General features: G+C 41.0%; 3 protein-coding genes across 3 annotated transcripts; 2 read left to right on the forward strand and 1 right to left on the reverse strand.

Annotated features, from left to right (window-relative positions):
- Positions 1–96: 96 nt before the first annotated feature.
- Positions 97–10,745, forward strand: dusp4 (dual specificity phosphatase 4). Its single transcript, XM_069162760.1, has 4 exons — positions 97–717; positions 2,232–2,359; positions 4,506–4,725; positions 7,465–10,745. The coding sequence occupies exons 1-4, from the start codon at positions 348–350 to the stop codon at positions 7,851–7,853; spliced, it is 1,107 nt and encodes a 368-aa protein (XP_069018861.1). The 5' UTR covers positions 97–347; the 3' UTR covers positions 7,854–10,745.
- Positions 10,746–18,752: 8,007 nt separating this feature from the next.
- Positions 18,753–112,152, reverse strand: tnksa (tankyrase, TRF1-interacting ankyrin-related ADP-ribose polymerase a). Its single transcript, XM_069162774.1, has 29 exons — positions 111,595–112,152; positions 109,201–109,316; positions 106,805–106,913; positions 98,544–98,639; positions 75,020–75,056; positions 71,907–71,982; positions 57,911–58,005; positions 56,650–56,716; positions 56,167–56,353; positions 53,230–53,351; positions 53,005–53,096; positions 51,805–51,883; positions 51,101–51,272; positions 49,202–49,281; positions 44,857–45,002; positions 44,522–44,687; positions 38,728–38,947; positions 35,785–35,894; positions 34,363–34,551; positions 33,210–33,290; positions 32,542–32,728; positions 32,307–32,386; positions 29,590–29,710; positions 27,956–28,053; positions 26,804–26,878; positions 26,536–26,641; positions 24,604–24,790; positions 24,142–24,298; positions 18,753–23,235 (listed from the first exon to the last, which is right to left on the reverse strand). The coding sequence occupies exons 1-29, from the start codon at positions 112,118–112,120 to the stop codon at positions 23,149–23,151; spliced, it is 3,864 nt and encodes a 1,287-aa protein (XP_069018875.1). The 5' UTR covers positions 112,121–112,152; the 3' UTR covers positions 18,753–23,148.
- Positions 112,153–116,243: 4,091 nt separating this feature from the next.
- LOC138206215 (claudin-23-like) lies at positions 116,244–117,880 on the forward strand. The gene has a single exon (XM_069162785.1). It carries the CDS (start codon positions 116,320–116,322, stop codon positions 117,145–117,147), a length of 828 nt encoding a protein of 275 aa, XP_069018886.1. The 5' UTR covers positions 116,244–116,319; the 3' UTR covers positions 117,148–117,880.
- The last annotated feature ends 8,917 nt before the right edge of the window (positions 117,881–126,797 follow it).

The raw sequence follows: 126,797 nt of genomic DNA on the forward strand, positions 1-126,797 counted from the left end.
GAGGAAACTAGACGCTCTGTGATAGGTTGCTATTGGTTGACGTCACCTCCGCCGTGACGCGGTGCACCCATTCATAAAAAAAAAAAAAGAGAAAGAGTCCTGTGGAGAAACACAGAGGCAGTCAGAGGGAGAGAAAGACAGCGAGGTGACCGGGCTGAACGTAAACAGTAGTGCGGTTGCGATGCGCAGGTAGCGAAGAGGCGCAAAGGGAATCCACCGCAGGATCTCCAGGTTTGGAGACTGGTGGTGGTGGTGGTGGTGGTGGGGGCGGGGGCAAAGAAAGAGAGAGACCGAGAGAGGAGATTAACAGCAGTGAAGCACACACACGCAGCTAGAAACGACTTGCGATGGAGGAGCTGCGAGAGATGGACTGCACGGTGCTGAAGCGGCTCCTGAAGGACGACAGCGCCAAGTGCCTGCTGCTGGACTGCCGCTCCTTCCTCGCCTTCAGCGCGGGACACATCCGGGGCGCCGTCAACGCCCGCTGCAACACCATCGTGCGCCGCAGGGCGAAGGGCTCCGCGCTGCGCCTGGACCAGGTCCTGGCCGGGGACGAAGAGGTCCGGGGCCGTCTCCGCTCCGGGTTGTACTCCGCCGTGGTGCTGTACGACGAGAGGACGCCGGACACGGAGTCGGTGAAGGAGGACAGCACCGTGACGCTGGTGCTCAACGCGCTTTGCCGGGACTCCTCCAGCACACACATATACCTGCTCAAAGGTAAATATATACGTCAGTATTACATTTACTCCGGCGCCTATAGGGGGTCAGCTGCAGGTTGGGGTGATGATAGTAGGTGGTGGTGGTAGTACAGGCTACGAGTTTCACAAATAATTCAAAGGATTAAACGTCAATTGAAAATATATTTTTAATGAATGGGCGGTCATTCTTTGATTCAATAGAGCTATAAAAATGATAAACACAAGCAGTAGTCTGGAATCTCATGATAGTAATAACAAGGTCAATACCAGCCTACAAGAAAGTTATTGCCATTTTTTTTTGTCTAGCAATAGGCGTCTAGTTTAGTTAGTAAAACTTGGGCCTATATTTAAATATGGCATTGGCAAAAGAAAATAAAAAACAACAACACCGAAAATATATTAATATAAAGTACACACACCTGGAAAAAATATAATGCATTTGGTAATATTTTTTTTTAATCTTAGATTGGAACTAAAAATCGGATCCAATAATAATTATAGTTCCAAATTTTATTCGCAGCCTAATTTCAGTGGATATTTTATTTTCCAACAAATGTGATTAATATGATCTTATCGTATCCATCTGCTGAATATTATAAAGCAGAAATCGAATGACCCTGCTGACTGTGTGCTCTATTTGTATGCACTGGTGTGTGCGTGTGTGTTTTTTAGTTGTTGTTTTTTTTTTTTTACAATATACACTCTCACTCACTCACAGCTACACACATTCACACACAGGCTGTGAGCAGAGTGAATGAGGTAATGCTGGTGCGTAGAAGCCACTTCAAACCGAGGGGGGGCTTACAGGACACACATGATCGTTTCACAAAGGCTTGAATTACCGATGGGAAGCAGTCAAATTTCAAATCAACACTCGATTCATGCCCACTCTATATTTAGATTGCAGGAAATCCGAAAAAACCCGAAGCTGCTGCAAGCTGTGGCGCATTCGTTTTTCTTTCTCTTTTTTTTTTTTTTTTTTGTGAAGGGGGTGGGGGTGGGGGGGTATCCTAACGACGCAGACGACTTTGAAGCGCGAGTGTACGCGTGTGGCTGATAAAGATGACATTTTCTGGTCCGATTTGATACTCGAGGTGCAGAGACCAGTGGTCGACCTGCAGATGTAGACTGTAAAAAAAAAAAAAAAAAAAAAAAAAGGAAAAGCAAAGGAAAGAGATGATGAAATTGTTTTCAAATCCACATGCTAGTAGGCGCAGGACCGAGAGGGTCAGAGGTCGGTTTAATAGACTTTATGTAAGACTGACTGCATGTGGATGACAACATCACGGAGCAGATTAGGATTTTAATGTGGTGGACTTCTTCTTTGAGCTCCTTTTGAGTGTGTATATGCGGTGTGTTGTACGCATTCAAACCCCCCCCCCCCCCCCCCCCCACACACACACACAATTAAAAAAAAAAAAAAAAAAATGCTGTTCCTGTGGTGAATTTAACGTCCAATCATAGCACTGCATATGACGCATCACATCTGATCATATTATGTTTTTTTGTTTGTTGTTGTTTTATATTTTCCAGGAGGATACGACAGGTTTTTCTCAGAGTACCCAGAGTTTTGTTTAAAGACCAAAACCTTACCGCCGCTCACCAGCCAGTCCAGCGTCGACTCGTCCTGCTCGTCGTGTGGGACGCCGCACAATGACCAGGTAAGAGCTCAACTCTCCCGAACCAACGTGGATGAGGTCATCCAAAAGAGCCCCTTTTATTCAAACCGACGTACGTGGTGCGTATGCTGCTGTTTAGTGTTTGCGTAAACGAAGTAAATAACAACAGAACCGAAAATCAGCAACTGTTTCACGTTTGATGGTTAAAACTGTTATTAACGTTTGAAATTATGAACGTCCTGATTGGCCAACCAAACGCCAATCCAATTGGCGATTACGTTTTTGATCTTTTTGATCTGGTAAAGTCCGTTATAGTTTCACACGGTCATCACCCGAAGCTCCCGGGTGCAAACACCGGAGGCTATTTGCTTTGCCCAACTGTGGTTCTGTTTCCCCACATTTCCTCGCCTTCCCCGTGTCCGAACTTAAACCATTTGAACACGTTGTTCTCAGGCTCGTTTCTTCAGTGTCATTTTCTGAAAATCCATGAATTGTTTTTAAAGCAGTCACCTGCTGTCTAAATAGGCCGGCTCGGGGAGTCACAGCTCGCCATCGAGTCACCTCCGAGCCGCTTTCTGTGACCTGTTTTGTCCTCGTTTTTGTTGATCAGTGACCGGCAGTTTGAGCCTGCAGATTTTACGCACTGTTCACGGTCACATGTGGGAGTTTTTTGGGGGCGAGACGCAGACAGCCCAGCCTCTGTATGTTTTCTAACAAAACACAAAAAAAAACGTCTCTCCGCCGGTACGGATCAGGTGCGTTTTAATTCAAGCAATGCCGCAACTTCCTCTGGCGGCGTGATGATGGAAAACAGCCGGCCGAGTGTCTCTCTCTCTCTCTCTCTCTCTCTCTCTGCTTTCTCTCTGAGCATACGTGTTATTGATCATTTCCTGACTCTTGTGTCAGTACCGAGTTCGTCAGCAGCGGTGACATAAACACACAGCGCTCTCGTCAATAAGTCGCGCTGCCGGTATGGACTGGCCATCGGCTGACCTCTCAGAAAGGGGGAATCAGTACTTCCTCTCGGACATCAGAGTAGGACGAACTACATCTGACCCCGCACTGGATTAATGCATTCAAACACTGGGGGGGGGGGGGGGGTACTTATGTTATTCTTAATGTAGGAAAGAAAATATATATACTTCCCACTCAAAAAAAAAAAGTTGATATGTAATGTGTGCAGTGAAGATATTTTCTCAATAATATGCTGTAGACACAACAATAATGAACCAAAAACCACCAATTTTAAATCATAACATAACAGCAATCACAATAATATTTACAATTTGATACTTGGTAGCAGTGTTGATATATATATTTTGTTTCAACCAAAACAAAGCAAAACTGGAAAGACTAATCATATTATTTTATGTTCTCTCTTTCACATTCTATACTTTCCATATTCTCATAATTCTATGTTTCTTTTGTAACTTCCTTTTTCCAGGAAGCATCAGAGGCCTTCATGTTCTCAGTCAGTGCTGCAGCTGCATACAGTACTTGTTCTGCCCGTTGTGCAGTTCTACTTTTGCTTACCCACGGGCAGCTGCAAACACATGTTGCAGACATTCTGAGGAAATGCTGCTGCAGAGCTCATTTTTCTCAGAAGGACTGTGAAAAATGACGCTTCATCGACGAAGCATGAGAGAATGTCTTTGAACTGACTGATTAAGGACCGTGCAGATGTCTCTGCTGGATATGTGCTTTTAAGCCTGCAAACATTAGTCTGTCCATCAGACACGCAGCTCCTGCAGTGGGTTGTGTTTCCATACGTGAAAAATAACTGGACCTGAGACACACACACACAGACAAACTAAATGGCGCATATCGAATGAGTTTGCATTACTCACGGAGATAATGAGCTGCTCCTGTCCGATGGGAAGCACGGCTAATGTGATTAACAAAATATTTAAGCGAGGTCACTCTTATGCTGAAGTCATCTGCTATGTAACCTCTGCTGCTCGCAGACACAGGGGATTCTTTGTCTCATCATGTACGCCGGCTTTTATTTACGCAAACATGGCTTCGCAAGCCGACTGGGTCAAGAGACGGTTCTTTATGGGATGACTCAGTGGATGCCGAAGGAATGAATTATGAACAAACTGCCTCAGAACAGCAGATCTGTCTCTTCACTGATTAAGAAAAGGAAATTATGAATTAATTATCATCTTCCCGTCTGTCCTTCGTCCAGGGCGGCCCCGTCGAGATCCTCCCCTTCCTTTACCTCGGCAGCGCCCTCCACGCCTCGAAGAAAGAGGTTTTGGACACAATGGGAATCTCTGCCTTGCTGAACGTGTCAGCCGACTGTCCCAACCACTTCGAGGGGGCCTACCAGTACAAGTGTATCCCTGTGGAGGACAACCATAAAGAAGAAATCAGCTGCTGGTTCCTGGAGGCCATCGAGTTCATAGGTCAGTGTGTGTGACACCCTTGTGTGTGTGTGTGTGTGTGTGTGGTGTGTTAGCAGAACAAATGCATTCCCATGGAGGATATCGACAAATCAAATGAGCTTCATTCAGGCAGCAGCGTGGTTTTTTATGTGGTTGGTTTTTAGGTCAAATTAAAAGCGGTCATCTTAGTTAAGTTTCTTTATTTATTAATGTCGGTGGAGTGTTTTGAGTTTTTGCACTGTCTGCTTGCACACACCCAAGGCCCATTTAATATTTATGAGATGACATGTAGCGCTGCAGCTAAAAACGGTTTTCATTATTGATTAATCTGCTGACTATTTCCCTGAATTTTTTTTTAAAAACACTTCATTTGTTTTCTTTAATTTTCTCTCAATTGTCAAAATGTTTACTTGAGACAATCTATTCGTGGAGTACCACGTTTTAATGGGATATTTGTCCTCTACACTTCCTTGAATCCATCTGTCCATCAGATAGTGTGGGTGGGGCTTTTGTTGTTCTGAAACATATTAACTGATCTCTGCTTACGCCAACTAAACAATTCTCCGGTTTTGTTCATCTTTTCTTGTCTGGAGTCCTCAATTTATATATATAAAAAAAAAAAAAAAAAAAATGTACCCGTAAAGGAGCTTTCAGAGAACTGCTGTGGAAAAGCTCTCATTCTCCAGATACACTGTGCACACAGATGACGGGCAGATGATGACAAAATCTTGATTTATTCATCGGAATCTGTCAAAAATGATTATTTCCATGTGGCCCGTTAGTCACGTCCATCACAGCAGACTCTGCAGAGGTAGAAATCAAAAGAAGCAAACAAAATGATGTAATACACCGAAGGATACAACAGAGTATTTAGAGTGATAAAATATTCCGATCGATGATCTCTCTCTGCAGCATGATCTCGGGTTTGTGTGTTATAATATAGAGGCGTGTGTGAGATTCACTTGGCTTTGTACATGCTTTGCGTAGACACTGTGGCTCCTGTGCTGCGAGTGTATGTTTGTGAGCATGTGCTCTGATGTGTGTGTGTGTGTGTGTGTGTGTGTGTGTGTGTGTGTGTGTGTAGGTGCTGGTATGCGTCATAGTTAGCTGCTGTGGGACCAGAGTCTGACTCATCCACTGTTACTGGGTGAACAGACGCTGTGGTGGAGTTACCTGAAATCTGTGTGTGAAAGAAAAAGATTTAGCGAGAAAAAAAAAATTAAATACAGACATCTGGGAAAACAAAAACAGAGCAATGCAAAAATAATGAGTGATAGGAGGGGGGGGGGGGTGTTAGCAACCAAGCATCTTTGCATTTAAAAGAAATGCCAGAAAATGTTATTTGATGTTGCGTAATTCTGCTCTTGTGCCAGAGAGGCCGTGGAGTGAACTTCAAAGCAATATTTTTTTTGTAATATTCAGTTTGGCATCGTGAGCAGCAGTCATAGAAAGAGATTAAATGAATTAACACGACAAAAAAAAAAAAGAAAGAATACTATGCTTCTAATTTCCTGTAGGCCACCAAACGTGCTCCAGGACATCAACACGACTGTCCACCTAATCGTGCTGACTGATGCTGTTGGGGTGGGGAGGGGGAGGGGGAGGGGAAGGGGAAGGGGGGGGGGGGGAAGGGGTTGATTTCCTGTAAATGTTTTAATGAAACTATTTCTGAAATCTGGTTATTCTCCGTAATAACGTAATAGCGTGCATCTAAACACGGTTAAACAGGCAGAACCATAAATAGGACAAAGAGGAAGTGTGAAAAAGTGGCTGATGACTAAAACGTTGCGCTTCTGTGCTCCAGTCGAATGTGTTGCGCCGCTTTTTCACTTTGAGGTCGCTTCGCGGTTTGACTGCGCGGAAAGCGAAGGCATGAGAGTGTGGAGGAGAGGAAATGAAAAGCGTCTGAGACAAAGCCTCACTGCACATCTGGTGTGTTTAAAAATACATCGTTGCTGTAAAAGAAATGTACTTTTCAAAGTGACAATTTGTCGATGCTCATTGCGTCCAAACCGCCGGTTATTCGACGATGTTGTCAACCAGTCAGTAATAGTTCGGCCCATCAAATGTCAGGAAAATAGCAAAACCGGTCACGATTACCAGCTCAAATTATCTTTGATTCGCTGTCGTGAAAGATGAAGAAAACCATTCATTTGGAGACCTTTTTACTTACTTCAAATCGTGCCTGTTTAAATTTTTTTGTCGATTGACTGACTGATTTGTCGCCAGATCTCTTCGGTTTTGCACGCATGAATACAAACTCAACTCTTCCTGTGTCAAAATAACACTTTAGATGACTGATGCAGAACAACCGTTGAAAAAAGCGTGATTATATTGTCGACTTTATGAAATTAAAGTGAACAAAGTATCTCTTACTGCTGTTTGCACGTGTGCGTCACAGTTGTGCTCCGGTACTTTGAACAAGTAGCACTGCGCTGCTGTGCGGTACCAAGTTTCATGGTGATCCCTCTAATAGTTGCCGAGACATTTTCCAATAACGTCGGAGGATCACATGTCTCATTAGAGGACGCGTCTGCCAACAGCGGAAGTGTGTTCAAACTTCGGTGCCAGTCGTTTCAGTCGATGCTGATGCAGTGAATAACCGACGTGCCGACCGAAGTCATTAAGATTCGTCCTCTGGTGACGATGAATGAAATATATGGCGGTTCATCCAAAAGGAGAATTTGTATTGCAAACGAACTGTGCTGTTTTTTTTTTGTAAGTGGAATTTTCTGACCTCTGACTCCTGTCTCTTCTCAGATTCCGTACGGGACTCCAGTGGACGAGTGCTGGTCCACTGTCAAGCGGGCATCTCCCGCTCCGCCACCATCTGCCTAGCCTACCTGATGAAGAGGAAGCGGGTGCGTTTGGACGAAGCGTTCGAGTTTGTGCGCCGGCGCCGCAGCATTATCTCCCCCAACTTCAGCTTCATGGGCCAGCTGCTGCAGTTTGAGTCGCAGCTCCTCGCTACCTCGTGCGCTGCCGAGGCGGCCGCCACGGCGAGCCCGCTGCTTGGACCCAAGTCAACCGCGACCACCGCCTCGGCGGTGGCCACGCCCACTTCTCCGTTCATTTTCAACTTTCCGGTCTCTGTGGTGAACCCCGCTTACCTGCACCACAGCCCCATCACAACCTCGCCTGGCTGCTGATGGATAGACGATCACAGCCTCCTCCTCCTCCACCCCCCCCCCCCACCCCCCCCCAACGACTGGGCTGCCATTGGCTGGAAGAGCTGTCAGTCTTAACTGACCATGGCAGTATGTACGTGCTTCCAGGGCGGGGAGGCGGGAAGCGTCACGGTGCCTGATTCAGAACTCGAAGACTGAAATAAGACTTTTTAAAGTTCGCAAACCAGCCAGCGCTCCTTCCATTTTAACACAAGATTTATTCAAATTGACCAAAAATGAACTGGCTTTCAAACATTGTTTCTGTAACCAAGTTCAGATGGAGTGTTGGACTGATGTTTACTCAAGGTACACTCTTTTCATTGATAAAAAAAAAACAAAAAACAAAAAACAACAACAACATGCACAGAGGCACACTGACACACAAACACGGACACAGAGCAGCAGCAAATCCCTCTCTCTCTCTCTCTCTCTCTCTGCATCTCTCTCTCTATCACACACACACGCACACACACACACACACACACACACACACACACACACACATTCATGACTCGCAACTGAATAAGCTCAGTATGAAGACAGGGGCTGTTGCCATGGATACGACAGGTCTTTAGGAGAGGAGATGGACACAGGAAGGAAGGAGGAATTTTAAGCACCCGCTCTTTCCCCTTTGGGTGTCCCTCCTGTTGCCGGACAAAAGAGATGGATGGAAAATAGAGGGGAGGAGACGGTGATAGAAAGCAGGAGCCTCTTCAGTGACAGGTGCTCTGCCGGCGATCCGGCCGGAGCTTCCTGTCTTTCATACGTCCTCTTCCTCTCTCTGTCTCTCCCCCACACCTTCCTCTCCTCTCATCTCCTTTTCATCCTTTTATATCCCTTCTCTCATCTCTGCCTCTCATCTTTACCGTGACACCCCCCCCCCCCACACACACACACTCCCCTTCCTCTCCTCTGCTCCTCATCTCACTCACTAAAGAGGCTAAATAAATAAAATAAGATGCCAAATAAAGGCCAGGGCCCTCGTAAATCGACCGGGAAACCCCTTTGCAGGCCCCTGATAAATGCTTTAGGAAACCCCATCTGGTACGTCACAAAAAATAAGTTGTTTTGGATGAAAGGGATAGAAAAAAAGAAAAACAAAAAAGAGAGAATGATATTTTAGAAATGAGTTTTTGCTAAGTGGCTGAGCGTGCATTGTTTTGGGGACATTTTTCCCTGAAGGTCAGAGGGCAAATGTTAAAGCACACTGACCCTGGTAGACAGCCACTTAAAGGACCACGCTGGCGGTTTTCTATCTATTTACTCCCTTGTTTTCCAAATATATTCTCCAAAAACACACATAAACTTGTAGGAGCTTTGGTTCAGTTCTTCTCAGCAAGTATATTTTTGTAGCATACTGAAATTAACTGAAAACATGGCTCCTATAAGATGCTTTGGAAAATGTTCTTTTTTTTTTTTTAAGTTCAGGGGTTGAAATGTGCATCATCTGCGAATGGTCCTTTAAGATGTTTGTGCCTTGTTCGTAAAGGTATCCCATGGATTTAGGCATCCTTAGATTTGCCAGTGGAGTGTTGTTTTTTGTAGTTTTTTCCCCCCGTAGCTGCTGGACAGCAGATTGCTGAATCTTGATCAGACTTCTAAAAAAAAGTCTCAGCATTTTACCAGTGCAGTGCAGACTCTTATTCAACAAAGTCAAAATAGCAAAAGCGATTATGTTTCATCTTCTCTCATACACGCTTACTGACGAACACAAACACACATGCACAATAAACACCAGCAGGTTTTACATCTGCAAATTTTCAGTCTCCCCCAAACCTTACAAATATACGTATCCAAAGGGGCAGTTGAACAGATTTCAAACCAACTTCCAAGGACAAATAAAGTAATTTATGAAGAACTGAAGCGGCTTTAAAGAAAAAAAAAAAAAAAAAAAAAAAAGTAAATTATGTTGGATTCCAACACTCAAAATGACAATTTGAGAATTTGAAAATTTTAGGAGGAATTTTAGATTTTCAAAGAGAGGACATCAAAATGTGAGCGCTCTTACTCCCAGCAGATTGGAATCCAGGTTTTAAAAATACAATTAACTTATTTTACAAAAAAGGACAAAAGAAGAAAGATTTTTTGAGTTTTGTGACCATAATCCAAAAACAGGATTGAGTTCTTTACGTACAGTTAATTCACTGCATGTCTGAGTCTAACATAACATACCATACCATTTTCTGCTCTGAAGATTGTCCACTGCTCCCGCCATAGCACTTCGAAGTCGTGCAGCACTGTTCATGAATACCAAACAGAAGTGACTTTTTTCTGGCAACACTTCAAATAATCTGACAGTCTGAGACAACGTCAGCCTCTGCTTCCGACTAGGCTGAGCTTTACACTGTGCGAGACTTTCATTCCCGAGTCCTAATGTACAAGAAATACACAAACACACACACACACACACATGGTTTCAAAGATAACAACCCTTTTTTTTCTTTTTTTTGTCAGCACCTATCTCCGTAGCACTTTGAAGTGATGCAATACTGTATTTGTAATTTATGATTGATTTGCACATCATGGTGATACGAGACCGACTAGAGGTTTGTCCACGTAGAGAGAGAGAGAGACAGAGAGCAAAGAGAGCCAATCAGTGAAAAATGCAATACTTTCTACACATCTGTGTGGTCGAGAGCCGTCTGTCTGTCTGCCTCTTTATGTTAGTCCATCTGTCCTGACTGTGTCTCTGTCTGGCCAATGCTGTACACCCATCAAGGCAATATCAATCCTCCACTTGGACATTTATATTTATACACGTATATATATATATATACAGTATATATGTATAAAATCCCTTGATTTTATTGTGGAATGAATGATCTGTGCATTTATTTATTACTGATGATCCACTGTTGAATAAACAATGTTCTTAAATAATTGGCATGTGCTGTCTTTTTTTGTATGACGGCGCGCAAGACCGATTGTATACATGTTTCAATAATAACCTATTATCACGCAGAATTAAAACCAGGCAGCAATCTATTTACACTAATAATGAATTGCCAGCTTCACCTTGTAAATTGCATTCCGGGGAATGCGGTTTGGCAAATCACACAAAGACGCACAAGAGCGGGTCATATTTTGCAAATGAGGCTCCATTAACGGCACGTATCGACGCAACCCGGTATCACGGCAAAGCGTGAAATAGACACACCTCGTCCGCTACAGCAAAACGTGAGATCGCTACCCTTTGCGCTGTCGAGGCCTGAAAGTTACACGTTTTCCTGTAGTGGACGAAAAAAATAAACCCATTGCATGTTTTGAGCCATGTTGTTTACAAGAAAGTGAAACTCTTTAAAAAAAAACAACAACTTGTGGTAGGGGTCACTGAATAAGCACATGGTTGGGGTCTGTGACGAACGCCACCAAGCCACCCCTCCTTTCTCCCTGTACTGCCCAAAGAAAAATGTACTTTATATTTTGTCTCCAAAACCGTGACATGTACAGCCTAAAATGTGGCTGTCTCTCACGTCTTGCTGTAGTGGACTGGCCTGGGTGTTCCTTCTCAGAGGGGGCCGTGTCCCACAAAATCTGCGAAAATACCAATTTGTCCCCCCGATATAGAGTGGAAAATACGTAATTCTCCTGTTGCACTGTCATCAGCTCCGTCTGCTGTTTATTTTCAATTTATTTCTCCTAATTGTAATTTCTGACAACATGCTATAGTATGACTTTTTCATCATATTTCAGACGACATACTATAAATATGACTTCCGTTTAAATTATGTCAGGCAACACAGTAGTGCAGTTGTCAGCGTTGTCGTCTCACAGTCTAAAGGTCCGTGGTTCGATCCCCGCCTGGGACTTTCTATGTGGAATTTGCATGTTTCTGCATAGGTAATAAGTCAATTAAAATATGTTGTCCAAAATATGGATGACTAACTTATGCATGTTATCATGCATATAGTCCATGATGTAAAACAAACATCATGTAGTCGTAATTGTGACAAAGTCACACTCCAAGCAAGAACATGCAATCCTCCACAGACAGAGTCCCAAGCCCCTGATCGAACCGAGTACTTCCTGATTGTGAGATGACAACGCTAGCAACTGCAAAGTTGTGCTGCCTCTATTGCATGTTTGTCTGACTTATATTACTTATATGACTTTTAAACATTTTCTTGAAGAAAGCACAGTGGTGCATGTTGTTGCCGCCCAGTCAGAAGGTTGCAGGTTCAATTCTTGCCCTTGACATGTCTTTTCATCTAAGATGTTAATGTCATCCTTTCCCCCGAGTCTCGAACCTGGAACCTTCTGAATAGGAGGCAACAACACCAACAACTGCACCGTAGATCGCCCTTCCTTAACATGTTTAAAAGTTATATAAGTCATATAATTCAGACAAGCATGCAATAGTCATCAAAAATATTGAAGTTCCAAGCCAGCGTTGTCATCTCACAATCAGGAGCTTCTGGGTTCAGATAGGGGGTCTGAAACTTAGTGTGGAGGATTGCATGGTCTTTCTTGAATGTAATGTTTTACATTATGGACAACATGCATAAGTTAGTCATCCATATTATGGATGAGAAACTTTACTTTCAGGTCATTAGTTTTGCAGGAATAAGGAATTCACTCTGAAAGTCGCAGGCGGGACTCAATCCTGGGACCTTTAGACTGAGAGACAACAACGCTGACAGCTGCACCATTGTGTTAGCTTCCATAAATGGAACAGAAGTCATACTTATAGCATGTCGTCAGAAATTTGAAGGAAATATATCATGCTCTAGGATGACTTTTTGGTCATATTTCAGACAACATGCTATATTAAGACTTTTTGGTCATATTTTGGTACGCAGGTACAAGGACAAAATGCAAACTTTGCACAGAGAGGCCCGGGACAGGGACTGAACCAAGAGTCTTTTTCCTGGCAGGTCACAATGCTAACCACTGTGCCCCACCTGTATCAGGACTTTTATTCCATCTTTTGGACGGCATACTATAGTATGACGTTTTTATGATATTTTGGAGGACATACTATAATATGAATTATTTTCATATTTTGGACGGTATGACTCAAAATGCCAACTCCACACAGAGAGTCCCAGGACCGGGATTGAACCCAGAGTCTATTTGCTGGGAGGTTACAATACACACACTACACCACTGTGCCAAACCCATATTGTTAGTTGTTTTTTTTTTTTTCATATTTTGGACGACATACTATGGTATGACCTTTTTGGTCGGCTTTTCATCGAGGATGTTAATGTCATCCTTTCCCCGGCGAGTCTCGAACCTGGAACCTTCTGAATGGGAGGCAACAACACCAACAACTGCACTGTAGATCGCCCTTCCTTAACATGTTTAAAAGTTATATAAGTCATATAATTCAGACAAGCATGCAATAGTCATCAAAAATATTGAAGTTCCAAGCCAGCGTTGTCATCTCACAATCAGGAGCTTCTGGGTTCGATAGGGGGTCTGAAACTTAGTGTGGAGGATTATGTTCTTGCTTGAATGTAATGTTTTACATTATGGACAACATGCGTAAGTTAGTCATCCATATTATGGACATCAACCTTTACTTCTTGTTTATTAGTTTTGTTGCAGGCGGGAACCGAACCCTGTACTTTCAGACTGAGACGCTGACAGCTGCACGACTGTGTCGGCTACCATAATCTGAACGAAAGTCATACTTATAGCATGTTGTCAGAAATAGCGCAAAAAAGTCACATTATATTATGTAGTCCAAAGTGTGACTTTTTTTTTTTAATCATATTTTGGGCAACATGCTATCGTATGACTTTTTTATGATATTTAGGACGACAGACTATAGTATGACTTTATTTTCACATTTTCGTTGACATTCTATAGTATGTAATATATATACATATATACATACATACTATATACATACATACTACATACATATATATGTATACATATGTAGTAGTCTATAGTATAGACTTTTTTTGCAAATTTTGGTACGAAGGTGCAAGGACAAAATGCAAACTCCACACAGAGAGGCCCAGGACAGGGACTGAACCAAGAGTCTTTGCTGGGAGGTCACAATGCTAACCACTGCACCACTGTGCACCACCCATATCAGGACTTCTTTTCATATTTTGGACGACATGCTATGGTGTGAGTTTTTTTTTCATATTTTGGACGCCATGTTATTTTATGACTTTTTTTTCATATTCTGAGCGACATGCCATGGTATGAATTTTTTTTTAATATTTTGGACGGCATACTAAACTATGACTTTTTTACATATTTTTGATGCCATGACTTAATTTTAATATTTTCGAAAACATACAATCCAACTATGACTTTTTTGTCAAAATTTTAGACGCCATGCTATAATATTACTTTTTTTTCTTTTTTTTTTTTCATATTTTTGAGGACATACATTAGTATCACTTTTTTTTTGCAAATTTTAGACTCCATGTTATACTATGACTTTTTTTTTCTTTTTTTACATATTTTTGACGACATACTAATTTCATCATAATTTTTATGATATTTGGAAAGATATACTGTAGTATGACTTTTGTTTAAAATGTTCAAGGACATACAATAGTGTGACGTTTTTTGCTAATTTTAAACACCATTCTATAGTATGACTTTTTTTTATTATATTTGGGAAGATTTGCAAATTTTAGATGTCTTGCTAGGGAATTACTTTTTTATGATATTTGGGACGACATACTATAATATGACTTTTTTTCATACTATATTCATATTATGACTTATAGTATGAATTTTTTTCATACTTTGGACTACATACTATAGTATGACTTTTTTCATATTTTGGAGACATGCCTCCATAGACGTATGACGTTTTTCATATTTTCAATGACAAGCTATTGTATGATTTTTTTTTTTAATGATATTTGGAACGACATACTGTAGTATGACTTGTTTTCATATTTTGGATGCCATGCTATACTATGACTTTTTTTTTTACATTTTGGACGACATACTAAACTATGACGTTTTTACATATTTTTGATGGCAAAAATGACTTAATTGATATATTTTCGAAGACATACAATAGTATGACTTTTTTGTCCAAATTTTAGACTCAATGCTATACTAATGCATTTTTTACATATTTTTGATGACAAATTTTGTTTAAAATTTTCGAGGACATACAATAGTATGACTTTTTTTGCAAATTTTAAACGGCATTCTATAGTATGACTTTTTTTTATTATATTTGGGAAGACATATTATCGTATAACTTTTTTTCACCTTTTAGACGCCATGCTATACTATGACTTTTTTTCATATTATGGACAACATGCTATAGTATGACTTTTCTTTCATATTTTCGACAACATGCTATAGTATGATATTTTTTTTAATATTTTGGACGACATGCTATGGTATATTTTTTTCATATTTTGGACGACATGCTGTAGAAGGACTTTTTTTTTTCATATTTTGGACAACATGCTATAGTAATACTTTTTAAAAGTATTTTGGACGACAGTGTAGTATGATTTTTTTGGGATTCTTTGGAATACTTACTAAAGTATGACATTTTTTCACATTTTGGATGACATTATTTTTTTGTAATACTTTGGAAAACATACAGTACTATGACTTTTCTTAAATATTTGTGATGACATGCTTTAGTTAGATTTTTTTGGTCATATTTTGTACGACATGCTACAGTATCACATTTTTTATGACATGGACAATATACTATAATAATACCTTTTTTTTTGCATTTCAGACCACACGCTTTACTAACACATTTGTATGTCTTTTGGGACGACATACTATACTATGATATTTTCATGAATTTTGGACGACACAACAGCAGTTACTTCTGTACAGCCTAATGCAAACATTACCGAAATAATTGTTGCTTCTGCAGGACTTTATATGTTTAAATTGATAATGTTTTCTTTGATATCAATGTTCACGAAAGAATATGTAATGTTTTAAAACTCTGATAACTAAAACAAAAAAGAAACCATACCAAATCAAATCTGAGGACGCATGTGTATTCTTTATCATTTCGATGGTGGTACACAATCTTTATCTGAATGTTAACCTGCAACGCCATCCACTGGTAAGAATATTTAATTGTCCACATTCAGCCTATATAATATTTCAGTAACAAAAGCATGAGCACAGTGGCAGGTGGGGTGTGATTACACTGATTATAACTGCAGCCATTCATGATACTAGACCAACATGTGAGAACATGCTGGAATCCCCGTGTATGACCAGAACTCACTCATCCAATCCAATACCTATTTTGTCACTTTATTAAAAGTCTTAATCTTCTTAGTCATATCTCAGGCCTGTTAATTCGTTAAAGGTATAAACAGCTAGAAGTAGAGCGCTTCTTTACAGCTTTACAATGACAGCTGAAATAATTGAAAGCACATGAAATACTATCTCTAGGAAGTGACATACAGATCAGGAACTGGTTGTTAATGTTGAGCCACCATCACGAGAAACCACCATTTACAGGATTGTTTAAAAATACTGTGGGCTGATGACAGGTTATTGAAAATAATGCTGCCAGATTCACCGCAAGCAAGAACAAATCTGAGAAGACACCTGTTTTCTGCATTAGTTAGCTTCAGAGCTGAGTACAAAATATGAATTCTTCTCCATGAAGCTTTGTCTTACACTGCCTGGCCTTGATTCTTTATATCTCTGATTTGTTAATTCTTGTACAAAGCGATGAGAATAACACTCAGGTCATTGGCGCTCTGGTCGTTCTGATGTTCAAATCAGAGGTTGTTGAAGCAGTTTTTGATTTTTGTATGATTCTAACTGTATGATCAACCCACTCTGCTCCCGGGAATTACAATATTTTGGCTGAATTTGTTTTTAAAAGTGTTCTTTCTGTTTGTTTGCACTCCCTATCATGCGTCCGCCTGGATTGTAGCGACTGGTTTGTGGTCAAAGAGTATTACACATGTGAAGCCAGATGAGGTTAATAACTGTTAATTAAAAAAAAAAGTAGGAAACAATCAAATGCCATGAGGGTAAAAACAAGTCTCTCGTACATGGCTGGACCCGGAGCCATCTTCCCATGGCACTTGTGGGACTGTGAATAAAACTAAACGGCTTTTAATTCGAAATGGCTGACCATTTTATATACAGTCAACTCATAGACCTACTTCACAAAAGACTTGTCATTGTAGGAGAAGCACAGATGATTTGATGATGGCTGCATCCCACTTAACCTTCCCATTGTCCCCGGGTCAAAATGACCCGCAGCTGTGTTCAACCAAGTTCTACTTTATTTTTATATTTTTAATTTTTAATTTTATAGGAGGCCGTGAGGGTTTCTTCAAAGAAACCCTCACGGCCTCCTTGTCACCAATGATCCCCAAAAAAATATAAAAATAAAATACACAGGAAGTCGTGCGTATAGAAGCTACAGAGGCCAACAATTTAGCAAGTTAAATGGTGGTAACGTAATGCAGGAAATGCAAAGACACAGAGGAAAAAGATGAGGCCGTCGGGAAGGTGAATATTTTCCTCAGACGTTATGAAGTTATGAAGGCAAACTCTTCATGACTAAAATCACGACATATTATCTCGACATCCAACGAAAAATGAACTTCTGCCACTTCCGTAACCGTCAGCAAAACACGTCACAACTCGTGAACTCGCGGCTTGTAGAAATTATTTTAGGACATTTCTGGTGAAATTGAAATGGTTGTTGTTTTGACCATAGTCAATTTGTTAAATTCACCTCGAACCTCAAAGTTGTTTTTAAAAAAAAAATTATTTTCATTTTTTTACTTTAATTATGCATGTTCAAACCTAAATATTTTAAATGGCTTTTTTTTTTTACATTTTTTTTAATTTTTTTTTATTAAATTGGTTTGTAGTACACCGTGTCCACACGAAGGAAAGGTTTTATTGGTTTCTTTTTCATTTTGGCAGGCAGTCCATGACTAATTCCATCACAATACCACAGATCAGACTTCTCACTTGGTTTTCTTGAACTGCATCTCCGCGTCACTGAGCTCTTTTCAGCTGACTCCAGTCTTACACCCGTGTTTACATTTGGCCTCAAACACCACCGGTTAGATGGATTACAGAGATGCTGATTGGCTCTCTTTTTCTACAGGGAAGTATCGGTTGATTTTGCTTTTTCTCACCACCTTGATAAATTGCGGAGCTACTTTATGTTCTTGGACCAGCGGTGCTGCCAAACGATTTTAAGCCCACGGCCATCAATCTCCTGGCAAACACAGAAAATCAGTAAAAAAACAAACAAAAAAAGTGCAGGAAAAAGGATGTATTGGAGTTTTAAGACACTTAATAACATCCCTAATTTCAGACAAGAAAATAAATGTCCTTAAGTGTTTTTTTTTATGTTGAGATGAACCCTCTTGTCCACTGTGTCTGTATTCCACAATAAACGATTGTAGTTTTCAGTTCCAAACGTAAGTCAGTTCAGCGTGAGGTCAGATAAAAGTACATTCATAAAACTGATAGTGTGCTGAACTTTGACAAACAGTGCAGTGGAAAATCAGAAAACTGAAAAGTTTCAGTCCTTGAATACTGTATGGCCAATTATTCCTGAAGATATACTGAGTGAAGAGTGTAACTACAATTTGCCACTTAATTAGGTACACCTGACTAAAACTAATGCAATAAAACTTCATTACAATCTAACTTTGACGTAATTAGGATCCATTTTTGTAAAAATGTTTTAGAGGGTGTTAATTCAACTTAGTTGCGATTTGTGGTGCAGTTCTACTGTATTGGATTATGTTGATTTAAAAAAAAAAAATAATAATTTTAATTTAATATTGTAATATTAATTTAATATTCTCAACTATGCTATAGGGCAGTAAAATACAACCAAAAAAAAAAGATTAAAAAGGTCATCTTGATTAGTAACTACACGATGCCAATAAAACAACAACAACAGCAAAAAGAGGACAAAAATGCACTTTAAATTCTTTTATTAAGGATTTTCTTCTGTACAGGAGTGATTCTCTGTTCCACGTGTTAGCTGCATAGTCAGCAGCTCTGTACAACCATCTGTACAACAGGAGGTCAAACATAACTGATGAGGAAATGTGGTCATTCAACTTGTGGCTTTTTTTTTTTTTTGTAGAAGGCAGGTTGGAAAGTGAGGCATGGATTGTTTTTACACACGCACACACACACACACACACACACACACACACACACACACACACACACACACACACACACACACACACACACACGCCCTCCAAACTATTTACAACAAGATGGCTGACTGGCCCTTGAGACAAATCAGTGGAGACAGATCAGCTGAAACATAATTCAAATGGTCATCACGTAAAAAAAGTCTTTGAAAAGTCTTTTCCAAGGGGGAAAACAAGAAAAATAAACTCAAAAATTGTCCATAAAAGACCCATTAAAAGGCCCATCTGGAGTTAAGTTTATTTACAGTGTCATTTAAAACAAAGCCCGCAGCTCTCCGACGATAAATCGCACAGCGCCGCCGACCTTAATGAGGTCAACGCCATAAACTCCACGTGCTCCGCGTAAACCGAGAGCCGACGGCTCTTCAAATATAGAAGGGACTCTTCTATATTTGTTTGTCGCACAACGTCTAATCTGAGCCTCACCAACTGGGGTCGAAAACATTTTGCGACACGCTCGGCGTCTGGAGAACAAACTTTCTCCTGAAGCCGTTTCCTGTGTTCATTATGTTCCGACGCGGCAACTTTCCATTTGTAAAACTTCTGGCTTTTACAAATGTCATTTCAGGTTTATTGTTCGTCATTTATTCCATCTGCTTATTCCATTTAACTTTTCAGTTTTAATTTGTTTCCTTTTCCCTGCGATGAATCCCTTTTTGTTGAAATGCGGCTATTCTAATCATTTCTGGTATCAGAATGAGTTGCCGTCGTGCGTTCGGACTGCAAAATGGAGGGAAAGAGCCAATGGGAAAAACTTCACAGCTTCAAAACAGTCAGACAAAAAGGTTTTGTTGTGTTTTGTTTTTTTTGTTTGTCTGAAGGTCGACTGTGTCGAGTCGCAGTTAACTTTCACTGAGACGAGAGGATTTAGGCTCCGCTTACACCGAACACCGTTAGACGCCGTTGAACATCTTGAGATCAAAAAATTCAGTCAGATTCAACCTGTCAAATTACAACAGACTGTAACAAACTAATGGCTGAGCGCACATATAACCTTTTTTTTTTTTTTTTTTTTTGCTGCTGCCTGATTTAGCTGAACTTATTAATAACCGCAATCACTTTCCAAGTGCTTTCAAGGCAACTTTTTCGTTCTGAAAAACCTTTAAAAGCTGCAGGTTTCAAGGAATTTCACAGTCCGTCAGGCCGGCTTGATTTGACCTGATCGGAAGTGGTGAACGCAATAAATTCACGTGTGGTCCCATGTGATTTACAGTGTCATGAACTAAAAACATAACTATAAATAATAAAGTATCAACAGAGAAACATGATAAAAAAAAGAAAAAAAAAAGAAAAAAAAAAAGAAGAAAACAACAGTTCAAGCTTACAGTGTGGTATGAGGAGTGCAAAACTTTCTGTCGGGAGGTTTGTTGTACGTGGTTGTGTTTAGTAATATGTAGTACAGGTGTGTGACAGTTCATCTTTATGTACAGCAGATCTGTAACCCTCTTCGTCATCCTCAGTCAACATGCAGATTTCTGCTTGCGTGAATATCTTTTTTTGCAGCCGGTGACCAGCCCGCTGAATGGCGCAGGGAAATACAGCAACGAGGGTCACTTTTCACATTTGATTACGATAGTGATCCCAAAAAAAAAAAGATGGAAAAATAAAGACATGAAAGGCAGGAAACAAAAATGGAATATGCCTCAGAAGTACACAAATAGCCGTGTAGAATTTAACCTTTACGTGAATGAATGTCTGCGATGTATACTACTGTACGTACCCCTTCAGCTCAGTAGTACAAGCAAGCAGTTCCTCTGTTGCACCACTAGGGGGCACCAGCAGATAGATAGAGAGGAGAGGGGGGGCGAGAAGGCAGCGGGTTCATGTAAACAACCACACAGGTAAATGTGGGCCCATCTCGGAGACATTAAGAAAGGAAATGCTTCAGATGAGAGTGTCGGTGAGTGAGAGAGGAGTGGCAACAGAAATGCGTCAATCTTAAGATTGCAGTTGACGAGATCTAAAAAAAACCCCACCTGGATCCCATTCGAATCAATGACAAGGTGTGATTTTAAAGAGAAAAATATCCCTTTTTTTTTTCTTTTTTTTTTTAATCAAAGTGTTTTTCTCACCTTACATTCAGTTCTCCCACCAGAGACCGGAACAATACTTTAGCGGAAAGCAAAAGAGGAAGTTTGACTTTTTTTTTTTTATCTTTCATCTGTGTGTTTTTAGGTCCTTTTAGGATGGTGGTACACGTTGGGCTTCATTTTCGCAGCAAAGTCAGCTGACAAGTTATTTTGACATTAACGCGCACCTTTGAGTGAAATCTGAGTCGAGTGTGCGCAGGAATTTGTGTACAATGCAGTCTTTTGCCAGTTTATTAGGTAGACCAAGCTAAAAAAAAGAATGCACTCAGCAGTTCTGCAACAAGTCCTTCATGAAGGTTATAATGTTGTTGTTTTTTTTTTTCCTTTTTGTCCTTCATATGATGACACAATAAGAGAACCATCTTCCTGTATAATTCAATAGGGTTCAAAAGCAAGAGCTGAATTTCAAATGGCTGCAAGGTCCAAAAAAAAAAAAAAAAAAGCTGCTCTGACTTTTGAGTGAATCCTGCGAGTGCTCTGATTAATAAATGGTAGTCTTTGCTTTTGAAGCAGTAGTCTCACGTTGATGTCATTTAGCCTTTCTGAGAGTATTGCACGGGTTAAATGAATTCGATTTTATATAGATAAATATAAAGACATTAAGGTGGAACTGGTGCTTTGGGAAAAAAATGGTTTGGTTTGGGAACCTCAGCTCCAAAATGATCACAACACTGAATCAATGCTTCTCTGGAATTGTCTCAACAAAAGCTGAACATCACAACCCTCATGAATGTGGGGTTTAGTAGGTGCCCATGGTATTGGACGACATATTTGTTTTTAGCTAAGTGTGCCTAATAAACTGGCAGCATGTGTGTCTGCATGCACAGCGTTACGATCTTCTGCGGTCCTCATGGTTTTGATTTTGATTGTTTTGGCCGGAGCTGGGCTGCAACAAGCAGCGATCACCACGTCTGACTGTCAGAGCCAATATGGAAGTTCAAGAGATACTTCCTACAAAGTCAGTGGTCAGTTCTAGTGAAGTGACTTGTATAGTGTTGGCTCAACTGTTTGAGGTCTCTCAGCCCGTCACACTCCGTCTTGCTTGTCACAAGCTAAAGCTCTAGGAAACGCTCTTTTTCTCACAAAGTAAACCCCCCCCCCCCCCCTCAAAAAAAAAAAAAAACCCTTAAAAACATTTCGTATGAATCCGTACATGTTGTCCGTGATTTTGTTCAATCTGTAGGGCTTGATGTTTGCCGGCCGTTAAATAAACAGGTGCGATCTCAGCGGTGGAAGATGGTTGGTCCCCGTATGGACTGCAGTGGAAAGTCTGCAGAAATGGTCTCGTGGTGTCCTTTTGTCCGCAGCGATATTTTTTTCACTCGTCTTGTCTTCACACTCGTTTCCCAGCTTCTTCTTGGTTCAGAAACGAGAGGACACGGAAGACGCTCTCCGTCTTGTTTACATCAGCCTTCGCCGGTGAAAACGTGACAAGCTGTGACATGAAACGCTCCGGATTTCTGTTCTCTCAGCAGAGCTATCTGCTGCTTCTGGAAGTGGCCTCGGGGTGTTGTTTTGTTGTTGTGGATGATACACAGAGCCCAAAGAGGAAGTGATATCAAAACAACACATTAACAATCTGGGGGTAGAATCCATGAGCAGTGCAAAGGTTTGTTTGGCCTAAGACTGCGTTCTGTTGTAATTGCTTACATTTCTAGATCGAGCCAGGGGCTGTGAATAGCTTTCCCAAACATTGATCCAACCATTTGCATTTTCTCCTCAAAATTAGACTTGATTAATTAAAGATGGATTTTTTTTTTTTTTTTTTTTTTTCCTGCTCCGGGACTGAACGTGTTTTCTACCCCAAAACTTAAAGACACTTTTTCTTTCACCCTCCTTCTCTTCTTCTCTTTAGACACATTCAGGTCTGTTTCCGAGGGTCGTCCGACTCCTGCCCGGTCGGCACTTCACTTCAGCCGCCTCATGGGTCAGCTCTTCAGAGCTTCAATCTTTAGATGTGAGGTCTGGAAACGCCTTAAGTGTTCACCCCTAGTCCTGTTTTTGAGCGTGGCTCGAGTCCACTACGGTCTGGCCGTCTTCGGATCCAGCTGCGACTTTTTAGGACTTCTGCTCAGCGGTGGCAGCGGGAGCGGCCAGACTCTCCGGCTTCACGATTTGGTAGGTGATCAAGTATTCTGGGTACGCCTGGGGACAAAGAACACATGAAGGTAAAACGAAATGATTTCAGGACTGGAAAAGTAAATGAACTCGGACAAAGTTCGATTCGATGTGCAAGTGTTAAATTTGTCCACGGCCCGGTTGCGCCGACTTTTGCTCACGGCTTCGGTTTTCTTCGCTGTGAGTACAGTTTGGTACCTCGGCTCGTATTAGCATTTGAGCAGCCGCTCTCAAGGCCGGTCCAATCAGCAACCGGTGTTGGGGGGTTAACCGCGTTTGTCCCGCCCCTTCTTTGCTGTGATTGGACGCCTTGTGACAGTGACGAGCGTTATTTATCAACTCTGGCTGACCAGAAAAATAAAATTGCAGAACGTTGAAACATTCAGCGCGGAATAAACGGTCAGCCCCTCGTCAAGCTGCCAGCGTTTATTAACACAATTTAAAAAAAACATGCTGTACTCAGGAAAAAAACGCTAACCGAGGTAGTTTGCAGAGTGTTTGTTCAGTTTCAGGGCATGCTGCTGATTGGTTAAAATGATCCAGAGGTTACGCCTAGTGCAACGGAATGACTGCAAATGATTCTCTACCGAAGGAGTCCGGACCCAAACTCACGGCGTGGCATTGGGTCTGGTTCGCACCAGGCCAGCTTTGTCTTTGTCACTGTGAACTAAATACTTTTTTTTCTAATCGAGACCGTTGGGTCTTTTGAGTGTGTAGAAATGGACTCTGCAAAATTATCATTTTCATTTTTATGGACAAAATAAATGTCAATAGAAGAATAATGAAAATTGGTGGCGACTCATTTCTTACAACAGTTTAGCACAAAGATGTTTTACAGACATTAAAAGAAAGTTTCTAGTCATAAAGAAAAGTGTGTGTGTGTGTGTGTGTGTGTGTGTGTGTGTGTGTGTGTGTGAGTGTGAGTGTACCAACCTGCTCCCCTCTGTAGATGACGTATTCTGCATACGCCAGTCCATTGACACTGGGTCGACCTATAACAGAGTGGTGTCCAGGCGGGGCGTGGGCCATTTTCATTGCACTGAACTGAAGAAACGACTTACCCAGCGTCACCCGGCAGAACAGCATCTGTCTGCAAACACACACACACACAGACCAAAGGCTGTCAGCGGGAGTTTTACAATTTATTTTTTATTAACAGTTTATAATTTCCCACTTTATTCAGGTGTTTCTGAAACTATTCAAAGTAAAACGCCAGTACGTTTTTTTTTTTTTTTTTTTTTTTTGCAGCTACCACAGCTACTGACTCGTAGTTATCTGCCACGCAGAAGGTGAAGAAGTTTTGCGTTTCCAAGTACGTTCAGAACAATCCAAAGAACTGGCTTTTTCCACTTTAAAGAGAATGCATTCTATTGAAACAAAACTTTTACATCTCACCTGTGACACACGTAGCAGGAGCGGTCTTTGTGGGTCGGGCATCCCGTCCCGCCGCCGATCCCGTACACGTACTGGTTACTTTTGGAGGAGTTCTCGGCAAAATAGATGCCGGCGCCAAACATGCCGCCGATGTAGGCGTGACGCTCGTCAAAGCCCTTATGGATGATTGCATTGATGAAGGGAGAACCTGGTGGGAGCAATTTCAAAGTGAGACGGGGCGCAACCTATTTCATTCCAACACGCGGCAAAAACATGCAGAGGACTCGGCCTGCAAATCTCCTGGGGATGTTTCCTGTGTGCACGGTGGAAAGTAACTACGTACATTAACTCAAGTGCTCTTCTTAAATACAATTTTGACACATTTGTACTCGAGTATTTCCAATTGGTGCAACTTTTTTTTTACTTCCTTTTCATCGAATTTCAGAGGGAAATATTGTACATTCTACTCCGCTACATTACTTCAACGTCTTCAAAAACTTTATAGAAAAAGATTTAACACAATGGATATAAAAGGCTTAAAAGTTGCCAACCTTTTTGTCTCCTAGTTTAGTCAGGGTCCCATTTCAAATATCTATGATTTGTTAGCAGCTCCACCAAATAGTGATTTTTTTTTTTTTTCCCCTCCTAAAATTCTCTGTTTCATTTCAATAAATCTTCAAATGATCCAATAGTTCACCAAATACTTTTGTACTTTTACTGAAATAGGATTTTTCATGCATGGCTTTTATTTGTAATAGAGTACTTTTACGTGACTGTATTCGTACTTTTACATAAGTAAAGGATGTGAATACTTCTTCCACCACTGTCTGTATGAACAAGCCTCCTTTACAAGAACTTGGAAAACCTCCCAACACATCTTCGTCGTGGCTCCGGCTCAGGTATCGTTTCCTTTTCTGACTGTCTTGACAGCAGAGCTTGCGTCGGAAATGTCCTTGAACACAACTCGCTGCGACTAATTGAAATAAGATCACAGCGGTAGTGTCTCTGATGATACACACAAAACATATAAAGGATGCAGACAGTGGAGTGTTATCCTGGGAGATCTACGATCTAAGAAGCAAAGATGATAGGATGATTGTTGATGCAAGAAACACGGTTTGAGGCAGCGCAGAAACCAGACGACTTCCCGGGATTTTCCACTCTGCGGTGTGTAAAGTTTAAAAGCGCTCGACTGCAGTCCTGAGGGTTACGTCTTGAGTAAGCCTTGTGGTTGAAAGGGGACGGAAGATTAATGAGATTCGTTGGAGCTTACAGTCGGGCTCCGAGATTGAAAACACTGCAGCGCACAGCGGAGTTAATCTCGGGAGCACACAAATGGCTGAACCTTGATGTAGAAGACCAAGCTGCGTTTTCCTTCTTTCAACTCGAGACGAAGTGAGTGGAGCTGCAGGAGAGACGTGATCTATACTTAATTAAAAGGGAATCTGCCACCCGGCTGGACAAACTCTGCCAGCAGTTTTGTGACATCATGAATCTCCACCTTAGCAATAGTCACAGTCAAAAATGCAAAACAAATTTCACGGCCATGTCATCCGGCAACCAAATCTCATGCAGTTGAAATGTTTCCACGTCTTGCGGTCCTAGTTTTGACCATCTCTCTACCGACGATGTGGCAAAAGTAACAGATAATTTGTAATTGTAAATACATTTTCATGCAGGAGTTGTTTTTTTTCTCCATTTCACTTCGAACACTTCCAAAAGTGTTGCTGCAGTGGTGCCCAAACTTTTGCATACAATTACACAGTATGTCACAGCACTTCGACATCCTTTTCTTTCATAAGAAAAAAAAAAAAAAAAGACAAACAATAAAGAAAACAATTAAAAAAAAAAAAAAAAAAAAAAAACATTTCCAAAAAAAAGCACTTAACTGATATCATTACATCTGTGGTGAAAAAACTTTTGACATTTTTTTGTTGTCTCATGTTTATTTACCGTGGAAGAGCATGCGCTCGTTGTGATGGTTGTGATTCTCATCTGCAATTTCCTTTTGTCTGTGTGCGTATCTTTCCCGGAGCTTCTTATTCACGACCTTCTGAATCTGCAGTCAGAGAGGAGGAGAGGATGAGCAGGAGGAAGGGCGAGGAGTGAAACACGACATCAGCTCGAAACGTACTGAACCTGGAGTTCAATATGTTCAAAATTCATCTGTTGTTGTCCAATAGAGAGAAAACTACAGCATCTGTGTGTTTTATGTGCACACCTTAATGATGTTGTAGCGGCTGAAGACTCCGCCTGCGTTGCCCCCATCGCGGTGCTCTCTGATCGTGCTCTGCAGCTGAGGAGGAAATCAACAGACATGGTCAAAATCAAAATCTCACGCGCACACACACACACACACAAATGTTTCGTAAGATAAAAGGGGAAATGTGAGGAAAAGAGAAATACTAATGAAATGCAGTTTCTCTACGTTGTGAATTTCATACATAATGTGTGATTCATAATGGCATTAGCATCAGGAGGGTTTTTATATTCAGAGAAAAATGTTGAAATGAAACACTGCCCTTACAGCAAAAACAGGAGTTTCCATGTTTACCACATGTTGCAACATATGATAACTGAGGAAAATATGTGGAAAAGGTTTCAAATGGGAAAATCTACAATCAATCAATCACGTGTATTTTGTCACGTGAGTTTTTGCACATGTGAAATGCGTGTGTTTCTTTTGTTAGGGAACAACCATCTCAATTAAGAATTGAAACTAGTTTTTATATATTTTTTTTAAAATTCTGTCTGCATGGTATTTGAGCTCCTAAAAGAACCATATGGTCAGAGATGAAGCAGACCGAATATGATGCCATTGGGAAATTTAAAACGATGCAGCTGAAAAAGTGAGGCATCAGCAGCAATAAAGAATGAAGTGCAGCATCTGAATTTATGAAATATCGGGAGCCGTCTGAAGAGATGAAGCTGTCCCACAAATATTCTTTCACCTCTGTTATTAAAAAAAAAAAGCACATTTTACACCTCATGTCAGTCATTTTTCAAGTTCTCAGGTGAGAATCGCTGTTGAAGTTACCCGTTAGAGTTCTGTTACCATCTGACGGTTCTTATTAATTTCAGCTCATTCATACTGATATCTGCTGTCTCCTTCAATCACTGCTGCTCATTTACAAGAGTGATATATTCAGTGGAGCAGTGTCACAGATATGCAGCCTCTTGTTCGGTGTCCGTGGCGACACCGTGAGATGTGTCTTCAGCAAGATAGTTGAAATTACATCATGATGCTCATGCATAAATTGAAATATCCTCCCTGAGAAAACTTTAAATTCTTAGACCAGACTGCTAGAAATGTGTGCGGCAGGATGTTTCGGTGTCTCTGTGTAAATGAAGTTGCACATGTGTGTTCGCGTACTTCCTCCTCTACAGACTGGAACTCCTTGTCGTCCGGGGCCAAGTCGATCAGCACGGTGCCCTGGCTGGAGCAGTGGAACGTCAGGTACGGGTTTGCACCTACAAACACACATTTTGAATACGAGTCAGGGCGGGATGAGTCAATGGATAAATGACGACGCTGACCTATTTGTCACCTCTGGCAGTAACTGATCAGAGAAATCAGGCTACATCCACCCTAATGTGTTTTTGTTTGCTAGGTTTACGTCCACACCGCTCAAGCATTCTTGAACCCCTAAAATGGAGACTTTTGCCAACGCCGCCGACCCTGCTTTTGTCTAAAAAAGTCAGAGATTGTGTTTTAGCGAAAAAAAAAACAGAGGCTTTCAAAAACAATGACGCAGACGCCCAAATTCTTTTCCTGATTGGACGCCGTGTCCTTCCCTGATTTGTCACATGACCATTTTCCAGAAGAAAACAAACAACATGAAACAACAGGAGTTGTTGACTGACTAGCATCTGTTGTGCAGTTGAATTGTGCATCTTTATAACACAGAAGGCAGGCTGTGGAGCGATTTCAGACAATTCAATTCCAGCCCTACGTGGAGTGCCGCTGTTGTACCGTATTTGATGACCCATCAGATTCTGTCATCCAGTCTGATAATCTTACCTGAAGTGTAACCATCTCTCTGCTCATGCCTAAACCGTGTTCATACGCACAAAGATAAGCTTCAGATATTCAGAGTTTGATTTTAAAACTGTGTTAGGACGTAGCCTCAATCTCTAGTCTCTGCTTGATGCTTTTGTTAACTCAAGGAGGTTATGTTCTCAGTTTGTCTGATTGTCATTAAGATTACGGGAAAACTACAGACTCATTTTAAATTAAACTTGGTAGAAGGGTGTGGTATTGCTCATGGAAAAACCTAATACATTTTGAAGTGGATCTGAATCATAGGGCAGATCCACCAATTACTTTACACTTTCTTTAAGATTGCTAAATAGAGCATAAATGCCATACGCTTTAATATCCAGTATAAGGCAATAAAGTTAAATAGTGACAAAACATAGGCCATTCCAGAAATCTGATGACTCCATATCACAGTCCATGTTGACAGCTACCAGTAATTCTCTAGGATAGACATGTACTTGATCAAACTTAATACAGAAACCATTCGTTACGAAGCACTCGGAGACAATAGTTTCATGAAGGAGAACCTGAACTGGTACAATTTAACATTGTCCAACTAGAATGGTGGACTATTGGCTTTGGTGAAGGTCTGCGCTCTAGTTATATTTAATAGTATCATCAACAGAGCTATAGCCTAAACATACAGGTTTTTAACTTCCATTAGAAAAACATTTTCAAATGGAACACGGTCATGTGAGTATTGTGTTAAGACACGCGTTCAAAAATATAAACCAATAATTCACAATTATTCTCCGTGCAAATGCTGTTCGTGTTCACATTTTTAATCAATCATTCCAACAATAAATATCCATTTCATCACAGGATTAGACATCAACAGCATTCACCTGTTAAAGCTCACCAGGTCTAAACGCTAACATGCTGATATTCTGGTAGTTTTTTTTCCTTCTTTCTACGGGAACACTTTTGTACGCACTTCTATGTGTGCGTCTCTCACTTGGTGTACCGACCTTGCTGGCCTCCCAGCAGCCTCTCAATGCCCTTGATGAGTTTGTGTCTGTGACCGTAAGCGTTGATGCCGATCTCTTTCAGCTCCTCGTGACCCATGTCCGCCAGCACATCCAGTGAAATCTGCCCGGAAACAGCGAAACACTTCACCTTTAGTTATGTTTGCGCTTGCTGCTAAAATAATGTAGATTGAGGGCAAAATAACACTTAATGACCATAATGTGCACTAATTATTCAACCCACACTTCTAATTACACGTTTGTCAAATGAATTAAATGATGTTTGAATGTATTTAACAGCAAAACTCTTAAACAAATCGTAAACAAGAGAACAATGTAATGGTGACAGCAGCAGCTCATGCCACCGCTGATCATCCAAATTTCCATACATTAATAATGATGAATTCAATGATCTTGCAGGCATATTGCAGAGACAAATAATCATGAATAACAGAAGGTCAATGAATGGGTGGCAGTAAGCGAGCCATTGAAATGCAAATTGTGACAGTGAAGTCAGCACTGCTCTCCAGAGTTTGTTTGGAGAGAGCAGAGATGAGATTCATCCTGGAGGCAGAGATAAGACTCCTCTGTGTCGCAGGTGTAAATCATCACTGCAGGGTTGAATGTTTACTGACACTTTCAAACAGGCAGGAAAAAGGAAAATAGAAACTAATTCAAACACCAAATGTTAATATGGGAACCTGTTACATTTTGGGAGTCACAGCAAAGAGATGTGAACTTCAGCTTTTTACTGCTGCCACCTTTCTGTCCCAGCTCAGCTATGAAAAACAGCATCACAGCTATTTTAATCTGTTAAACACTATTTATCTGGAAAATCCATCCATATATAGCTTCTTCTAATTTCGCCAGGAGTTAACAATTATATGCCTTTGCACAAATATGCTAATTCAACTGCATCTTGGAGGAGATTACAGAACTTGCCATCTAATGGATGTGCATGAAAGAGCTGAGTCTTCCTCAGCTGGCAAAGTGTCAGCAGTGAGGCTTCACAAGGATTCACAGAGCAGAAAGTTCAAATCATGACAGCAGCATTAGAAGGAGATTATTTGTATTTCATTCAAACACCAATATTGAACTATAAGTGTTTGAGGTGCTCGTGAAACACAAAGTCTGCAGCTAAATGAAAGGTGCACATCATAAGTAAAAGTATGATTTAGTAAAAAAACACATTAAAGTCAAGTCAGATGAGTCAATGTTTGTTTCCTATACCTCTGAGTTCTAGTTCATTTGATTCTGAAATATTAATATACTTTTCTATTAACACCCTGCTGACTCACTTCAATATCACTCGGAAGCATTCTCAGTCTAAATATTAATGACTGTCTGACTGTCTGACTCTCTCACACACACACACACACACACACACACACACACACACACACACACACACACACACACACACACACACACACACACACACACACACACACACACACTGCCTTCTAAACTTCGCCTCTTGCCAGCCGTCACCTTTCATTTTCACGTCTTGTTTCTCTCTGTATGTTTTCTCCTCTTTCCATCATCCTACGTGTCTCCCTCACTGCTTTCTCTCCTCGTCTCGCCCTCTCTGTCTTTCTATTGCCACCATCTCTCTCCTTAAGCCTCTCTCTTTCTCTTCCCATTTGTCTCTATTTTCCATATTTATTATCTCAATCTGTATCCCTCTTCTGTCTGCATTATCACTTCTAAGACATACTTTATATATATATATATATACATATATATATATACATATATATATATATATACTGTGCATTTTATATTTTATATTTTTTACTGCTATTTTATTGCTTTTCTATTGTTCTATTATTATCTTATTGCTTCTGTATGCTGCTGTAGCGAAAAAAATTTCCCCTCGGGGATTAATAAAGTAAGTAACTACCTAACCTAACCTAACCTAACCTATTTGAATGCATTGTTTTTTACCTTGTCTTCTTTTATTGCAGGGCTGTTTTAAAATTCATTCAGTTACTTCACAAACAAACACTCAAAGTCTTACAGGTACATTTTCTCTGATTAGTGGGCGTGTCAGAGGTGTTACCCAATCAACAGTGTTGTGTATATAAACCAGGTTTTAAAAAGGGTCTTTAACCCGGCACGGTTTCCGTTTTAATAAATGTTTTGCTACTTTCTGTCGGGGCTGAACGTACTCCGGGTGTGATGTTTACCATGTCGATCACGTCTTAGTTCAGCGTGATGGCATGCCAACATTTGCTAATTACTATTAAACACTAACTACTTTTGAGGCAGATCGGGATACCATTAAGTTTGAAGAAATGCAGCCATAAAACAAACCATAAAAGGCAATAAAAGTACTGGACAAATTCTAATTTTGATGGAGCCACATAAAAAGTTAAAGGATCACCAGGGTTATTAGAGTTCATTCTGAGGGGAGTGTGAATGCCTGAACCAGTTTTTATGGCAATCGGGAAACTTCAGTGTTCGGACCACGGCGGTGTACGAATAGATACAGACAGACAGTTTCATCCTTAGAGATGGCTAAAAGATGACACGAGCAATGTCAAGTGAAAAAAGAAAAACAAAGGAAAGAAAACTGATTAAAATATTATGCATAAAAAAAGACTGATTATTAATTTGTAACTCTGAAAAAATGACCAACATCTCCATTTCTTCCCACCTTTCTTTGTCCTCTCTGAACTTTGATGTCTGCCTGACACATAAAAAGTGTGTTTGTGTACCTGTTCCCGCTGGAAGATCTCTCTGAGGTGTTCCAGGCCCAGACTCTTTAAGAACTGGTTGATGGTCATGTCAAGCAGACCTGCAGAGACACAGGGATGTCAGCTGTTTCTGTCTCAAGCTGTTACAACATCATGTCAAAAGAAACAGACCCTGATTCAGGACATGGATGCTCGTTTTTGTATGTGATTTTGTGTGTGTGTGTGTGTGTGTGTGTGTGTGTGTGTATGTACGTACTTTCTCCTTCCTTCCTGTCGGACGCAGACGCTCCGTCTGCGGGGCCGGTGGCCCCGGCCACTGTGATGTCATTGAGGGGCGTGGTCAGGTTGTCTATGCTGCTGGCTGCTGACAGGCAGGATGGGGACGGAGAAGGCGAGATGACCACACCCCCTGCGGCACCTGTACTCACCACACTTGCACTCACCTGAGAGCGGGAGGGAGAACATTTGGTCAATAAGTAACATTTCATTGTTAAAATGCACTTTAAATTGACACTTTTATACTTTTTTAGTGTAAAAGCTATTTGAATTCAGTTCAAAACTACTTTTAGTTCAGTTGCTTTCAGCACTTGCATGTAAACTGACAACTCAAGAGTCTTCACAGCTTCAGCGTTTCCAATGTTTTTAGCTATTACGCTTGAACCAACACCTCCATTCGTCTAAATGCCAACAATCCCTTCAGCAAAGAACTAAACTTGTCTGCTGTATTTACATCTGAAGTTTTTAGTGCACATGACCCCACTTAAATATTCCTCTGTGAACTCCTCCCAAACATCCTTTTCTTCTAATAGGAAATTGTAAGTCTACTGTAGGATAAGTTTCATCAGCTGAAAGCTCTGTGTGTCTGTGTGTGTGTGTGTGTGTCTGTGTGTGTGCGTGCGTGCGTGCGTGCTTATGGACACTCACCACAGTAGCCTGCGGTTTTAAACAGCTCGGCAGGGCATCTGGCGGCATGGCGTCAATCAACAGTGCTCTGATGTCATCAGCCTGCAACAGACAAAGAGACAAAATTACATGGATGTAAAGTTTGTGTACATTTGTGTGTGACACCTAAAAGCTACCTCACTGTTATATTTTTATTCATGCGATATTTTAAGCGGCAGACTCCTCGAACCTCAGCAGGTTGAATAAACATTGTAGGACACATGAGGAGCTTCCTTTTAAAGTCACACTATGTAATGTTTACTTCACTGTAACTTCTTTATAACTCATTTTAAACTACTTTTTAAGCTGTTGAGAGAAAGACAAAACAAAGTAGAAAAATAGTAGTAAAAGAATAGACGAGTCATAAAGTTACATTACACAGCAGTATCTGCACAAAGTTAACAATCATAACCAAAGGGTCACACCAGATCCAGTTATACTGCAGCAGCAGCAAATCTAAGCAGGAACTGAACAGTGGGGCCGTTAGTCTCATGAATTTCTATGAATTTATCTTTTATAAGTGGAAGAATGGGTTTTCTCTTCTGAAAGTTAGACTGTCTATTTTGTCATTGTATGCAGCACCTAAAAAAAAACAGCTGAGACGTATGAATGAATGGTGGGGCAAGTCTTTGCTTTAAGAAGTTATCCCAAAAACTGCAGCTGGAAAAAAATACATATTTAACATTTTAAATACGGAATCAAATTGTCGTAGTTTTATAGTTGGATTTTTCAGGCTGTTCTTTGGAGTGTCGTACTGATAACTAGTTGAGGCTCATGTGATGGTCAATAAATGAAATGACTGCACGTATCAAATAACTTGTGTCGGCAACAGCGATGTGTTGTTTTCTTGGGAAGACTCTCAAACTATGGTACCTGCTGTCAAACAAGGAACCGTGTTAGGAGGCTCATTAGGAAACCACATTCGGGTACAAGGAGTTCGGAGTCTTTCTGGTCCACCGTCTAAACTCAATGGAAAACCTTCCTCCAGGTGCTCCGCTGTGTGAATAGTTAACCATCAATTTAAACTGATGATCCCCCCCCCCCCCCAATGTTCTGGCTTGTAAGTATGACTGTCCTAATTGTGGGGGAAATTAGAACGGATACTGAGAGAGCTCTCCAAGAAAACCTCCCATACCGTCGCCAAGTCCAGCGGCGTCTGTCCCTCCTGGTTCTTCATGGTGGGATCGGCTCCGTGGGCCAACAGCAGAGCGCAGAGCTGAGTGCGCCCTTTCTGCGCCGCTTCGTGGAGGGGAGTGAACGCCCACTTGTCCGTGGCGTTGACGCACGTGTTGTACTTGATCAGCAGGGCGGCGATGTCCACATGCTAGACAGAGGAGAGGTGGCAGATGAGAACATTAGAGGAGAACAAGTAGGAGAGAGAAACAGGGCGGAGCAGAGGGATTAGAAACGAAGAAAACGAGAGCGGAAAGGAGGAGTGGGGAGGTGGTTGGGGGAGGGAAAGACAACGGCAAAAACAGCATCAAAACAAGAGCCAACTGTGTGAAGTGTTTGCGAATGGAAAATCCTGATCAGGAAAAAAAAAGTTAAATGTGGGAACAGAAACTGCATAAATGATTAACTCCATCATAATTCCTGTTTTCCCTCCGGTCCTTTTTCCTCCTGTTCTTCTCCCTTGCTCGTCTGTCTGCCGCTCTCGTCTTAGCGCCAAACATCATGTAGCTCGCCTTTGAGTAGCAGTGGGAGACGCTCGAGCATCTGTGCGTGTATCCGCGTGCTTCTAAAATGCTTGTCGAGCTTTCATGCAAACATGTGTTTCATGACTCTTTTAGTAGCAGAATGGTGACTATAGCTGCGAGCACTGCGTCACTCAGAGACAAGCCAGGAGTCCGGATGAAGGGGAAATCACATCCATGTACTACTCCAGAGGACCCAAGTATAATAATAATGATGGTTATAATTCACATGGGGAAATAGGGCGATAACACTTTAGGTCCTCGCAGTCCCATCAAAATAGAATATCAAATATCTGTGACATTTAACGGGCTATGAACAGCAAAAACCAATTCGTCAAATTCTTTCTCAAAAAAGTGTAAAATGTTCTTCTGAGATAATTTAGACCTCACGGCATTATGACAACAACATATAACAGCAAAAAAAAAAGAATACAACTGTTGATCTGGTTTGTATTCAAAGTACTGAAGGTATGAAACAATTATTTTCATTATGGATTTAATAGATTTATTGTTTAGTCTGTAAAATGTCTCTAACTGGAAATCGTGGAAGTTTACAGGGCTCAAGGTGAAAATCAATTTATAATAATACAATTTTATAAAAAATTGAGGGTAAAACACCAAATCTTTACATGTTTGTCATTTTTGCTTTAGAAATTATTTAACGCTGAATTTGTAATAAAAAAAATGGTGATTAACTGTGAGTTGAGCAGCTTAATTGAGTAAAAGTCTCAGCTTGTTGAAGAGTTTACACTTTTACAGCATACAAGTTGTATCCTACAATAGATAAATAGACGGATATCAAAATAAAAGACTCAAAGACTGACGTTTAAGTGTCCTGTAGTGCATTTGTGTGCGTTTCTCACCCCGTATGAAGCAGCATTGTGTAAAGGTATCAGCCCTCCTTTGTCCTGTGCGTTCACGTCGGCCCCATGTTCCAGCAGATACTCCGCTACCTCCAAGTTGTTGTAGCCAGCTAGAGAGCAGCATAGGCGCCGGGACAGAAAAAAAACAGACCAGGTGGGAAAGACAGAGGCCAACGTATGGAGGGAAAGAGGAGAAACAAAAATGTCGTCAGTTAATGAGAGAGGATAAAGACAGTGAGAATGTCAGCCTATATCAGCGTGACCGCACAAATAATCGTCTCTTTCTCTTACAAGAAAGCACATCAAGGCAGAGGGAGTGTGGGTGTGTGTGTGTCTATGTGGTCAGATCTATAAAAAATAAATAAATAATAATACAGACCTTCAAAGTGTTTTTCGGCAGTTTCATAACTTTAAAAGTGCCAGTCATGCCGCAAAACATTTTCTAATTAAGATATACTCTATCACTGTAGAAAAACCCAGTGATAATGATAATGAAATTCTGTCTAAACACAAAGAAGCTCTGTGTAAAACAGAACGGACAAATCGGTTTCATCATCACGAATACATAATTCTTCTGTATGAAGAAACACTACAGGAAAAACAGAAAGTAGTTAAAGAGACAGACGTTGAATCTCAGTTCAATTCCCGACTCAAATGTTCCTCTAAATTATTAAATGTTTGAGGTTTGAGCTTGAAGCAAACGTTTATGTGTGACATTAGTATGCACTATTCATACAACTGCTGTCTTAAATATTCATGTCAGTTTGGCATCACATGAGAAAACATTATGAAGGGCATGAAGAAAAAAAATAAGTAAAACGTGACTGACTCTTTTTGCGATGACATTTGAATAAATCGTAGTAAAACCACAAAAATAACATTTTAAACCCTTAAAATGTTATTTTAAAGAATTAAAGACAAACAAAAGACAAACAAAATTATCACAAAGTATTTTTTCTCATTTGTGTGCATGCAGGGTAGCCTATGGTTTGTACACAAAGGACCTGATTTACTAAAGGTTTGAGTGTGTAAAATCACATGCAACTTCACACCACCTGCAAAAAAATGTCCAAGCAGATTTACTGACGACGTGCAGTGAGGATTGCATCTTTCAAATGTGCAATTTAACACACGTTGTCCATTTTGCGTGTTTGCCTGCATGCATGTTATATTGAGCGTTTCTACTCGGACGTGCAAAATACTGGGAGGGAACATGCAAATAGAACACTTTAGCACCCGCAAAGATATTTATTAAACCTGAAAGTAGAAATAGGAGAAGTGATTGCGTGTGTATTTTAGTACGAAAGAAAGGTTTGTATTAATCAGATGCGCAAAACTGGAGAAACAGCTGCTCTTATTGTGGTGAGAAGGAGACGCAGGGAAACCGAAGAATACGTTGAGAACGTGGTTTTACACCCGTGGAAACATTTATGAGATGACAGAGGGAAAAAAATTATTCAGACATATCGTTTGTCCAGCGATGGCATTTCTGAACTGAATGGTGATTGACAGCCAACAACAAGGAGCCATGTAATACCAGCAATTAAAACACTTCTTCCGACTCAGCATTTTCCTGCCTCTGGGTCATCCCAGCGTATCGCTGCTTGGATATCCCACCCAGTCCTGTTATTCAGGTGTGCTGTCACAGGTCCTGAATGTGTCCCGCAGAATTCACAGGTACATAAGGTTCCCGAGCACTCGCGAGGCTCTGAGTGAGACTAGTTCACCTGCCCATCACAGAAAGATCTGGACCTGCTGCTCAGTGTTACGTAGAAGCTTCTTACCGTCCCTCCCGTTTTATTGCCGACGTTTTATTATTAAGCCTTTTTTTTTCTCCTTTTTGTTTTTCCCACAGTGTTGACTTCCTTGCTGATAATCTCCTACATATCGTTTTGTTTTCGATTTTTATTTTCTTAATTTCAATGGGATCAGATTTCCTTTTGCAGTCGTTCTGTTAGAAGGGCTGGAATCACACACGCAAACCCCTCATTTAAATACAGCGATTTGCACCTGATGTCAGTGACGCAAATGCTCTTAGTAAATCACTCGCAAAACGGGTGCAAAATAAATGTGCAAACTTTTGGGAAAAAAAAACATGCAATTTATTATCCTTTATTTCAGATCTTAGTAAATCGGGCCCAAAGTGTTTTCATGTGAATCTCAGTAGGCGTCGATGTGTGAGTGTTTCTGCCTGTGAGCTGCTGTGGCAGGATGGTGTTATCAGCCGTTATCTCTGGAAACTGATGTGATGGTGATTACAGATCCTCAATACATACATAATAGTGTGTGAGGACCTTTGAGAGTACGAACATTATCTCTGCCCTCAAGATTTAAACGATCCATAAAGCCTGTATGATATCCAAGGTCATTCCAGTTGAACTACTCTAGCTATTAGTGTTAGATATAAATATGGTCTTTTGATCCAACAGTAAATAATGACATATTTACTGGTAAGTACGCATATTTAGTTGGGATGACTGAACGTCTGCAACTAAAAGAAGGCGCCTTAAAATTCTGCTCAGTTTAAAAGGGTATTTGACACTTTATGTGTAATTGCTTTCTCACCGATGACATGTTTGTAAATACAATGACACCAGGAGCTGCTGCTTAACTTAGTTAAGCATAAGTCTTTTTTTTTCCCATTGGCAGACAGCTTTTTTTTTTTCTTTTAGGGGGGGGGGGGGCATGATAGATTTTTTACTAAGGAAATAAATACTAGTTACTGGACGTAACGAGTACTTTCGTATTTTGTTCGTTTTCCTCCAAAACAATGGAAGAGGCAACACTTTAAAAGATAAGCTGATGTGGAAGTGAGATTAAGGAGCTTTAGTGTTCTGGAAGCAGAGCGAAATGCATCAGCAAATATATCATGTCCAACGTTATCATTTTTTTTAAAGTGAGTTGTGAACACCTCCGTGTGTGTACGTGCAGCATGTTTACTACCTGCGAGGTGCAGCGGAGTCGAGTTGCGTCCCTGCGTGTCCCGACAGTTGATGTTGTCGGGGCTACATAACTTCTGCACCCGGGCCAGGCAGCCTTTCTTTGCGGCGTCCAGCAGCGCGGCATCTCCTCTCAGCAGGTCCTGGATGTCGGTGTCCCCTTCCTTCACCAGGTCCAGAGGCGTGTTGCCATCCCTGTTCTTCTTGGTGGGGTCTGCTCCATGCTGGAGAGAGGAGGCCACAGCGGAGAAAAAGGAAAACACAGGCAGATATGTTCAAGAAATATTTATCCGCTGTGTGTTAGGGCACACAAACATCTATAATCAAGACAGTGTTTTTAATCAAAACACAAAGATTAATTCAATTCTTTGAAGTGCCGAGGAGACGATAAGGTGAATAATAAACATGGGAAATGTTTTAGTGTCGTAGCAAAGCTAAAATTTAAGGACTGAAAATGCTCATCGAACATTAGCTCCCATTCACTTAAATCTAAAATAAATAATTAGTCCTTAAAATCCCAAATCTCTCCAACCCGGTTGCAAGCGTTTCATTTGAACCAGGAAGAGAAGGTGACAAGTGACGAGTGAGAAGAGGATGAAGGTAATTCACCGGCAAGCAGAAGAGAGGGAGAAGGGAAAAGAGGCAGAGAGCTGAGGACAGGACGCCCAGTGAAGTGGAAAACACCACATACCCTGGGGATGACGGGGGGGAAAGCAGACATTTTTATTGCTCAGCTGTCTCCTAGGTTACGGTTTAACTTGTCATTTCCTTGTACGTTTTGAAATCCGCTCATTAAAATAAGATGTTGTGAGACCACTCCCCTGGGTATCCACTGCTGGCCCGAAACTGTCCGTTATACAGCATATCTCTCATGCCTCTCTTTCAAAGCTGTTTTGAATCTTTCTCTGTGACGGTTTTCTCGTCCTTCTTCTCAGTGTCTACACTCTCACTGTAATGTATTCTCTATCCAGGAAACAGACATAATTAAGAGACATTTACATATATAGAAAGACAAACATTGCATTTATAGTAGTGTTGGAACCTGAAAGCTGAATTTTGAAAACAAGTATCTGGCTCATAGAAAATACATTTTACATTTTTCATATTTGTTTACCAACAAGATGAGATGGTAGCAGCTCAGTGAAGTTGAACAAAGGCCCGGTAGTACTTTGAGCTGGATGCTAACAGAGGCCTGCTAAAAATTTAAAAATCCCTGTTACCATGCAGATTGTAATCAGATGTAGTGATGAAAATATTCATCATCTTAGTTTAGCCAATGATTTAAGAACAAAGTACAGCTGAAGCTGATGGAAATGTTATTGATTTTGCAAGTACAATGTCATAAAAGGATTGGATCAATTGAAAGTTTACAGGATCAATAAAGTTGTTGAAGAGAAAATGTTATGTCTGAATTTCTTTTTAAAGCACCCATAAGTTGTTACGACATTTTACTCAAAACCTCAAATGTGAACCACATGGTGGCGCTATAGAGACAGTCAGATCATTATTCAAGTCATTAGAGTTCCTCTTCTGGGAGTTACAAACATCTGTACAAAATCTTATGGAAATACATTGATCAGTTTTTGAGGTATCTGAAATAAAGCGCCTACTGCCCTCTTGAGAAATGCTGCTGCTGGCATATCAGAAGATGAGCTGGGTATGCAACATGAACAGGGACAGCCACCATAATTGAATAATCAAAAGAACGTCACCTATAGAAAAAAAACTACATTTCTCTAAACACGAAGACGTCACACTGCTTGATTGACGGTCTCTTGCAAGACAAAGAATCATTTCGTGCTAACAAGAAAGATTCTACTTTCATTGAGAAGAAATTCATTATCCTCTTCTATTGCATGTCTTCCCGAACTAAGAAAATGACAACATACACTTTTTATGTCTCAGGAGATCGTCACAGACTTTCAGGGTGCAGGGAGCAAGTGCAGCAGATTGAGTACAAATCCAACGCCGAAAGGGACAACAGAAAGTTGACAACGAACAGGAGAGACAAAGGAAGATCTACTGCTGAGCTCTGAAATAGTTTGTTCAAAAAGAAAGAACAGTTGCATCCCGAGGCCATGGCAGATTAACACCAAAGTACGGGAACACTCTGTTACTTCTTCTGTGCACGAGCGTGTCAAAGGGGAAATGAGGGCGCTGCCATGTGCGCACAAGAATCACAATCGCACCAAAATTCCCCATGATGACAATTTTCTGACCAGACAAAAAAAAAAAAAAAGGCCAAACATTCCCACCGCCACGGACAATCGATCATCTGTCTGCGTCTCTTAACCCTTGCCTCAAGACCTCTTACTGCAAGAGCTGAACTTGCGATCGGATCAGTGAAAGTGGCTCGAGGGAGCTGCCGTATCTTTGAACTCCAGAGTTCTTCTGAGACCACGCACTGGGATTTATCTGCCACACAAGACACACACTGAGGGGAAATGTTTCAACTGCTGCTGCATATGTAATGAAAAGGCTAATGACAAAAGTAACTGCCCTGAATTGGCCTTCTATAAACAAAATCTCACTTTCCATCACGTTGAATGGAACAAAGAACGACTGCTGAGTGAGTGAGTCCGTCACTGAGTTTGTACCAAACGGAGATGAACAATCACTTCTAATAAACTCCCACTTAGTAAACAAGCCTTATGTTGGATGAATACAAATAAAGATGTTGTGGCAGATGGTGTTCCTGGATGTGTGTGGATCAACTACAGTAGCGCTGGTCTCCATGACCATCTCAAACATCTTCAACGTACACAAAACTTCTATTGCTTCAAACAAAACAAAAAGTGTCTCATCAGAACAACTTTAAATCTCAACGTAGATTCTCAAAGTCTCACAGTTGATGTTTTGAAGATTGAGGTGGAAAACGCCAACGTGGTGCAGGTGTTCATTTGGCTTGAGATGTGGTGACTGTAAAAGCTGCAGTCAACGATTTTCTCCCCTCATACTGTGTGAGGAAGCGTCTGGAGCTGCTATCTGTCTGTACCCGTTTATTCAGGTCTTATTCAAATTTGGAATCTGTTTTTTGTCAAGTGTCAAAACAATCAGCTTTTGCTCTATTGAACGTACCCTCAAAATATATTCAAGAGCACTTTGTTGGGTCAAAATCGGTTTGTCTACGGGACAATCAAGTAAAGGGTTGAGAACTGCTTTGTTCAAATGGGGTCATTTTCCACCCGCATAGTTTTCACGACGTTGGAATTTTCTATAAGCCTCGCATTCATGAGTTGTGACGTGTTTGATAACGTTTACCGAAATGGCAGAGAGCTATTAAATTTTAATTTTAATCATGTAGAGATTGTCTTCAGAATTTACATAATACCATGAAGATGAGGAAAATGTTGATCTTCCCAACGCTCTCTTTGCTTGCTAAATTGTTAGCCTCTGGCTTATAGATGTTGTCCACATTGCTGTTGCCTAGCAATGCTACTTTTTACAATTTAACCACGAGAACATACGGTGCACACAACTTCCCATGTTGTAACGAGTTCAGTTTGAACTAAGCAAACATTCCAGATGCCTTTCACACATATAACGCAGGTTAAATAATAGATTTTAGCAAAGTGGCCTCCATGAACTCCATAATTTGGGCTTTAAAGCACTAGTGTGTTGCTGAATTTGAACTTTAAAAGAACAGACCACAAATTAACTGTTCAGCATGGAAACAACGCGTTCACTTCTTTAAAGCTGGAGCACCCCAGGGCAGCATTCTGGGTCCTTTCCTCTTCTCAGTAATTACACACAACTACCCTCTCTCCACCACCTTTGTAGACTACACAGCCAAACAGTTCAGTCCCCAACACCAGGTACAGTGGACAGCAACAGAAAAGAGGTAGGAAAGTTCCTCAGTGTTCACAGACAGGGCTTTACTTATTCATGTGAATAAAGAAAGTTCACCTCCACAACAGGTGAGGGTTTATTGGTGTGCTATTGAATCTTTGCTGACATACTGCACAACATGGTATGGCTTTCATTATAGACTCATGCCTCAATTGTTTTTCAATTTATCAAGAGTCGGTTTCTTTCAAAAGTGCCAGAAAACAATTTCCCTGAGCCAGATGTGGCGTTCTTTTAATTGCTTGTTTTGTCGAACCAACAGTCCCAAACACAAAAATTGTTAATCATCGATGATAAAACAGAAAAGCAAAAAAAAAATGCTTCTTTTGGAACAAGTGAATATTTGACATCCCTTGTTTGACAAATGACTTAGAGTTAGTTTATTTGGCACTAAATCACTGTTACTTGCTGCATTACAACATTATTGACATCACTGAATGCCTCTGGGAAATCACTCTGCACCAGCCAGTGCATGTTTGTTTCCCAGTCCTCTGTGCGCCTGCACAGTCACGGTGAGCAGCAGGTTTTTCCCCAGAGCTGTCACCTTCCTTAACGCTGCCCCCCTACAGCCCACTCCTCTCTACTGTGACTGTCATTTTGCTGCATCATCGCACTTGTCCTGTAACCACCACCAGCATTGCTCAGTTGCAGTCAGTCTCAAAGTGGTCAGGGATTTGCTGCTGTGTACCGTTGCGTGATGTACTTTTAAAAACTTTTCTTCACTATCTCGACAGTCCGCCCATGCCAGTCTCACACTGAAGTTCCTACGCAGCTGATTTTGCTTTGTTTCATATGCTGCTATAATATGGTCTCATGCCAGTTCACTCACTTCTGTTTACCGCTCTTGCTGCTTTGTACAAACTGCGTTCTGCAGTATTTTTTCATTATATTCTGTTTCTAATAAAACAATTTATCATTATTCTTTCATATCTTTGAGTGCATCTGTTACAGACTTTGTCAAACTTTGTGTTTTGTGAGAATAAATTAATTAATAATCTCTTGAAGTAACACATTTCCCCTGCTTTTCCATGTGTGCTGAGCACTGCGTGTTTGTGTGCGCATCCTGTATGAATTCAACAGTGTTGATCTAATAATAATTTATGCAGCCCCATATGGCAACAACAAAGTGGTGATGTAACCCCGTCTGGAGGTGTTTGCGATAGGGAAAATAAAAAACGCACTCAGCTGTGACCGTTCGAAGTTACACAACAGATATTTTTTCAAATTGGCTGAAAACTCTCAGAAAGCATACCTTATAGTGAATATCTGCATCTGACTGGCCAATTAAAGGACCCCTGTGATCGGTAATTCAGTAAATAGTCAGGTCCATAATGTTGATCTGTGCACGCTGTGTAACACACACCAATTACAGTGTATACACAGCACCAGATGCCATTAACTGCATTAGTAACAGATGTTTTCTCATTATTTTGTCGTGAGCTCTTGTTTCCACAGGCACGACTGATTTCGGAGTTTTACAGGGCATCTCTTACTGTCTTGTAAATACCGTCCACTGAAATTGTCTGTGGTAGAGTTTATGTTTACAGAGCATTAAAGCTGGACAAAGTAAACTGCGGTGAACTTTTTATGATTGAATCCTGCAAACTCGATTGTGTTTAGTCAATAAAATGGCAGAAAAGGGTGAAAAATACCATTTACATTTTTACTGAGTCCTACGTGGCTTTAAAAAAACAAAACAATTATATTTAATTAACAATGATGAATATCAACATCTGAAACCCATCTTAGAAGAAAAGAGGGTAATAGAGCATTTCAGTGAGTGTGGAGGTGATGTCCTCCTCTACTTCAAACTAATGTTGATTTAGTTGATAAACTGGTGCATTTTATTTGACGTCCTGCTTAATGCAGCTTTAAATATTCATCGTGGCATATTTGTACTGATGGTAATGAAAGTTAGTTGGGTGTTTGGAAAAGGACAGCATGAGTCAAACCTTGAGCAGCAGTTTGCAGATCTCATATTTGCCCTTTGCAGCAGCTTCATGGAGAGGCGTGAACTTCCACAAGTCGGCCACGTTGACCGAGGCCCCGTGTCTGACCAGCAGCTCGGCCACCTCGTAGTGACCGTATGAACAGGCGTTATGAAGGGGGACCAGGCCACTGCAGAGGAACACAGTCACACACAGAGAATTTGTGCCATTAAAAACTATCATATTCCATAACTTTATTCTTGGATTTTCTTATCCGTGATATAAACTAAATAGCTCAACAGCTACCTCAGTGTTTACTTATATTTTTGTCAAACAACATCACAACTCAAGACTCTCACCCTTTGTCCTTGGCGTGCACGTCGGCACCGTGGTGCAGCAGGTACTCCACCACTGAGACTCTGTTGTAGCCAGCAGCAAAGTGAAGAGGAGTCGAGTGTCGCCCCTCCAGATCTCTGCAATTCACATTCTGAGCCGTACACAGCGACTGCAGGGACACAGACACAGAGGATTTAAACAAAAATCAAACGGGCGGATTAAATCTGTTCTGCACAATCAATCATGAAGGAATAGCAATCGATAGTTCATTTTCTTTACTCTAATATTTATATTTATACGTGAATAAAGTTTTGATTTAAAGAATACATCAATTCAAGAGTTTTCTCGTTATATTGTTTTTTTTTAAATGTTCAACAACAACACCAGAGTAAAATAACTCCACAGCTGTTGGATTGATCACCGTGATATTTGGTACATTCATGTCCAGTGCAGAGAGAATTGTATTAACTCAAGCGATCCCTTAAATTTTCATGAAGCGGTATCAGGTCAATAATATAGTTTGTCGAATATTTTAGTTTATAACTGAATACTTCCAAGACTCATCACATTCCCATTCCCTGCATACTAAATGATAAAATGGTCTGCACTTATGTCACGCTTTATCACCTTTTTAATCTCAAAGTGCTTTACACTGTTTCCCATTCATCCGGTCACACATCAATGGTGGCAGAGCTGCAAAATGCTCGCATGCTTTTAGGAACAAGTGTTGAGTCCAGTCTCTTGCCCAAAGGCATGTGGACAGGAGGCGCCAGGGATCGAACCACCTGCACTTTTTGATTAGTTCGAGCAACCCACTCTATGGTATTCACTGCCATGCTTGTATCTAACATATTAGCATTGTCACTGCGAGCATGTTAGTGTGGTGACGTGAGCACCTCTGCGCTAAAGTACAGGCTCACAGAGCTGCTAGCCTGGCTGGAGACTATGTCACATTTTTGATCTGTAATTTGATCTGTAGTTGAGAAAACAATACACATCTGTTGAGCTGAGGCACCTGCTGTTACCTGGTAATAACAGCGGAAAATATTCTGTTATTTCCAACCCAATTATGGCTGAGTTCAGTGGTGAATAGGGGCACAGTGGGAAATTAATTTTCAAGTTTCCTTCTATCACTCTCTTGCGTCCTATTCTACAGGAAATAAAATGAAAACATCCTGCTGGCACCGGTTCGGTGATCTTCAGCTATTATCTGTCATTTCAACAGCTGCTGTTTATGAAAGCCGAGTCCACAGAATCAAACACAAATTCTGAACACAAGGAAAATAATGATTAAATGTGCAAATGCACATAGGGCAGAGGATTCCATATTTGGCAGCAATATCAGTAATAATCAAAAAAGTACTCCGCAACTATTTTGCCAGATTTTCTCTGGTTCCACCTTCTCATAAGTGAGAAACAGACACATTACTTTGTCATAATGGTAGCAAACTGGTGTTCAACCAAAGCAAGAGATTTCAAGATGTCAAATTGAGCTGTGAAAAATTGTGCTTTTATGTACAATTTATAGACAAAATGATTAGTTAATGACAACATTTGTTTGTTTCAACCCTCGATGTAAGTTCAGCTCACAGAAAAGGAAAATGATCGTGAAGAAAAAACTACTTTTACCGGCTAAAATAGAACTCTTTATCAAAAGATTCCAGCTCCGTTTGCTTCTGGCCTCATAAAGCTGCTTACAGTGACGGGATGAATGTTGTTTCACACAGAATTGTTCAAAGTATGGTAAATTTAAGTCTAACATAATATGGAGCAAGAAATATCAGAGAACAAAAGCAAAAATGGTGTTTGTAGCTCGGAAGGATGTCGAAAATGTTCCTGACTGACAGAGTTTGTCTCCATCTTTGACCCGTCGTCGCGGGTCACCGTCATACAGAGCATAACAGCTCAGACTGAACCTCCTCAGCATTTCTAAAGATGACAGGAATCAGCACACAATTTCTGAAAAAATGTCAATCAGTAGATCAGCCGACTGCTAACTCCAGTCTGTGCGTGCATGTGCCTGTGCGTCAGGCACAAAGAGTCCAGACCAGAACTCGTTTCCTGTTCCACTACGATCCTCCGCCAAGCTGTCAAAGCATCACACGTCAGATGCTGACAGACCCTCTTCATCGCGCTGACCCCATTGCTGTCTGTCTGTGCAGAGAAAGACACACTTCTACTGAATACCTGAGTGAATGTTAGCAGTTTCCTGACATTTGTTCGGGGAGGTCTTATCCAAAGCATATTGCAGTGCATCATGAGCGCTTGCATTTCTAACATGAGTGGTGCAAACCAAACTGCTAACAGCGGCAAAACATGAACTGGAAGGGATGACTGGGAAAATCGTATGAGATTTAAAATGTAGCCTTTAATGAAAAACTTAAAAATAATCTGTGGTGGGGGACATATATTTTTCCCTGAGTAAGATTATGTTGAGTACTAATGCTTCATTTAGTCATAACTTATTGCTAATGAAACAGTTAGCTTTATAGCGATTTAAAGGTATAATATGCAACTTTTCTGCACTAAAATTAAAAAAAAAAACGGCCAGACAAACGTTATCAAATCTGGTCGAGTCGTGTACTTTCGCTTTCGCAAATGATTCCAAAATAAACCCCAAACAAATCCATATTTATTATCAAGGCAACGGCCCATTTCATTCAGTCGCTTGTCAATGGCATCATATCCACTGTACCGACTCTACTTTCAATACCTTCCAGGGAAACACAGGAAAGATCAGATGTTATTCACCAGCTCCTGGTGGGGTGGCTAACAACACCAGATTACATCTGGGTTTTCATGATGCAGAGGCGTGCTTAAAATGCATTGAGCCTCGCCTTCAACACGACAAGAACAAAACGTTATATAGGAGATTATCAGCAAGAAAGTCAATATTATGAGAAAAAAAAAAAAAGGCAAAAAAAAGGCTTCATAATAAAACGCCGGTAAATAAAACAGGAGGTATGAGATCCTCTAACAAACACCGATCAGCAGGTCCAGATCTTTCTGTGATGAGCAGGTGATTTTTCTTTCAGTGCCTCGCGAGTGCTCGTGAACCTGATGAAGCTACCTGTGAATTCTAGGGGACACATTCAGTTCCTGGGAAAGCACACATAAATAACAGGACTGAGTGGGATATCCAAGCAGCGATACGCTGGAATGACTCAGAGGCAGGAAAATGCTGAGTCGGAAGAAGTTGGACATTTTTTTGCGGGTGGTGTGGAGTTTGCACGTGATTTTACACACACAAACCTTCAGTAAATCAGGCCCTTCGAGTTCTGATGGGGATTTGATAGATGTTCCAATGGTTTTGTTAAGTCCTCCTTCAAACCATTGCTTTTATTTGGCAAAAATGTCTACATGAAGGTCCTCAAGTTGTTGTCCCTTGTCCTTCAGATAAAGATGGACTGCTGAGTCCTGACCTGGAGACTTTGTTTTGCACCATGGGCTTGTGACGTGTTTTACAGTGCTGTTTTGTTTGGTGTTCTGTTTCTTTTCTTGGTCTTGGTGAAGGCCCAGTTGGGGTTTGAAGAGCCTCCTAAATCTGGTTTTCTTCCTTCTACTTACTCTTTGACTCTTTGTCGTAGCGGTCACGTTCTGGGCCCGAAGACAGAGGGCTCTGATAACCTACAGTTTGTGATCCAGTGGGTGGTGAGAGTCAAAGTAATGATCTGCATGTGGGGGTTTCCTGTATACTTTGATATTGAAGCTTCTGTCAACTTCAATGTGCACCGCACACTCCAAAAAGGCCAGACTATTTCCTCTGACATCTTCCCGGGGGAATTTCATGCTGCTGTCCACTGCATCCATGTGCTCTGAGGGCTTCCTCTTCATGTGTTTTGTGTTTCAAAACACAGGAAGTGGAAGCCTTTACTCATTTGTGCTCTCAGTGGCGGTATAACCTATTCCGTATAATTTCAGCTTTAGGTATTCTTGGTCGAGAATGACTCATCAACTTTTTTATGCATTTTTCTGTACAAGATTCCACATTTTTTCAGGACTTTAATGAGGCAATTAAAAAGCTTTCTGCTCTCAGAACAAATTATCTCCCCTCGATTAGTGTCATCAAACACACCAAAGCAACTGAGGCCGTGTTCTTTGAAATTCTTTTTTCATGTCCATTTCCATATTTCTAATCAAGGCGGTATTGATTGTTAATAGAAGGATGGGTGGTCTATTTTCTCTTATGTAATCCTTTAACACCAACCCCCTGGTTTGCAGATAAATATACTTCATTTACAGCATGTACTATGTCGATCTTAATGATCTTTACCAAACTGACTATAATGACTGAGCAGAATGGAACCATCAAGTAGAAAACAATAACAACTGTCAGATACAAGATGTGGCAAAATGCAACCAAACTACCTTGACAGTGTCCAGGTCTCCGGCTTTAGCAGCTTCCAGAAGTCTGTAGTCCACATCGGAGTTTCTCACCGGGATGTTCTCTACAGAGCAGCAGACACAGGAGAACAATGAGGAAACACAGCCTGCACATGCTTGGGACAAACATGAGTAAAAGTTAACACTAAAAGAGAACATGGAGTTATGTTTATCCTCCGTAAAGACATGAAGTTAGAGGGAAAAGGAGCGTCAAAAATGTACTTTATGTACACAGATGTCAATTTGTGGATGATTCTAAGGAGGGAAAACAAGTGTTTTGTTTCAGAATGCTGTGAAATAACAACATTTCTGTGATTGATTTGAGTGAAACGGTTTATTTGCACATCAACAATAACTGACAGCAACACATGAATCATCCTCTTTCCTTTGATGATAACAATGCGATGGGGAAAAAAACCCGATAGGAAACAAATATGAAGTAATAGGTCTGAATAAGTGTTTTGTTTCATTTAAGCCAGTCTACTGGCTTGCTGCGGATATGCTGGAGGTTCTGCTGCAGCTGCTAGAATTAATGTAGTCACATCTGCCATTTTACAGATTTTGATTTATTCATTCGCACTTTGGAATTTGCAAATCAGATCCTCACTTATGTTATCTAATATTGTGTCGCATAGGGCTGCTGGACTAGAACCTAAAATGTACAGACTGTAAAGTTGCCTCAGCAGCAATAAAGGTAATAAAATCTACTTTTATACGTCAATGCATATATTTCTTCTTAATTACAGTGTGGCCTGTTAACATATTGGAATTTGATGCATGGACTAAATTGGTTTGCTCTCCAGCTTTAAAGGTAGCCTGTGGTGTTATACGGTGTAATGTTTTTATGGGTGGATTCCTGGTTTGTTTGTGGATGTACATGTAGAAAGGTGACGTAATGCACGTCAAACCTGCAGTGAGGAAGTTTTGTCAATCCCTTCTGCCTGTGAGAGTAATTACAAAAACACCGTTGACACACGCGTGTGTCATAGTCATGGATGCACCACAACACCTGTGAAATGACTTGTTTTACAACCAAACTTTGATCCGTTCAGTCCGATAACATTCAGAAGGTGTAGAAGAGTTGCATGATTGTATTCGATCATTTCCCCCACATTGAAGTTAGAATAGGGCAAAACCACCAAGACCTTTTCCTCAGGACCGTAGACACTTTTAAACTGGCTGTACGTGACCCACGGGCCTCAGTTTGAATGGCCCTGCTGTAGAGTACGCCCAGTATGCATTCATCCAGCCAGTACATTAAAGACCCTACCAGGCACCTGACTTGGAACCTTTAAGTAAATACTGTGAAACACAGAGAGATATATCTGGCGGTAATTGGTTTAATCAGAATTGCATAAACTCGTTTGGCGACGCTTGAATATTTATAAAGTGCTGCACCATATCTTAATGCCAGGAGTTTCACACTATTCTACTAATGAACAGGTTCCAATATCATGCCAACAAACAAGAAGCCACCAAAAGGCTAGAAGAAGACTGCAAGCAAGTGAACATGGACTTAAACAATGCAGGAATAAAAATCTTCTGCCAATTCATTCAACAAGTGTTTCGTTGAGAAAAAAAAACCCTCCATAGTGCACCTTGAATGAGAAGCTGCTGCAGCAATGTACTGTGATGTGGAGTTTCTTCTACCACTGAGCACGGTGAGTTGATTCACTCTGCCTTAAATCTGTTTACCTACCTTCAGTCTGAAAATATCAATATTGACCTTTACAAAACAATTCCAGTTAATTTCACTGTTTGCAGCTGGTGCATAGCAACGAAAACACAACACCTACACATCTGCACACCCAGACCCTCCACCCACTCAGCCTCCTTCACACACACACACACACATGCACACACACAAAGAGTGGCACACTGTACCATTGAGTATTTGCTGAACGGCTTCATTTCCCATTTGAGCAGCAGTGAAGCCCTGCAGCGACACCAGCGAGGCGTCTGCCCCGTATCCTAGCAACAGCCTGCAGGTCTGAAGGTGGCCTGCCAGCGCCGCGCGGTGCAGGGCAGTCTGACCCAGCGTGTCCAGAGCGTTCACCTGCAAACACAAAAAACCTTGAAAGGATCTCTGCAGTTACATTTGTTCCCGAAGCGCTCTCGTTTTTCTCTTCCAGTGAACCCACTTTACCCCAGATATCCTCATCTATGTCTGATTCAGGTAGCAATGTGTATGGCTATTTATCATCAGACTACAACAGCAGCTTTAGAGAGACATCCTTATTTGACACTCAAACTAAACACATATTTATTATTGTTCTCTTAATATGCGGAAACATTTGCTTCAGTTTTATAACTTTGGACATTTATACAGTACGCAAACACATATTTGGTATCTTTGTTTATATAATAAATGACTTTTAACCCATTTGTGATAAAAAAAAATGTGTAGAAAAATATGTTAATATGCAAATAAATATACAAAACAGAGATGTTTATAGATGATATAAAACATATAATTACATAATATTTACAAGGGATGAAGGAGGAAGTGTAGGGACAGAGATAAAAAAAAAATTGATACTTGAAGATTTATCTAAAGTTATAAAACAAAAAAAGATACTGTAATTTACCATTGCACCATGTTTCTGTAGCACCTCCATAATGTCATTATGAGCCCGTTCTGCTGCCACATGGAGAGGAGTCATAAAACTACAGAGAAAAGGAGCAGACACATGTGATTGTCAACGTGCAATAAATGTTTCTTTTTCGTTTAATTTGATCTCGAAAAACAATGCCCCCTCATCAATAAATAATACAAAAAAAAGCATAATCACAGACAAAACCAAGACTGTTAATACATCCCTATAGATTATAAAATAAGAGTTATTGGTAGCATCAGTCTGAAAACACTGTTATCAGCATTCAATCACCAATGTGGGCTGGTGGTGAAAGTCAAACTGACATTATTGCAGTTGCACCCAATCTATAACACTGTAATGTATGTAAATGATGGTGAAAATCTACTAAACTTTACCCTCTTTGCAAAACTCTGCCCAGTTTTAGCAAATGGATAAATGTCTCCATTGTTATTAGCTGCTTCAAAAGCAAACTGAGACTTTGGGAAAACCCTGAAGTAAACGCCACAGGTCTCTCTGCTAATCAATTATTATTAAATCCTTGTGTTTCAACTGTAATCCGGATAATTTACTGACCACTACAGAGCAAGTGTTGCGGTTCCACAGGCCCAAAGATGAGCCACCACCCCTGCATACTTTCCTGCACAAAATTACACTTTTACAGAACCATGTGTTTCTGATTTGTATTTTATTTATTTTTTTATTTACTGTGATTCCAACACAAAAAATGATGAAGTTTGATTTAAATCACAAACTAATTTAGTTAGCTATTTCACAGAGCGCTTTCACTTGTGAGACATTCACACTGTAACCTGTTGGAGAGTTTGACTGTCGGCAGTGGTTTTCACTGTCAGTGCAACGTTGAGCGCGACACACGAAGAGGTGCTCATTACATGAACAAGCCAACCTCTGTCAACAACTGTCCGACGTGAACTGACTGAATTATCAAATCGGCAGCTTTTAGCCGTGGAGTCCTACAAATAATCATCTCGGCTGCGATTCAGAGGATGTTACAACATTGTTAATGCATGAAGCCACAGAAACAACCATAATCTGATCTAACCTTGTGTGCAGTGTTTGTATTGTTTGTACAGAAGTGAAGTTCAGACTAACAACGTACTAATGAAGTGAAGACAGCCTGAATTTTCTCACTTTGTGTTTCTTTGCAATGCTGCAGGTGAAAACAGTACTCACTCTTTATTCTTCTCATTGACGTTGGCGCCTTTCCTCAACAGCAGCTCCGTCACCTGCTTCCTTTTGGGGTGAGGCGATGCCACTGCACAATGCTAACACACACACACACACACACACACACACACACACACACACACACACACACATGCAGAGAAACATCATTTTAGCACCTCTGCTCCGGTCAGTGCAGGAGTGTGTGCGGTAAAGTGTGTGTGTGAGTCTTACCAGTGCAGTTTCATGTGTGTGAGGGTGTTTGAAGTTGATGATCTCCAACGCCAGGGTCTTCTTAGCCTTGGCCATGTCGGCTTCTCGAGCAGCTTGAAGCAGTGAGTGGCCTTTAAATTCATCTAAAAAACACACACACACACTTACAACTGTCAGCATATTCAGGAACAGAGAAAACAGAGTCAGTTTCAATTTGCTACAAAAGTATATAAACCCAGAGGACAATCTGGAGCTTCGACTGAATAAAAAACTTAAAACAGAGCTCCGGGGTTCTCGCCAGGCCATTAAAACATACTATTTTACTTGTGCAGCACACCAAATACTTCAGAAATATTGCTTTAAAGTTTTGGCTTTTTCACACCAAAGAGTTGATAACATATGACGTAACAGTCCGGGTTGCTGGAGCAGAAACGAGTGATTATTTCCCCGGGACTGAAAATTACAAACAACAAACTATTTTGCTTCATATGAAAATTCAGGCTGCATAAAAGAAGTCCATTCAAGACTTGTCTACAGACTGAGCAACAGCATTCATGCCGTTATAATGAGATATTTAGTCAAACGGTAAGGACGCAACAAAGGGTCACGTCTTCAAGGAAATGTGGTCAAGAAAGAGAAGAATCAAAATTGACAGCATAAACATGGAGCTGATAAAAGGGAAACAGAGGCAGCCTCTGCAGTTTAATCTTTATGTAAAACTGAAGTTGCTTTATCACGATCCTTTGAAGATTAAAACCTGAATTCATTTATTCTCTTTCTAGCTGAAAACTGAGGATTGATACCACTGTGATATCTTCAGGGTAAATATAAAGCAACAGCCAGGAGGTGGTTAGCTTAGCTTAGCATAAAGAATGGAAAACTGAGGGAAAATGCTCTCCAAAGCTGCACCGGCCGGGACTAAAGCTCATTTCATCACATGCATTTCATCTTATGTTTTTAGTTCATAGTAAAAACTGAATGTAGGCATGCAGGATATTTGATTTTTTTTTTTTTGGTCAATATCCGATATCTCTTTTGGCCAATTGCTGATGTCAATAGCTAAACTGATATAGACACATTATTTTCCACCCAACTGCAGAGAACATGAAGTCTCTCCTGTAGTGGAATAAACATATTATTATGACTAATATTTATCATGATGTCCCACTGGCAAATCGAGACACAAAACATAATGCTTTTAAAATGTAGAATTTCACTGGGAATAATAAGTAAACTACTTCAATTTAGCTTCTCTAAAACATTTCATATGAATTTCTTTTGTAACATTTTCATTTCACTCACGCACGACGCATGAGACGTGAGGACGTTGCGCTGCGGGGACACGGCGTCCAGCATGTAGTCAGGCATCCAGCATTTAAGTATAGTCAAAGTGTCATTTTAAGAGCCTGTCATTTCAGCAGGAAACTTCATTTTGAGCTGGTGTCTTAACTCACACTAACACACAGACTTTCACATAAACACATACGTACACATAATACTGATGCACACACTATAGATTTTTTTGTACAGTTAAAAAAAAAAACAACACTTTCACCACACTACAAGTCTTAGTATACAAACCCAATTTCAGGGACGAGTCGGCAGCACATGTCCCACTGAGACGTGTTTCCAATGACACACCCTCATCAAAAAAAACAAAAACATCCAACAGGAGCAATTGTCCTGCACTTTTACATGAATGTAAGACGGCTTTTGATTACTGTAGCACTTTAATTTTGTTTTGATCTGATTCATCACAAAAACAAAGCAACAAGTGCAGCGACAAGAGAGCTGACTCACTCATTAACTTTCTAAGAGTTGCAGCAGGCTTCCTGGCAGAGACAAAGAGATGTCTGGTCTGCTTTGACTCTGTGGTGACTGCAGCTCAAAGAAGATGGAGCTGTTCTGACAAAATGAACTTAATTATACTGTACGCTCTGTTTAATTAACATATCACACATCTTCAAAATGCTCAATTAACAAGCACTCAAATGTAGTTTTTGTGAATGCATGACTGACAAAGAAAGCAAAACCATTTTCACAAACAAGTGTCAACTGTCACCCTTCAGAAATATTTTCAGAAGCACCACCAGAATACTGATCAGGGGGAGTGAATTTAGTGAATGACATCATATTAAGTTGTGGCGAACGTTTAGTGACTTGGTATTTCATTGGAGAAGTTAAATGGGAGTCTATTAGAGGTTTTTTTTTTTTTTTTTTTTTTGGGGGGGGGGGGGCTAAGCCCTAGTGGCCCTCAGTGGTATTGCACTTTAAGGCATATGCATTGGCTTCACTTTTCAGAATCAGAAATTCCCTCCATTCTTATATACAGTCTAACTTCTTAAAACAAATGAGTACGTTTATAATTATATAGTGGCATTTATATAAAAATCTTAATCAAAACTGAATCAACTTGAAATCAAAGAAGATCAACAAGGTTCTCGCATTCTGAGTTGAAGCTGCAGCGCAACTAGTGGAAGAAGGACATTCAAAAGCAGGGGAGATACATGTGACTAACTCTCAGTCAAGTGGAAACATAATTGATTGGGATTACTTACAACTGGAGCCAGACAACATTAAAACAATTACAATTCTGTGCAGAAACATAATTTCTTTTTTGAACGCAAGAAATCAAAATTCTACGTCCTGCCTCCGTGGACGGACTCCTCTGTCCATCCTGGCAGATAAATGCTGGATCAGTCAAGAAATGATTTCGTTCTACTCAGAAGTACTGCTGGCTGTCAGGTGTTCATATCAGAGTCTCTTCACGCCAATAATTCGCTTTTGTTTCATCGTCAAAAGTAGAAACTGATATTCACATTGTCAAATGTCTCACATCTCCAATAAGTTCAAATCAACGGTTCCAAACATCACTGGTGTAAATACACGTTTTCCAAGAACAACACATGCATTACTTCAGCACCGTGACACAGTTAGTAAATTAGGAGCCACACTCACATGCAAGTCTCTCCTTCAGCTCCGGAGTGGGTGCCATGTCCACCGAGCTCTTGCTGTGGCAGTTGAGCAGGGTCGGGTCGGCGCCGTGGCTCAGCAGCAGAGAGCAGACCTCCACTCGGTTTTTAGACGCAGCTTCGTGTAGCGGGGTGAACTGCCACAGATCCATGGCGTTCACACAAGCTCCATGCTGGGGAAGGAAATAAAAGAGAAAGAGAAAATGAAAGAGAGAAACAGGGAAAAGATTCGATTGTTGAGAACAATTAAGATCTTTGAATGTATTTTGGACAGTTCAAATGGGAATGAGTGGGCAGTCGGTCTAGTGTATGTGTGCTATGTACAGCGTGTCTTGTTTTTAATCAAATAACAAAGCCGTGGAGCAGAGTGCATTTTCATTTTGTTATAAGCAAAACAATATCACATCAGTCAAAGTTCAATGCCATTGCCTGGAGCAAATACTGAGTTAGCATGTGTGAGTGTTTGTACCTTCAGCAGCAGCTCAGTAACCTCATAGTGTCCGTAGGAGCAGGCATTATGTAGAGGCACCAGACCGCTGGAAGGAGCAAATACAAAACAGTTCTTCATTAAAAAAATAAATATCAATTCAAACAAAACTAAATACTTACATTCTTTAACTCTTAATTGCATTGTTATGTCTGCAGCTAAATAAAGACACCATGCTAGCATATCTGTAATTAAGCACAAAGTAGTGTTTTGAGATAAATGTTAACATTAATATGCTGACATGCTAATGTTGAGCGGGTATACTGTCTACAATGCTCAACATCTTATTTTAGCGTCTTAGCATGTTAACATTTTGCTAATCAACACTACAAGTATTTCGGCATTTCGTCTCTGCAGTAGTGCTGCTGGTGTTGATGTATAACCCAAACTTGAACTTTGACCTGATGAACACTGAAGTTATTACTTGTCGTCCTGAAGGTAACAAGAATGTATGTAGCGCCGGGCGATATGAATAAAATCTAATATCAGGATATTTTTTTTTTTTACCAAATAGCTCGATAGGAATATTGAAACAATATTGTCGGGATGACTACTGGCGTTTTATAAAATATTTACACAGTAAGATTTTTGATCAATAATAATCAGTGATGTGAATATAATGACAAAGTGGACAAAGACAAATATTTAAAAAGCTAGAAGACTCTATGGTTTATAGAATGAATCACGTTGCCGTAATGCAGCCTTTAAAAACCAGGAAATAACAACACTTATGCCATATCATGGTGTTATGATATCCAAAATCTAAAACAATATCCAGTCTATGATAAAAAAAAAACAACAACAATATATTATTGATATTTGGCTGAGCCCTAAATGAGCATCAAACTTCATGATAGTTCATGTTTAATAATTGAAATATCTCAAAACACAAATGTTAACGATGATCTACCAAAGTTAGAGAGATTCATTGTCTGAGCATCGTGAATGTACTGAATGCCATGCCTCACTCTCAGAGGCTGTATGTTTGCTCGCCTAAATCTCACGGGCTTAAATTCAGTTTGAAAATCTGAACAGATCCAGCCAGGCTGAGGAGTGTGCTTATCCTGCTTGGTGTATCGAGACTTCATGAAGAGCACTGCTGATCATATATTAAACACTCCTGTACGACCCTGAATTTGGTGACTGAGGGAGGTTTAGTTCTTCAAGTAAAAATTCTGCTACCTTCAAATCTGCTTTCAATTTCATTTATACATTCAAACTATATTTTCTTAGCTATACGTACCCCTTGTCCTTGGCGTGAACATCAGCTCCATGCTGTAGTAACAACTGAACTATCCTCACCCGGTTGTATCCTGCTGCCAGGTGGAGTGGAGTGGACTGAAGAGACGGAGACACAGAAGGAGAGAGAAGAGGACATTAAAAGCAGGACGAGAGGGGAAGCAGTCAAAGAGTGGGAGGGAAAAAAAAGAGACAAAAATATAAAGGAAATGTTAGGCCACGTGTCTACTCCACAGCCTACCGTCATGATTTCATTACCATCAATCCTGTATACAAGGATGCGTTGAGGAAGTGCACATTTAGGTATTTTCTCACTGAGCAGACACATCTTATGGTCTCAAAAGTGAGAATTGAGCTTTTCCACATTGAATCCATCTGCAATTTCAAAGTCTGACTATAATTTCCTCCATAAAGCTGATAAAAAGCTGCACTTCTGAATGCAATAAGATGGGACTGAGATGAGATGGCTTCAGCTCTTCATGCAGCATTTCGTCTCCTTGCATCTCAAAGAGAAGGCCATTTTTCCTCAAAGCTGGAGTGACACCCCGACAGGTGGAGAAATGTTACAGCAGCGAACATGTTCCCATTATTCAGTTGAATGGAACTTGTTACAGGGGGGAAAAAAGTAATAGAAAACCGGCCTCTAAGTCATGATATAAAAGCCATTTTACAGCGCAGGATGTAATATAGAGCAAATTGTGAATAGGACTGAGATTAAAGCCTGAACATACAGTCTGCAGATAATAAAAATTATCACAGTACACACTGAGCTGACAAGTAATGTGCTGCACTTTTGGGCATTTTCATGAGCTAAAACCCAGAAGTTTGATAAAGTCCCTTTCACACATGATATTTGGTGTGCAAATCTTCCAGATGCTTTCTGTCTAAACATCGTAATCTTTAGGCAATAAAGAATTCTGACTAAAGTGGCAGAATTTTCAGCCTTGTCGGAGGATGTTTCTTGCCAAAATGCATCTTCTCCCTTGGAGATATTAGTCACAAAAACTTTTTGAAGACCTAGATACATTGCGACATATTTGTTTATTATGTGGTTTGATGATTGAATTTGGACAGCTTAATACCAATCACAGCCATAGAAGCAATCCAACTGTGAGACACACAACATTTTGTCTGAGACAAATACATTTTTAAATGAACTTCTGCTTCTACTACTTCAGAAACCAGGGGCACCCAAAACAGCTCCACCCACTTAATCTATGTTTGTCTGGTTCCACTTGTCTTAGCCGCTAATTAGGAATCCCTCTGGTACCAAAAATGTTTTTTCAGTGTCATTAAAACTTTTTCTTCGGTCCAACTGAAAACTGCTCACTGAGACCTATGGATGACTTCAGGCAAATGAGACTATTTTTCTGGAAACAACAAGCATGGACTGTTTCACAGAAAAAAAAAAAGTATTTTCTTCCATTGTATAAAGTTTGGGTCAGACATGTTATAGAACTCAAAACCAGGGAATGTAAAATCAAACCTCCAATGAAATAAAAGCAAAGATTAAAACATAGCTTAGACATTAACTTAGAAAATATTGTAAGCAGTGGAAGAACAAGTTTGTAATACAGAATGGGGTTTAGATGTCTAAATCTTTGGTTTAATTATGCAATCTGAACAATCCCGGATGGTAAAAGCAAGTTTTTTAAACGGCAATTTACTCAAAGAATAAACGACTATATATAGACCTTTTATAGTTTTCAGCTGATAGTTCGAAGAAGGAAAATGTCAGAACGGGCAGTAAGACGGATTCATAGGTGAAAAGGGCTTCAACCTTCCTCCCAAGCCTGATAACTTATGCATGTGGTGAGTCGTGACTAAATTTTACTCATTACACTTCAGAAAGATAGCACAAGGTCCCAAGAGGTGATGGCATGGAAGAGAGATAAAATCATTCGTGATTGATTGGGTGTTTTCTGAAGAAGGTAGGTGCATGTAACCCTTGTGACTGTGAGGTATGAGGTAACACCCTCGTTGATTAGATGTGAAAAGGGGAGAAAATGCAAAGATTTTGCCTCATCATGCACCCAACACTAGCACGGGTGATTTTGCTGACTAATGTTTGATGCTCTAAAAGAGGAATGGCACTGTCATGACTGATGGCAGGGCAGCAGGTTAACAGTGTCATGGGAAAGTAAAGGGACGGTGCTTCGGGAAGAAGAATGAGAGTCGTGACTTGTGTCTGCAGCATTCGGATGCTTTGGTGGTGTGACGGCAGCTTAGTGTCAAACAACATCCAGATTCTACGACAAAACATCAGCACTATATTCCTCCAACAAAGTCAAACCCACAGAGAGTGCATCAGTCTGCACCGAGCAAGCCGGACGTGAGCCACCAACTTACCGGCATGTTTTGTGATGTCAGCTGCTGACAATGTCAACAAAAAACATATATGAAAAATAATAGTACCAACAACAAAAATGTCACGGAAATCACAAAACGATGGCGGCTTTCAGAAATGCTACAAAACAGCAGCACTGATATTTTACTGTTCTGAAGCCTATTAAGAGGTCATTCACCGGCCACTTACACAATATCTCTTTAAAAAGTCAGACCATAATATCATTTCATAAGCAGTGATGCAAAACCTTGGAAACATCGAAAATATAAATAGTGTTTTCAAAGGATTTTCAAAGGGGAGTTTCTCTAACTTTGAGCCAATTTCACAAACCAAATGAAGAAAGGGCTTGTGTTCCCATCTCCAGACAAACTCCTGCTACAGTGCTGACCAGGTTTCAGAGGGAATCTCGAAAAAATAGATCATCTTTTGTGATCTTTGCTGCTCACTCAGGAGTTCAGCAGAGGAGAAGCAGCAGCAGCAGCGGCAGTGAGGCAGAGCTGGGTGGACAGATGGTCCACTCGTGTTTACAGGATGTGACAGCAGCATTTGGAAGGAGTAGGACATGGTTCGCAGTTTGTCATCATCCTCATTTTAAATGCAGTGTCTTTTATCTGTGTGTGTGTGTGTGTGTGTGTGTGTGTGTGTGTGTGTGTGTGTGTGTGTGTGTGTGTGTGTGTGTGTGTGTGTACATGTTATTGCAAATTGATGTGGATATAAATAAAGAGAAGAACAAAAAAATGTGTAAAGCATTAACCAGGTCCTTGGTACATCTTAAACTGGTAGCTACTAGGGAGTCATCAGTTAGGCTTTACACACACACACGCACACGCGCACACACACACACACACACACACACACACACACACACACACACACACACACACACACACATATGTGCATGTACTGTTGCATCACCATGATGTCGTTGCCAGGGTCAGGCTGGGTAGTTTAAGCTCCACCTCTTCAATCTGTCAACCCTGTGTGAGGAACGGGTACACGCATATGTGTGTGTGTGTGTGTGTGTGTGTGTGTGTGTGTGTGTGTGTGTGTGTGTGTGTGTGTGTGTGTGTGTGTGCGCGCCCACCGCTACACACAAAAAAACATCACTGTCTCATTTGATCTTGCAGTAAATTCTCTACACAGAGCTAATTTGGAGTAAAGTCATAAAAAAAGCAGTTCCAGTTGGAAGTCTTGAGCTCAGCAGCCTCAAGCCGATAGTGCCTATAATCGGAAGCATCACCCATTTCTCATCTATGTGACCCATCCTTCATTCACTACCATCCAACTGCAGCCCGCTTTATTTCCGGTGCTCTGAATTCACAAAGCAAATATGGCTTTTTTTTTTTTTTTACTACGTGGAAAATGTATTCTCTTCAAAGGGAGACAACAGGCAGCAGCAGCGTTGTGAGCATAAATGACGGCTTTTAAATGCACTTAAAGGTTTTTAAATGCACTTAAAGGTTTTTAAATGTATTTAAAGGTTTTTAAATACTGCGAGCAAGGCAAAGGTTGCAACTAGGCTGTTTAAAAAAAAAAAATTACCTGAAATGACTGTTCCCCAAAATACTTGCACAAGTAACGGATGTATCTAAGATACAGAGAGATTGAGAGTGTTTAGTCTGACGCACTGTTGCTGTTTCTAAACGGTTTTCACTCCCCTCCTTCACAGGCTCATGACAAAGTCAGTGTTTCTCTCGACGAAATATATTCTCCCTGCAGTCAAAAACCTAGTGCACTATATTTCAATGCAATCAAGCCACAGAATGGCAGACTGATAGTGAGCCATAACAAGACAGAAAAATCCCTCTTTGTTGTGTTTTAATCATCTAAAAGCTTTTCTGTGAGGTGGACGGGGAGTGTGGAGGGGAGGAGGGGAGGAGGGGAGGAAGATGAAGGAAGCAGGAAGCGAGGAGGTTCGAGCCAAGAAGGAAAATACTCATTTTCCTTTCTAGCTTTGCCTCTGTCACTTTCTCCCCTCCACGAAACACTATGCATCTAATCGGAAACAGCAAATATGCATTAAATACGTCATTAAAATGTATAAAATTTGGAATATTTGGTCATCTCGGAGCAGAGACACCAATCTTCAAAGCGGTGCCTAAAACAATTACGAATATGCAAAACATGAAAACCGCGTATTGATCTGAGACGACACTCGGAAACACACGGAGTCTGAAATCTGCTGTTGTGTTAGTTTCTTCTTTGTTTCCATTTTTCCTGAACGTCTCTTACATCCGCCTCTCTCCTTCTCAGTCTTCCACTTCTCTTTACGAGCCCGTCAAACTGTTCCCATGACAACGGTGACTGCTAGCTGTCAGCAGTTGCCATAGCAATGAGACATGATATATCTGGGAGGGTGAACGGCTGCATTTGGACTGTTTTGTTTGGTGTCGCTTAAATGTGTGTGTGTGTGTGTGTGTGTGTGTGTGTGTGCGTGCGTGCACATGTGTGTGTGTGTGTGTGTGTGTGTGTGTGTGTGTGTGTGTGTGTGTGTGTGTGTGTGTGTGCATGTTATTCCTTAACTTTGCCAAGCAGGTTCCAGACCGGCTGCACTCCCACTTGTCCCTTAATGCTGAAACAGTACTGTTAAAAACTGAATTTAGTTTTTGCTTGAATTGATACTAAAACAAGAAAATATTCTGTCAGTAGGCGAAGATAATTCAACTCAAATTCTACACTAAATGACTATTACATTTTTTTTGTGGAGGAACCTAGCGAAGCAGCAATGTGACTTGACCTGCAGTTTCGATTTGTGCACCAATAAAGCAAATAAATCTGTCGGTTTCAGATATGAAAAGTAATTATTTGAGGCAAGAAACCTTTTAAGCAGTGGGGTTATAATGTCACTGGTGTGGATATTCTTTTTTTTAATTCTTGAGGTGCATTCTGCAGTTGTCACACTCAATCCATATTATATTTTACAGTGCATTACTGACAATTTCGTGGATGGCTTTGTTAATTCTTGGCTCAAAAAGTGGATAAAGATATTTCCCTTGGCTTCTCACTACAATGTCTAAAACACCTTTCTAATGTATCACAAATTCCATAATTCAACCAGATGATGACATCAGGTATCACCCTGATACATTAATACACTCATTCTGGAGCTTAATGTTCTGATATGTGATGAAAATAAACTTTCATCTGATTCCTGTAGATTTTACTGCACTCAGTCATTAACGTTAACATTCACTGTTCTATTGTACTGAGGTTTCTCTTGAGAAAACATTTTTAAACAACCAGACTGATTAAATGACAAATTCAGTCAATCTGCTCGCCATCAGGGCATGTGGTCCCTTCGATTAATTAAACTTCTCCTCAAACAGTCACCTCAGGAGGCTTATTAACTGTTAAATGTGAAATAATTGTGAGCTGTTGTTGGTTAACACATTTCCAAAGAAGTTAATAAAAAAAAAAACATTTTGAATATAGAGAGAGAATATTATAACTTTAAACATAGTGTAATATCCCTTTATGTTGAACTTGACTAGATTTCAGCTGCCTTGGCACTCAGGTCAGGGCTCCACGTCGGTAGGTGGATGTTCTAACACGATGAGTAGTGTCAGATGGCTGGATCAATAAGCATATTAGCAAATCTGTTTGCTATTCTTCCAACTGACACACACAAACACACACTATAAGCTGCTGACAGCTCAGCCCAGCCAGTATCTTGGAAGATAAATAACCTACAGCTAGTCTTCTCATCTTGTGCTCTCCAAGCACAAACACACACACACAAACACACACACACACACACACACACGCACACGCGCGCACACACACACACACACACACACACACACACACACACACACACACACACACACACACACACACACACACACACACACACACACACACACACAGCTATCTCAGCCATCACCTGTCTATCTGCACTGCCTCCCAGCTAGGAACACAGACTTTTCCGAGGGGCTCGGGGCTCAATGGAAAGTTTAAAGCTCGGCAGCTCAAAAAGTAACTTCAGGAAACTCCTCAAAAACAACCAAAAGTGTCCTCCTTATTTTCCATCTTACTTTCCAGCTATCACGTGCTGTTTCTACAAAGGCCAGCTATACAAAATTATTCTCGGGAGAAAGGTCTATCAATACTTGTGATAATCATATTTTAGTAACGTGTTTCAGAAAGTCAGTTCAGGTATCTGGTATTCTTCCTGTTTATCTAATATGAATAATGACTTCCTTGTGTTCATTGTAAAACAAGGTGTCTGATTGTGCTCCGATGTTTAATGGAGTTCCTCAAGAGCCAATCCTGGGACCTGTTTTCTGTTTACATACTCAATTTATACAATATATTTCTTTCTGTGTTTGAAATATTTATTTGTATTTGTAATTTTTTGGGCGATACACTTTCCAACCCTAGTTTTAAAAAGTGATATGTTGATAACGTTGTAAGTATTTACTCACTATCTCCAGAAAGTGTTCCTAATATTACAGATTACACCACTAAAACAAAAAGTCTGAAAATGAATTGTTTCCTTGGTATCTACAGAAGGAAAATTTAGCACTTAATTGCTTGACAGTTGATTATTCCTTATAAAATGACTTGTGTACCAGGGAATTGAAACTACATGCATCTTCCTCAGGCGACAACATGCCAGAGACTTCTATGTAAGATAGAGGTTAAATTTGTCACTGACAAAAGTTTATGAAAACCTTTCCTATTCCTATTTGTCATCTGAAAAACGCTTCTGGATGTTTTTATTCCGTTTCAAAGGAGCAGAAGTGTAATTTCTCTCTCAGACAGGGCATCAGCTTGCACTCACAAACACATCAACTCCGCTGTGAAAAATCTCCTGTAAGGCATTCCTACGACCTTGTACATGTTCAACTGGATTTGTAAACATGAGCGAACTTCCGCCAAGACAAGAGCCACAGCGGCCTCGACTCTGATCTGTGGACTCATCAGGATCCCAGAGGAGACCAGCAAATGAGAGCTTAATATCGCAGGAGAGTTAGTTTCCAGGCAAGTTGGCCCATTTTTCAACACAGAGCCGTCAGTTCTGGAATGAAAAGAGCTTCATTGTCTGGTACGGTTAAAAACCCAGGAAACAGCCAACCTTACATTTCATGCAACTTTTCCCAAAAACACGTCTGTCATTATAACTGCAGAGCCGAAAAGTGAAAGAAAATTGCTGAATATATAAAATTGGGAGTGTAAGAAATAAGAAACATCATGCTTTCCCTTCATCCTGATTAAAAAAAGCAAAGAGTATTTTCTTTTTCATTTAGTACCAAAAAGTAATGTAGTAAATAAAAGTTTATTTTATAAATTGAGACTACATTTTCTCTCTTCCATTTGTATATCCCCAGCAAATATTTGTTTCATATTTTTGGCACACATTTAAGGATTGACTGTGTTGAGCTAGCTTAACAAAAAATATTGTTGGCTGCTGTAGCATCGTTGTATAAACTCCAGTATAGTAACAGTAGCTAAAGCATTTTAGTTTGCAAGAAAAAGCTAAATCAGCTAACTAATGCCTACATTATTTGATGTTATGAGCAAAAATATATCAACAAGTTTTAATTAATTTTTTCAACAGATGTAAGTTAAAGAAAAAAATATATATATTATTTGCGTTTTAATGTAATTAGAGGTTTAATGAAAAGTGTAAAGCTTTATAATCGTTTTCACACTCACACTTATTATTTTTCTAACAAAATTGCTTACTAATGTATTCTGTTATATTTTTTGACTTTATTTAACTACTTTTGGGGATTCACAGAAAACACTGTTTAGTAAACTGAAATAAAATATTGAAGGACTTTGTAGTCTAAGAAAAATCCCATTTAATTTTTTTTTTTTTTAAGTTAGATATCCACTGTTATAGTCCTGAAAACGTCTAGATAGATGTTGTTCATCAGATGATAATGATGAACACTGTCATTCAGCAAGCTGCCTTCAGCAGGGCAAGCTCTCATAATCAACATTTAAACAAGGCTTCACTGAAAGTCTTTTCTCTTCCCCCTCTCTATGTGAATCTGAACCTTGGTCTCGCTCTCTGATGTTCATGCCAGCAAGGACACAAGTGGGTGAGGATTCGCACTGGTAAGATATAGATCCAAAATTCACAATATTCTCATTCACACACAAACACACAAACAAACTGACAGAGAGGGACAGAAGCCAAAACTTAAAAATGTATTCGTCAGAAAACAAACAGATACTGAATTAACACAACTGCAGAGACTCAGTAGTGCTGAAGCTACAGTTTACTGAACATTTAAAAAAAAACAGTGAATGTCATGGGTAGTCGGAAATAACTGGCTGGTTTCCTGAAGAAATGCCAGAGCCGTGTGTGCGTGTGTGTGTGTGTGTGTGTGTGTGTGTGTGTGGCAGTAAACGGTAGGTTTCAATAGAGGCAGCTTGATAACACTTGCTACTCAGCTGTGTTAATAATATCCCACTCTGATGGGTCCTCAATCATCCGAGTGTGTGTGCGTGCGCACAGAAATACACTCACCCGTACACACACACACACACACACACACACACACACACACACACACACACACACACACACACACACACACACACACACACACACACACACACACACACACACACACACAAACACAGGCTGCTATACTATAGAGGAGTGAAAAAAGAACAAGAGGCTTAGAATTAGAGCTGTGGAGGGAAAAACTGTGACCAAAAAAGAGCTATAAACATTACACTGCCACAAAATGTGTGGATATCCAAACGCAGCGTGAGACGATGTCAACCAAAGTCAATAACAGGATTAACTGTCACCTTTACTAATCAATTCATTATTTTTTTGAAAACACTCGTGCACAAATTCTGTCCTCAAGGTATAACGGTTTATTTTATTATTTGCAATTTGCGATACACAATACCCAAGTAACATTTATTAAACCTTTGCAAGGCTTTTTATTGTTTTGTCTCTTTTTAAGGCAAAAATCTATATTCGACATCTCTCCTGGCTTAAATCTATCAAACTGTGTATCTGTGGGAGGAACATTTTTTATGTCCTATCCCCTGGGTCTTTCTTGCTTCGTCCTGTTCTGTAACATGTATACCGAAGCCAGAGTGTACCCACACGGCCGACGCTGCTTCTTTTTTTTTCCCGTGCCAGCTCTTTGTCGTCTGCAGCCCCGTCTGCTTCCGTTCCTGCAGCATTGGGCTGATTTTTTTACTGCCCTCGTTGTCCCTCGTGAGTTATATCGGTTATTACTGCTAGCTAGGGGGAGCATGTCAGTCGCAGCTGTGTGTGGGTGCGCGCGTGTGAACATAAATAAAGATTGCGAGCACACGCTAACTAGGAGTGAATGGCTGGTTGTTGGTGAGATACGGTTGTTGAAGTAATGAGCAAGTTAAGAGAGCTCCAGAGAATTAAGAAGAAGCTGACTGCCCGTGTGAGAGAATTAATTCATCGACTGTATTCAACATGAGTAAAATTGGATCATCAGGAAGTCAGGTCAGTTCATCGATTACTCATCCAGGGCCACCTGAGCACACTGTCCACATACTTTTGGCCAGAAAGTCTATCTCTCCATCTTGTTTGCTCTCCCTTCCCCTTCCCTTCTCATGTATGCTGTGTACAAACAGAGCTTTTTAATTCTCCAAGAGCCATCTGCAATCAACATTTATGTTCCAGAGCTGTGTTTACTTGTGTGAGCGTGTGTGTGTGTGTGTGTGTGTGTGTGTGTGTGTGTGTGTGTTGTGTGCGCGATTGTGTGTGCGTGTGTGTGTGTGTGTGTGTGTGTGTGTGTGTGTGTGTGTGTGTGTGTGTGTGTGTGTTGAGAAGGGAGAGACGGAGATCCTGTGCCATTTCTAATTAAACTGAAACGGAGAACGAGAGGGAGAGGAGGAAGAGACTTAAAGAGATGGAAGTGTCTCTTGTTAAATTTTAAGAGAAGCATCATTATTATCAATCATTAGGATTCTGCCACGCTCTGTTTTGTCCCTGATTAATATTAGTGTTCTTGTAACAATTTGTGTGCGTGCGTGGTTATTGTTCATGATCCTCGATAAGCCTTGTCGTTTATCAGGATAGATGTCAACATTTTATTTTTTACAAAAATAAGTGCAGTTTAAATAATGTAATTTTTTTTTACATTAATTAAATATGGAAAACTTCATGTGTCGGAGGTAAATATTAAAGTTACATTCAAACAAGTTCACACAATGCTGAATAATCACCGCCAGATAAATCTCTCTTTTTTTCACACAGTATGAAGCTTTTAAATCTAGTGTCTGGTGAGACATTCCCGCGCTGCGAGCACAAACAATGACAATCATTGGTGTACTTGTTGGAGAGCGCTGAAAGAAGCGAAGGAATAGATAGTGTTACTGCTCTTGGACAGGCTGATATTTGTGAAATATTTGCAGCAGGTTATGTAGCTTTTTTTTTTTCACACTGCAAGACGGGATCAACAAAAGGTCAGTGGCTCTTATATTTTTATGTTTACATAGAATTGAATACTGTTTGTATCTACATTTGTTATGTAATAAGCATGCACATTTACCATTGTCTACATCGAAGTTTTGCTATTTTCACGCTGCTTTAGTTGCTTTAGTAAAAGGACAAGTGCACAAGTTTTAGTTGTCCCTCTGCCAATATCTAGTTATTAAGCTGAAGTCCCTAAGTGATTTCTGTTAGCAGTCCCCCATTAAATTACCCTAAGACCACAATGAGGATAAAACTGCACAGGCATGAAAATATATTCCATCTACTGTGCATGACTGCTTTCAGTCAGAGCAATTAATGTGAATTACAAACACAGATTGTGCAGGAGAGGTCATTTTAGTGTCTGTGTGAGCACCATTTTTATATTCTGGATACGGTTGCAATCATCTACTTAAAGTCCATTAAATTTCAGCGTCTCTCAGTGATCTCTTGTGTTTGTCCCCCTGCGTCTCCAAAGAATTTCGAATTACACGGTTTTCCCGCGGGTGCATCACATCCCCCGGCAGGCCACCCTCACAGATAATAGCTGGAGGATGTTCTCTCACAGTTGATATGATGAATACAAACTGCAGCTGAGCATCATCAACAACATTGAAGTGCCCATAATTAGAGGAAAGAGCCTCCTTAAAGCTGTTGTAGCATTTATATTACAGTTACAGGGTAGAAGGCTCCCTTTGGCTCCGTGGTTGTCCCAGCAGTTGTCATAGCAACCAATGGTGAACTCTGCTTTAATGACCAATAAATTAAAGCAAAAAATGTCTCCAACCAATCAGGTCACTTCGTTAAAACTACACTAGACCGTCTCACAGTGTCCCTGACATTAAAAAGGTGAAAGGATGCTGCTAGCTTGTGTTTTGGGGTTTGAATTTTACTTTCATATGATGATCTAAATGCTGTTTCGGAAGCTTTTCTACTTAAAGAAGATTAACAGGTTACTGTAAAAGGCCTAGAGACACTACTAGGGACTCAAGAGGAACCCCAAAACTGTTTGGACAACCATCACTGCAGAGTGGAGCTTTAATCTCTCACTGCTCTCAAGGAAAAACAGGGTCAGCAGCATTTTTTTATTTTTTTATTTCAGTCAGGTTGTACAATGGAGGACAACAGGGACTACTTCAACGAAAGCTAGAAAATACAAAACTAGAGAGCAGTCTGTTTTTCCTTCCAGTTATTCATCTGGGGGACTAATCAGTCATAAAGCAGACGTGCTGCTGTAAACGCAGCAGAGCTCAGGACTCCCCGCGGACGCACGCAGGGATGCTGTTGTCACAAAATTATTTCTTTTAAGTTAACAGGATATAATACAGCACTTTTCTCTGCAGGCTAGTGTACTTTTTGTGTTGTATCATCCAGCCTTTCATTTAGCACACCAGGCGTTTTTGCAAGCCCTAAAGTCTCACTTTACCCTCTGCAACCTAATGAGAGCACAATTAACTAGCAGCCTTCGCTGACAGTTAACCTCTCATCTGGCTCTGCTTTCATTTAAGTAAGAACAACATACAGCTTCATTACAGTTAGGTTACACATTCGAAGCAACCTAGAAGTGACCAAGACGAGAGTCTGGGAGAAGCTGTAAATTGTGCTCATTCCAGCTCACTAAACTGCTTTCAGTGTGCATGACAGCGCTACAAATGAACCCACACTTGGGTGGCTCTTAATTAACCAGGCTTTCCCTGGCTCTCACACAGATGTGTGAGGAGAACTGTTCCAGGACGGCCATTCATTCAAATCGCAGCTAATTTACAGAATTTAACTTGGTTCCATCATGATTGTACATAGGTAGAAAAAAAAAAAAAAAAAAAAGTCTCTCTGGGCCAGTGTGTTCAGCCACTGGGCCAACAGTGTGCAGCTCCTGCAGGGCTTCAGCTTCACATGTCACCCAGCAAATTGTTGGCTTATCTTCATTACAGTGCTAGCGGTTTCAGGTTATCACTTCATAAAGCTCTCAGGCAAAATAATTCACTTATGTAAACCCAAGCGGCAACCCACAGTGACGTCACTGAGGAGTCGAGTTTGGTAATTTGGCCGTCAATATCTTGCTATTTTGAATCCAGTATTGTTGTTTAAGTCACTTCTGCATTGGCCTTATTTTTCAAACCAGGAAGCTAGATCCACTTTTATATAAAGTCTGTGTAAAACCAAATCCAATGACAAAAATCTGTATAAAAGGCCCGCAAAAAAACATGTCCTCAGTCAGATTCCTATTCTGAGCGAAGGGTTTTTACATAAACACAACATTTTCTGCCAAAGTTTGAACAGTTTTGATTATTTTTTTGGGATTTATGTTCTGGTACAGGATTTAGCAACTTTTTTTTTTAATCAAAAAGCCAGTTTCGGAGATGTTTGCTCTGCCACTGTTAATCAACGTGATCCAACCACATTCACACACTCCTCATGAAGCAGCGAGTTTCAGAGTGTTAAATTCAATAACTCTGCTAGTAAATAACAAATAAGTTCAACTTCAGCTACGATATTTCATGTTTTACCTCAGCATGATGAGGGATCCCAACCTGTGCCTCTTTCAAAATAAAAGCCACACTCAGTTCTCTGTATGAGAGCATTTACAACAGAGCACCTGCAAGGATTGTGTCACTTGCATTGTAAACAAACAATGACTGAACATAGCCAGAGCTTTACCACTATCGTCTGCTCCACTATGATTACATCTAGATAACTGCACCAATACACACGTATAATCACAAGTCTACTACATGAGAGTATCGCCACCAATTATTTTATTCTTCAAACAGCTGAAAAAGCAGACAAAAACAACACTTAAAATGTGTTATTTGCCGACATCATGTTGTTTTTTTTCTTCTTGGTCACGGGGACAGTAACAGAGCTGTCCCTCTGTCTGACGGTGTTCGGCGTGTTGCTATGCACTGCTATTGTTCAGCACGGGTACTAATTTATTCGCTGAAAGGATTTTGTCTCCATCTATTCATTTTAATGACTGACAGCCAAGAGAGGCTGCTAATGCCTGCTGGTGAGTGCTCGGATTATTTGATACAGCCAAGGCCCACAGCTGCCAATAACTGCATTTGCTTCACTTCCCTGGTTGATATAAAAGAAAAAAGAAAAAATGGTAAACCCACCAGTTAGTTGGTTTTGTAACCCTAATGACTTTCCCGAGGTGAAGTCCTACAACTAACTGCCAGTGATGAGCTTGTTACGGCTTTACTCTGTGTGTTTCTGTGCTCGTACCTTGCGGCCGTCGCTCGCGTGGCAGTTGACGTTGAGTGGTGTAAGCAAGGCCATCAGCTTCTCCTCGTTTCCACTCCTGCAAATATATACACACAAACATGAGACAGAAAACAACCACCACCACAGAGGATTAACACTGTTCCTCCGCAGGAGAGTGGGGGAGAGAAAATGAGGAAAAATGAGATAAGAAGCTTGAGACTGAAGGGAAAAAAGCCTGAGCAATGTCATCTATAGAAACAAACTGACGGACAGAAATACTTGGAGGAACGATTGAAGGGTGTGTGTAGGTGTGTTTTCCTGTGAAACTGACTGCAACCAGCTCAGAAAATCTGTTGGAGGAGACCCTTTGCCCTTGCTACACAGGAGTTAAGATTTTCCCTGCGTTGTTGATGTGTGTTTCCTGGTTCTTAGGCTCGCTGCCCTGGCATTGGTCAGCGACCAGGAAGTGTTGCCAAGGCAGCAGCCAACCTAACCACCATCCCCATGACAGCCGCAAAGGAGGAAGCTGTCAGATGGTTAAAAAAAAAAAGATTATTGTCCTATTCTTCTATGTTCCTCTTTTCTTTTTACTTCAGTTTTTGGGTCGGGCCTCTCCCTCCTTCTTTTTGTTTGTATATTTTTCACCATTTATCCTCCCCAGAAAAGACATTCACATCCTCTCGTTCTGCCAGTTCTAACTTTCCATCTCTGCTCTTATTCATTTCACTGTTCACCCCCACTACCTCCCATCCCCTACCCTTTTCCCCTCCTCTACCTTTGTATTTTCTGTCACTCTGTCCTTTACCCCCACACTCTCCAGCCACAGTTTCTTCCTCATCACTTTTACTTCCAGTGCTCAGCTTCCTCTCCTTCTTTTTCCCCTTTCTTTTCCTTTCTTTGCCTCAAGCTACGGCTGTTACCGAACACAAGAGAGACTTCATTCTGATGCAAACAACATCTTTAGGATTTAACAGGAAGGACTGACATGACATTGTAAGTGTGTGTTTGCATGTGCACTGGACATGATGATGATATGATACAAGTCAAAAGAGAAAAAAAAATTAAGACAATAGTTTGTAACTTTGGGAAATATGCTCGTTCCTTTTCTTACAGAGTTTGATCGATTTCTAAGGTGGCAAAACACAACAACATTTGAGACGACACAAGCGGTGGGAAAACACTATTCGTTTGTAATTGGATAGAGCCAAAGTCAATACTCCGGGCTTTTTTTTTTCAATGGATCTGTTACTGTAGGATGGGTTGGTGCTACATTGGATCAACCAGAGGGACGCTCTACGCTGTGTCTGCTGTGATTGGTTGTTTTGGCATGTTTTAAAGTTACCTAGAATGATAGGCTATACGGAGGTCCTTCAAATTGACAGAAATCGGTTTCCCGCTACCGTTTCTTTCTCTTCAGTGAGTCGTTCGCTGTTGTTTGCGCAACCTCATTGAGAGTTTGTGCTGGACAGGTAACTATTTTTGAAAATTAGAGCCATATCTACTTCACAAGGTGATACAGTGTCAGTGCTGTATTCACAGTATACTGTGCTTCCCCAAAGTGGTTCAACAAAAGGTTAGATCATTTAAAAAAAATAGGTAGTTTGAAAAGATTTAGTTTCACTTCTGTATTTACCTGCAGAAACTTTACTTAAAGACAGACCCTGCATTTTAAGAACCTTTTAATGGTGATGAACCTTTAAGAAACATTTAAACATTGCGTACCACTTTCCAACTGACTGATGGCCTCAAAGGGACATATTTGCCTGGCTGGTCAGAGATCTTTGTGCAGCAGTTGAATATTTTCTTTCTCTATTATTTGCTGGCATATAGATTGCAATTACCTCTTTTCTGTCAATGCACTGAGTCACTGAATTCCTCTCGGATATATATGACTATTTCAGTCGGCCTATTTATCATTTCTTCTGTATTACTTTGCAAGGATGCTTTCTGGGCTATAAATGAAAAGGAAAAAAATGAAGCAGAGAAAACAACAATATCCCATAAGCCATGTGTGGGAGTGAACACAACCAAAAAAAATGACATGGGTGATCAGCCAGTCAGTGGCTCAGCTGTGAGAGACACACACTGGGTTCACAGTTCATACTTAAACAGCCTACTGACCCCATAATACACTGGGGTACTGCTGTGCTAGGCCAGCTGCTTCCTTGTGTGTGTGTGTGTGTGTGTGTGTGTGTGTGTGTGTGTGTGTGTGTGTGTGTGTGTGTGTGTGTGTGTGTGTGTGTGTGTGTGGCTGGGAGAGAAAGGGGGCCAGGGGGGGCTGTTGAGGCATCGAGCGCTCACTCACCCACACACAATCTCAAAACGAAAGCAATTCCACTTCCACATGCAAGAGACGGAAACACAAACACACACACGCGCGCACACACACACGCACGCACACACACACACGCACACACTGCCCACATGTAATGCCTGCAACCATAACATGCCTCTAAAAGTGTCACTGGCCCACAAGTACTGAGCTCTGTATCTGAAACACCTGTCTAGTGTGGGAGCTGAGTGTGTGTGAGAGTGTGTGTATAGGGAAGGAAAGAGAGAACAAGTGGTGAACAGTTTGACAAACAGGGGGAGAGCAAAAAAATCACCAGATAAAAGCCTGAAGGAGTCAATAAATGACGGAATTCAAATAAATGTGGAGAGAAAATTAACAAAAGAGAGAAAGTGACAGAGAAAGAGGAGAGGAAAAAAGGAAACATGTAAATGGAAAGGAAATGAAAGGAAACAAGACACAAGAAAAGAGAAAAAATGAGAGTATACAAGAGGAGACACGGGAGAAAGATGAGGAAAATACAGGAAATGAGGAATGAGAGAATTGGGATGGAAGAAAAAGAGCAAGAAAACAAAGCCGAAAGGAGGATTAAAAAAAACAAAAGAAAATAAGGGGAATCAGATGAAACAAGGGGGGGGGGAAAGGGGAGAGGAAACGAAGAAAAGCCGAGAAGAAAGTAAGCGAGGGAATGAGAGACGAGAGGGCGCAAAAGAAGTGAACGGGAGAACAAGGCGGAGAACACATGAAAGGATGTAACAAAGTAGGAACGAGCACACCGGGCGAGAAAACAGGAGAGGAGGACGAACAAAATGAAAACAAAGAGCATGCGGGGTCTGGTACTCACCTCGCCGCCTCCAGCAGCTCATCCTTCTTGTATTCACCTAGATGGTTACAGAAGATCATGGTGTCAGACAGCTGGCCAGTAACATACATCAGCCACACACACACGATCAAGCAGAGAGAACAACCGTGTAAAGACCCACACACTATCTACTGTGTGTGTGTGTCGGGGGGGGGGGGAGGAAGAAATACACCATCTTTCTTTCTATGTCTCCCCACTCCTCCTTTTTGTCTCTGCCATTCTCACTCAGCTCGCACCCCTCTGGCTCCGGTTGCCGTGACGATGTGTTGCCGGCAGCGACCACAGCAGGTTCATTGTTTGGGCGACGAGCGGCGGACCGACGCGCGCGGCGGCTCTGCCTCTATCCGTCCGTGGGGCCGTCCATCCCTCTCTGCTTTGCCGCGTTTGTCTCCGGTGTCTCGGCCGCTGCTCATATTATTATTGCCAAGCATCGTCCCTCCGTCTCCATCATCTCCCTCTCTCTCTCCTCATTCTCTATCTCCCTGCTATTTTTTTTTCCCCCCCTGTGGACTCTGGAGGCGCAGTTACCATTAAATTAAAAAAAAAAAAAACACAACAGAAATAAACAAACCCCTCCCCCTGCCTCCCTCGCCCCCCTCTCCCTCCGCCTCGCTTAGCCCTGCCTCCCCACTACTACAGTCACAACACACACACACCACACACACCTGGGAAACAGACATGGAGCACTTTCCAAACATGAAATCTATAATATTGCTGGACTCGTTTGGCTATTTAGGTAAAGGCTGGTTGGCATTCAATCATTTAATGGCATTTAATGATGATTAAAAAGAGAAGTGTTCATTCTAAAAATCAAATGTCTTATGTATTATACAGACATCCTGATCAGTCTGCTGTGACAATCCACGAGTAAATGTAATTTATATTTAGGATAAATGTATACAACCAAAACAAAAGTCTGAGTTCGGCTCTTTCCAGTGTATTTTCTGGAAAGAGAATGATGTGAAATTTTGGGAAATAATACTAATCCCTCAGTTGTGGGATTTGCATGAGACTGATTCAAAGAGTAGCAGACAAAGAGCAGGGGAAAAGATATACTTTTAGTCTCTAGCATTAGTCACGCTCCAAAAAACACTGGATTGAAAAATTCCCAAGATGCAACTCAATAGTATGGAGCTAATTTCCTGCCAAAACAAAACAAATACAATGATTCACTAATAAAGTACAGATTGGTTTGCAAGTACAAACCCCAATTACAAACTAATGGATTTTTGTTGTTGTTTGCTCTCCACAAACTACATGTTAATATCTTTTTGTCTTTGGAGAATATCTTTTTTTTTTTTGTATGCCGAACATTGTAAGTTGTGGAAGGAAATTAGCTCCATACAATAGCAAATTTAATTCAGATGCAACATACCACCTTAAATGCCTACTTTTTTTTCAAACTCCACACAAAGACTTTCTTTAAATCCTCAATCATTGGGGTTATTTTCAAACTTTGGGAATCTCCCTGTAGAGCCACAGAGGACATTTACATGAGTTACAGTACTCCTCGTGATGGGTGAACCGAGTCCGCTGCATGTACGTTAGCAAAAAGCTAGATAGTGAGGAGATAGTTTTAGTTTAGCATAAAGACTGAAAGCGGAGGGGAAAAGCTAACCCGATTAATATCACATGCCCAAATAAATTACATCGTTTGTTTAATCTCCATAATTATTTGAAACCCACCCCCCCCCACCCCCTCCATCCCCTCCATTGCCGTGCTTTAGCTTTTTGCTGTTTCATGTAAAAAGCAACCGACTTGTGACTTTTATTGTGTAACAGCTTTAGCAGGTGGAGAGCAGGACCATGTTAGCAGTGCCGTTTCTTTATGGTCGTCATAAACAGATTTTTATGGATATATGTGATGCCTTTTGGTGAGTTTGAAACATTGCAGGGAAGAATTGTACAAGAAGAGAAAGCAACAATATGCAAAGTAAACAGCTTCCACAGAAGAACGTCAGGATCCAGCATAGAAAGACTGCCCTTGCGACTTCTGCTGGAAAGAGACCGGAGGGCTTATTCAAACACGAGACGGATATGCCGGCATATTTACGCAACTGGGTTCATCTCTGGGAGCGGCTAGAGAGACGGGGGAGAGGTCTGAAATTGAAATGGGAAATCAAAGGAAGATGGAGAGGTAACTGTGATACGGATAAATGGAAAGAGGACAGGGAGGATGGGCTGTGTGTGTGCGGAGCAGACGGAGGGGTGGGGTAGGGTGAGGAGCAAAGAAGAAAGGTTACAGAAGGGAAAAGGGGGGGAGGAGGGAGGAACAAAGGATTTGCAGATGAAAGAGAGAAGGGATGATTAGGGATCTGGAAACTGACATGCATGGATTTGACACAGTATAATTGGTGTTAGGGAGGCTAAGGCAGAACAGTGAGAGGAAGAAGAAAAGGGGGAGACGGAGAGGGGCAGAGACAGGCAGAGCAATAGGAAAATATGAATACAAAGGGAAAGGAGAGAAATGTACAGAGAGCCCAGGAAACGAAATTAGAGGCTGTAGCTCTGAACCAATTTATGGGCTGAGAGATTTTTTTTTTTTTCCAATACACAGCTGACAGTCACAGTCCTCACAGCCAGGTGTATTATGTTACTGATTATCATCATTGTAATCATTATTATCAACACTAGCAGTGATCATTACTGAGCATCAAACACATTTATCTTTAATGTTTTATATTTTTCTCAGTCATTGGACAGCCACAAGGTATTATCACCTTAGACACACAATACAATCAACATGTATCTCTTGATGAGGACTGAAGGCCCACTACGTTTGGTAGATTGTTTCCCTTTGTCGAGAAAATAGAAATGGGACCAGTGTTTGAAGTCTTCTAAATTTGTCACATAGTTTAAATGAGTCATCACACTTTGAACATCACTGGTTTAAAACCAAGCTTTTAAGCCCTTTGCTTGAAGCTTTTAAGATATCTGTTATGCTAAGAGCAGGTGAGGTCATCAGTGACGTGAACCTCTATGCTGCAGAGGCTTTCTAAAGAACAAAAAAATATCTTTAACTGATTTCCTTCCAGACAGTTTACATCCACATATGTCCAGACTCTACATGGCATGGGATGGCCGTGAGGTCACAATGATCTTGACCTTTGACAAGCAAAATCGTATTAGTTCATCCTCGGGTCCAAGTGGACGCTTGTGCCAAGTTTGAAGAAAACCCCTCAAATCGTTCCTGAGATATCGCATTCAAAATAATTGGACCCATGTGAGGTCGCAATGGTCTTGACCTTTGGCCACCAAAATCTTTTTCGTTCACCGTAAGAAATCCCCTCAAGGCGTTACTGAGAAATCACGGTGACAAGAGATGAATGGACGGACAGAAAAATGGATGAGACAACGTAAAAACACAATGGTTCCAGGCACCGCTGTCGCCGACATGGAGGCATACAAATTCCAGGTTTCAGACATCTCTAAACACTCAGTTTGCAAGAAGTTGACATCAGCTCGACACAGGTTTCTTTATTAGCTCCAGGAACAACAGGCCATGAACAACAAACTGACGCTGCAGGGAGATACTATAACTTACGGCAGTAGAAAAACCTTTTACTTAGAACAATCCCCACAAAGTACACATGTTAACAGTGGCACATATAGCAAAAAAAAAAGGTGTGATCGAAAGACTAAATCCACCATTATGTCACACATTAAGCAGGTAATAAGCGTGTCATTTACCACGTCCTACTAGGATCTTTGTTTCTGCGGATGTTCATGTCCACTCTCATATTCTGGATCAAATTTGGGCTTGATTATGTATGCATGGATTTGAGAAGTTGCCATTTCCAATCAAGAAAGGCAATTGATGTTAGTTATTGGGTTTCCAGTTTTCTTTCAGTGCCTCCACACCTAAAAGAGGATGATGAGGTGGGGGGTCAGTCAGAAGAAATTGGGCATTTATTAAGGGGGGGCCTTAAAGAGAAAGGAAATGAAATGGCTCGTTTCAGACAGAGGATGAACTGTGGGTCTGCATTAAGGGCCGGCCTAAGATAAATAAGTAGTCTTTTGAACGTTGACTCATGGAAAGCTACTCCAGTAGAGTCCCAATATATAAAATGAGAGTGAGCATAATAGGTCCCTTTTTAAGTCTCAAAACAAATTTGAGTCATGATTAGAGACAGTAAGGCAGTGACTCAGCCTCCTAATTCAATGTCAGTCTAACTGACACCTGAATGCAAACAGACCCAGCATTATTATGTTTAGCTGAGAGTGCCGCCGTACATAGTGCAGAAATCAAGCTGTGCAAACAAAATGTAGACAACAAGAGATGACTTTCCTGTTTAGCTCATTTGATGCTTTGAGAGCTGAAGTGGTTTAAACCAACTGTGAATCAGCAGATTTAATTAATCTCTCTCTCTCGCACAGATACATCAAGCAAGAACAAAGACAGGTGAGCTGAGAGGGTAACCTGCTGCCTGGACTACGCTCCCGATACCTCAGGGACTAATTGATAGTCATCAGCCTTTATGCAATTGTAATTTCAGATTTTTACTTTCCATTGAGAATGTTAGTAAAGCTTGGCACTATTTCTAGATCCGCAATCGAATTTAAGTACATTAGTAGCATTGGCCTTGTTATTCCTTTTAACAAAAGTTGCGTCCTTCCCTTAAAGCAGTGTTCAGATGACACTAAGGTTGATCTACTCATCAGAGGCTTGTTCAAGTAAATCAAATTTGCAGCCATTGTTCACGTGCTGTTACTATGTCTGTGCCTCGGGAACATTGCTTACCAGGCAATGTTGTGATAGTGGGAAACAAGGCATCAGAACTACGTGAAAGTGTCAGAAGTCAGATTGTTATTTTATCCAAAGAGGAGCTGAAGCTTTCTGAGGGTGCAGTTCTTGAAGCTCTAAAACACTTTGTGGAAACCAGTTCAGACCACAAGTGATCACAGCATCAGCAGATGAATACATCAAGCTTTGTTCACTGAGAGATAGACAAGCAACCTCATCACAGATATAGACTTCGATGAATAAAAAACACACACGACTCCAATCAGTAAAATCCTGTCAAAAGAAGGCTGTCTAGTCGTGGTCTCAGAGGACGGGTGGTGTCTCTAAACCACTTCTAAGGAGCAAACGACGGCCAAATACTAAGACATACCAGAATTTCACAGTGGATGATGGGGTGGGGGGGGGGGGGGGGAAACGCTCATTTACTAATGAATCTAAACTAAAGGTTTGTGTCTGTAACAGGATGTAAGGAGAGGAACAGGAGAGAAAATGATAACGCAGGGTATCAAACCCACAGTTAAAGATGGTGGTGGAAATATTGAAGTCTGAAGGGGTTTGCTACTCTGGAGTTGGACATCGGCACTAAATTGACACCAATCTGACCAAGAGGAAGTAACACTCCGATTTCTGAGGCATGTTCCACCCTCTGGTTTTCATTTTAGTGGAGAAGTTGATTGTTAGAGCGCCATTTTGGGGTAAGTTAATGTCTTTTTTTTTTTTTGTACCTGCGTAGTGGGGGGGGGGGGAGAATTTGCAACCTGGCTGGAAATTTTAGTGAGGTCGGGACTTAGTTTTTGCTGGACAATCAGTTTCAGCGGAAGAGAAGAAGAAGAAGAAGAAGAAGAAGAAAAGAAGAAGAATCAGCAGCTTTGCTGCTTGGACCCCTAAATGTCATCACTAAGGATCTCAGACCACTGAAACTTGTACGTCCTTTCAAGCTTCACAAGTCACACATTCAAACTTCTTGACAAAAATGAAGACTTACTGAAAATTTACAAACGGGAACAACCACTAGACAAGCAAACCTTAGCACCAGTCCTCCCATGATGTCCTGCCCAAGATTTAGAACAACAGTGTACACGAAGCAGCAACCTAGTGGCTCTCTAGCAACGAATAGGAGCACGAGAAAGCAATCTAGAAATGTTCTTCCAGCCATTTAGCTAAATCTACTCCAAGCGCACTTTATCTTTATTATGTAGAACATTTTGCTTGTTCACTTGCAGCATATTCCCTAAGAATAAAGATATATTTGGCCTTATTGTGCCAAATAGAATAAAATCCCCAAAACATTGACATTTTGCAAACTGTAAAAATAGATGAGATGGAAAAATTCAGGAAAAAGCTTTTACAGAACTGACATAACAGGGACTTCAGTAACAGCACACAATATTCATAATATCTGATTTACAGAACTCTGCTTCATTTCAATTTAATATGACAGTGGTTTTCCATCAGATATCTTTTTCGGGGTGGGGATCAGTGACTTGGTGTCACCAAACATGACACAAGTTTGGCTCCATGCAAAGCTACTAGTACGGTTCTGTAACGCATGGAGAACATGTGAGCAAGGTGAAAACGCCATTTATCCTCATCTTTTATCCTTATCTTGCTGCAAGGATGAAAAGATGTGTTAACATGACAACACACTGAAATGAAAAAAAAATTGAAAAAAACAGTACCAGCTTCTTTTTAAGCCAGACTGCGTCAGGGCATGACTGCTCACTCACAAGTGATACTGAGTCAGAGTCAGCAAAATACTTCAAATGTCACACATTAATCGGAAAATATTAATTAAAATGGAAGCTGCAAAGTGGTAAATGACATGCACTCGTGCGGTGTACGACAGTGGAAGATATGTGTGTTTAAGTATGTATGAACATATCTCTGTGCGTGTGCGCGTGTGTGAGAGAGATGTGGACAATCCTGCTGACTCCAAACAGAAGAGACAAGGACATGTTAAAGCTCAGGACAGGCTAGCTGCCTCCTGAATGATGATATTATGCGCGTCGTGTGTGTGTGTGTGTGTGTGTGTGTGTGTGTGTGTGTGTGTGTGTGTGTGTGTGTGTTCGTGTGTGTTCGTGTGTGCGAGAGAGTGACTGTGTCACTCCCTCGGCGGAGTGCAGTAAACACCAGCGGTCACTATTTGAATTCCAATTGTTGTGTGTTTGAAAGCATGCAGTTCTTTGCATATGCGTGCGCTGTGTGTGTGTGTGTGTGTGTGTGTGTGTGTGTGTGTGTGTGTGTGTGTGTGTGTCCGGGTCGTGTACAGGTAAGTCCAAGTCAATGTCATCCTATATATATCTTAACCATGCAGCAAGGACTCAGTATACTGTGTGTGTGTTTGTGTGTGTGAGTGTGTGCGTGCGTGTAGAAGTGGCAGTACAAGCACCGATGATGCTGACTGTTGCTGACTGGACCATGAGTCGCCTCAGTGCCCAACTGTCTGCTTGTGTGTTTGTGTGTGTTGGTGTGTGTTTAAATCAAATATCGTTTATTGTACAAGCAGTTTATCTGCTGTTATACAACAACCGGCTTTGAGTCAGTAGTTGAGCTGTCCACTTCTAACCTCTGCAAGGTCGCAACTGCTGAGCTTGTAAGTGGATCTGCGTTGATCTGAAACCAATCAAAGCGGGAGGGAAAAATAAATGGGAGGTGAATGGAAATTTACAAAAGAGGTTCTTTAGGCACTTTGCTGGATGGCTCAGCTTACTTCATACACACTCACTACTTACTCTGTGTGATTAATTGCTTCACATAGTGCAGCAAAGAGAGCTGCTCTGGATTAATTGGGTTTTTTTGGCCACCCACTCCACCCTTTTTTATTTTCCTGTGTTTTGTAAAAGTAAGAATCTGAATGTATTGGTCAGCGTTTACCCCTTTAAACCAAAGGACGTAATTTATCATGATACAATATCAGAGTGTGTCTGTCTGCGACCTTGAGTGGGCGCAGCCAAATCACCTTACATAAACTGGGTTTTTAATTGAGGTCATTCAAAGGCAATTACCATTTACTGTGGGTGTAGTCAGAGGTGAGTCAGGGTGTGTTCAATTGGAGGTTTTCAGAATAAACGTTTCTTCAATGGTGGGAAATGTTTTGCAGCAGCTTTTGGTAAGTATGTCTCTGTTTAAGTTGTGTGTATAACAGACAGTAATACTGTTAATAAAAACAGGAGACTCTGAAACTGTAAGAGGCAAGTCCAGAATGGGCGTGAGCCAACAACAGTCACTACCTGACCCGGGATCCTTCCGGGGTCAGTGCAGGAACTCTGGCAGGGTACAGAGGTTGAGAAGATCCTTGAGACCTGTGCAGGCTGGTGAGAGTGTCCCCGTAGTTCTCACTGGGCAGCGTGGGTTCGGGTGGAACCGCAGTGGCGGCAGGCAGGCGGTCTCCGAGGACCGACGCTGAACAGGGGGGGCTGGATACCTGGTGATCTCCGTGGACCAACACAGGACAGCAGGCAGGTTCAACTGTGCATTTTCCCGTGGACCGACACAGGACTGCCAAGACACGTCAACTGGTGATCTCCGAGGAACGACACAGGACGGCTTCTCTGTGCAGGTGATCTCCGTGGATCGACCCTGGACGGCAGGTACGTACCACAGGGTGGCAGACAGGCACACTGGTAGGACTTCAGCAGGCAGGACAACGACAGGGCGTCAGAACCGGAATTGCAGCACACGCAAACGGACTTACTGAACGGCAGCGTGGTACCAGGCGAGATGATCGGACGGACTGACGCAGGTGGAGGGTAGGACCGAGGTTCATATACTGCCAGGTGGTGATTACTGGAAAAAAGAGAACCAGCTTTGCCAGCTGAAACGAAATGTGGGAGTGGGAGGTGGCTGGAGGAGGGCAGTGGACTGAATCCACCCCCTCCAGACAGACTAAAACAAGGAACATATGACAGACAAACACAATCAGGGGAGAAGACAGGAAACATGAGGAGAAGGGTGATCGGGGAAACAGAGGGAACGACAAACAGGGACAGACCGAGATCCTGACAGAAACTATCACCTTTGAATGAGCCCCTCATCTACAAATGGAGCGGGTCCTCTTCAGTGGAGCGTGCATGTTTGCACCACCATGTTGCGGCAGTAGCCCAGAAGGGACGAACCAAATACTGGATGTAGAGGGGGGCCTTTGAGTGTTTTTATGGTCACTACGGATTTTATTACACACTTGGAAGGGGAGGGGGAAGTTGGTTGCGATCTGCAGCCTTACTGCCAGATGTCACTAAATCTACAACAGACTGCTCCCTTCAGATAATTTTAGTTGGACGATAATAACCAAAAGCATCAGCAACACAGTGAAAATGAGCATTGCTACTTTAATCTGTTGGGGGGGGTTCAGCTTTGGGTTGGACTTCTAGCTTAATAACATTGCTAACATAGCATCCTCACCACGTTCAGTAGATACAGGCAAGAGGTGTTTAAAAAAAATGCTGATTTTCAGCAGTTTGAGGTCGAGGTTCGTACATTGAAAACTTAATTTTGGGCTTTTATTGCGCTTTTTTTACAGTCATGTAACGAGTGTAGTTGGTATCAACTCGAGTAACATTCCCTTGTGTCCATCTGCTGTTCTGCCTCTTGGCAGGGGAAACACCGCAGTACATGCTCATCTTAGGTTTAAAATGTTTTCCCAAAGTGCAAAACACTTCAGAAAACAATTTACGCACGACACTTGCGGCATCAGCAGAGAGAATATCACTTGGCTGAACTGGTATTTTTATGGTCCTATAATCTGACAAAATCCAATTTTGTTCTTATTGTATGTCTAAAGAAGAAGTTGTTGGTTGAGTGCTGAGTGCTGAGCTTAAAGAGCCTGGGGTTACCAGACTTTTGCTCTCAGCTTCAGTTTCCTTCACTGTGATTAAAGTTTGGAAACCCTGGTCACATCAAGGTTTGTAGAGGCACACCGAAGGGCAAAACAATCAGAGACTTGTGGGTGATGTTGAAGTCAAGTGTTGTTTTCTAAATGCAGTGCTAAAGTTTCGATGCAAAAGGAGGTCAATGCTGATTGGTTAAAGGCTGCTCCAGTAGTTTCAAAATTAAGCCGAGGTCTATGATGATTAGGATGAAACGCTTGGAAATGATTCCCTCCGGAGCGTGACAGACCCATATGTTCACAAAGTGAATTTGGGTCTGGAAACACCAAGCTACAGCTCCAGGATCCCTCTGTCAAAGAAAGATGCCCTTTGATTTGGAACTTTTCCTTCCCTGAGCTTCTGTTTCAAACAGCTACAGCACCACTGTCCCTGAAGCCTTTCCTGGAAAACGTACAAAAATGTTCGAGTATCAGGAAACTAGTTCGCATGTCTGAAGCAGCAACAACACATCAACTTGGACTGTCTTTGCTGCCAGTTAGAGACACAAAGGACAGCAATGAGGACAGAGCACGGAATTCTCCGCAGTCACAGAACTATAAACAACAACAAACTTCACTGTGGATAAATAGACATGGATAAGATGAGATCATAATGAAGCTGCCCTGAGTGAGGCACGCAAACAAGAGGCACGCAACAATGAGGAGAAACAAAACGGGATGCTGTCAGCTCCGTCTTTTATCTGATCCACAGGCTGGTCCAGACTGCTGAACACAATGAATCATTATCGATCATGACAATATATTACTTCCATGTTCAACTGATATGATGTTGTAACGATAATTAGTGACAGGCCAATTGTGTGTTTCATAGTTACTTTTGTTCGGGACAACAATTTCTCAACAGGTGGTTTCCTGAGGATGCCGAGCTTCCTTTTTCATTTGTATTTCTCAATTATTAACAAAGAATTACTTACTACAAAAGCAAACCAGGCAGCGATCTGCTTGATTTCAGTAACTCTCAGACATCTTCTCGATCAACAGTGTTACCTCGGTTTTCTTTGATTATTTAGGGATTCAAAACCTTTTACTTTTCCAAAAGATTTACAAACCCAGGAGAAACAAGATTTTTGTGTACTTTTTTTTTGAGTTCATTAACCAAATTCTGTCAGTCTCCTCTCAGACTGTCCGACTGCCTTCCACTAACCTACTCCGCGTCGTGGAGCTGTGCAGCCATGTGGAAAACGAGGCAATTTCAGCTGCCGGAAAATGGCCCAAAAGGGGTAAGTGAACCTTTGATGTGCGTCACATGCGCGCATTATTAAAAAAAAAAGACCAGTTGCTCAGTTATTTGGTCTTTTCTTTTTCAGCTTTAAAGACAACCGAACAAAAATCAAGTGGTGATCTTGAATATGTGTTTGTGCGAGAGAGAGAGAATCTGAGGGAATAAAAAGGCTAAGGCTCATTCATCACTGAGGGACCAATCGAACAACAGTCATCATGGTAATCAATGAGTGTGTCACTGATAAGGGGGAAAGCTACACACTTGGCATTGTAGCCACAGGAATTCACTTTCTTTGACTACACACACACACACACACACACACACACACACACACACACACACACACACACACACACAGAGGTGCACACAGGTGCAAGGCTGGCTTCTCTCCGGCGTGCATTAACAGGACGAAGCCTTCAGAGCAGCTACAGCAGTTCTTTGTCTTCATGATTAGGCTGTTACCGTACACACCGACGTGTGTGCTCCCCTCTCCTCCAGTTTCTTTGCATTCACTCGAAGTCGCATCAATTCATCTCTCTGTTCATCTGTCACCCGAGCCAGTAGGCGTCTTCATCTTTCTTTCTGTCGCTCTTCCTCTCTTCCCCTCCACTCTTTGTATTCGTCCCCTCCTCCTACAGCTGTCCACTTCCTCTTCTTTTTCTTTCCTTTTTGTCTTCCAGCCCGGCTCTTTTTCCCTCAATTTCTCTTCCCCCTCCCCTCATTTATCGACGTTCTCTCCATCTCCTAGTCACACACACACACACACACACACACACACACACACACACACACACACACACACACACACACACACACACACACACACACACACACACACCCCTCCTCATCCTTAAATCTCTCATCATTTTCCGCCAGCCCTTGTGAGAGCAGGCAGGCTAATTTTCTGCTATGTTAAAGCTGCCGGCACTCCGCGGACCTTTACTCAAATTAACAATTTCTCCTTCTCTTTATTTACAACAGAGTATACGTGTTTGCTGACAACACGTCCTCCGCTCGCAGCGTGGCGGGATCACGCCCTTAATGGAAAAACACATACACAGCTTCTGTTGAAGTACGCGCTGCTTTTTTCCAGCGGCACCAGAAGGAGCCGGGACAAACGCCTCCCAAAGCTTCTGCTAGCTTGGGAAAGGATGGACACGAGCCCTAATTGATTCCAGGGGATGAAAACCTGTCCGGCAGCGAAAAAAATTTGATTAGTACCAGTTCCAGCTATGACAAGACGACAGGGATAGCGTACAAAAACGATTGAAAGCCATTCTATTCTCAGTGGATTCATTTTTTCGGTCCCTCTCATATCCCCGTATCCTTGCAGCCACACTTTCTTTGTCAGTGGCAGCCCATTATTGCCGTCTCCAACTCATTCCTGGGGATGAAAAGCTAACTGTGACAAGATGACAGGGCCGATTGTTGACGGAAAAAAAAAAAAATAAAAAAAAAAATGCTGCATTTCTTCATTCAGGTTCTTTAAGTACTCCACAGTTTGTCCTCATGACATCCTGGAGATGAAGGAGACAAACGAACAGCTGGATGTGAAGCTGAAAACATAACATCGCACAGGGATGTATACTGTTTCTGACATTTATAAACCAAATCCCTTAGACGGAATATAAAAATGGACGCAGTCGCTGGGTCTGAAAAGTGAAGCAAATGTGGAAGTACCATAAAGTGCAATACCACTAATGGCCACAAGAGGCTGGCTCCAAATAACTTCTGGCTCTCATTCAAAAAGCATAATTTTCTCTCATGAAATACAAAGTCAATACATTTTTAGGTGGGCGGGACATAGTTTTCTCTAGCCCTCTCTCCTCTCACCACTCTCTCCTCCCCCAGCTCATCCAAATATGGAAACATCTGGCTCCAAATGAAAAGCAGCGAAAATGCCAGACTCAAGGCTTCAAATTGGCAGATCATACACCAATAGGTGAGGATGACATTAAGGTGGGATGGCACTCGACCATACCCCACTGGTTTAATCTAAAGTAATGTAGGACTAGGACAATAAAATCACATCTGTTTAGAACCACCAAAGTCAAGTTTGTTTTGTCTCAAGTTATCAGCTTTATCTCCAATTGTGACACCAACTTTCTCAGGTTCTTTAAATAAGATTAATGATTATTTTTTTTCCATTCAGGAAAATAAAGCTGAACATATTTAAAACCCCTTTACAGAATTTATGAGACAGTTAGAAAGCAACTGGGTCATTGATTTAGTAAAAGTAATGGAATTCATCAGGGAAAGATAATGGAAAAAAGGAGTAAATATACAGAAAATGTTCTTCTATTATCGCCTGCTTCTAATATGGATTTTATCACCCTCTTTTTCAGAAATAAAACTGCGGCAACTTCAGGGCGCTAATCCCCGACTGTCTCACTCGAATATATTATATGACCAGGTGAATCCTGGATCTTTACTCAGCTGTTTATCAGTGGCAGTCCGGTAAAAGGCCCCACTGATATTGCCTTCCTGACCCACCCTGAGCAACAACGTGTGCGTTTGTGAGTGTGTCTGCAGGTTTGCATCAAAGAGAACAGAAAATGTCCGAATTTTAAATCAAATCAACTTGAGCTGCAAAAAGCTGAAGTCGTGTTTTGTCAATATTAATTCAGAACACACAACCTGAAATATCCCGACTGCTGTGCCAACACTCACATTGGAATTTACCTGCACTGATGTGACAACAAGCGAGACAGCTGTCATGTTTTTTTCAGCATGAATGAGCAGCTTTAGCATGAAAGACAGCGAGACACAACATCAGAAACCGAAAGGCCCTCTCGTCAACATTTTGTCAGATTACCTGCAGAAATTTCTTTCATTTTCGTTTGACACTTCAGCTTTTTTTTCCCCCGAGAGGATGCCCACTGGGAAAATATAAAAATATCTGATCATGCTGGGCACATTGCAGACAAGGTCAGAAGCACAGGAGGGCAATTAAAAGGAGGTGATTCAATGCTTTCACAGAAATGAGACAAAAACACTTGCAAAAAAATGAAACCTAATTTTGCCAATCTGTGTGGTGGACACTTAACCTAAAGCAAACAGCCACGGGAGTGCATTCGTTCTTCTAAATAAGACAACATGTCCAACTTTCACTGCTCGGACGTGTCATTTGAAAAGCGGCACGAGGTCATTTTGATATCAGACACGACGTGGTCGACGTGCCAGACGAAATGACTCGTCTAGAAAAATAGGAGGAGGATTTATGTGCAAACATGTGAGTACGAGTTCAAACAAGAGAGACCAAAGGATTAAGCAAGTGTGTCTCTGTGTGTGTGTGTGTGTGTGTGTGTGTGTGTGTGTGTGTGTGTGTGTGTGTGTGTGTGTGTGTGTGTGTGTCTGTGTGTCTGTGTGTGTGTGTGTGTGTGTGTGTGTGTGTCTGTCTGTGTCGACTGAGGTCCAGAGGGGAGAATTGATCTCTGAGGCTCAGAAGCGGCTTTGACTGTGAATACCAATCAGAGGTAATTAATAGCAACTAATGGACTCTGTTTCTCACTCTCTGCCCTCGTCTCTCTTCCGTCTCTATTTATTCCTTCTGGAGTTTCTCTCTCTCCTTTTTAATATGCAGCCATAATGCACACTAAAATGAATAATTATTCTTTTCTTTTTTAACTCTAACTAGCTGCTGTATAGGCTTCCAGACAGACATTTCAAAGTTCCACATCTTAAGTGGATTTACAGCTGTGGGAGGGTTTCAGACCAGCTAATAGTGCTACCAATGCAGCGGGATCATATTTCAAGACTAATGTTGTCCAACTCCAGAGATCCACACAGAAACAATATAAAAAGCAACATAATGAAAAAAGTCTTGCCTTCTTTGCAAAAAAATTGATTGAAACAAAAGACACTTTTTACTGGAACATTCAGAAAGAAAATATATTGTCACAACAATGTCTTTGAAGGTAAAAAAAAAAAAAAAAAAAAAAAAAAAAAAAGTTAATCCATTAATCACTACGAAGTAGAAGTGTCACACAACTGCTAATTGCAACTTCTCAAATGTGGGGATTTCATGCTTTTCTATCACATAAACTGTTGGCCACCAGAAGATGTCTGCAGAGGCTTTGATAAATTGTAAAGAACATTTTTACCATTTTCTAACACATTGGAACACAAAAGTAATTTTAACAATTTAACGGATTATTAAAATAGTCATTAGTCACAGCCCAAATTATATTTACTGAGTATTTGAGCTCGGGTGGTCACTGGTAAATATACTCCATGAGCTAGGCCAATGGAAAAGCCATTGCAAAGTGCATGCTGGTGTTACCATTTAGCTCCAAGCAGTGACATGCCTGGGTGTAGTCTCACAGAGCTGTTAGCTTGGATATCGACTCTTATTCCTGTTACTTGAAATCCAGCATTGTCCTACTGACCGTTCCCATTCATCACGTATTGCTGTTTCTTATAATAAAGCTATCATTATTTTGAACGGCACTTTCACTCAAAAACAAACCTTAAACTTTTCGCCTTTGTGCAACAAATGTAGTGTTAGTCACGTCCTTCTCCCCCTCAGTGGCTCAAAGTTCAACCCACGCACCTGTCACTCATTCTGTCGTCTCGCCTGAGGCTAAAGTAACAGCATTTATAAACCTTCTACTTCTTCAACTGGTGTTTTTATTTTATTTTTTTAAATCAATATTTATCTATATAGCAATGTCTTATCACGCTGTGTGTCCGATTTGAAACAAAAAAAAACAAGCAAAGAGCTTAATATCAAAGATGCAAACAAAATCAACAATGAGATCTGATTACTAGAGAAGGATAGAACAGCCTCCGAGAGATTAATTTACCTCTATCAGAGGGGTTAGACAGCGCTTATGTCTTCACCAATATGTTTGTTGCTATATGGGTGAAATTTAGTGGACAAACAGCTTTAATCTTGAAGATAGCTAGATTATGTTTTGGTTGATACTGAATAGAGGTACCATTTTTTTAGGAGGTAGCTGAGGTCTGTGATGCATCAACAGCTCATCTAGTGGTGCTTTCAGACCGAACAGTTCAGGGGACTCCCTGAGAAGAACTAACCACTGAGGAGCTCCCCCAAGAACTACATAACTTCCAGGGCTTTTTTTTGTGTGTGTTTGCATTCACACTGCCAATAGGGACGCTGAAGTGACGTCAGCCAGTCCGCAGTTGGTATACAGACATCGCTTCTGCCGCAATGTACAACAGCAATGGCCCACTTCTAAGTGTTTTGTACCATTTTTTACGGCTAACGTTAAGAGCTGTTGTTTACACAGCTGACATTTTACGAAGGTTCGACCAATTAGCATACACTTAAGTCTGGACCAATCACCTTACACTTAACTACAGTTCCTCTTGTGCTAGGAGAGTACCTGGCCTCAAGTCAAGCTAAAACACAATACTCTATTTAACAGTTCTTAAAACTATGGAGAAGTTTCTCTGGTTGTGCCTTATGTACGTATGCGTGTATCGTCCCAATGGAATCTATAGCACATGTTACTGTCGGAGATTTTAAAGACAATGAGGTGCGGGAAGGGAATAAATGGCAAACATCAGTCGGCAAAAGATGGAGCAGGAGGCAAGAGGACAAAGAGTGTAGACGACGTGTGAAAAAGAAAGAGAGCTACGCCAAGGCTGATGTAAGGATGGGAGGTGGATGAAGTACATGCTGCACTTGCAAGCTCATTAAACCGCGCGGTAATTGATGAGCGAAGACAGAAAGCAATGGAGAGACAACGGGACACAAGAAAAAGTTGTCAAGGGCAGACACAACTTGATGATAGTGTCCTAATCACAGCTTTCTGGCAAGATGAAAGATCAATCACCATCGACAGGGAAGACGGATGTAAGGAAGAAAAAAAATCCTCCTGACGATGTTAAGCTTGCTCTTCTGGGACTTTTCACATCATTTCTGTACGTTTCTCCCAATTATTTATCTGCAGTCCGCTAACGGGATACACTCAAATGTTGGTGGAAGAGCATGTTGGGTGTTGGTGTGAATGGACTATCTGACAAGACGCCACTTTGTCATAACTGGTGTTTAGGAGAGTCAATTGGAAGTTCAATATAGAGGGTGTGAATGTCGTTGACTGGTGCTAGATTAGATCAGCGGGAGGGACACGGCCTGAGATTGCTTGTTACGTTAGTGGATGATTGAGGATTGGTTAGGATTAGAAATTGGGATCATATGATTGACAGTCAAACTACTAACCACAGCAGCACAGCGGTCGATTTAAACTAGAATCAAACGGTGTCGTTTTTATTCTAACTTGTTGAAATATGAGAAATAAATGACAACATTAAGTCTGCAGTGCTATTGAAAAGTCAGCAGAATAAATGGCTGACGGACTCTATGCTAAACTAAGATAACCAGCTACTGGCTGCTCATTTACTAAACAGATATGGAATGCTCAATTATTCCTCTAAATAAGACATATTAAACTAACTCGCATTATTGACTCTGTTATTGTGCAAATAATGATGACAAAAAATGAGCTTGTAACCAATAGTCTGGTTTGGTTTATTCCAACAAATTTTGTATGTAAATTGTATCTTAGCCTAAAGTTGATATATTTTAGTTCACGTGTTTTTAATACATTTTGTTTCGTCTTTGTCTGGTGAGCAGATCAGTAATACACAAGTGAAGAGGACCACAAAATGAACCAAGGTAGAAAAGCCTTTCCAAGAGGCTTTCAAGAGAACATCTAAAGCAGTGGAGATCAAAATGCACATCGGAGCTTGTTGATATGAAAGCTTTGCAGAGTTCCAGTCAAACAAATATGACTTAGTTCAAAGAGAGTTTTAGTAATTAGCTAATGGTATTTGAAACAAGATGTTGGGAGGTGAGAGACAGTACGACAAGGGCACTGTTCAGAATGTAAAGCAGTTAAATAATGGCCCCGTGTTCATTAGTCTGGTGAATGTGGATGGTAGAATTTAGGGGGTTTAGAGATATGTAACATTTAGGATATATATCACAATCCCAAAACTGGATTCATACGCACTAAAATGGACCCTTTCTTGACTCAATACACTCAGGAGTTTTTGTTTTGTTGCTATAGTTGTATTTTGTTTCTAATGAGCAGGAAATATGGTATATATCTCTCTTTCTCTCATTTTTATAAAGAAAATCCAGTAATCTGCCTTTTTCATTTTATTTATTTATTTGTATTAATTTTATTGTTTATTTTGGTACATAGTGTTTATTCATTTACCCATGTTGTCTTTAGCCTTTTTCTCATGTGTTTGTCATACTGTTTTGTATCTGTGCTGTTTGTGTCACTGTGTGGACTGTGCTGACAGGTCATCATTGTAAATGAGAATTGGTTCTCAATTGATTTTACCTGGTTAAATAAAGGTCATATATGGTTGAACATGTTATGAAAGTAAGTTAGTTTGCTAGTTTGATGACTTCTTTACCTCTACCACTGTTACATTATATTTTAGCATTCAACAAATCCTGTTATTCGACATTTGTGGCCACACGGACCGCTGTCAGTCAGCAAAGGTTGATAAATGGTAAATGGTCTGCACTTGTTTGCATCTTTTTACCATAGTAGGTCTACAATGTGCTTTACAATGGGGATTTTTTTTTTTATTGACGTAATGCATTCCCTTGCCCCTCACCCTAATCTCAACCACCACAACTAAATGCCTAAACTTTACCCTTATCCAAACCATAACCTCAATCTAATTGTAACCTTAACCAAAAAAAAAAACAAAAAAAAAACAGGATTTGACCTTCAAAACCGACGTGGACCTCAATTCTGCTCCCCACAGTGACACATGTCCCCATAGGTTATTGTTTATTTAGGTTTAAGTCACTGTCATATAAAAACATGTACACCCATCGTGACAGAGCTCACCTGCCTTTGGGAGCAAGTTGGAGATCGGTGTCTTGCCCGTGGATGCTTTGGCATGTCGACAGGATCAACCTTACAATTAGTGGGCAACCCGCTCGGCCGTCTGAGCCACAGCCGCTCCTTCCTTAGTCTTGCTTCAAGTCCACTGCTCACCGGTTTTCAACTAAATTAATCCAACGTGAAATGCTTCGTCCATCAAAATCTGTGCATAATTGATTAAATAAGGTACTGAAAAGTTACACTCTCATTTACCTTTTGATAGAGAGCGGTGCCTCGAGGTTGCATTGAAAATGACTTTGCTTGATCACAAGATGTCTTGTATTCCTCAACCTGAAGCGGGACTTTAAATCGGACCCAACAAACCAGCTTCTCTCCAGCGTCTGATTAACACCATGAACCGTGGTGTCCAAAATTACCTTGAGGAGCCACTGACCATTTAGTAATAGGCTAATCTCATTGGACATCTGTACATGCCCTGCTTTTTAACCTCATAAGGAACAATGTAATTAACTTGCAACTCTCTAAGCTTTTACGCTACAGAAGCGCAGCAGAGTAATGAGGAGAGTTTTTACCTCCAGCTTTTTTTCCCCCCCTGGCTTTGGAAAAATCTACATTTCTACCAGGACTTAATTGCTGATATTTTGTGCAACTGATAATGCAACAGCAGATTCTGAGAGGTAATACATACCAATTTGGATGCGCTTTAAGGGTTGAAGCTTGTCCGACACAAAAGCCGAACACAAGAGTCACAACCCGAGGTTTTGTCATCAAATACTCGACATGGGAAGTGCTGGTGTGCCTGTGAGTCCATCCCCTGTTGTAAATACTGGTGGTGTCTCATATTTTCCAACAGTTTGATGCAGCACCTGGTAGTGTGTGTGTGTAAAAAGGTGCATCTGGGGAGTGCCTGAGTAGTATAACTGAACAACATCCTGGCAATCATCACAGTTCTTGCCTTGCTCTGATCAAGAAATCAAAATGTATGATGAACTTCACATAACACAGAAACAGACAAAAAACTCCCAACCGCGTCCCATATAGCTGCTTTTAGAAATTAAAACACAGAGCGAGTGGGAAACTGCTTTGAAAGGGAAAAAAAAAAAAAAACTAATTTTCTCTCTCTTTCCATTTTACATCTCCAGCTAACAGGGAAGAGAGTTTATCATTTCTGAGAGCAGCCTGTTGGATGTGGCAGAGCAGTAAAGCTAATTTATGGGTCAATATAAACTTCCATCACCGCAGACTGGAGCTGAAAGCTGTGCTGGCCTGCGGCAGAGAGGTGGAATACAGCACAAGCTCTAAATCATAGACACACAACATACACAGGGAGGAAATTGATCGCGTGCAAGGCGTCACTGTAGAGGGATACGCAAAGGTACACAAATAAACAAACACACGCAATCATATTCATTTTGGCCCCAAAGGGTTTTTTTCCTGGAAAGAAAATTAAAAGGGCCCCGCTCAAATACTCTGCAGCCTTGACCAAACCCTGACCGTACATTCAATAGCTGTCAGAGCAGTGCATTAAATGCATCACTTCCTGCAATAATTACAACAGCGGAGTCCATTCAGGACGGCAACAGGATGACAGTTTAGGTAATTACTGTCTACCAATAAAAACACGATTCACTTCACAAACTAGATGCGGTGAATTTGTTTGATCTGAACCACAGACAGAAAACAAAAAAAAAACACTGCAGGGTGAAGAGGTTGACGATGGAGCGGAGAGTCAGAGTAGCTCTGATCAACTAGTTTCTCTGTTAACTGCGGGGGGGTTTTTCTTCACCTGAATGCATCGGTGGGTGCCCGTGGAAACAGCAGATGTTGACACTGGCGAGATAACATTTAGCCGTCCTTGTTCAAATTTCAAAACACCCATCTGCTTCTTTTAGAGGCCCGCACTTGAGTGAAATAGTCTGTGTTCGGTTTTCTATGTTTTAAGCACCACGCTTCATCGATTTGTTTCGCTCGGTGACTTTTTGAACAGACCACACGGTGACATGTCGAAGCAGGAAACAGCACGGGTGTAATTAATGGTCTTAATTAAAGCCGCATTCCAGTTAGACGCTCCGGTTGCTGCTGACTTGCATGAAATGGAACAGAGTTGCGTCGAGTCAAAAATGTCCGCCATGAAAAATGTCCGTTTTATGTCAATTAAAATGTTTTAATTCTAAACCATCGCTCACGTATCGCTCATATTCTGAGGCTTCCGCTAAGATTTATTCCCATTTAGAAAATAGAGACGTTACCCTAGTTTTAAGCCAGGAAAATCCGGTCTAATAAATGAATGCAATGTGTGCTGCACAAAAAAAAACCCGGTTGCGGAGGGTTCTCGAAGATTCTACCGCTGCGTTCAAATGGAACTCGTGGTTACGACGCGTGAAGTCGTGTGCGCGGCGTGCTCGGCGTTCAAGCGGTTAAGTTGTAAAAAAAACAAAAACAGCGTCGCTTGGCGACGACAACACGGAGGGGCGTCGGTGAAGGCAAAGAAGCGAACGATTTGGCGAGCCAACATGGAAGATAACGTCATGCGGGAAACGCAACAGCGCAGAGGGGGAAAAGATGCATCCGTCGGGGAGATCGACATTTTCCTCAGACGTACGCTACTATCCAAGTTACAAGGTCAAAATGTACGTGACTAAACTTACAATGCGTTCAAATAACATACAACAACAAAAAATGAACTGGAGTGTTTGCTGACACTTCGTGAGGCATATTGTTTGAAAGGAAGCGTGAAAACAATTCTCATCACGTGTCAAATAACTCTAAGCGCTTCCTGTTCACAAGGTACTCATGGAAAACACCTTTCGCTGAATTACTAAATATGCGTTTCATCCGCGTTGTTCAGATTCGACCGGGCGCAAGTTGCACAATAATGTAACTCCCGTTGGTCTCAAAACACCCGACGCCCCATTCGCCCCTTTCACCTCGCGTCACGCCTCACGGTTCCAAAACCTTTGGCCAAAAATATCACGCCGCCGGCTGCCGCTAAATCAAATCCTCTCTTGCTCTCGTGATTAAAAGCCTCGGCTCACTTTTTTTTTTTCTACCGACACGAGAGTGAAGCCTTTTCTTTTAATCTTCACCTTTGAGCCGCTGTGCGAGCGCTCCACAAAAGCTGCACTCCCAATTTGTAAGCAGCACCGCATTTGAGTAGGTCAAAGTCGGCTCGCTGTTTGCATTATTAGCTGCCCTGCGTCGTATACTTTTATACACACACACACACACACACACACACACGCACACACACACATAATTTAAAATCTGCTGCATTTTTCATGATATAGAAAACAAACTCCGCGACTGGTTCTTTGACTTTTACAGCTCATAAATAAAAAAACCTTGTATCATGGTCGAGACTGAGAACGGGTGAAGTGGCTGACTGCAACATATGCGGCAATGTTCAACAATTCTGGCACCAAACAACCTCATTTCAATTCTAGCTGCTCTCGCTAATCCCCCCCCTCCCGCCCCCCCGCTGTGGAATCTCCAGGTTTATCTCGTTTACCACAGAGGCCGAACAAGGGGAATTGATGATGTAATTCTGTGTAAACACAGAAGCGGTGCTGCAAAAAAAACAGATTTAGAGCGTGCGTCCATACCCACCGAGAGCGAGCAAGAGACAGCGGGCGCAGGAAAGAGATTTTAAATCTAAAATTCTCTCTAGTCGTGCACGACCGCAAACAAAACCAAGACTAATTCAGTTCGATGCCAACACCGGCTTTTAACTTCTCCCATTTGAAGCGGACGTGAGATGAGCACTCATCAGTCAACATAACACCGTACGACGCCTCCATGTATAATATGGAAGGATGAGGATGAGAAGTGAAGATTTGCAAACTGGAAAGATGTAAAATTAAATAAAATCCTAAATATATTTTTAATTAGCTTTTCGTTCAAAGGCTGAAATTGTGTCCTTATGGCTCCTCTACCACTGAACAGGTGTAATGAGTCCTGCTGCCTTGTAAATATAGCTCGTAACAATGAAAGAACCAGTAATTAGTTGGAGTTTCACTGCAAAGTTTCAGAGCCCCGTGTTGGTCACTAAAACTCTCCAATGAGTTCTGGGAGGTTTTGTTGTTGTTGTTGTTGTTGTTGTTGTTGCATGAAAATCTATTTCTGCTGTTTCAATTGAATAGTTTGGTCTAAAAAGGGAGAAATCAATATGTTTTATATGTAAGCCATTCAATTTTTCTGTAAGTTGGGTCTAAAAGACAATGAGGATGATGACGGTGATGATAATGATCGAGGCTTAGCCTGGCGCAAGGTGCAAATTTCTAACAGTCACAAAGTGTATTTACACTGTGGGAAGGGAAAAAAAAAGGATCTAACAATCAGAAAATAAATAAAAAAATACAACAGACAGTGGATTCATTGAGTGTCTCATCAATGAGTGCAGCTGCGGCCAAAAGACAAAACTAAGAAGAGAAAAGAAAGCAGAGATGTGACCGCTTCCGAGCACTGACTGAGAGAGACAGCAAAACAAAAGGAAGTGCAATCTAGTGACCGTATGCGTGTACAGTCACGGAAGCAAAGACCAACTACCTCATGAGCAGCACAGCCTTACAAAATGAGAGGGTTGTAGATAAGACAGAAAAAAAAAGGTGACGGTGTCCGCAGTCTTGGACGAAATGGGGGAAATGGATGTTAGTTGAAAGTTGTGGATGTGATGTGGAAACGTGTAGGAGCAGAGGAAACATACAAGAAACCTGGATATAACAGTGTGCACTACATAACACACAGCGTGTGCGTGTGTGTGTGTGTGTGTGTGTGTGTGTGTGTGTGTGTGTCAGACAGACAGACAGGACACTGACCTGTGAGCACGGCCTTGGCGGACGGTTCAGCCAGGTCCAGGGCGGACTTGCCGTCGGTGTTGCGGATGTTGGGGTCGGCTCCATGCTGCAGTAACACTGTACAACAACAGGGCAGACACAGACAGTAGCTCAGCTCCTGGACTGACATGCAAACTCCCCGACACACACCACCTCCCAGTCCACCTCCTGCTCCTCCCGCTGCCACGGCTGAGCCACATCCTGCTCCGTAAACTGCTCTTCCTGAACCTCCTCCTTGATCCGCTGCTATCCCTCCTGTTCCTCCTCCTCTGGTTGTGTCTCCTGGCTCTCCTGGCTCTCCCGGCAGCCTCCCTCCAAGTCCCGCTTCACGTTTCTCTCCACCTCCACCTCCTCCTCCGCCGTTGCTGGTGCTGGTGCTGCTCCCTCGGCCGCCCCTGGCTGCCCCTGCCCTGCGAGCCATGCTGCTGATGTAAACAGACATGCCACAACAAAAGCAGTGCGAGCTACGCTACACAACACCGCCGGGGAAACGGCGGACCTGACAAAACGGCTACGTGACCAGCCGCAAAACACATCACCCATCCACGGATGAGGGAGGGACAGCTGTGATTTAGCTAAGAGGATGAGTAAAAAAAACGAGTGAAGGAGGGAGAGACGACGGCTAATCAAGGCAGCGGCAACGAGGCAGGCAGGCAGTGCGAGTGGAGAGACTCTCGCCTCTCCAACTGACTGAGCGATGCAACGGAGAGCAAGATGAGAGAGGAGAGGAGAGGAGGGAAGGGAGGGGGGAGGCTGCGAGTCAGAGAGGATGGGAGAGGTAGAGGACGAAAAGAGGGGAGGAAGAACAAAACAAAACAACGGCGCTGGAGAGGAGAGGAGAGGAGAGGAGAGGAGAGAAGAGGAGAGGAGAGGAGAGAAGAGAAGAGAAGAGAAGAGAAGAGAAGAGAAGAGAAGAGAAGAGAAGAGAAGAGAAGAGAAGAGAAGAGAAGAGTCATGAGACCACTGAACAGGTATGAGCTGAATAACAAACTCGGCCTTTTTTGTTTTTTTTAGTAAATTAGCTCTTTTGAGAGGCACTAATGTCAATACCCTCACCGCCTTCCTCTCCACCTCACTTCCCACTATTGTGATTGCTAAGCACTTCCCGCAGCACATGCCCTTTGACTCGTGCACACTTCCAACTACCTTCCCTCGAACCCCAGCCGAGAAGACGGCCGATAACCGGCCATGTGTTCGCACATGCGTCTGTACGTGTGTGCTTCTGCCCCAGCATTGACGCAGACCGTAGTCACCCACTCACCCCTCAACAAAAATATGATTTAGCTCTGCACCAATCCCCCCCCCCCAACACACGCACACACACACACACACACACACACGCACGCACACACACACACACACACACACACACACACACACACACACACACACACACACACAGAGATACTGATACCCAACGGCGAGAGGATAAAGATATGCCCGCACTGAGGTGGAGAGAGAAATGACAGTCTGATGCACAGCCACAACACAGCAACTGCTCATGAATCTCCCTTCCCGGTCTGTGCCGTTTCTAATTCATTCACGATTGTCAACATGTAGTGTACTTTTGTCTCCGGTGGGCGCGGCTTTCCTGGAATACCTGCAAAACCTCTTTGTGAACAACCAAAATCCGTTTCTTTGTGCAGGATCAGTTTTCAGGACCGTGTCAGATTTGCAACATTTATCTTGTGACTATCTGCGACCGAATCAGCCAGTATGTTGTATGAAATTGCAATGAACTACCCAGATTTTCTCCCACCTGCCTCGTGAGGTGTGTTTTCAATTGTCGGACAAAGAGCTGGTGAGGAACACAAGCAGACAGATGGGTACAAAGTTCTCCTGCTGCACATTACAAGCCTCTCAGTGAGACGCGGTTATTATCGCTTGCATCTCGCCTAAACTCACATTTATTATTATGTGCTGCTTGTATACTTTCTTTTGGGCAAAAGCGAAACCTCCACCTCGCATAATAAAGATCAGGAAGTCCGTTTTCTGTGCCATCACTGAGTGGAAACTACGAAAGCAGAGTTGCAGAGCCGGTATACAACAATATCGCCTAAACCCAGTAGATACATGTATGAAACACCTGCAAATGATGGTTGTTTACACAGCATGCGGTGCTGAAGCTATTCATTAACGGACAGAAACTGACTGACAGGAAAATGATCACGGTCAAATTTAATAATAAACTGCAATTCTCAGTCATAGTAGTTGAATGCCTCCAGTTTCTCACATGAAATAAATTACACGACTCCCCTTTTCTGTTTTGTACTTCTTCATCTTGGATATCTTTTGAAGTACAAAACAAGCAATTTAAAGCGTTCACTTTGAGCTATGGGGAATTGTGGTGGCATTTTCTTTCTGTTTTTTCTGACATTTCATAAAGTAAGTGAGCGAAATTAAGAAGCAACAACGTCCTGCTGGATACTCTAGAGCAGGGGTGTCAAACTCATCTGAGTTAAGGGGCCACATACTGCCCACTTTGATGTCAAGTGGGCCAGACCAGTAAAATCATAGCATAACAACGCATACATAACGACAATATTTCTCTATGTTTAAATCATTGGTGAAGGTTTTTGGATGATAAACCCCTATTTTAAGGTCTTTCTACAATAAACTAGAAACATAAAGAGCAAAAACTCAGACATCAGCCCACTGTTTATCTGCCGGGGCTCTCCTCTGCAGATTCCCTCGCTTTGTGACGTGCTTGACGTGAAACGCGTCACAAAGCGAGCAGCGAGCGCTGCTGCCTGTGGCAACGAGCGCTGCTGCCTCCGGAGCAGATGTTGCATTTACGCTGTTTTTGAAGCAATTACTGGATCGATTAAAAAAAAAATTACAAAACGTTTTCACTCATAAACCTCCATATTCTCATAGAAATGCAATTTATGTCTTCCTGTAATTTTCACACTTAGCAAAGTCATCCGGCGGGCTGAGCTGGACCCCCTGGCGGGCCCGGATCCGGCCCGCGGGCCGTATGTTTGACACCCCTGCTCTAGAGCCATTTTAACCAGTGCAACACAGAGACCAATCGCCATTTTAGAATTTATAACAGAGCCCGACTGATGCTGGACTTCTTTTTTTTTTTTTTTTTTTGGGGGGGGGGGGGGGGGGGCAATGTAGATACCGATATCAACTGATATTCTGGTATGTATACAGTTTATACACTACAAACAAACCGTTTTTGCAATGACCCCTCAAATGTGTTTTTTAAACAAGTTTGAAGTTGTGACAGATATTTTACAGTTTATGTATGTGTCCACACTGACAACGATTCAATGAGACAATAAGCTTCACTGGACATTTTACAAACAACTATCAAAAATATACAACAGCTAACATATATGTGTGATAGGGCAATACCGACCAATAAAATATACATCTGTCAGGCTTTACTTGGACATGGACCCATGGACAGGGCAACTCCTGTTCAAAATAGGGATTGTAACCAAATACAATCGATACCTCCTGTTCTTCTGTGGGTCTGTAATCACACGATATATAAACAAAACAAAAACGCTAAGGAATAAAGGTTGTTCATGAGGCGCTTAACAAAAACCAGCAAGGACAATTCTTTACAAAACCTCAACAGAACATAGTGACGTTCTCACTGACTATAATTAATACCAAAACATCATTCTTCCATCCAAACAACCTTAACATCCGGGGAAATCCAAGAAAGCAAACATCCACCCAGAAATACTCGTATCAATAAGTAGTAAAACTGCACTGAAGACATGGTTATGCCATGTACTAAACTGAAATTTATAGAGGCCGTCGTTTTTAAACTCAGAGCGACTTGCTGCCTTCGGATTTAAAATATCTTCTTATTCCAAGTTTGTTGATGAGATTTTCTCCAGATCTTGAGCTCAGAGAGATGCAGGTCTGGTAATGAGAGATTAATTTCTTACTCAAGATGTCTGAACACCAGGGCAGAGGACAGAGCGTCCATCACGCTGAGCTGAATTTACAGTTGAATTAAGAGTTGATTCGGCTCTCGTCCCGCTGCTAAATCTTTTAACCTGGCAGGATGACAGGTTACTAAAACTCCAATCAGCCAGCCGCTGGACGACACGCGAGTTTTGTTTACATGCCTTTTAGCTGCAGTTTGGACTGCATGCCAAATCCAATCCGTGTGCCTCGTCTGGTTTACAGCAGACAAAACAAACTTAAGTTGTGATGAAGCCTTTAATGGTGTTTGAAAAAAGAAAAAGGGGATTTAGTGACCCATCGGGGTTTAAAGCTGTGGCTCTGTGCTGGTCAGATAGCTGTTGAAAAGCTGCGTAGTGAATATGCACACCTTCACCTGTTGACTGGCTGAATACTGATTTTTCAGCACTCAAAGCAAATGTTTTTCCAACATGGAATAAAATATGATTCATGGAGACCTTGTTGAAAATAGATTTTTGAGACCCCCATTATCATCAGTCTTCAAATTCAATGCAATAAAACTGAAAACACGAAGAAAATATACTCGGCTTTATGTTCTCTCTTGTTATCATTATATGGTGTTAATGCTGAAAAATGTCCCCATTACGGCAGTCAAGGACGTTCACATCCAGGAGAATAATGATGAGAGGAGATGCGCGTTGTAGTTTTTCCTTTGTGCCTGAGGCGAGAGGAAGCAGTGTAGTAAATATGTTACTTGAGGATGGGAGCAGTTGAGGTGCCAGATTTTCAAATGATCTCACGACATGCTAATGTGGCCTGAAATATATTTGCCTTTTGAACCAGTAATAACTTTCATATTGTTAGTCGCCCTGGTTCAAAACTACTATTAGACTGTACTGTCTGGAGGTGGAAGCTCTCATATTCACTAATGGGCCAATCAACAACAACAGTTTAAACCGCAACTGCCCTTGACTTCAGCCTCCAAAAGTCTGCACAGCATTTTTACAAAGTTTGGCCTGAAGGTAGTTAGCTGAACTACTACTGGATTTCCAAAATATTGGGACTCATGCAAGAACATGAGGGATGCACGACATTGGAATTTTTTGACTGATGTCCGATCCTTTCTGATTCTTTTGGCCAATATCGACATATGCACATATTTCTCCACTTAAATGCAGAGAACATAAAGTGTCTCCTGTCGTGCAATTAACATATGATTATGCCTATTATTGTCGTGGGAGGCAACTGGGAGATGACATAACACAAGATGCTTTCCATAATGTACACCATTACTGGGCATTTTAAGAAATGGCCTCTGAACAGCTTATGTAAAACATGTTATTTTTATTTTTATGTAACAATTTCTGTCAAACAAACCTGAGATTCCTCCGACTTAAACCGGCTTGGATAATTCTGTACCTGAGACAATCACTGTAAATCACAGCTTTGTGCTTTTAAAAAAAAAATGTCCGCTAGAGATGTGATGATATGAACAGCATGTAAGCACAATTAAAGTGTAATTTTATTATCCTGTCGTATCAGGAGGAGTGTTCATTTCAGGAATGATGCCAATATTTGATTTTAAAGCCTTTATCAACCGACAAAGATGACGTGCCAATTTTATTGTGTACCCCCAAACAACATTTTGCTGTCGATATCCTGAAACTCCCAAACTGTCGTCTGTGAGGTTTGGTTTGGTATGAGTCTCCCAAAGTCGGATTTACAAAACTCTCTTAACTGCTCCAACTTGTTGTATATCACTCCATTCAGCCCAACAAATGAACTTGTTAATGGTGTAAATGTGTGTTTATGAGATGCATAATTAACACGCCTGCATTGTCACATGGGGCTGCTGCTTCTACTCTACCTGAGGCCAAGTTTCATTCACATAACAGAAGAAATTAACACATCGGACATCAGTGGATGAAAACATCATCAATTTGACAGAATGAGTAGTTCTATGAGAATATTCATATGAGAGCAAACCACAAGACATTTGAGAAGCCCTGTACTGTGACAGACATGTAGAGGGAATAGTTTGACATGATGTTGGACACTTAAAGCACATCTTTCTAAAGCAGGAGGTTGTTAAGGTGAAGAGACAGTCATGGAGACGGACAGGATCACACAGCAGGTGATGTTACACTGTCAGCTGGTATAAAGGCTCCAAGTCAGCTGTCAGGGTGAGAGAAGTTTTCCCGGCGACCACTTCCACTGTGCAAGATGCCGTGACGTTATAACCAAACAATAAAAACAAACCCAGGGCTCAGTTCGGCACCCAGCAGTCAGGGTTTTTAAATTTGGCTTAATGAACCTATAACAAACCTTGAAATGCTTTAAAGCATGTCTATAAAAAATACTAAAAGAAGTCCTTTTTTTTTTTTTTTTTTTTTTTTTTTTTGTGCTCTGGCGTCTCAGTTTTCAGTTTCTGATGTGTGTGAATTTTTGGTATTTCTTCAAAGGCACTCTTTTCAGAAGCCATAAATGTGAAGTAGACTGAAAACCAACAGCAAATGCTGTGGCTTTTACCTCAGATTCAGTCTCATTCATAATTATTGATAAATCAATGTGACTATCAGCGCTGATAACAGGTTAACGTTTGTGCTCAGAGCTCCACAAAGCACTCTGCTGCTCTGCAGTCTTTTCCATCACCTCTGCAGCAGCTGTCGTAGAAATAAAAAAAAGACGAGCAGAACTTTCCCACTTTATTGCTCTCAGCACTGCACAGCAAAGTGTCGCCGGCTATCATCGCAGCCATTTGTTTTTATTCCTCATCATACTGAGCAATGCTTTTCTGTAAAGGAATCATAAAGATTATCCTGGAACTTGCAGCTCCGACTGTTTTCTTGCTGTGGCCAATTTTGTCTGCTTCAGAATTTCCTCAGAGATCAATAACAACAATAACAGCCTCTCCACTTTTCTGTTGAATGGAATCTGCTCATATACTTTAAAGCCTACAACAATTCATACATTTGTCTTTCCTCTGTCATGCTCGATGATGTGTAATCTGCACACGCAGCGGTGTAAATAACAGTCTCGTGCTGTTGATTTGTCGGGGAGGGATCTGTAATGACTGATCAAGGCTACCTGTGTGGCTAGGAGAGCCGGGCTGTTTAGGTTTTTTCCCCCCGTGTGGTGGTTCCCTATCCACCCACAAACACCGGGCCGGGAAATGACATCGACAAAGCAATGTAGTTCTCTTCCTGTACAATCCTCATGCAGCCTAATTGAAAACTATTTTTGACGGGTAAAATTTCTGATATCGGTGAGGACAGTCTGGCCGGCCACTTTCCTTTAGCTGCACGTCAAAAATCCACGGAAAACCTTTATTCTCACTGACATTTCCACATTATTTTTACAGTATTAATGACTGGTCATGCAGTTGTTTTTTTTTACTTAATATTGTTTTTAATTTCTTTGTATTTTCATCTTCAACTTGTTTCTATTTAGTTTTTCTGGTTTTATTAGTTTTTTTGATAGTCTAATTAAATGATATTCTATGTGGGATAAGGATATAACTAGACTGATAGTAGTAGATAGTAGACAGGTAGTTGTGATGGACGACGAACAGAGGTCGGAGTCTGAACTGGACTGAAGGGACCAAACACTTTAGTTACGCTTCACACGACTCATCTCAGCTGTAATGTGAATTCACAGCAAGACAAAGAAATCAATGTGCTTTGTGTGTGTGTGTGTGTGTGTGTGTGTGTGTGTGTGTGTGTGTGTGTGTGTGTGTGTGTGCTTGTGTGCGTGTAAGGGGTAGGGACACTAAGCATAAGCACCCTTAGTGGGAAATAATAACGTACAGCCTGTGGGTAGTTTATTACAGTTTTTAAAATGAATGTAGGAATATACAAAAACTCCTGGTTGTGACACACACACGCGCGCACACACACGCGCACACACACACACACACACACACACACACACACAATTGACTTCAATACCAATGCAAGATTCAATATCTATAAATTTGCCACAGCGTTACCAACGGAAATGAGAAAATGTGTTTCCATCACGAGGGAACCACCAGCTTTTATTGCACTCAAAGGAACGCTATAACACCAGAGCACTACCGTGGCAACAAGCGACGGCACTGAATGTTTTTTCTGCTTCAGTTGTGTTCACACGACTGACCAATTCAATCTCCTTGGGCGACAGGACATAACAAAACAACAACAGCAAGACCTCCAAATGGCTCTAAATAATAAAACAAACTTGACAGTCGCTGTGTAATCAGACATATGAGCCCTTTCTGAGGGAGGCAGTATACTGCGTACTAAACACACATGCAAACTCATTATGCAGTTCTTGACCCACAACTTTTGCCTTATGTGTTTTCATGTACTCACCTATACAGACGTCTATCTTGCCCTTGATGGCGGCTTCGTGTAGCGGCGTGTAGTTCCAGTTGTCTCGAGCATTAGGGTCAGCGCCTTGACACAGCAGCAAGGACACCACCTGAAACAAGAGCCGGATCGTTTGCATTTATCCTGTACTTGGAAAGAAAACATCAAATATCAGCTGCTTCTTGCCTTAAATGTTTTTTCTACTAATGCCAGAAAACCTTAACTTAATCTAGCAGTAAACAGTTGTTTAGAGCCACACAGTGACGTCTCAGGGTTCAGACAAAGCCAAAATTATTGTTATTTATTTTTTATTTTTTTAAATCAGCAATTTGAAGTTTTTTCCAACAGAAATAATGTTGTTTTTTTTTAACTTCACAAAATATTATTCTCAATGTTTCTGTGTTTAGTGTAGTCTTAACAAACAAATTATTATATACATTTTGCCCAAATACAGTTCCATAAGCCTGATTTAAAAAGTCAAGTATGAGATCATTGAGTACCAAACTAAGAATCATGTCACCAATCTTTTCATTTGTCAAACAAAGACTCTCCACATCCCAAATTATAAGTAGCAGCCAACAGCTGCTGTGCTGGGACGCACGCCTTCATCCACACCCAACAACACCACCAGCAACACGGCATAAATGCAACGGCTCACCCTTCATTGCTACACCCACTTCACCTTTTTTTTTATTTAACCCCAAATGTGTTCAACCCACCATTAAACTAAACACACATGCAAGGAAAAGGACCACTTTTAGAGGTTTAGCGGTGTCTGAGTGATCACTTTAACTTTGGACAGTATCTTTCATCACAATGCAAATCACCGCTGTGATCACACATTTGAATTAGTGCGGCACTTTTCCAAAAAGGATGTAAAGTGCTCTCAAACGAAGCTCTACAAGCCTCTGAAACACTGTGAAACTGTACATGTTAGATTGATCACTGTGCTTAAGAGCCTGGAGGACAAAAAGCATTAACACATCTGTCACAGATAATCCAAAACATCAGCATTCTTAGGCATGAACGGAATATCAAAGTAGCAATGAGAGTAAATGTTTAGGCATTCTCCATGTGATCCTTTGTAGTCTTGATATTCATAAGAAGTTGTTTTTGTGGTTTTAAATGTCAAAAACCATCTCAGTATAGTTTTACATTTCATCTCTTAAGCTTCTCTGAAGTTCTACCAAAGTCCTGTGTCTGTCTCTTTAAGGCACACTGATATCAATGACTCTCTCTTCTGATTGGCTGACTCTTGTCTGAGTGACGCTCACCCAGGCCAATCACAGGTTGTTTTCAGTCTTGTAGTTTGCTAACTCCGTGACAAAATTACCTTTCAGTATTTTCTTCCACATAAAAGGTTGGACGGTGGGCCGTGCTGAAGGAGAACATATGACATGAGTTTGTGACATCACAAACTTAAGGAGGTCCAAATGACAGAGTGCTCCGTCGACTGAGGGTTTTGATACTTTCCTAGTATTTATATAGCACCCACACCCTCTTTATAGTCGCAAAAAGAATTTAATATCTTAATTTATACAATATAGGACCTTTAAGGCTGACTGCAAAATTATAGTCTCAAACAAACCAGATTTACATGTTTGGAAAGAAAAATATTTTGCTCTTAATATAACACTGCTTCCAGTTTGCTGCCACATTCATTCTGGATTTCACCATACACTGATTGTTGTGTGCAACACTGCGTGACCTCCCATCTTTTAATTACCAGCAATTTAAATTCTGCAGAAATATGAACTGCCTGTGGAATATAAAGGGGGTCACGTATTTCTATGACCCCAATGCATAATTATGCTCCCTTAAACTCAACTAATCATCTAGTTAAGATGCTTCTCGACCACCTGATATGGCCTCTTTTAGCCAAAAGATGGGGATAGTACGTGGTATTTGTTACTGGGGTTTTTTTTGTCATCACCTCTGCCGAGGTTCCCAGAAGGCTGAGCTGACAATAAAAGGTGATGTGGAAATACTGCAGACCACTAACAGTACATAGTATAAAGAGAGGCATCATCAGAATCGTTGTTCACGGGACATTCGGCACAAACCCACCAGCCAAGCAACTATAGTGGTGCATTTTTTTTTTTTTTTTTTTTTTTTTTTTTTAATTTCCTGGACTACTCGACTATTGGCTATCTGCAAATCCAAGCTGTGATCGATTGAGGAGGTGCAGACGTTCTCCCGGTTGGTTTGCGTCCTCTTGAGTGCGTGCCTTCTGTTGAAAGATGACGTCACAGGAGTTTCACAAGGTTTGGCCGCTATGACGACCAGCGACGAAATCCAGGAAAGTACCTGGTACCGAAGGCGAGTCGAGCGAAGCCGGTACGATGCGGTGGAAACGCGGCATTAGTCTGAATGTCTGAGTGGCAATGCAGTGACCTCACCTCAGAGTGACCAAAGGAGCAGGCGTTGTGCAGCGGGATCAGACCACCGTCGTCACGAGCGTGCACGTTGGCGCCGGTCTGAAGCAGGTGGTCCACCACATCTCTCCGCCCAAAACCTGAAACAAAACCAGCGAGCAGACGATCAATTCGGGAACCAGAGCGCTAAAATAAGGGAGTTATTAATGCAGTATTTTTTATTTGACAGATTTTTATGCTGTTTGTTTAAAGTCCCGTCTTACTCCTGCTGTACTTTTAACTTTGTAATTAGACTCGTATTTTTCATCCTCCAGGATCGATACTCGCTTCTGGATTTGTGTTTTGGACGTTTTTTCTGTTTACTACTTTAGGAAATTGCTGTACAAGTGAAGCTTGTTTTGTCCTCAATACAAACATGCTTTGTGTCTCGAGCGCAGTTTTTTTTGTTTTTTTTTATCTCGTTCAGGCTGCTGCGGATTAGGACGGCCCGGGATGTGAAACACGTGCAGGTTTTTGGTTGTTTTGTAATCTTTTTTTTTTTTTGTCTGCAATGGAAGAAGAATTAAAAACAGACAAGGCTGGCACTCAGACGCCGAAGTTTTAAAAACGTGAATAATTACCCCGTACAGGATTTGAGTGCTCTCCAGGTTTAGAAAATAAATGCAACGCATTTTGACAAGACTTACATTTAACGGCAGACGACGTTTACATACGACATTTGTTGTGACACATTGATAACACTGTTCACCTGCTGCAGACTACACTGTCAAAGCATGTCATGCGGCAACACAAATGCATGTCATACAGGGATATGTTATTATCTGCTATTTGAATCCTTCCGAGTGTCACTTGTGCAATTTAAAAAGTGAATTAGCCAAGACTTCAGAGGTACAGACCAAACTTTAGTCAATACATTGTTGATCTACAGAAAATTCATCACCAACTATTTTGGTAATAGATTAATTGTTTTGAGTCATTATTGTAATAAATGATGCTCAAATTCTCTGATTCCAGCATCTTACATGTGAATATTTCTGGTTCCTTTAGTCCTACGTGGTTGTACACTGAGTACTTTCACGGAGGCCTTTTGATTGGGACAAAAAAGGCATTTTAGACTTCATCTCGGGCTTTGAGAAACACTGGTTGAAATTTTGGACTATTTTCTGACATTTTAAAGACCAAACAGCAAATTGATTGATCAAGAAAATAATTAATAAGTTGTTCGATAATGAAAATAACGTATTTTGAGCCCTATTAAGACTGGAAAATGCTGTTGGCGAGGATCCCTTTTTATAATGTTCGTGATATTCTTGTATATAGTGGGATGTGTGAATGATGTGTTGTGTCTTTTTGACTTTGTATACTTCTCTTTACATGTAAAAAAAAAAAAAAACTCCCAATTTTAGAGTAAATGTCAGCACTTTCTTTTATTTATTCATATTTTAGGTATGTTTCTATCCAAATATACATGCATTGATGTCGAGATTGCAGTGTGGAACAGAATAAACACAGAAAACAAAAAAAGACAGACGAACAAAAGAACACTTTTGAAAAAATTACATTGAGCAGAGTGATTTGTCAGCAAAGATTTAAACTGATCTAGTGGTACAATAGTGTCAGTCGTGTTCCTACTGTTACAGATGGCCACCCAACCTGTTGCATTCGTTTTAAGAGTTTTCAAACTTCCTACAAATTCAAATGCAGATCTGTGTACGCCTCCATTTACTAGAACTGATAAAAAACAAAATAACAGAAGTTCAACAGCAACAGTCGCTGTGCTGTTTAATACATTTATTAATTAAATTGTCTCCTACACACACATTATGTGGTCTAATATTTACCTGTCCTTTTAAACTCGGTTATTGTTACTATTGGGATAATTGGTGTAACTGTGTGGCACCAATATAATGAAAGAAAAATGTTTCTTCTTCTCTGCTGGAAATCAGAAAACTAAGAAGGTTCGAAACAAAATTACAATGCAACATCCTACAAACTTTCTAAAGTGACACTGTGTTGTGACCTTGGTATTATGAACGGGATTTCATTGTGCCCATATCTAATGTGACACTGTAATACATTAAATAATTTATCAATTAATTTGAAAAAACTATTTGCAGGGCTCATTTTTACTAAACGACTGAGAAAAAGATGGGGGATGAGTTTTTGACAACAGAAGCAAATACTTGCTTTACGTTGGACCGATTCAGCTGATAGATAAATTGTTTTTGGACTATTAACTGTAGAGAGTGTGTCCCACTTGAAACGTGTTGTGGTGTAACTCGTGTTTGGTGAAGTGTTGGCTTCTCTCTGGTCACTCCACCGCCTACATGCAGCTCCCCGGCTGAACAAACAGCCCGACAATAACACTACTTTTTTTTTTTTTTTTTTTTTTTTTTAAGTGCTTTTCGTGGTGGTTACCTGCAGCGAAATGCAGGGGAGTCGATTTGCGTCCAGCCAGGTCTTTGGCGTTCACGTTCACCGCATCTACGAGTTTCTTCACCCTCAAAACATCCCCGTTTCGACAGGCTTCAAACAGCTCCCTGAAAGCCCCGTTTGCATCACCGTCCCCGCTGCTGCTGCTGCCGCTGCTGCCCGTGTTACCGCTACCCGAATCGGGCGTGGAGCCGGGGCTGGTCCCGCTACCCTCGGTAGTGGTCGGGGAGCTAGCGCTGCTGCTAGTGCTGCTGCTGCTGCTGCTGCTGGTGGTGCTGGTGGTGGTGTTGAGGGCCAGAGCCGGGGAAGTGGTGGTGGGAGAGGCCGGGGTTACCTCACCGTCAGGCGGGCTGTCCATTTCGTCTCTGGTGGGAGGCGAGGCGGCATCGTCGGTGCGTGCCGGCGGAGAGCCGGGCAGGGTGACGGGGTGAGAGGAGCGGCGGGGCGGGGAGGACAGCAAGGAGTTTGCTTGCTGCTGCTGCTGCTGAGAGGAGCGACGAGGCGTCGCCATTTTCACAACACAACAATCCCCACTAGCAACAAAAACACTGCTGACAATTTCCTGCCAGGAAAACCAAACTTCCGCTCAGGTTCACAGGGATTGAATTTGCTGAACTGAAACTCCAAACATTTTAATAAAGCTCACACTGGAATCAGGACGTCTGCATTAGAAACGTAGTTTTACTCAGCACTGCACACAAACTCCTAAAATGGGGTTTTATTGTTGTTTTTTTTGTTGTTGTTGTGGGGTTTTTGTGTGAATTGTTTACGTTTTTTAATTATTATTTTTGTTTTTATTTATTTTAGCTAATTCAAGTGATAACCAAATTGAAATAGGCTATTAGGCATGGTGGCTAAAACTATTAGAAAAATTGAGCATGATCAACTTTGCCATATTTATTGTGTAGCTACATCTATTATTATTTTGTACATCTATTTTTATATTATTATTATTATTGTACAGGCTACACCAGACATGACTGATAGTCATGTCTGAGGAGCTGATTTTGTACCAAAACTAAAAGTCTGTGGAAAACAAATTCGTGACTTTTTTTGAATATTGTATCTAAGACACTCAGATCAATAGGTTCACAGTGTTCATAATATTTGAAAACATCAAAAGTGAATGAAGGACTGAGAGAAAGAACAATTATTAATATTTAGTATATAAGAGGAATCATTTTAGCTCAGTGTGGTGAGTTGAGAAATGTCAAGTGGTCTAGGTCAAAACAATACAGACACCTGGTGGAGACTTTTGGGAATGTGGAGAGATGGGAACAACATTCATTTACATTTCTTGGTAAAACATGTTGTTTAAAATTGTGAACTACAGCCTTAAAGAAAGATCCAGTCAGGTCAGCTTCACATTTTTCAAAAGAATTTTCTCCAGTATGAAGCAATGCTTCCAATTTCCATTGACGAATTATGTCCACAAACGATGTGTGGTGTCTGCCAGGACAGAAAATGTAATTTTTGATGCTATTAAAGTCAGTGGAATATCATTATAACTAGTAGGCTTTTTTTCAACCAGAGCTGCATGTTTTTGTGCTGTGGATAGCTAATTGAAGGATGAAAATCTTGACAAGCATGATGAAAACTCCAGACATGTGGTTGTGATTTATGTAAAGAAATACTGCGACTAATGACTGAGATACTGAACCCCACTTCAAACACAGCAAACTGTTCGACATCAAGATACATTTTCCAAAACTCAGCACCAAGTATTTAAGAGGAAATTATAGTAGTTCCTTTGATTGGCCACCAGATAGTAGCAGACCTTCTGTGTGGAGGCCTTGCAAGGTTTCCCTGGTGTAATAATCTTGCACCTAAATTTAGTTCCGCACATGGCACATTTTCTCACATGGAAAATTATAAATAAACACTACATATAGATTCGTATTTGTCATAATCAAAAACCTACTGTTTGAGTTACAAGCATGTTTAGCAAAGAAAATCAGTCCTTTGCTTATGCTAAACTGAAGCAATTTATCAATAAATACATTTAAAAGATACCAATATATAGTCTGGGTGAATTTTATACTTTGCTTCTAAATGATCACATACATGAGGGACATGTTATGCCTGTCACTAACAATAAGGGCCCAGGACCTGATTGCACATGATGAATCCATTACACTGTTTACATTACATTATTATCTTATTGCTTCTGTATGCTGCTGTAGCGAAAAAATTTCCCCTCGGGGATTAATAAAGTAACTACCTAACCTAACCTAACACTGACTCAGTGGTATGTGTGACATCTACCTTGCTGGTTTCTATGAATCATATCCACCAATTTCACCACAAAAATTTTTTATACAAAATACCATGACGAGTCAAACTAGATAGAGAACATAAAGTTCAAAACCTAGAATGAAAAAAATGTAGGGCCTTGTTAAATGGAAACACGTTGACGAAGAGCACTATTTTCTAGATACTTTCTTGTTTTTTATTTAAATGAAATAAAAATGAAGAAAATGTTAAGGCTCTTGGAAGAACTTGGAAAACTGTAAACAGGGCTTTCCAGACCCCACTGGTGGCACCAATGGCCTGGTAATTTATGCTTCAATTACAGGCCAGAAGGTTTGTTTAGTCTCTGCTCTAAGTCGAGAGGGCCTTATTGATTTGTCTCTGGAAGTCATCATTGATCCCATAAGCTATACCTTATGTTCACTTGATGATTTGAGACACTAATAATATCATTCTTTTCCACCTCAAATACACAATGTAATTAGTCGTTGTGGTGCTGCAAGTATATGCGGACATTTCAGCAAATATACAGTGTTTTACAATTGATCCTTTGTGGTTTTTAATGTCCAGGTTGGCCACAAATTAAGTAATGATGTGATAGCTGATCATGTGTGACAGCTGCTACACAGTGATACAGGTTGTAAAGATAATAAAACAACACAGTGGTGTCAGGGGATGACTAGGTAGATTCTGTCTGGTTGGTTGGTTGACATTCCTGTCATACCTCTTTTAACTGTTCATTATGTGTCAAAGCACATGAACAATTATCAGGGCAAAGTCAAAAACCATCGCAGTGGCTTCAAGAAAATGTGACTCTATAGTTTGTGTTTGCAAAGTAAAGAAAATCCTTGAGCTTTTTCCACATCTGAAGGAAAATAAAAGTTAAATTTTAATGAAAATAGCCATTGATAACTTCAAAAGTTATCTCAGTACTAAGTCACATTTTGTTGTCACTCATTCAAATAAAAGCTATAAGAGTTTCTATTTTGATGACTCCAGCAAATGGCAGTCACAAAACACTGGGTTAAAATTAAAATGGGCGATGATCACTACAAGTTGAGAAGAGGTCAGCTTTAACAATGTATCCTCTGGGCTTAACATCAGCTGTACTCAGGCTGCTCAGGTCCTCATAGAAACTCAATCACTTTCCTGTTGGATCAATAAAGCTGATGGCTGTGTGAGAGTCACACTCTCATTTCAGTTTCTCCCATGAGAGTAGTTAAAGTTTGGGCATTTGAGTGTCATGAAGGAGCACCTTGAACTTCTCTGAAGAAACTTTACTAGCATTTGTGAATGATTCACTCTCTTTGGGTGATCAGCTCGTCTTGAGAGGAAACCTACACAGAGAGGAAGAAAGGAAAATCAGGAGAAACATAGAAACAGATATGCACCAAGAAAGACATCAATGAAGTGAGTCAGAGAAGAGAAAGACAAATGTAGGGAGGTTGAAAGGTATTTGAGCTGTTCTCTATAGATTCCCGCAGAACTACATTCTTACGAAAAATGGTTCCCACACTGCCACGTTGATATTTTAAAACCAAAGCTTCAATAATCTCAGAGTTTGTGGTAGTTCAAATAAACCTGATTATCTGCAGGAAAATTTCAATGCGAGTTTTGTGAAGTTCTCTGTTTTCATGTGCTAATGAACCTTTAAGAGACTATTTAGGCTAATGACATCATAAAAGGTTTAATCAATCTCAAGTCTTAATGCTGAAGTATATGTTCCTTCTTTTATTTAACATTAACTCTGGCTTTAGTGTAGTAATTGCAGCCCTGCATGTTGTAAAAGACCAACCACCTCAACCATGTTTTTTTTAAATCCATGCTTTTAATCAAACCTTTAATTATTTTTTTAGCCAACAAAGAGCTAAAAAGCCAAATATTTTAAGATCAGTCATTACAAATCTGAGAGGGAAACTGATATAAGATACGTTTAGTTTGTGTGGTCTGTCTTCTAAGTGCAGACACTTTTTTTTTATTTCACTGGAGTCATTTAGATGGCTATCCTTTTTATCTAAATAATTTGAAATGTTGAAGCAAGATCGTGTTATGAGATTGCCATATGCTTTCAGTTTGGGTGGTCTCACAAAGGTATATAAATATAGAAGTCATTCTATTATTTTTAAACTTTAAAACCAAGATGTTTTACGGAAAGTTATCTTTCTGGTTCTTAATCACATATTTGCATGTCAAAAATCACATATTTGCACGTCAAAAAGCCCCCCTCGAAACTCTCCGTGTTCGCTGCAGCAGGTGAGGATGAAAAAAGCTCCCCGCCCAGCGCGCCACACCTGTCCTATTTGGGGACTGAGGCAAACAGGTAGGACCATAGCCCCGCCCACTGCCAAGTTTCAGTCGGACTTGTTTTTTAGGATCAGCTAGCAGGCTGTCAAAACCATCCGACTTTGGGAGTAAGAGCAGACATCATCGTCAACAACAACAACAACAGTAACAGCAGTCATGCCGAGGCGATCCACGGAGGAGTGGGTCCGGTTGTCGTTGCGCACCCCAGGCATCCTGATCTTTGGGATGGTCTTTGCTCCCTGTGGCTGGATCCTGAACCTGACCGCTACCGTGGCCCCAAACTGGAGGACCCTCCACAACCTCCCCAACAATCCACCCGACGTGGTCATCCAGCAAGGCATCTGGGACATCTGCCGGAGCACCACCACCTCCACAGAATTGCAGTGCAACCAGCAGGACACCGCGTACTTCAGCAACCAGATCATTAATGTCGCCAAGGGTCTGATGGTGGCTTCCCTCATCTTGTCTATTATCGGGCTGGCCGTAGCCATCCCGGGGGTCCGCTGCTGGAAAGACCGGCCTAACTGGACGGTCGCCGGCCTGGGCGGACTGCTGTTCTTCCTCTCTGGCGTCATGACCATCATCCCCATCGCCTGGTACACCCACATCCTCAACGAGGTCAGCACGGTGAGCGAGCTCATTGATGTGCGCGTCGGCTACTGCATCATCCTGGGCTACATCGGCGGGATATTTCAAATCCTGGGCGGCAGCGTCATGTTCATCGGTATCTGCCGCTGCTGCGGCGGGAAGAACCGAGGGGAGGTCCGGGTGGAGGAGGTCACGGGCCGATTCAACCAGCAGAAGACGCAGCCGAGGCGCGTTGATGTGCCGAGCCTGAACCGACCCAGGAGCACCGCCAGCAGCAGCGTCCCGTACTCCAGGGAGTCTATGGATGATGATGTGTCCTTCCCCCGGGCCAAGAGCCCCGCAGCCCGGTCAGTTAACCCCTCCTTCAACGGAAGACCGTATGATGCCGACTTATGAGATGTTACACATCTGAGGATGCACACCTGAAAGGACGACTTCAGGATGGACATGTCTATTTTCAAAACTGACTCAGTGGAAACTATTTTAGGAGTATTGTAAATACCACAAAGTACTTGAAAGTCACAACACTTGTTGACTGAAGTATTTTAAAGCCTATATTTCAGCAGTAAGAGATCAAATACCTTGAAAATTATCAGATAATTGTAAACTCAGTGAAGTAGAATCACTTCATATGAGTATTAGTGTTTCATCATTAGAACAGTAATAATGTGTTGAATGTTTGAGTGACAGGGCCTTTGCTGCAGTTTAATATGGCTATGGACCCATATGATGGGCTCAACCTGATTCTGATTAATTAGAACATTGTTGCAATCCATTGTAGCTTCAGTGCAATCATTGTCATAAAGGTGGAGCCGAGATGAATGTCATGATGTAAAAAAACAGAAGGAGCTGGTTATGAAGGACTCTATTGAAGATTATTAGATGTATTATCTAACTCGGGTTGTAAATATCCCTTATCTTTAAGGAAGTTTTAATTTTTCTCTGTGTACATTGATTACCCCCCCTCCTCCCCCCACCTACCTTTTTATGTATTATCACGCAACATCAATGATGTTCAACCTTGTAGGACAACAGGCCCACTGTTGAAAGAGGCATCTGGAAGTGATCAATATTGTTCTCATTGTGATAAAAGTGCTGTTTATTAAATGTACACTGTTTCCTATAATAACATATGGAGTCATTTTTATTTACTTCACCTTTGTTTTGGTTGAATGGAGACAAAAAGTAAAAAGCCAAGTTCATTAAAACGTATTCAGGTTTTACTGCAGAGGTGTGTGCAAAGAAAATTAAACTGTCTGAGGTGTGATACATTAAAATTGCTTAATGCAGCTGAGGTTATATGTTTGCAATAGTTCAACTTTGTCATAAAAATCAGGAATAAAGCAATAAAAATCACACATTAATATGCAAATTCATGAAGGCTTATCTGGCTGCTAGGACCCAGACTGAGTCCGATGTGTTTAATGAATCTGACTGATGTAAAGTAACTAAAACATGTCTATAGAACTACAGAAGGGTTTAACACTGTTCTTATATTATCCATTACATCGTTATGGGCTCCTGTTGTTGCAATACCTACAGAAACAGGTCATTATGGACACTGCAAACACACAGAGACAGGCCACATCGTCACTGATTATGTTCTTCTTTCCTTTCACCCAGTTTGCTGTTCTAACCTCAAGTATACAGAAAATGTTGTCTGACCGGTCTGAGAGGTTGGTTTCTTTACGTATCTCGTCCAACAACATTATCTCTTCCGTTTAAACTGGCTGAAACAGTTGTCCCTCTATATAGTTCCTGGTAAGTCTTTTGTAAATAAATTGGCCTCCGAGAAATCAGAACGCAGCTCACAACACAGGACACACTGCATGTCACAACATGGAGTTATTGCAGTCTGAGGCTCCAACATTGGAGTGAAGTGCTGACACTGCTGTAAGAAGTGGAGAAGTTGCGACACATGAAACTGAGGAGTAAAGAATGGGATGTAAAAAAATAACGTGGCGACTAGAAAATGAAGTAGATTTAACGTTTCTTGACTCAAATATTACATAATTAGAAATAAGATTGTGTTCAAACAGACCTCAAAGAAGAAAAACATAGTAGTAGTCTGAGACATATTTTATAGAAACTGAAATGAAGAGGGAAAATAATGTTTTGGCAACAGTCATAGTAAAAACGTAGGAATTTCTTGAAATGTTTGAGCCATATTTGAAGAAATTCCCTAAATATGCTCTGGAGATATTACACAATGGCTGGACATGAGATCCTGTGACCTTGACCTTTGACCTGTGACCACTACAATCGTTTCAATTCATTTTTGAGTCCAAGTAAACATTTAAGCCAATGTTGATGAGATAACCTCAGGGCTTTCCTGAGATCTCCTGTTCATGAGAATGGGATGGACAGATGGGAGGGACATGATCTGATCCCTTGTCAAAGGTCAAGTTCACTGACTTCCGGTTGTCCCATTCTTGTAAATGGGATCTCTCAGGAAAGCTTTGAGGGCAATTTCTTCAAAATTCTTCGTAATTCTAGTTATTTCTCTCTCTCTTCCACAGTCGAGCACAAATGCATCCTTCACACTAACGCCTCTGGCTGCATTTAATGTAATACCCGTCAGCTTTTCTATCTATGTAAAATCACTTGACGTGTTTGTCTTCACTGATGACAAAAAGAGCCGAACAATAGCATCTTGTGGAATGCACTGACTCAGCAGGAGGGTGGGGTGAGAACAGATGTAGTGTTTAAGGTGTGGAAAAAGACGTCGCTTCTATATTGATATGTCCTCCAGGGTGGTTAAGAAGATTCCCCATAAAAAGTAAAAAAATACTCTGATAATCCAGTCCCACCAATGTAGCATCAGGTCTGTGACTCACAGCTACACCTTTACACTTAACATTTCTGCTCTTTTTGATTGACACAGTGCTTTACACCGAAACATTACAAATACAATGTTAATGCTGAGTGACAAGCACATTTTTGTAAGAGTAAGATATGATAATTTTTTTTTTTTAAAAAAGCCTTGTTTTCAGCTCACCAGAAAACATTTTTGGATACTGAAGATAGTGAAATAATCAAAATAAAATCAATAAAAATAATCAAATAAAATACAATGACCATGATAAGGGAATCACTGGCTGCTATGCCCTGATTTTATGGCTCAAGCTCCGGAAATACTGGACCTTACATTTCCCATAATGCAACCAACAGCATCAGCTCCACAGCTCCAGTTTGTACATACAGGCATCTAAACATTTGGAGCCAAGATTCACTCCAAGATACCATTTTTTTTGGTCAGACTTTACAAAGTTCCTCCACAGCTACAGACAACATAACTCTTTTCAGAGCTGCAGTACTCCCTTAAACATGTTGTTTGAATGTAATCAGCAGATTTCCCCTTTAGTAGTTGAGCATATCAGGATAGAGATCGTTTTTGAAGTACTACGGTTCATTTTGCCAGGATCTGCGTTTGCCCCTCCTGTAAAACAAGCATGCAAAGTCTGCTCATTAGTCAGAAAGCAGGTGTTGACATAGCGTCACCCTCACGGCAGATCCTCCTCTTCCTTGTTGAATTTGATACATATTAGATTGTCAGACTGCACGACTGCAAATCAGTCATTTCCGGTCATTGGTCCGAGTTGGGTTTAGCAAACAGTGAAGCTGATACTGTCGAGTCAGTGGATCCAAGAAAAAGTTTAAACAGGCAGCATGCACAACACACACCTGTGACATCCGGCAGCAGAAAGTTAAACAGCCAAATAAAGACCCGGTATTTCATGTTTCAGTTTCATGTAAACTTTAAGACGGCTGCAAAACTCATGACGATAAGAAAACTGACATTTTCTTATTTAACAGTGTGCATACAAACTGCACAGAGGCATAATTATATTCTGACAATAGAAATAGACAGAAGGGGCATCTATAGAAACTATCTTATAATCATGTTAACTGGACAAATGTTCTGTAGCACTGATCATATTGGGGAAAAAAAAAGTCAAACCAAAAGCAAACACAACAGACTAATTATAAAAAAAATAATTAAGACAAAAGACAGTTCAAACGGTTTAGAACAACAAATTTTGACCATTCATGATCCATTTATACACATTTGTCCAGCGTGTGTGAACAACATTATACATCAGCAAATTAATGCTCAGTAGTTCCATGCGAGTTACTGGCTACATGATTTATTGTGTAACTCGGCAATACTAAAACAAAGTAAAAGACAAGATCATAAAAGCAAGCTGCGTGACTTGCTACTGGTTGTGATTATCATCAGTAAAATGCATGTAAAAACATAATTCAGCCAGTGGTGTATAAAAGAAACAGGCAATACACTTGTGGTGGGAGTGCATCAGAGACAGATCATTTTGAATCAGGAACACAACGGGGGTTAAAGAAAGTGAAATGAAAGAAGAATGGTATGTTAAAGCAGCAACAATAAAAGTGCAAATATGTCTTAATTTCTTTGACAAGAGTGAATTAAAGCAACATCATCCTGGTTAAAGTGCATATTTTCTGACTAAAGTCAGAAAATAAATAAATAAATTTAAAAAAAAAATAGGTAAGAATCAAACTTTCTTACAATCTGTGGTTTAACCTCATAAGAAATCGATTACATTACATTTCATTTAGCTGACGCTTTTATCCAAAGCGACTAACTTTTAACTCCTGTGGAAACGTCACAAGTCTGCCCTCTGTTGGTTTTCAGTATCTGTAACTGACAGGTGAACATTTCTATCATTTTACTCAAATGTAGCCAGTTAGAGGACACAATAAGCTTGTCTATAGATTGAACCTTTAGCTTAAAAGAAATTTGATGAAGGAAGTAGATAGACAGATATGTATAGACATATTTACCCTGCAAAGTGAACATGATCATTTAAAATCTGTTGCTGAAAGGAGTGAAGAATTCAATCAGTGTGTGGACAGTTTAAAATATCCCTCAACACCATGCAGCTGGTGACGGATATATTTAGATAAATGAACCAAGTGATATACAGATTTCTGCAAACACAGTAAGTCACTCATGTACTACCTTTCTAATGAAGTCGCTCAGAGCTCTGGAGAGTTTTGCAGGTGCTTACATGCATGCCATTTGTATCTTAAATTATGTGCTTTGGGTTTTTATTTAATGGTGTTTTTTCTTCTTCATTGGACAAAATAAAAAAAAACAAAGTACTGTGATTGATTTGTATAAACTAGTTCCCTCCTTTGGCAGTGTGTAGAAATATAACAGTATAAACAGGAGGTGTGATCTGCAGTCAGACAGAACAAAATGACCCATTCACCAAGTCGCTTCAGTATTTGACTCTCTGGGATGCGGCTCAGTGGTGTCACTGTCCACGATATCACGGTTGACCTGGACAAGAAGGAGAGGAGTTATACTTTATATGTTTATCAGTGACAGGAAGGTTTCTGCTCCTTTATGAGTTTAGAAATGTTGCATTTAGACATTCGCATTTGTAAGACATCAGAAGTCTCTGCGTTAAAGGGATCATGTGGAATTGTGCACCACTAGTTGCCCCATTTAGCACCGTTTCTAAAAATGTACAAATGTATCAGTATCGCTCTGTTCTGCTGATTGACAGCTGTCAAAAATTAGCAATGTGCAAACAATGGCAGCTGAGACGATGACTGCTCGCAAGAAAATGTGGATATAGAAAATTTTGATTAAAAAAAATTAAACAATCATTTGGCAAATGTTTTATGAGGATAGAAATACATTTGTGACACATTTGTTAGACTTGAATGAAACAATGTGTTTGGGTGAATGTAGACATAACTTGCTAGTTTACAAGGAAACTCCACAAGAAATGTAGATAGTACAGCTGTAGCAGATGTTTGTTTGTAATGAAGTTATATTCATATACTCATCAGCATAATAATAATTTGATTTATTATTATATATTATATATATAATTTATCTTACTATTATTACATTAATAATTATTAACTAATAATGTTTATTCTTGTATAATATGTTACATTATTACTATATTTATTGTTTATTATTTTCAGTTTTTGTACAATTCTTCTTGCGAAGCACTTTGTGACATTTGATGTGAAAGGTGCTTTACTAAAACTTTACTTTCTTATTTTATATATTCAAAATTTATCTTCACTACTTGCTATTTAATTTAACTTACATTCTTTCTAAAAATGTAATGTATTTAGGGATTAATATCTCCAGCCACATACTTACCTCAGATAATAGCTGAGATTTGCCCACATTACACAGCAATGTTGTAGCCATGTTTTGCTGCCAGATGTTTCCTGTTGACAAAAAAAACAATTCATATAATGAATCTGTGTTCCTCTTCTTATGTCATTCATGTTAACAGTGATGCGTCGACTGGATGAATGCGCAACAGGTGAACAGATATTGACACATATTTATATTGCTAATTGCCAGGACAGAGTTCCCAAAGTTCAACAATCCAGGAAAAACATTTAATTAAATAATTTCTGAGTGACACAAACAGACTGAAATGTCATATCTGTATAGAAGGAAGTGCTGGAGTCATTTACCGAGTTTAACACAGTGACTGCAAGGTTGGCTCTGTCCAAAGATAAAAAAAAAAAAAAAAAAAAAAAAAAAAAAAAAAAGTTTTCAAAATAAAAAGCTCTGCATTTGTAACATGCTGTAAATCTTTGTTTATCTCCAGCAGTATGATGAGTTGCCACATACAGCCAGTGAGTCAACTCATCTAAGCAGCGCTGCTCGTGACGGAAAGACTTCAGGAAGCTGCCAACACTCACTTCACCCAACCGTGGCCTGCCAAGAAAAAGCCCCATCACGCCACTACCGTACTCCCCTAGTAGAAGCCGGGTACTTAGTTCAACGTTCAATCGCAGTAAACATCACTTCTGTTCTCGTTATTTCAAAAATGCTGAGACATCAAAAGCTCCTAAATGTTTTGTCCCACATTATGGGAGGGAGTTTAGCTCGTAGACACCGTCTGTCTCTTTTGAAGGCTCAAACTCATTATGGCGACACCAAGTGACCACAACCTACAACTCCCAGGAGTGAGTTGCTGTGTAACCTCGCCACAGTCATGAAGCGTTCCGATAACGGAAGTGGCCAAACAACATCCGTCCCCGAGCTGCTTAATTAATTAAGCTCTGTGTGGTCAGCGTAATTGAGGTGGTATTTGCAAATTATATTCACTGTGCACCCACACATATATCTCCCAAATCAAACTAATGATTGCGAAGTTGGAAGTTGGAAACCAAAATTCCCATGTGGGTGTGATGTAACTGCAGAAAAACACAATGCAAACATACAACAAATACACTGAGTACAGTTTGGATATCCATGTTGAAACAAACACCAGGGATGCGTCCATTTCTCGGCAAGAAAACAAGACAAATAGTTCCACTTGAAAACAAACCAGAACGTTCTTTTTAGGCAGTCTGTTAAGATAGGCTAAACCTATCCGGCCTCCAGCTACATACTTCAATTCAATTTGATTTGTAAAGCGTCAAACTGCAGGGCGGGTTATTTCAGGGCAACGGGACTTTGCAGCATTGTAAAGAGGAACACAACAATTCAACAATTCCCACGTCGGCTAGCAGAAAAGAGAAAAGGCCCTTATATCAGTACAGTACACCTTTTATTTCAGTACCTGTTCCTCTTCTTTTGTTTCTGCCGTATCTTGGCGACGATGAAAGCCAGGATGAGCAGCCCGATGACGACGCCCAGCACACTCAGGGTCAGCGGGAGACTCAACGACCCGTTCACCGTGCCCTCGCACGACTCCCCCCGGTAACCCAGATCACAGTTGCACAGCAGGTCGGTGCCGCCGCCCGGAGGAGGCACACATGTGCCGTGGTTGTTGCACCGAGTCTCCCCGCAGGTCGGCAGGCTGTAGTCGATGCCTCTCAGCTGGAGTGCCGGGAATGCGGTGGCCATTGTAGAAGAGGGGAGTGGAAGGAGGGGAGAACAACGCTGGGTTGTAATGGGAGGGAGTGGAAGGAGAAATGAGAGCAGAGGAGGAGAGAGGTAAACATGAGACGCACCCTAAAACACAACAAAGAGACAGAGCTGAAGTGGATGTCCCAAGGCCAGGTTAGCCCAAACATATCTCCAAGTAGGTTTTTAAGTCAGTTCCTCTCCAGCTTTGTAGGAATAGTTTAAAGCTCTACTACTACAAACCAGTAATCGGACTCACCGACTGAATGAAGTAGAATTAGCTTCAAATGTCGGTGTGCTTATTTCATCGCTTTTCTTTCCTGTTGGAACACCACCAGCCTCCAACATGGAGGAAAAGTATACTCTGAACACATTGTTAGTCTGTTAGTACTCTGTTAGTAGCTTGTCCTTGTTCAGGTCCGGCTGGATGGATATTGTGAAGTTTGTTTTTTATAATTACGCAAAAATTTAAAAAGCAATTTTTGGCCAGAAGAACTAGATTTAAAATTAAAAGATGATCAGCTCTTTAACCACAGACCAGTGTTTTGTTTTTTGTCACAAATGTACTTATTCATATTTTATGGTCATCTTTCTGACCTTTTCGACTTGAATTTGATTCATTCCACCTTTCACAGTTATGTAGTCTGCAGTTAGTGATTGTGTTGGTGTTGACTGCCTATAAAACACATTGTAAGACTGAGCTGCCTTCATGTCTCCGAATTCAGAATTGTTATATGAAAAAAAAAAGTGGTTGGCAAGCATGGTGGAAACGGTACATTTTCTCTGAACCCAATATATGATGAGTCTCAACAAACGTTCAAAAGAGATCTCCTTCACAGCTTGTGTAAAATGCACACTTTTTTTTTTGGTAATAATCACCCAGAAAAAAACATACAAAGTCTTGTTTATACATTTCTATTCTTCTACAGGTAAAGCATTAAAGCAAGGAAACTGTGTACATAGAAAGAGATCTGACTACTCGCATACAGAACTATGAGCTGCCTGTCAGGTGATGAGGCACAATGCCCACGAACATATTTTACTTTTAAATCAACACATACAAATGACCACAGAAGCACAACAGCCCGACTGCAGGAACGTCGTAGTGCAACCGACAACAGTAAACATACTGACTAACATACTGGACGCATAAAAATCAGAATCAAATTTATATTTCACTTGCAGTGTTTATGCAACTAGTTCAGTTTTTTTTTAAGACTCATCACTTAAATGAAAGCAAGAGCACATTGTAACCCATGCAAAGCCATGCTGATAGACCAAACCCGTGAACTTATCTGATGAACAAAGTGTTGCTTCACAGTCTTATGAACAGCACTGGTGTGGAAACGCTGCTTCAAAGAGTTAACAGAAGACTGACCATTATCCAGACCTGTACAGCATGACCTGGCTTTCTCATAAGTGGTGATGGGGAAGTTATCCTACTTATCACAGCATCTGGTTATTCAGGTTTCCCACCAACACAGCAAGATAGTGTTCCACACGCCGACTTCAGGTCATAGAAATATCACGGCAACATGTAACAAGAAAATAAAGAAAACATCTACTCACAGAAGCAAAGAAAGCAGCCCTGGTGTCTTAAAAAGTACGCTGTGGAGTTAAGCAGTCGTCCAGGCGTCTGTGAACGCTGAAGGTCTTTGAAAAAAAAAAGAAAAAATAGGATTTGAAGTTCCTCTTTCAGTGAGGGAATCTGCAACAAAAGAAAGGAGGGAAGCGGAAGAAAGCCGAGACCTGTGAATACATGTATTTTTCGTTTCCCACGAACACAGACATAAAATCCTCTCCTCCTCCCTCTGCCTATCTTTAAATGGGTTGAGTCATATACACACAATCTCTGACAGTAATGTGGCAATCTTAAATTTCATAAGGTGTATGCAAACTACCTGTATGCTTCGATTAACTGTTGACTCACCCTGGATTACAAACCGTTTTGCTCTGGTATCTCTGGGGAAATTAATTTATGTTATGTGTCCCTTAAAAAGCTGATGGTAAATAAAGAAAAACAGATAAGTGAAGAAAAGATAGAGATTCTCAGCCTTTACTAAGGTCTATTAGACTGAAATACAATAGGTGCGTTTGCCAGAGCGACGGGGAGGAGAAAACAAGTTAAAACAGGACTCAGCCAGCAAGAGCTCACAAAACCGACATGTTG

The sequence above is a fragment of the Embiotoca jacksoni genome, unplaced genomic scaffold, assembly GCF_022577435.1.
Source record: "Embiotoca jacksoni isolate LCO1_2020_lvr unplaced genomic scaffold, fEmbJac1.0.p SCAF_10, whole genome shotgun sequence".
Classification (NCBI taxonomy): Eukaryota; Metazoa; Chordata; class Actinopteri; family Embiotocidae; genus Embiotoca; species Embiotoca jacksoni.

Bases quoted from the DNA above. Each gene is read 5' to 3' on its own strand.
- dusp4 (XM_069162760.1), top strand. From the start codon at position 348: ATGGAGGAGCTGCGAGAGATGGACTGCACGGTGCTGAAGCGGCTCCTG. The intron at 718-2,231 runs GTAAATATATAC...TATATTTTCCAG, and splicing joins ACACATATACCTGCTCAAAG to GAGGATACGACAGGTTTTTC. The intron at 2,360-4,505 runs GTAAGAGCTCAA...TCCTTCGTCCAG, and splicing joins GGACGCCGCACAATGACCAG to GGCGGCCCCGTCGAGATCCT.
- tnksa (XM_069162774.1), bottom strand. From the start codon at position 112,120: ATGGCGACGCCTCGTCGCTCCTCTCAGCAGCAGCAGCAGCAAGCAAAC. The intron at 109,317-111,594 runs GTAACCACCACG...GTTTTGTTTCAG, and splicing joins TCCCCTGCATTTCGCTGCAG to GTTTTGGGCGGAGAGATGTG. The intron at 32,387-32,541 runs GTACGTACATAC...GTGTCTCTGCAG, and splicing joins CGACAGGAAGGAAGGAGAAA to GTCTGCTTGACATGACCATC.
- LOC138206215 (XM_069162785.1), top strand. From the start codon at position 116,320: ATGCCGAGGCGATCCACGGAGGAGTGGGTCCGGTTGTCGTTGCGCACC.